Genomic DNA, 121,896 nt, shown 5'->3' on the forward strand with positions numbered 1-121,896 from the left:
ATGAAGGAAGGGTACGCCCTGTAAAGACCTATATCTCTGGGCAGTCTACAAATGCTGACTGTCTTTGAAGAGACTTACCATGATCACATGCTTTTTGCTGTCTTATTCTAATTGTTTCTTTTCCAGTAAAATTCTGGATAAATTTCAGCACTTCTTATTCCGGAGAGTTGAGGGCTCCCCTAGTTCTGGCTTTTTTGGGTTTGTCTGCTGGAACTACTGATCCCCAGGCCAACATGACAGCAAAACCTCAGGAAGAAATACTCAGAATATTTTTATTCCTGCCACCTGGCAAGGATCAGAAAGCTCTTCTGTTCTGCCTTCTAAACCATGGTGGTGTAGATAATTTATTGAGCTTGTAATTTACAGTGAGAATGAAACTGGGGAACTTTTCATCCAAAAAATACAAGCAGCTGCTGGTCAAGATGTAAAATGCAAGAGTGAAAATGTAATCTCTATATTTAAGTTTCTAAAAGTGAATGGAGGTATCAAACTAAAACTGGCAATGTTACTGAGAACCAAAAAGCAAGTTCTAGTTTAAGAAAATGTTCATTGTGATCAACCACTTTCACACAGTTTCTTTTCTTCTTAAAACAACCACTTGCACGAGGAACTCTCTCACTGCTCCCACTCGGTCAGGCTCATATTTTAGTTTTCCTTCCAGGGCAAAGGATGGGGGATAAACTTTCTTGTCAAGAGTACAAACTTAATCTTCAAATCAACAAAGAGTCCATGACTCATGAGCTTTCTCCTCTGGCCAGGTCAGCTGCTGCCAACAGCTTCCTCTCCTCTGTTCACAGCCTGTTCCATTGCAGCTGGGTGGGTGGACGATTCATGTTGTGGCCCACTGATGATGCAAGAAGAGGGAAAAATATTTGTACATCTCTAAAAAACTGTGAGATGTGATGAAAAAGTTCAGAATTTAAGTCACCACCAGCTTTAGAAAGAGAAGTCTTCAGAGATTCTGATGTACTTCTAATATTTAAATGAAATCAGATAACTTTTACCTTGTACTCTCCCAAATATGAATAGATTGCTTATTGTTTTTAGGGAGAAAAACAGTTAATCGTTTTTGTTGGCTTTGGATGATTTTAATTAACCAAAACTATTTAGAACTGGAGTTCGCAACAAGTATCGCATATGCTTTATTTATTTTTCTTAGGGAAAACAAGAAAATTGAACAGAAAACATTGGTTTTGAACAATTTATATAACACATCTATCTGCATCTATGCTGTCGGATATATTAAATATGTGATAATGATAAACTGAATTGCATCAGGTTCTTCCCTTCATATATGTATGTCATTACATATTCAGCCCAGTACCTTATGGGAAAACTTCCTTCTTGAGTAGTATTGTGTTTTGCCAATAGCTAAAGTTTTAGGATTTCTCATGCATTGTGTCAAAACTGGTTTATTGCTTCTGATCTAAAAAATTACATTTCCTATGATATTCATCTACAACCTCAATTTAAAAAGTGCTCCACATGCAAATGTACTTGTAGATAGTCAGGGAATGTCAGTGGTGGCACACACAGTTATGGGGCAAACAGACAGAGGAAGAAAATAGTTACACTTTGAAGTCACACATCTTTGTTTCAAAAATGGTCTTGGGGGATTTCTTCAGAAATACGCTCTTATCTCAAGGCACAGTTTGCTTACAGCGGGTGGTAGATGTTGGTATATGTTCCCTGTTCCTGCTTTAGAGTGTAAGATCGTTTCTTCTGCTTCCTCTTGTGTCTGAAAACAAGCTGGCTCACGGAAAGTCCAACTCTGCATTCCCATTAGTAGAGATAAAGACTGAAAAAGATGAGGATTGTTTCCCATTTCTTGCCGTTCAAGGACACAAAACAAGTTGGTGGTTAATGTGCAGATGTGTGCACTACAGAAACATTATGACAAGAGGAAAATTACACAATAAACTGTACTGACCTGTTGGAGGCTTGTCACTTGCCAGCAGAGGAGACCCTTGGCAGCCCTTGAGGGGAGCTCTGCTGCGACGTTCCTCTCTGCAGGAGATGCTACACTGTTCATCCTTTCTTTTGCTGTCTTTTGACCCTGCATTTGTAGGACTTCAGCGTCCAACTTCAGCAAGGATAGTTGGGCCAATCTCTGTGTGTGAAAAAGCACAAAAGGGACATTTTTTTCCTCGCTGAAAAGTATTTATTTTAGTCAACAGCTAAGCAGTAACTAAGGCATGTGAAGCTCCACCTGCCAAACCGTTAAGTCCCATGGCTCTTCCTGGGGGTTCACATCAAGTGCAGCTGAGACCTTTGCAGCCCACCTGTTTCTGTACACATGGCTGTCTCACAGGTAACTGGAAGCAGTCTGACTGTCTGCTGGCAGAACTGTCGAGCAGCACAGCAAGACTTTTGGCATGCAGAAACCTGAAGTGGCCTGGAAGGGGCCCTTGCGTGCCACACTCACAGGTTCACTGTCTCTGTTGTATGGGTTAAAAGACCTACTGAATTCAGGCAGGGACAGAGCACTGTCCTCTGGCTGTACTTCTCAGTTTGGGCACCCCTATCTAAGACCAGACAAATAACAGCCTCTTTAGCCCTTGTGACGTGTTCAGACCCTCAGACTTCCCCAGATTCCCTACATCTTCTCACAGAAGTTCAGCTAAGTCATCATACATCACACATGTGGAAGCAGTGCTTTCTGAGCACTCTGCTAAGGCACATGGAAAATAAGGTGATTGGTGATAGCCAACACAACTTTACTAAAGGCAAATCGTACCTGACAAATTTGGTGGCCTTCTACGACAGCATTACAGCATTGGTGGATAAGGGGAGAGCAACAGATGTCATCTACCTGGACTTGTGCAAAGCATTTGACACCTTTCTGCATAATATCCTGGTCTCTAAATTGTAGAGACATGGATTTGACCGATGGACAACTCACTGGATAAGGAACTGGCTGGATGTTCACACTCAAAGAGTTGTGGTCAATGGCTCCATGTCCAAGTGGCGAGCAGTGACAAGTGGTGTTCCTCGGGGGTTGGTACTGGGACCTGTACTGTTCAACATCTTTGTTGTTGACTTGGATGTTGGGATGGAGTGCATCCTCAGCAAATTTGCCGATGACACCAAGCTGTGTGGAGCAGTTGACATGCTGGAGGGGAGGGATGCCATCCAGAGAGACCTGGACAGGCTTGAGACGTGGGCCTGTGCAAACCTCATGAAATTCAACAAGGCCAAGTGCAAGGTCCTGCATATGGGCCACGGCAATCCCAAGCACAAATACAGGCTGGGCAGAAAATGGATGGAGAGCAGCCCTGAGGAGAAGGACTTTGGGGTGTTGGTTGATGAGAAACTCAACATGAGCTGGCAATGTGCACTTGCAGCCCAGAAAGCCAACCACGTCCTGGGCTGCATCCAAAGAAGCATGGCCAGTAGGTCAAGGGAGGTGATTCTGCCCCTGTATTCTGCTTTTGTGAGACCCCACCTGGAGTATTGTGTCCAGCTCTGGACACAAGAAGAAGAACATGGACCTGTTGGAGCGAGTCCAGAGGGGGGCCACAAAGATGATCAGAGGGCTGGAGCACCTCTCCTATGAGAACAGGCTGAGAGAGTTGGGATTGTTCAGCCTGGAGAAGAGAAGGCTCCGGGGAGACCTTGTAGCACCTTTCCAGTATCTGAAAGGCACCCACAAGAAGGCTGGAGAGAGACTTTTTATAAGGGCATATAGTAATAGGACAAAGGGTAATGGCTTCAAACTGGAAGAGGGTAGAGGTGAGCCACTGGAACAGGTTGCCCAGGGAAGTTGTGGAGGCCCCATCCCTGGAGGTGTTCAAGGCCAGGTTGGATGGGGCTTTGAGTATCCTAATCCAGTGGAAGGTGTCCCTGCCCATGGCAGGGGGATTGGAACTAGGTGATCTTTAAGGTCCCTTCCAGCTTAAACCATTTTATGATTCTATGATTTCAAGACTTTGTTCCTATTTTTTTCAGCACTGTAACATATGGTAGAGAGCTTGAAGAAGCTTTCTCTTGTTCTTCACTTGAGCCATGGGCCCTCTGTACTTTCACCAGAATAGGGGAACGCTGATTTCTAATGGCCTGACATTTGTCTGGTCGAGAACAGACAGAAGGCAATTCTTAGAAGCCGATTTAATGTATATTGAGACAGTCTGAATGACGATTTCATAGAATCAAAGAATGGTTTAGGTTGGAAAGGACCTTGAAGGTCATCGAGTTCCAACCCCCCTGCCATAGGCAGGGACACCTCCCACTAGACCAGGTTGCCCAAGGCCACATCCAGCCTGGCCTTGAACACCTCCAGGGATGGGGCATCCACAACCTCTCTGGGCAACCTGTTCCAGTGCCTTACCACCCTCAAAGTGAAAATATTCTTCCTAATGTTTAATCTGAACCTGTCCTCTTCCAGTTTAAAGCCATTCCCCCTCATCCTATCGCTACATGCCCTAGTAAAAAGTCCTTCCCCAGCTCTCCTGTAGGCCCCCTTTAGGTACTGGAAGGCCGCAATAAGATCTCCCCGGAGATTTCAAGTGCCATTCACACAAGTCATGCGTAGAAGCTATTTATTTTGGATGCAGGTCATGTTCTTCTAATGCATGACAAGTTATGTATGGTGCCATAGGTCATTTATCATGATACTTTCCTCTTTTGCAACACTATGTATAATATTTTTAGTTCCAGTACATCCTGCAAAGAGATTCTTTTATAAAGCAGGAGTACAAAAATGCATCCACTTCATACATAAAGGAAACTGAGTGATCAGCAGATTTTATTCTACTTCCTTAAGTGTTGTAACTGCGTAACCTCATTTGTAGTGATCGGTCTGTGTCCAATGGTTTGATAGCATCAGCTACCGTGAGTATTTAACCAGGGTTTTTTTTTCTGAGATCTTTGCAATTTGACTCAACAGTGCTCAGGCTGTTAGCTGTAACACATTCAATAGTATCATCTGTTGTGCAATGAATAAAACCTGAAGAGTTAGTAGCCCACAGTAAATAAAAATAGGATCCAAGGCCTGTGGATAAAGCAAATACTTCCCATGGAGTACAGGAAGAGAAAGAAGGAATCTTTAATAAAATATGTGTACTCCTCACAGTGTACTTGGTGCTCAAGAATGAAAGCTCATTGATAGCACTGGAGTGCTTGTTTTCATTGCAGCACTAGTTCAAATAAACTGCTATACAAGCGAACTCATCTTGAGTTAGCTTGTAGAGTGTGAGTGTCGACACAATAAAATTCTAGAGCTGCACAGTTATACTGCAGAGTAGCTAAGATGTACCCTTATGTTACAAACATGTGATGACAAATCTGCCTTAAAATATTCCTCTCTCTCTCTGCCTGCTGCAGCTGATTCAACTGTTCGTGTGATTGGACTCTGAACTGTGCCTGAGACAACCTGTATTGGTGACACAGCCTTCTACAGGAGAGGAAGGGATGACTGTCTGGGTGCGGGAACCCCTTCAGCTGGATCTTCTGGTGATGGAGTAGTATCATGGCACCACTGCCTGGTGGGTCAGTGAGGACAAGCCTGGGAGCTCATAGATAATTGCAAAATGAGCTTCGAGACTCTGGGCTGTCAGTCTGCCCCAGTCCTGGTGGGAAGGCCATAACCAGCGCATCTGTATCTTTGCTTCTCACTGGCCTCTCTGGAATGTACTCCCTCTCTTCCCCTGTCTTGTGTGAAATCCTAAGATCAACCATCTTGTGTCTCTAAGGTTCAACATTTTTTACCAACCATGGCTCTTCAGAAGCTCCAGGTCGTTCAGCATCTATAGGACTTTCCTTCTGGGGCTGACAGCAGCAGGCAAACACAGTGATGGACATTTTATCAACTGCTGCTCTCTGCAGAGATGGTCTAAATCAGGCAAGTGAAATGAATGAGTGACTTCCTGTTTAGCTGGTGCACAGGAAAGCAGAACTGTGCACATTACTCATGCTGGGCTTAAAGGAACAACTCACTGTCAAAGGTCTTCATATCCCATCAACAATCTTCTTCTTGTTAATTGGAGACAGTTGGAGTGAATGTGACTCGCTGGCTGTATGGTCTCGCCTGAAGAGATGGGATTTCAGAATTTTTCAGTGGTTGATCTCCAGTTACTACTAAGGAATGACATGAAAAATATTTCCTGGAAACTGATCATCTGAAGGAAGGGAAGGTAGACTTGGATCTTATTATAGTGACTCATGATCCCTCTGGAACAGATGTGAAAAAATTCATTACAAACTACCTCCTGCACCAGCAAAAACACGAACTCTAGTGTAGCATGAACAGAGCACTTTTAAAATGACATTAAAAGCAGCATATGATATCAGCTTTGTGTGATTTACACTAGCTGGCTGTTGCTTTTTGGCTGAAGTTACCACTTCTCCTCAACCACAGGGTACAAAGGCAACTAATCAGTCACCCTCTATTCAAGGGCAAATGAAGCTCATTGTCCTTCAGAGGACCTTAGGTTTGAAACCTTCTTGGTTAAAAAGTCCTCCCAATCTAGGCAGTAGCAGAGGACCTAGAGCAGTAACCTGGATCTCTGTAGAGGTAGTAGTGGCATGAGAGTTGGTCTTAAGACAAAAAGAGAAATTGCAGTCAGTGTTATTACTGGCAGCCTTCACTGGGAGCAGGAAGAAAGAAGTAGTTAAAGATGTAATATTTTCCTGTACATTTAACTTTTAACTAAGTAACTAGAGCCTAAAGTGGCATGTTCTTGCATGTATGTATTTGCTATGGGTGGAAAAACTGCTGACTCTTGCATCTCCTTGAAATCAGTAACATGGCTCCCGTTGTCTTTAGGGGGAACAGAGGCCAAAGCTGCAAATCCTGTCGGATAATTATAAATGAAACAAAGAGTTGCAGTATGCAGTAAAACCCTGCATGGCTGTGATTCAGGAAAGCACTCAGTGTTCTTCGGCAGGGAAGTAAATCATGTAGCAGCAGGGGACATTTTCAATGCTTTAAATGCTCCGCAGGAAAATGAAATGCAATTTTGACTGTGCAGGTTTATGTATTCCATACCTTCATGGAATTTTTCCACCTTTGAGGTTTTTTGTTTTTTTTTTATCCCCCCAAAAGCTTGTTCCTTCTTTTAATATGTTCCAGTGTGCATTTGTTTACACAGCTGATCACTGAAACCCCAAGAAGGCAACAGCTGTTGTGAATGTATAATCAGATTGCCCAGCTAATTAGTGGTTTTAAATGGACTTGGGTTTTTTTTCCCCTTTCCTTCTTGTGATTTCAGTGTTGATGACACTGTTAATAAATCTTAATGAGGAAGAATGTTATATAAACATTGGGTAAACTAGGTCTTCTTTTATATTGAAAGCAGAGCACACAATTAAAATGTACCACAGATAGAATCATAGCTTCACTTAACTCATCTCAGCCTGCCCACTCTGCGCTGAAATGAATATATCCGGCTTTTCATTTGATGTGTCCTGTTCTGCTAAATGTACCATACTGATCTAAAAGTGGCAAATTCTGTGGGTGCGCAGAGTTGTTATCAGAGCCAGACTCTGCACGCTTGCAAGACATGCCTCCACACAGCTCCTCTAGTTACAAGAAATGTGTAAAATGATCTCACTTGTCCTTTCAAAATGGGTTTCTAATCCATTTCCTTGCAAAGAAACCATTGAAAACACAATTTTCCTATTAAAAGTGACAATCTACTGCTCATTTTTTCCGTAACATTTCCTGGTTTATTCATGACGTCATCATAGTTAATCGGGGAACAATGGTGCAATCTGTAGGGTATTTTTAAAATTAGTTGGAATTCATTACTTTTAAAAAAGGTTATTCAGGGTCACTTCTCAACATTAATTTTCAAAGCATGCTGATTTTTTTTAAGGGTTTTTCCCCCAAATTGTGTGATTTTTAAAGATGGAGTTGTCTTATAGTTAGTATCTTAGCCCGTTTTGTTAGCGTTAAAGTTAATTAGACCTATTAACTATTGGCATTAGCTGAATTTCTGATATAGGGTCTTGCATACGACCATTTTGTTACGTACTTGGCCAGATGGTTGGCCTTGGGAACATTTCTTCACAAGTATCTGAGCTAATTAGCAGAGGAACTTTTTGAGAAATTCTCATGCTTAATGAGGATTCTACCCTTGAGCCGTATGAGAAAGAACTCCTAAGCAAGGAAAGCAGGTATTGTTGTCATTCTTTGAAGTGAAACATCCTGAAGCGTATGAGCATACAAACCTTGAAGATGCTACTAATCCACCATGTTTTGAAAAGTCTAGCCAACTTGGCAGAAAAGTGAAAATTCTCAGTGTCCTAAGCTGAACTACCTTTATTACAATACTAAAAATCACGCCTGTAGGTCAAGAAGACCCTTGTTCAGGTGAAGACCCTTCCCTTGCGCAGGCGCAGTGACTGAAGAGAATGACACAGCAAATGTTATAATTATATGCAAATTACTAACCAATCACTGTAACTGGGAGTGTACTACCTTGTAACTTTTGTATATAAATATGACGAGGAAACCAGCATGGGGTGTGCCTGATTTGTGGAAATTTTCCACCCTGCACCCTGGCCAGAATAAAGCAGTGTCTCCTCTCTAAACATAGTCTCTCTGTTTCAGGAGAATTGGGACTTAGACTTCTTTTTCAGGTAACAGAGTTATTTAAGAATCACTAACCAGAGGTTGAAATCTTTTGAAAGCCTTCCTCTGATATCCTCTGCCAAGCAGCGCTGGCAAGTAGGGAAAACATATCCAAACAAAAAATGGGAACTCTGCAGATTTTTAAAGCACAACTAAATGCTTAACAGTTTGAAGCGTCAATGAACCTAATTTCTTCAGTAATGTGGATTTTTTAAGAAAATATATATTTATGGTAAATTCTCATTTTTTTTTTGAAATTGGAAATGTGTCATGAGCTATCTTTCTGGTGGAAAAGCCCTGCTGTATTATGTGTGATGTTAACCAGCCTCAGAAAACAGAGAATTATTTAGCTCCTGTCTACAGCTGGGGAGGAAGGCTTCTGCTTATCATACCAGGGCCCCATGAGCCATGAAATCAGTCTCCCTATAGAAAATAATGACATTTGCTGTAGAATTCATGATGTTTCTGAAAATACTAAATATTAATTTATTTTTTAGCCTTCTGTTTTCTGAGACTTTAGCACTTTCATTTTCCATGCTTTGATCTGCAACTCTGAGGACGTGAGTAAATTTTAAAGGGGAAGTGGAGTTTCTTCATTGACCACATAAACGCAAGAGCTGGGCTTTAGATAATGCGATATTATGAAACTAGTGATGAACCCATTAGACTTGGCGTGGCTGAGAAGATAGTCTTAGAGCATAAGTACCAGATGCTAATGAGCAGAGTGAAGGGACGATAAATAATTCTGAGGTCTGGCATTGCATCCCAACAGCCAAGTACTTGCATCCAGAGTTCAGCTTAATTGTTCCTTTTCCTTGCAGGCACGAAGCAAATATTTCCCTACAAGCACCCTTTTAAATGTGATCGTCTTGTCTATATTGCTGGGCAGAGATTTAGCTTATTTACCTGAGATGAGTCTATCTGATGATTTCTATCCACTTACTGCATGTACCCTCCTCAAAACTTTTCTTTTTATGGTCTTTTAGATAAAGATTTGGTACTTATGTGTCTCTAACTCTAAGGTTATATTTTCTTTACATATGCTGTTGGTGTGACAATGTGCTGAGTATACGCAGTAACAAAGGTACATGCACTTCTGACCTATATGCAGGGGCCAGAGTTGTGGATGAGAAAGGGAAAGAGCTTTTCCCTCCTTTTGGAAGTGATATCCCAGCTGTTGTCATTGCAAATTTTGGAGCAGTGCCTCTGTGACTCAGAAGGTAAGCCCTGCCAACCTATTAGCTAAGTTGTTTAGCATGGACTTTGATTAACTTTTGTTCAAATTTAACTTTCTCTTGGAAAACATAGCTGTTTGTTTTCTGTTGTTGCTACAGTTGTGGCTAGTATCTGGAGATCTACATTATAAAAATGAATAAATAAATGATTTTATTGATATGGATTTTTGTTTGGCATCAGCGAGCTACATTCATGACTACCAACAGCTGAAGCAACCAGATGTGTGTGTACGTGCGTGGTTTTTCAACCACATAGGCTTTTGCACAATAAATCCATTAGGGCTGATTGCTTCCCTTTCTCTAAAAGGCCCTGCTTTTTCACTTCATTTTGCTATCTCTAACTCTAATTCAGCAAATAGCTTTTAGTAAAATCCTAAAGAGTAGGACATTCGTGAACTATATAATTTAATGCATTAGTCACAAAATATCAGATGAACTTGTTAAGGGTGAGTCATGACTTTATTGCTGCGTCTTCTAGATGTAAAATGGATCTTTGTGGCTTTTGTTTTGCCTCCAACCTTCTTTATTCTGTTCTGAATGTCAGATGCCTCATCTGTTTTATGGCTAGGAAGACATACTGTATGAAAAAAGCATCCGTTTTCTCTCTGGGTTTAGTCTGCATTTTTAATTGTATTTGCTCATTACTACCTGTGAAACACACCCTTTTTTTTTTCCTGAGCAAGTTGTAAGTATGGCTTCAATATACATTATGTTTAATGCAAGGAGAGTCTTTTTTGGCAGTTTTCACCAGGTCTCAGAGGGGCTCATGCACACCTTGCAAAGCAGGAAGAGCACCCCTGGAGCTGGGGGGTCCAGCTGCCGCTGGCGCCATGTGAGAGCAGAGCTCTGGGCTGGGAATCACGTGTGGTATGGTCTCTTGGTGGCAAAATGTCTTCCTCTCTTGAAGGCATAATTTCAGTTTCTAAATTATAAGTCATTTTATGGAGGTTTATCACCTTGGGCTTGAAACAGAGCCCACAGCTTGAAAGTCAACCTTCTCTCACAACAATTCGTATGCTCCTTTGGAGAGTGGCAACTGAAGGCAGCTGAGGGAGAAGTGGTTTCCCTGTGACTCTGACAATTTATTTCATACATTTACCAATGAGTTTGTACATTTCTCAGCACCTAAAACTGCATGTTGTGACTAAGCTGTCACAACACCTCCCTGCCAGCAGAAGGAGAGGTCTTCCTTCCTCTCCGTGTCCCTCCCACTGCCCAGTCCACAGCTCTCCCTTCTGCCCGCTGCTACTTATGGGACCAGTGAGGGAGCTGGGGCAGCCCAGTGGCTTGGCAGCACAGGGCCAGAAGAGGAGGAAGGGAGGGAAAGCTGGGGCAGGGGAGAAGATGCCATCCCCTTTTAATGGTTCTGAGATGAGCTTGTGCCAAAGTCATAAGGTATGTATCTTCCCCCAAAGTTTCACTTTTCCCGTCCCATGAGTGATTAATCGATGAGCCTTTCACATTGCCACACAATGCAGAGAAACATTTTTTGAAGACTTGGGAAAGGCAACTGGGTGATAATGAGATTTGAAGGCATGTGATGAGTTCCTCCTGAGGGAAGAAGTTGTCACCGTTTCTTCTCAAGATCCCAGCCTTTTTTACAGTCTCCCCAAATATACCGTAAAGCAAGAGACAATGTAGCTTCTTCATGGAGTGGATCCAACAGATCCCTCAAGACAAGGTCCATAAGTCAAGCTCTTACTCATTTCCATGGATATGCAAATCAGTCTGGTTTTTAAGGCACATACCTTCCAGGCAAGTAGTACTATCAGAAATAAATGTAGTGACACAGCTCCCTCTTCAAAACAAGCTGGCGTTTTTTAGTTCACTGGACATAGTTGGCACTGCCCTTTGATTAGAGGGCTGAGTCAAAATTCAGATTATGCCTACAGATGCAGGAGTAGTCACGCAACAGGCTTTGCGTGAAACAGGAAACATCTTGCTACTTTCTCTCCCTCTGTGTGCCTCTTCTCTTCTTATGCATCTTTGCCTACTATGCTATGTCCTGTCAAAATTTTGATTGCTGAAATTACTCCTCAGTTATCGGACCTTCTGTTATCTCCACCATGGTGCTTTTCCTTCAGGAAAACAGCTCGCTCAGCTCTTGACAGATCATTTCATACCAGACTGCCCTGGGTACTGTTTGCTCACATTTTGCTTTCTAGAGTCAAGGCTAGCAATTAACTATTTTCCCACCCCTCCCTTGTCCAGCAGCACACAGGAAGCTGGAGGAGCACAAGCGTAGTTCATAAAAATAATACCCAAATCCCCTCATTCCTCACTGAGAGGTTATGTAGGGGAACAAAAGAGTTGCCCCAGAGCTCTTGGTTTGCATAAAGCAATGAGTTAAATATTTCTAGTTCACATGTGCAAACAGAACAACATTTCAGGGGTCTGCAACTGATCACCTGCATCCTTGAAGACCAGACCCTGGTGTGCTGAGGGGAGGAACATTGCACCTTGTTCTTACATAGACTTTATGGACTTTGTGAGGACTTTGTAAAAAGGATGATTCTGTTAATGGTTAACCAATTCAATAACAAGACTGTGAAAACTGTTAATGATATATTTCCCTGAGAGTGCAGCTAGAGCAATTTGTAAAATGATGCTTGATATCCAGACGCATACACAGACGTATCCCAAGGAGAAGTGGGCAGAATATCACAAGTGGCATGCAAGGCTTCCTGACTCACTGCACAAATCATACAGCCAGGGGAGTATCTCTTGGAATGATTTCTTCCAAAAAACAGTGTTATATAAGGACAAAATTCACTCCAGTTGTGGTAGGTTTGATTTCATCCTTGCCTGCCCACACTTAGGGTGAGTACAATAACTTGTGCCAGAGAGTCCTTGACTCAGAAACATCCAGGTCCCTGCATGTTGTTGTTGTGTTGAATGAACAGTTTTGTAATGCAAACACTAAATCATATGGAGTACAGGCAAAGAAAAGAACTGGTTTGCACTGGGATGTGGCCCTATGGCATTCAGTCGTTATCTCCATTTCAGCCCCACATCTGATGAAGGTGGCTGCTCTGCCTATGGCCACTGCTTAAGTGCTGGTGACTGCATATTGATGCCCACTTTGCTCCCTGCCTTTGCATCAGAGTGGCAGATCAGCTTCTCAGAGACAATCTCACTATCTGTGCCGTGTTTGTGCTAGCCCTGCCACAGTCAGTCTGTACATTACAGCAGTATTTCTGCTAATTAGCAGGGCATGGTTTTGAGAGACCTCTGAACCACCACGGGCATCCTCTTCTGCAGGCTGGGGAAGGGCTGCTGCTCTCTCCCATCTTTCGCTGCCTGTCCATGGGCCTCACTCAGCAACAGCAGCTGATGGTCTGTTCAAAGGGAGCTTTCACATCTCCCTGTAACCATAGTGACCAACTTGGTCCCAGTGGTTTGGGTTTCCAGGAGCTAGAAATGCAAGTGCATGCATAATGTTTCTCTTCTATGCCATCTTCTCTCTTTCCTGAAAATACCTGTATGTTCTCCTCGTTCTGTAGCAACGGAGTACAGCAGACTTATGGAAAGTAGTTCCCCTTGCCGTTTTTTAAATACTTTCAGAGACTCTTTTGTATTTCCAAAGGAGAATCACTTGGCTTGTATTTTTAAAACAACATGAATTCTGTGGCCATCTTTCATCCACTGGATTTATATAAATAGCTTCAGTACAAAAAATACATGAAGGATTACTAATACAATGCAAATCATCGTCTTAAAAGGTATCCGTCTCTTCTTCCCTCTTGTATTACAAACGGCAGATTTGCTGGGTAGTTTCCTTTGCATTAAGGAGACTCAGTATTGCTACTTGGCTTTCTGCCACTTTTCATTGCTTAACTCCTTTTGATAATTAGCAGCTCTTCTGTTCATTAGGCTTGTGACAGTTTAATGAGGCATCTCCATTGGGCACTGTTAAATCTGTCTCTCTCGAGCAGCACTCCTCATGCTTAGTGACTAGTATCTCCTGTCCCTGCAATTCCATTTAGTGAAATCCCAACCATCTCAGCCTGAAGCATAGCACACGCTGCGTGTTACAATGTGCAATAGTCCAGGGAAGAGGAATGTCCCAGTCCTCAATGTCAGAGGTTGACCCCACAGCCCACTACTTCCATACGCAAGTCCAGATCCCGCGGTGACTCCTCTGCAGGTAAACGACCATCCCTGTCACTGGAAGCTTTACACACCCCTGGGGATGTGCAGGCACAGCAGCACACGGCTGAGCCCCAGCCTGAGAGAGACACGCTGACATCAACCTTTTGAAGAGTAGCACCATAAAAGCACCAACTTCTTTGTAAATTATTTGCACAACAAAGTTAGAAAGTCACTGAGTATTAGAGAGACTAAAGGAGGTGACAGAACAACAATGGGCTGCAGGAGTCACGGGCAGAGCCGTGTGTGCGGAGCGTGTAGCTGTCACACAGGCAAAGCTCCAGCAGTGCCGGCGCTCCACAGCTCCTCGCTCCTCTCCCTCTGCAAGGCTCAGTGTTACAAAGCGATGGAGAAACCCTGGCCAGGCTGAAATCTCTCAGCTTCCATGGAAATTAACTGAAGTGGAAAGTGCTAAACACTTTCCAAGAGTTACTTGACACTCTGCAAACTGAAACTGCAGCAGTTTGTCATTTATTTATCTTTCATTTGCATGTCGGCCATCTTGCTGAATGGACCCTGGTGCGTACTTACACTCAGGCCTCTCAATCACTCCAGCATTAAGATGTGGTGATGACACCTCAGTTTAAATGAAGGTGCACCTGTGCAGGGGGCATATGATCTGCAAAGCCCAAACTACTCTTTCTCATTCTGAAAGGCTGCGATCAAACCACCACATGCTGTTCCTCTGCTGGGAGCTGTGGAATAAAGGTGTTCATGAAGCGACAAGCTAGAATTTACAATAAAATCTCATAAATGGAGGAAGAAGGCAAAAAAGAACAAGCAAAACTAACTACCTGCATATTGCAATTGGTCACTGGCATTCTTATGTTCCCTTCAGACAACTGAATCCTTTTAAAAGAATAGATGCAAAGGTTTATGATATCTGATGCTCGCCACAAACTGGAAAGTTTGGAAACTGAATCTCAGGACCTGTGCCTACTGAAGTCTGACTAATGCTTTGTGTCTTTGTTACATTTACTTGATCTACAGTTCAAATTACAGCTCAGAAACTGACCACATAATGCGATAAAAGAGAAGTTTGTCTGTATCAGACAAAACGTTTGCATCTCTCGTGCCTAGTCTCCCTCTGGGTAAATCAGCATGGTTTGACAGGATGTGAATGAAAAAGGAAAAAAAACAATTTCCTAATCTTTTACCAAGAGCCATCTTTGCTCAAACTTACCCTACATATGTTTTCCTTTTAATTTTCTACCAACATTTGAAAAAGGTGTTTCTTTTTACTCACATCTCAGGGAACTTTTTTCATAGACCATAAACTCACTAGCAGGCAAGTGCCTAGCAGAAGTAACACATATGATTTAAACAATGAGTCACATGCAACAAATAATGAATTATGGATAGTAGAAATCCAAAGAGAAGTCACAAGGCCAACGCAGCATTTAAATCCTGTTTACAACTTCAAATGAGGGTGGTGCATATTTGCCTATGAATTGGCAACCTTTCGGGCTTCCAGGAGCCAGAAAGGAATGTCACTGATTTCCCTTTGCTAGTTCTTGCTCTCCATACCTTGTTCTCCATCTTATTCAAAAAAATCCCGCCAAAAACAACAGAAAAAGAAAAAAAATGAAGACATAAGAGACAAGAAATCAATAAATGTCCTTTAGCTGAAACTTTAAAAAGAGCAGCCATTGGCCAATGCACGCTGCAGAGGTGATACCAGAGCTGCCAGCAATTGCCACATTTGCTGAAAGACTGGGCACAGAGAAGCAGCAACACATGTCTGTGAGAGGCAAACTGCTGCAGCACCTCCGACCCCATGCGCCGCAGTCCCCGTAGCTGAGTGAGGCACATTAAGGCCCTGCTTACGCTGTATGCGTCTTGTGGTTAAATGCACGGCTTTACTTTCCAGAAGCCTCATTTTGGTATTTCTCACAAGTGTTACTCTCACACATATTAAATTCATATGTGGGTATGGGCAGAAGAAACACAAAGCATGTTTTGATTAGTTGCAGAAAAGTCTGAGGCTTGAAATATAAGTATCACTGCAGAATGAGTTATACAGCCTCTTTGGGACTAAGGTTGTCTCTTTCACATATAGCAATCAGCCCAAATACGTAGTTGTTTGCTTTGCACCTTCTGGCACAGAAATTGGTGTGATATTGATCTAACACAATCTTTTTCTTCGGGGTCATGCTGCTCAACATGTGCTCTGCACTTACCAGCCGCTGTCTCTCTGGCACCAGAGGCAGAGCTGGCTGATACAGGGAGTTCATTTAAGCAAAAGCAGGGAGGCAAAACAGACTGACATTGTTCCGTGTCCCTGGTTACCTCCTCTGCAGATCAGCTATCGAGCCAAACTCTTTGCCATCCCTTCCTCCCAGTCACTTCCCTTCCAGCCAGCTTCACTGCCTGCTCTTCCCCTTGTCCTTTGTCGATGGTTTCCCACTTTCAGCCCTTGTTTCCACTGTCCTTCCTTTCCTTCCCCAGATAAAATTGTGATGGTCTGTTGTCTCCTCTCTCCTCCTACTTCTTACCAGCAGACCTATCTGCAGCACAAGCCCCTTGGAGTCTTACTGTGAGTGTGTGCAGTGCCCACCACACAAAGGTCTCAATGGCTCTGAGCCTCCTGGGTGCTGCTCAAGCAGCCCATGCCCAGCACAGGGACAGCACTGTGGCTGTAACAAGGTGATTTTGGCCCCTGCTGCAGATGCTGTCTCTGAAGGCCCAGCTCAAATCACAGCTCGTACAGGAGCTGCCTGATGATGAGCAACCTCTTCAAGCAGTAATTAATTCTGTGACAACTCCCTTAAGTCTTCACCTCTCTCTTTTACCCCAGCTCTGCTCTCCTGCAGCTCCATGGCTTTTCCATACCACACCTCCAACACCCAGTGGAACAAGGCGCTCTGTTTTCTTGCCCAAGCCTTTGTGGGCTTGGTGGCAGCCCCAAGCGTAATTTCCTCACTCTCCTAGCACTGGTGATGCAGAAGTGGAACAGGAGGAGCAGGGAAAAGCCACCCTGTTTCTCACAAGTGAGCAGAGCTGTCCCAGGCTGGTGGCCTCTTTCTGCTCCAGCTCGTGAGGCTGTTGCCTGCTGCCTCCTCCCCTGCCCGAGGTGAGGGAGCAGCCTGCCTCCTTCAACAGCCCTGGCTGGCCCAGCCTGCCAGAGCAGTGCTGGGAGACATGGGGCCAGAAGCACCTTTGAGCTGCAGGGCCACCTCTGCTTCTCATCGCCCTGCTCTGCATGCTGGCGTTGGCTGCTGCTCGTTACCCTGTCTGCGGGCTGCTGGGGCAAGACATGGGCTCCAGTGAGACTTCCCAGGCTCACCTTGGGAGCCCCACGTCAACCGGTGTTGAGGAGATGTGGAGGTGGCTCCAGGGTTGAAGAGGCACTGAGCCACACTGCAGGCAGCAGAGTAGGGTCTCATTCACCCAGGCTCAGGAAGACGAAGCAGAGCACTTGAAATTCACAGCTGTTCAGTGTCCATTAAAATCAACCAAGATACTGGGTTTCTCCTAACACTCTGCTAATGTGCCAGGGTTTGGGGGGTCTTATGGCAAAGAAAAATGCTGGGGATGGGTCTGTGAGAAATGGTCTCAGAGGCCTGATGCTCACGTAGAAAAGGCAGAAGGATCCCTCCTTCCCTGAGGCCTTTTCGAAAGCACCTTCCAGTCCTTTGCAGGGATTTTGCACCAGCTTCTCATCCTGCCCATGTGAGCAGCTGCCCAGTTCCTGCTGTTACCCTGGAATCTCTGTCACTTCCCCTCCCTCAGTGTGGGGATATTGGGGGTTTTGAGGGGCTGCTGGAACATGTGCTTGCAAAAGTGGCTCCTCCTACCCTCTGCTCCACACTAGACAGCAACCAGAGGTAGCAAAGTTGTCCCCTTATTGCCACAAGAAATAATGTGAGCCCTCTGCCTGGCTTGCACCTCTGCCACACGGTTGATTTTAACAATTCCGTACCTTTGCGAGGCAGAGTCTGGTCCCTGAGCTGCCTATGCGACCTGCCCTGGCCCCTGGCTCAGAGCAGTCAGCCACCCACCAAGGTGCCTGTTTACCGAAATGTCATAGGAAAGTGAAACTGGGTACCGCTCAGAAAGGCAGGCGTTGATTTTACTCATGACACAATGTCACTCAGCCTGTGGCCTTATTGGGTAGTTTAGGAAAATGAACACTTTTGGTCAGTACCAGCCAGCGATCCTATTTGGAGGCAAATTTCATGCTGGAAAATGTGTGTGTAGTTAGCTGACAGAAAGGAAACAAAGGCAAAGCTTTTCTCTATTACACAGAATGATTTTGTTGTTTAAAATGAAGCAATTATAATGACCCTGATTCATTAGCTCTCTTTAAAAAGTCGTACACCTTCAGAGATAACCATTTTAAAATTTTAATTCCGTTTCTAAGTGACTTGGTTTGACCTGTTTTGCTAGAAATAGTAATCCTGCTCATGAATACCATCTGCCCATTCAGACTGCTCGTGTACCAAATAATATCTTCAAGGCTGGAGCTTACGGCTTTAACTATCACATGATACACAGTCCCATGCCTCTTAATCAGAGCATCAAGTGATTTATTCAATGTGCTTTTTTATTTCCTGCCGCAGCCTGCCCTCTCAGAAGTTTCCAACAGCTTGAGGCAGCCAGAATTCACTCTCAGGGCTGTCTCCTTTCTGGCTGGCAATACTTTCATAAGCAGCAGTCCTTTCTGCTTTAGCTTTCTGCGTTTCTCTCCTTGCAAACTTCCCACAAAGTGGTGAATGTTGTCAGACGGAGCATGTAATTCCACAGCGAATGCAGCAAGATCTCCCCTGCCTCCAAACATTGCAACCTGCTCTAAGGGAGGAGGTCATTTGTTTGTACCACATCTGGTCCAATGGGACCCTGAACTGGCTGGCCTTTAGGCAGTACCGCTGTGTAAATGTTAATAGATTGACAAGATTGCATGAGTAAAACTACTTGGTGTTTCCATGTCACGTTGCTACGGAAAAGCTCAGCCCGTAATATATTTGGGAACTGGCATTTTTGTATTTACATGGCCAGGACCTGCAAATGGCATCTCATAGGTAAGCCATGTGTCAATTGGTATGCCACGGAATGCTTACCCCAAGCCTGCCTGCAAGATAAGCAGCCACAGCAATTTAGATGCATAAAGAGCATTCATTTAGTCAAATTTTCTGCTGGCAATGTTACTAGATCCAATCACTAGATTTTAAATCCAGCATTTTTTATATCAAAGGTGCTCCTGACCTTTTGCAGCTGTATTGAAAGAATGATTCAAAGATCTATTCAAAGAAAAATTTGGCCAACAATGGAGGAATATTACAGAAAGCATGAAAAAACCCAGAATGTTGGGTTCCTAATTCTAAATGTTTGTTTTGTATAGGACAGTGTGCAGTGACTTCTTACTTCACCTCAGCTGTAGTTCAGGTTTATGCACCAGATCTACCTTTTAAGTGAAATTGCTTTTTGAAGACAGTGCAGACTCACTGTGCATACAGCGAAAGACCAGGCAGGGATGGACAAGAGGGTATCCTGCATGATGGCGTACATGTTTCTTTGTAAGACTGTGAGCCAAACCTTGGAGGGCAAGGGCATATGGTGATGTTAGAGCACTAGCCCCATTTCAGCCTTCTTCTAGGCATGAAGGACAGCTAATGTCCAGGGAAGAGGACACCATGCTGTGTTCCCATGGGAAATGTGTCTCCAAACACATGGCAGGTCTTGGTTTGATAGATCAGATTAAAAACAGGCAATGACATTACACCACGCTGACTCCAAAGGTCTTTTGGATAGGTCCTGTATATAAACTATGTTTTCCTAGCGTTGATCACGACGTGGCCTGTCTTCATCACCTCTGACAACAATTCTGGTGATAGAATCACTGATGACATTTCCACCGACTAACTCTCCTGGAACATCTGTGCCGCAGTCAAGGAACGACAAGCTTTCCCTTTCCCTTGAATCACTAACATTTCTGCCTTTCATTTCTGTGTTATAGGCCTGCTTTTTCAGATCAAGGTGGCTTGTTTGTGAAAACTTTGCTTGTGAAATCAAGGGCCTTGCCACATTAAAGACTTGACATTGTGGACAGAGACCTTGAAAGCATTTTTTCGCATCTTGAAAGTTCTTACAATCCTGTAAGCTAAGGAAACACGTCACCCACTCTTTCCTAGGGCAAACAGAGACCAGAGCTACTAAGAAAAAATTTGAAAAGCTGAACGTTGATCTCCTGACTTGTAGCCTGGGACTATAATCACAAGACCATCCTTCCTCCCATTTTAGTAATAAAATGCAGCAACCAAAACCAGAATGAAATGAGACAAAAAATGTCTCTCTTTCACTGGAAAATGCTTAAATATTAAGATTAAGGATGTGGGTTGCTTTTTGTTTTTAATTTAGGTCAGGGTGAAGTTAAGGAAGAGAACTTTCTTAGCATCTCTTTTCAAAATAGATATGTCCCTGAATGTGCACGCTTTGATTCTGGCCATTTTATTGAAATGACAGCCTCCATCTGTGGCCGAGTTGCATTGTGTCTCTCTTACAGTCCTACGTGCAGAGTACAGGAGCTGATACACTGTACACAGGGTCAGGAGGGAGGCTGTTGCCAGAGCAGTGGAGCGTACAGCCGAGGATACCACCCCCAGCCTCAAACATTGTTCTGCATTTATGTGTTTTAGGTGGAACATCACATCGGTGCTGAAGAAGTGGAGCCCTCCAGGATGACTCATTTGTGTATCCTGTGATTGTGGTTTTGTTTATCAGCCTGCCAAGATAAAGATTAGCATCCTTTGAAGGATGACTAAAAATTGTCGTATGTTGCAGCTAAATCAGCATCAGCTGTCAGCTGTCTACGTTAGAATTATCTTGTAAATTTTGTAATCTTCCTCATCCATCTCTTAGAGATTTTTTGTTAACAGAAACAAATGTCTCGCTTTCTTAAAGGGCCCAGCATTGCTATCACTGGCTGGAACTGCATTAGTGGCACTGACATGACACTTCTTGTAACATCCAAAGTGTTAGAGCATGATTTCCTGAGCCTGTTCAGCATGAGCAGAATGCGTTAAAGCAGCTGGCATGCAGAGCACAGGCCACAGTGGAGAGCCTCTGGTCTCCAGTGTTGCCTTGTGAAAATACATACTCAAGAACTAACTTGGCAAGTCAGCACCAGTGTAAGCAAAACTGACCTCGCCTATGGACTGCAAGCACATTATTCCGTATGCAGGGGTCTTTCTTATGTCTCTATGGAGTTCACATCAATTCTGTCTGTAGTCACCGTGACTTGGACACCAGTCCCAGCTACTTGAAGCAGTAGATTCCTGTAAGTTTTCAAATGGGAGCCCTGTTGTAGAATGGGAGAGGATAGAGGACTGTTATAATCTGCAGGGCTACTCCACTCAGTCCCTCAGTGACAGCACTAATTTGAAGTCCTTTGCTCAGAAGACAGATGAAGGTGAATGATCAGCTTTCATTTCCTGCTGGTCATGAATAGCTGAGAGATAACTGAGTTGTTTTCAGGACAAGCCAAAACTGTGTAGGGAGAGCCAGAGACTAAAAGATGGTTCCTGAAATTCATGATGTTGTCATCAGAAACCTTCAAGCGGCAGCCTAAGGGGGTGGCTCATTGCTACAGCTGAAACAGCTCTTTGCAACCTCTTTTAGATCCAGACTCTGACGATAAACTGATGCTTCTGAGTCCCAAAATGAAGAATAGCAACTGCAGAACTGCTGGATGGGGAAATTAGTGTATCTGTTTCCCCACCGGGAACTTGGCACTACTGCACCACAGCTGCTGGTTTGAAAAGGAACACTGTGGTGGCCACTTGGAAACTTCTGTTTTCCCCTTGGCTTGGCAGTATCACTCAGACAGGGGCTTGTGGCTGAGTCCTGCATCGGGCACTGCTGTGGCGTTTGGAGGCAAAGGCGAATGGAACAGCGGCGCTCCTGGGGAATGCAGGTAGATGAACTCCCCAAGAAACCTCAACAGGAACTTAAATTGTCTCTTTGATCCTTTTCCCCTGCAAACTCAGGAGAACCATAACTTATACCGATCTGTGGTGATGCAGACGTTAGAGGGCTATTGCGGAAAGGGTTAGGATGTGAATACCACATGACTGGACACACTGCATACAATAATAGTCCATATACTCTCTTTCCACTGAACTACAGTGGAGCTATTGTTACTCTCTTGCTGAGCATCTGACTGAACATATACAACAAACATTGATGAGAATTACTTTTGACCACTTGTGTAACCACATATAATTTTACTTGTGTTCTCAACTTGCCAGGATGAAAATTAGTAGAAAGTGCTGAAGAAAATGGCTGAATAAAATTTTGTAGCCAATAATTTACATCTGATAGCAAGTTTTCCTCAGGACAGGAGCTGGAATGCATGAGCTAAGTAAAAGTTATTTTGAGATATAATCACAAAAAAATGTAATGCCACAGTCAGGAAATCAGTACAGAGAGAATCCAGCAGCTTGTCAGGTAATGGTAATTGTATAATGTGATATTCACAATGAATGCATTTAAAGGCAAATATTAATGGACTCCTCCGATAAAAGATCAACTTTATTTTTCAGTCAAAGCATAGACTTACAAGCAGTGTAAACCAAAACTATTTGTAAGTGTAATTAATACACTTGTGGGAAAACCAAGCATTTTCTGCAATAAAAATAGCCAACAAAATACCTAGTGGAATAAAAACTGATGAGCTACATGATATTTTATTCCTCATTAATGTTTTGGTAAATAGTCATAGCTTCATTCAAAATGAGTAATATGCACTTTGTTTTCTATTTGTTGCCAGTGTAAAATACTTCAAAAGAAAATCTGGAATACCCTGGGCTGTGAAGTGTGCACAGTGCTACGCTGAGTTAATGAGAACATCCTGCAACTAAAAAAAGAAAGAACAGTCTTCTGCGCATCAGGAATAACAAAAGGAGCGAGAGCTATGATCATATGATCATTATATTAAGCCATGCAGCCACTTACTAAGTCCTAATCAATAGAGACGGATTTAGAAACAAATGTAAGTCATTTCCAGTAACAGAAGTAAGCAGAAGGCTCGGAAATAGCATAGCAACAAACCTGTTCTGCCTGGAGGAAGCCATTTCCATCACTCAGGCTCCATTGCCGTCAGCTGTGATACACACAGGCCATGGAGATGGTACCGTTTCGGTGCCGAGTGTGTGCAGCATTTAGGCTTTTCTGTTCCCAAATTACACATACTTGCAAGCTGGTCTGAGCAGAAGTGCCTGTTTAAAATTGTACTCATGTTAAGATATATGTCCTACCTGAACTGGAGCCAGTAAGCAATGCACTGACTTTGTACATATAGACTTGAAAACCTGATGCTCTCACTCTCTGCCAGAAGAGCATTTCAAGATTTGAAGGTACTGCAGACTGCTGGACCTTCATCAGGTGGTTGCGCTTGCCTCCCAGTATGTTGAGCACACTGTCAGGGTGAGCAGGGTCTGGCTTTGGACCTCTGCACTCCTGCTCAGCATGTGGTTCCTCTACCCGCAACAGTGTCCTACCTGAGAGAGGAGACCCCCCCCTTTCCACTCTGGTACAACTGCATGGGCCCTGGGACTTTCCAGTTGCCTAAGTACTCCCTGTCCCAGATTTCCGACCCTATGGACACTGTTTTCCCATTCCATAGGCAAACAATAGATCAAGAAGTTAGGAGAAAATAGGCTTGCACAAATTTCTGACAGGCCTGTGTATAGCTTAGACAGCACCTGATACACACAGCTCTAGAATACCCTCACAGCCCACTTCATCCTCATGAACCTTGGTTTCCTTTGGTTCATATCAGTCCTTTAGTGAGCCCATGGGAGTTCCTTTCCTTCTTCTGTTTAAGGCAGTTGCCTTGGCTTCTTCTGTTGTCAGTGGGGAGAAAGGGAGGGGCATTTTCAGGGGTCAGTTCACCCCACTTATGCAGTATCCCTGTGTTAGGATGGACTGATTTGTCTTCTGGAGGTTCTTATCTCTCCCCACTGACCATATAACAATTTTGGTTTAGACTGCATTTCTAATTTGTTGGGAGGAGAAATTAGATGAGACAAACCTCATGCCTCATCTGCTTATTACAGATGTCCAACTTCCAAGCAAAACTCTAAAGAGCCATCACAAACCTTATAAATGCCCAGGCAAACGTATGAACAGATTTCCTGGCCATTTTATGGCATGGAGATACTACAGCACCAATGCAGGAATTGTTTTAGGTTTCTGTGTCAGACAGAAAATTCTGCTAAAGTATTTCATAGCCTCCTGTACCAGGTTTTGTCTCCTTTAAATTGAGAAGCAGCTTTCTCTTGATATAAAAATAGGAAGGCCTTTTGCATCTGGAGAATTACCAAGAGCTTGCCAAAACCGAGAAGTCAAATTAAATAGTGATTGCATATTTTCAGCAACATTGCACTGGTGGTGGTCTGTATCTTCTTCCTTCACACAAGCTGCTCCTTGCACAGAGATTACTTGAGTTACCTCTTAGACTACTATAAATTTGGAGCAAATCCTCTGAAGTTAAGGTGGTGTAGGTCTGGTACCTATAAATGCAGACTCAAGTACAATACCACTGTGCTTAGCTGGCACCTGCGTTGTTCAGCAAGTGTATGGTAGAACCTTGCCTTCATGGAGAGGCTTACAAGACTGACATGCAGATTGAAATTAAAATGGATGGGCGCTGTCATCTTGCCATCTTGCAGGTGCATGTCCCCCTCCTCCCTTGTGTTGGCACAGTACTCGTGACTGTGCCATCAAACAGGTCAGCAAGCTGATCTGGTTGAAAACTTGCCCTAGAAAAATAGCAGATTGTTTTTCAGCTGGGTCAGTGTGTTGATCCAGCTGACTGCAAGATCAGACAAGCACGAGCACTCCCTTTCCAGCACCTGGGCTTAGTGAAATTGTGCCCTGAGATGTAGCTGTGACTATCCAGAAAGTAAAAAACCAACTTGACCAGCAAATTTTTGAATTTTTGAAATTTTTGAAGCAAATCCCAAGACCATATTGTACTTGACAAGAGAAGCCATAAAGGTAATTCAGTATATTAAGGCTAATGGGTAAATTGGCATGGCGATATGTGGCAGGGAGGCTGGAAGAAGCAGTCTAAAACAGTAATTCTTCATGAGAAACACAAATATTACATTGACAGCTCAGCTCAGTGCTCAGAGAGGTGCATCGAGAGTTAGTGACTTCTTAGTTCTAGCTGTGCTTTTGGCACCTGGCTGCTGCCAGGGCATTCACAGCACAAAGGCAGATCACTGTCTTAAAGGGTTCATGCCACTGGATCTCTTCCCATTTAGCTGAAACCAGCACACCAGTGATAGCCATGAGAGAGCTGATGTCTGTGCAGTTGGGATCACTCACATTTAGATCAAGTAATTTGGTATTTTAGAACAAATGTAATTTCTTTATTGTGACTAGAATAAGGAGATCCCAGCCCTGCTGTCCTTACAGATGGAAATTCAAAAGGAGGCATCTAAAATTGCAGACTCAGAGATGTATGTGCAGATTTTGAATTGCGTGGTTCGATCACCCTTTTCTTTTTTTATTGTGCTTAGAGAAATAACATTCTTTGAAGACCAGAAACATGTTTGTTTGGTTTGGGGTTTTTTTTGTTGTTGTTGTTTGTTTGTTTTGGGGTTTTTTGGTTTTTGTTTTGTTTTGTTTTGTTTTAATCAGTTCATATTTCCTCATTGAAAGTTTTTTTGGCAGAACAGGACAGAGTTTTGAGTTCTTCACACAGTCATCTCAGTTCATGAATGTGGCCTTAAGGCTGAACTGTTCCCTTTTTATATGCCTATATAAAATACTCAAGCAAACACAAAAGGAAGGGCATATTGGAAAGCTTTTAGCCTCTTGCATCACTTAGCACAATCTTTTTAGCTGTCTGCATTGTTTACTCATCCCCCTGCACCAACGACAGTAAAAGCCTGCATGAGTTTCTTTTTGTCTTTCTTTCTTTCTTTCCCTTCCCTTCCTTTTCTTTTTTTTTTTTTTTCTTTTCTCTCCAGCAGCACTGCAGACACAGTAGCACAATCGACTTGAAGAAAAACAAACCAAAGCAACCTCCGAATTCCAAACCTCTACAGGACAGGCTGCTTGTGTGAAGCTGAAAAGGAGCCAGAGCATATCAGCAAGGAAGCTGTGATTTCATCCAGCAGCCTGACAGAAACTCTGAGGCTCTACTGCAGCAGTTTGTGCAGATGCAGCAGCATCCCTCTGACCAGGCCCGTGTCAAGTGCTAGCAGAAGTGTCACCAGAAGGAGGATGACCATGTAATTCTGTGTCACTGCCCCCTTGCTTTTTAGTTGCAACACTCTGAGGAAACCAGGTATGCTCTACAGGTTTTTAAAGAGTTTTTATTCCTTAGGATAATGTCTAATTTCCAAGGGACGCATAAGCTGCATGGAAATGGGGAAGATTGATGAAAGAAAGGTCCTCAAGGAGGGTCATTCCCCTTGCCATGGAGTGGTGGTAGTCAGGTTCCTTGTGGGAGGAGGTGCAGGAAAATTATCCTGAGCAGAGGTGGCTGGGGCATTTGCCTAGGGTGGGCACGTGGGCAGGGAGGTTTCTGGGGAGGTCTGCAGTCCAGTGGTGGGCATCCTGAGAGGCTCCACATTTGGCATAAAGGCGTGAGGGCTCAGGGGTGAGTAGCAGCTCTTACGCATGTTTTGATGCTTGTCTGGGGGCTGATCGGAACTGGGGACTGAGATTTGTTTGATATCTGTGTGTCAGGTCAGCAGGCAGGAGACCACTGCTGGCCAGGTCAGGGAGAAGGTTTAGGATGGTGTGTGCTTGGTTGGGGAAACACTGACGATTATAGCAAACGCATTTGCCCTAGTGTGACTCCGGAGTGACTCTGCTGGAAGCAGTAGAGTAATGCTGACAAAACCATGAACAGGATTTGGCCTTATAATGCGAAAATGAGAGGATTTGGCAGAGGGCCTGGAGGGGTGCTGGGAGCTAGTCTCTGAATGTATCAATGCATGTGTTTCTAAAAAAAAAGTCTGTGCTGGTTGCTGGATAGATGTCTGAAGCCCTCCGAGCATGCATCACCTTTCACAGGAAACAAAGAGGCTGCCGCGTTTCAGACAGCCTCCCCGCTGAATTATTCAATGCAACTAAATAACTACAGAGCGTCACTGAGTTACATAAAACTGCAAAACTGGCTTCCTCCCTTGCCTTGAATCGATGCTATTTTCTCTTTCCAAATGCTACATTATAGCATCAAATGGGTGGCTTGGAGCAATGCTGGAGACACGTGGAGAAAGAACAGAAAACATAGTAAGACGAGCATGGAGGGGAACTGACATGACACTATCAGAAAGGTTCAGAGCGAAGCACAGACTGCTGCTGGTCATGGGGAAATGACGGCATCTGATATAGAGCGTGCTTTGTGCCCCGTTGTGTCTTCAGAGCTAGTGCCTGTCCAAAAATGCTAATCTGGAGACAGCACCACCTAAAGAAAAGCAGAAAAGCACAAAGGCTGAGTGTTGTTACAGCGACTACTTCATGTGCTGGGTTTATTCCAAAGCAGGTGATGCAAACCCCACATACCATCCACGTTGACTCTCTTGCACCCTTTCGCTTGCTCAGCAGCATCATTCTTCTTGTCAGTTCCCCCCCCTACTGCACCAGAGCTGAAACTGGTATAGGTACCAACAGGGAAGCAAATGCCTCTAAATGTCCATTCTCTGGAGCTGCTAGGCTGGGGGGAGCAGTTTGTCCCCATGAGAGCAGCCCTAGGGAAACATCCTGTTTGCAATGCTGACATGAGCTCCCATGAACACCGTGACAGGTGGGGAACAGGCACTGAACCACCCCCTCGCCTCCCCCCCCCCCCGCACCGCGCCAGTACCTGCTGCATGGGGACACAGGCAGCCACCAGCCCCCCAGTGCCAGAGGAGTATTTGAGGGCAGCCCCGTGATTGCTCTGTGTCTGCTCTACCAGCAGCTGAGGAGCACCCCGAATGCTCCTTGGCATTCCACGCATGAAGGTGGGTTACTGCTTCTGAAGACGGAGACATCTGGTGCTCGAATCATATAAGAAGTTTGCAAACACTGAACATTTACCTTTGCTGGATTACCTTTCCTTTTCCAGCAAAGATAGTTCACTAAGAAATTCATGGCTGGACTGGAAACAAGACTATTAGAAATCACAGGGAGAAATGCAATGTAAGCCCCATGCAGGGGCAGAAATGTTTTAAACAGGTCGGTTTGTTTGCTGTTATGTAGAGTTAATATATAAAAAAAAAAAATCATGGTAAATTTGGCAGAAAATTATTATATTTCTCTCACAATTTATTCATAGTGTCATGATTAACAACTTTGTGTTGTTGATCTGGCTTGTCTATTTTCCTTTTTAAAAAACCTAACAAAACCTAATCTGTACAGAGTGACACAATTTTTTTGTTAAAGACAAAGTTTTGCCACTGAATCTTTCTAATGCTACATTGACTATAATGAAACTCATGAAATTTAGAAAAGCCAGGATTTAAAAAAAAAAGAAATACAGATTGTCACAACAAATGCTTTATGTTTATATTTTGATATCTGACCTAGAGTGATCATAAAGAATTGCAGAAATATTGAACAAATTCCTAGAAACTATAGTATGTAATCTAGTTAGCATGAACAAATGAGATAGAATGAGGAAAAATCAGTATAGCTTTTGTGGAAAAAAAAATCTGACAGCTTTACTGGAGTTATTTGGGAGGAGGGAGGAGAAGGGGGTCACCACTGAAGTCTCAGAAATCTGCCCCTGGGCTTGTGTTGTTTGACATAGAGGTTACCTGGAAAACGAAGTGTAGTTGGAAGTGAGAGAGCTTCCTACTCTAGGCAGTAAAAATGAAAGTCAGCTGGGACAAAGATTTCAAGCTATGAGTTATTGGGTTATTATTGGGTTAAAATGGCAGAAAAAACCCGATATGTTGATAACAGCAAAAGAATGCACTGCAGTCAAACAATCCTAACTTTGCATGCAGAGAGAGCAGTGCTGAATTTTCTCCTCGTATTTGGGTAGAAGAAATCCCTGAGTTACAACACACAGTTTTATGAAGTTGTCAGCCCAGTGCTCAGTGATGGAGGAGGAAAGTGAGTATAACACCAGGAATTATTAAGAAAAGAACAGAGAGGAAAACATAAGCATAGTAGCAGGAAATTTATGAACTCACATCTTGAATATTGTCTGCAGCTGTATTTCCCTCATACTAAAAGGAACGAGAAAAGGTTCAAAGAAGGGTGAGAAAGCTGAAGCATCTGGTACACAGCAAATGATTAAATAGCCTGGGACTCTTCAGAATAGAACAAAAGGAGCAGAGGAGAGATTTGACAATGAATCTTGAAACCATGAACAGCATAGAGAGAGGGACTAGAGAGTAATTATTCCCTGTTCCACAAAGCAGAAGAGCTAAAGGAAACCAAGAGAAACGGGCAGGTAAAAGGTCCAAAACAAACAAAAAGAGGCACTTTTTAGCTAGCTGTGTAACTGAACTTTGGAACTTAGTAGACACCAAAGGCTTGTGTGGACTCACACAGCTACTGGCCAAGTCAATGGAAAAAAAATTAATCAAAGTCCATAAACCAGGAGGATAGCACATCTCTCCCAGGAGGTTATTGAGCTGCTGACCGCTGTGAGCTGGAACAGGTACTGAGTGTCACCGTACACTTGTCCTGTTCATGTGTCTGTCTGCTGGCAACTGCAACTGATGCTGGGCTGAATGGGTCTTTGGTCTGACCCAGTCTGGCCATTTTTGGGACATGACTGGAATCCAGCAGGAAACTGAAATGGTGAAAAAGCCATGGAGATATCTGCACTGAAACAAAACCAAAAAGTGTCTCCCATCAAACTAAACAGCAACGAAGAAGGTTATCTGTCATAAGAATAATGAGCAGTATCAGACTGTTTCAAGTGTGTCCAGGCAAAATTAGTAAAGTGAGTTTGTTTTCTGGGTAAAGGGAAAAAGAGAGAGATATGCCAGGAGTGGGAGGAACAGGGTGAAAGGATTCAAAACGGGTTCAAGTTATGTCAGGGCAGGTTTAGATTGGATATTAGGAAGCATTTTTTCACTGAAAGGGTTATTAAACATTGGAATAGGCTGCCCAGAGAGGTGGTGGATTCACCATCCATGGAGGTGTTTAAGAAAAGGGTAGATGAGGTGCTTAGGGACATGGTTTAGAAGTGGTGGTGTTTTTATCAGGGTAGGTTAATGGTTGGACTTGATGATCTTAAAGGTCCCTTCCAACCTCACTAATTCTATGATTCTATGATAATATGAAAGCTTGCCTAAGCTTTATCTACACAAATATAAATGAGTATCCACCTATATGACAGTCAATACTGTTTGGACCTGCAGTTCCCAGACCTACCACTCAGATGATATGCTCCTTTAAAGGATAGATTGTTATCCTGACAAATTCTTGGGGATAACCTTTATTACGGTAGGAATGGATCAGGAAGTTATGACAAAAACATGCATGTGGCAACAAGGTCATGCTTGTCGTGCTCTTGTGAATTACCTAATTTTGGGTTTGTTTTCTTTTAATAAAATATCCACCCATTCCAAACTTTTCAGTCCAATCTTAATTTAATATTTTAAGAAGAGCAGGGCAAAAATTCAGAAATAGTGTATAAGTGGTGAAAATTAAAATCTACTAGGACTTTTCCTATGAAACAGTACTAATAAGAAATTTAAAAAAAAAAAAAAAACAACTTCTTTCTATGAATTAGCTAATTTCATAGTGTTTATCGGAAAAAGATAAAGTATTTGCTATTGTGAACTGCAGATATGCTTTTTGCAGTGGATTAAGAAGATAAGGAGGTCTAGTATTTTCGCATGGGTAGTAGATCCAGCTAAAGACAATGATGAGCCTAATAAGGAGATGTGAAAACTGCAGCCTGATGTGCCTTTATTGAGATTTCACCTCTTGAACTGACTCAGTTCAAGAACACATCCTTTGCTTGATTATTTACTGTAGAACAGGGATAAGTCTTTAGACATTATTACAGACACATGACAATGCGTGCCTGTAAGAGACTACGATCAGGTATAATCTACACATTTGAGAGCCATAAGAAGCTGCAAATTAAAGCTTAAAGTCCTGTATATGTTTTTTATAGGCTTTTCTCATTCTTTGTAGTGGGAATGAGTCTAGCTGCAATCATTTCTATAGAAATTGATTTCAGTTAAGTTTTGTTAAATCATCCAAACTCACTGCACTAAAGGCAATTTAATTCTAGTTCAGCATACATTGCAACTAGTGATTCACCTCAATTGCTTTTGAGTAAGCTTTAAACTGGATAAATTCCTTCTAAACGGGAAAGCCAAGGCTAGTCAAAGTAGACTCGCTGATTCAAAACTGATAACGCAAGTCTTTTTGAATTCTTTCTTCTCGACTAGCTATTGGACAAACCTAGGGGCAATACAATGTGTGACAGCCAGGCTATCTGGCTACCCGCTGTTCTGTTCTGGAAACGGGAACTGGAACCATCAGAAAATACATCCATATGACAGCGTGTGCTGACCAGGAATTACTGCAATGAAAAATCAAGCACCACTGGGAGTCAAGCCCTGCTTGCAGTGGGCAAGCCTAGACAAGGATTACATACAACTAGGGAAGGCTTCTCACAAAACTCTCATGTTTTAAGCTCCTTTTGGAAACATTTAACCTCATTTAATTCCCTTTGCTTTCTTCCTACTGAATGATGTTTTCCTTTTCACTTCGGTCTTTCTATACCACTGTAGTCAAACATGAAGGCATGGTCACATAAAATGTGACCAGTCTGGATGTGTTTGTCCTTGAATTTGTCCAACAGCTGTCTCCTCCAACATTGATCTGGAAGTGCGCTGTTCACAGACTGTTTCTTCTCAGGGTATTGACAGACCCACATCTAAACTAGTGTGTTATTTTAATGGATCCCTCAGACCATTCACTGATTCCCTAAGTGCAAAACTATTTCGCTGTTTTACTCACTCTTTCAGATGTTTTATAGTAGCATAGGGAAAAAATGGAGTAATGTGCTTCCATGGGAGAACAAAGCGTTATTCATTCCCAGCTGAAAGACTGCTCATCTCAGCTGACAAAAGATATCGTTTCCACAAACCTCTCTGATTTAAGATTGTGGATTCAAGACAACTCATGTAGTATACGTATTACTCCACAGTTTTTATTACTGACTTTACTATACCATTAAAACAGTGGTAAATTTTCCTAGATAGGTAAATACTCATTTGAAAGGAGAGAGAACAAGACTGTGGAAATGGCTCACAAAATCTGAGCCTTATGTTATCTTTGTAATGCTTTCATCTGAAACTTTGGTGATGAGAGTAAGATGGTGCCTTATGAAAAATGTGTAGTGGGTACTTAAGAAGTTCTGGGAACAGACAGTGGCCCATTGACCCCTAAAATTTTGGAACTGATGATCTAAATGTACTGTCTGTGAACGTTAACACCACATACTGAAGAATTTGAGTACTGATGTGACCTGTGCAGGTCACAGTGTTGTGGGCTTGTTTTATTGGCCTAGAGAACAGTAGGGAAATACCACTCATATACTTGTTTCTTGCTTGTTTTCCATCTTATTGCTTTCTGCATGTATGCAGGAGAGAATTATCATAGAAATTCAGGAAGACTTCTGTTGAAAATTGTCATAGATTTCAAGTGAGGTTCAGATACTGTTTGTAGAATTAGAGGGAGTTATCAATGGACCAACGTTAACACAAAGAAACAGATGATTTAAAGTTATTCTCACATGAACTGGTGTCATTCTACTCACTTTAGCAGAGCTGCTGTGAATTTATACTGACATACAAGAATTCAGAAAGCATAGCACTTTACTGAAAAACTCAGATTTAAAAATGAACAATGGGCATGCTGTCATATCTGTAACAGGAGCTTTAATTACTATAATTAAAGAAAATCTGCATGAGCTGAGATAGGTTGCACTTTGAAGCATTCAAGACAGAACATTACCGTTCTGATAAAATCTTTAATTGCACCTACTTACCTTTCTCAATAATTTTTTTAGTCCAAAGAGTTTATAATCTTTTTTTAACCCAAACAGTTTATAATCTTTTTTTAGCACACACATAACAACTGCTTCAGTGCATTTCAATTTAGGCTATAGCTAACTTCCCTTCCAAAGATTTTAATAGAGGCCTTGCAAAAATTCACTCAGATGTGTGTATGTGGTAGTCAATTTTCATCTGAAAACTCTTAGTTTCAGTATATGTATGTTATCAATCTGAAACGCTCCTATTTTTTGCACTTTAAAGCTAATATTCCAAGGGTGAGTTGATGTATTGTTGGCGGTTGACTTCATTTTCATTGCTGCTGTTTCAGTTCTGCCATATAACCACACAAGGAAACGTACAGGCTGCTTAGTTTCACTGGTCTTCTTGAGAAAACCATAAACAAAGTGTAAATGTCAAGCACCATGTTGGCTCTGCCCTACATCTGCTGCTGAGGAAAACTGGGAGGCAGCAGAGGTACCAGCAAAGAGCCTCGGAGTTATTGACAGGCAGGAGTTTCATGGGAGAGGCCAGTAGAAACCTCTGTGTTCCTCCCGCTGCCAGCACCATGGAGGGTGACATACAAGTAGTCATCCTTTGGCAGCTGGAAGATCTAAAAGAAAGATAAAATGGCTTTATCTCTTCTTTTTGGTAAACAGGAAGCCCTGGTTCAGAAGTAAAAGAGACTTCTCTTTCTTCTCAGCTGCAGGAAGTGAGGCGACTTCATGCGAGCATTGGGGAGATTGCTTCAGAGCAAGAACTCTCTGAGCCCAGGGGTGGAGTGGGAATCTTGGCTTACTTTCCCCTCTGGTAGCTAATGTGCCAGCTGGGATAGGCCAGACCAAATCCTACCACATTCTCTGGGAGTTTAAAATAAACTGGCTTAAAAGTAGGCTTTAGTCTGCCCGAATTAGCAACTGACTGGCTTCTAAACTCCAGGGCATCGAGTCCTCCCAAAGTCCTTAAGTTCTCTCTGTGGTCACTGAAGAGAGCTGGGTGCCCTTGAAGGCCACTTGTCTCTCTGAGCTGACACGTGGCCTTCCCAAGGGTGGGCACCTAACCAGGGGCATGGGGTGCCACCGGGGCTCCCATGCAAGCAGCTCAGTGGCTGTGCCGTGTAACCTCGCTCGGCAACAGAGCGGCATGTCGGGCTCCTTGCCCTTCCTGGTTTTAGTGAAATACCGGTGTCACTTGTCTAGGACTTTTTTTTTTTTCAGGGATTTGAGACATTTTCAAGTGCAGAAGTGTTATCTAGGTGCCTAACTTCCAGAGAAAGGCTCTTTCTTGGGGTTTGCACAGCAGGCCCTTGCAGGGAAATTGTTGTTTCAGCTTGGACCAGAGGTCCATTTAGCCCAGTATCCATCTGACAGGGACAAGTCGCATGAGGACTGGCCTGAACAGCAGCCGAAAGCAAGTGCCAAGGGGAGAAAAAAAAAAGAAACATGGTCCTAAACAGATGCCATGGGAAAGAATATGAGAAGCAGGGTGTACACAGGGAATACCCAGGCAGATAGAAGTTTATATTTGCAAAAGACTTAACCGCTGTTACCTCGTGTGTATCTAAACTTACTTTGGCAGGTGGGTCCTGGGATCCCGCTGCCTGAAGTATTCCCAAGATCTGGCTCCGTCCTGCCATGTAATCCTTGCAGGCAGCCTGGCTTAAGTTTTACAAACCCAATATGCCACTGAGGTAGCCAGCGGGCCCTAGGGTGGCAACTGAAAGGCAGTCACAGGGCTGAAGCAAGTCCTCAGCAGGAAAGGCAGCGGAGGCCAATGTGCCAGGAGGAAGGCGTAGGGATGCGAGACGGATGCACTCAGGTAAAGACACTTGTGCACCCCGTCTACCTTCTTCTGATTTCAAGAATCAGGAAGGTTATGCCAAATGTAGACACGTATGACTACCTGAAGCATGTGCTTGTTGTCAACATGGTCTGGAACGTACTGCTGCCACTTTCAAAAAATTACAAAGTGCCCTTGGCCGTGGGAGGTGAATTCCTGGAGAGGGTGAGAGCGGTGATGAAGTCAGGGCACATCATCGATTTATTTGCATGCATGAACCAGCTCTGTCAGGGAGCTGATGCAGCAGCATTCAGGGCAATCCATTCTTCCTGGCCTCTCAGCCCAGCACCAAAGCCCGGCTCCGCAGCCGGAAAATCTGCTCCAAGGATTTGCCCAGAGCAAATACCCGAAGCCGAGCGCAACCTCTCCCCTCGCCCCTCACCGGGGAATGAGTAACGCCACGCACAGCACGGCCTGTAGAGCGGGCTGCGGCAACCAGGCAGCACCAGCGTGCGTACTGGCTATAAATACGTGACGCGTATGTTGAGAGCGTTTTTAAACGTTGACGTTAAAGCTTGCGGGGGGCGGTGGTGTGACCCGGCTGAGCCGCTCGGTGGGGAGCACTGCCCGCTGGGCTCCGGGAGCTGCAGGCGGCCCATGTGGCAGCCGGCGGGCGCAGGCGCCGTCACCACCCGACCCCGGGAGCAAGCGGAGCCGCCGGCCCCAGGCACACCGCCGCCCTTCCAGGAACACTCTGCCGCCGCCGCCGGCCCGGCCGGCCCGCTGCGGCAGCCGAGGGCCGCCGTGATACCGTCCGTTGCCCGCTCACCCGCCCGCCGGTTCTCGGTGGAGCCGAGGCGGCGGAGTCAGGTCGGGCGAGAGGCGGGGCGGGGCGGGCGCTGCGTTGCCCGGGCGACGGGGGCGGGCGGCGCGGCGGGGCCGGGCCGGGCCGGGCCCTCCCGCCATGGGCTGCCGGGACGCTGTCAGCGGGATAAGAGCGGAGCGGCCGGGCGGGCGCACCGGCTCCGGCGGGGCGAGGAGCGGGTAAGGGCCGGGCGGGCGCCGCTGCCGCCTCAGATTGCGGGGGGGGGCCGCCTGGCGGCGCGGGCCCGGGTGGGAGGGAGGCAGCTCGGCGGGCGCAGGCCCCGCTGCGGGTTTCGGCGAGGGGGCGCCCCGCCGCGGGCCGAGGCGGGCGCCGGGAGCCCGCGGAGCGAGGGCCGGGGCGGGCTGTCAGCTGGCGCCGGCCGCCTGGGCGGTGGCGAAGATGCCCGCTGATCGCCGCTGGAGGCTCGGGGTAGCCTGGTGGCGGCGGCGGAGGCTGAGGGAGGCGGAAGACGCGGCCGCCGGTGGCGCAGGCGGGGCCCTGTCCCGTGTCCCCCCCCCCCCCCTTCGAGGAGCCCCAGCGAGGCTCCCCGGGGCAGGGGCCGGGCCGGGCCGAGGCGGCGGGAGGGGCGGGTGGACCCTCAGGGCCGGCGTGTTCCTCAGGGGTCTGGAGCCGGGGCCGGCTCGGTGCGTTCGGTGGGTTTGTGTGAGGCCGTTTGTGGCCCGGAGTGCTTCTTCCGAAGCTGCGGCCGCCGCTCTTCACCGAAAGGCGGCACTTGGCGCTCGGTGTGCGGGTACCGGTGGTGCGAGCGGGGCTGTTTTCCGCGCCGTCCCCTGTGGCCGGGCTGCGGCGGGCCCCGCCGTGCGGCGCTTCGCCATGCGGTTGTGCGGGACTGGAGCGCAACGCCGCGCTGGCGATGAGGCGTGTTTGAAGATAGGAGATAACGATTGAAGAAAAGCAAATGTGGGCCGTTCACGGAAACGCGATAACGTTGATAGACGTGGAATACAACAGTTGCAGCGCTTCAGCACCTGAGCTATGTTTGTTTGTCTTTTAATCCACTAAAAAGAGTGCACAGAGGAGCAATGAGAACTCTACTAGGTGTTCTCTGAGTATGGGGAGAATGTGTGAAGACCCTCTTCTGAGGGGGGAGGAAAATAAATAAAATAAATTTAGGAATTGGACATTACCTGGTATCCCCAAATGAACTGAAGAGCTGCCTTTTACTTACCTATACAATGAGAGAGAAGTCAGGGAAAGCAGGTGCATCACTGGAAGTGAGAATAAAATTTCTTGTATAAGAGAAAGCAGAGCAATTGAAGAAATTCAGATGACTGTGGTGGCCTAGGAGTTGGAAAAGCATCTAATGTTATAAATGGGAACTGGCTAGAGAAGAAAATCTGCATGTGAGATACTTTCTTTTTTGTCGTTTTTAGTCGTAGTGCCACATGAATCAGTACATCTGATGCAGTAAATCTGACTTCAGTATAAGGATGTAGAGAAACTAGGGGGTTAGTGACACAAGCTTGTGTCTCAGAATCATAACTGCTGCCTTTGAGGTGGTGGGACAGTCTTTGGCAGAAAAAAATCATCGGCGAGATCTGTTTCAGTCATGTGTATCATAATCTTAGCAGAAAAGAGATGTCTGGAACACTTAACCCTTGCTGAAGGAGGGATCAGAATTTGCTTGATTGGACAAGAGACCATGTCTGCATGGAGCTTTTATCATAGTGGGGGTACAGCATGGTAAGGAGTCAGGAAAATACTCAGTCTTCTTTTTGCCTTTAACTGTAGGCTTACAGAGCAGTAGTGCAAAGAAGAAAGTATCCTCTTAGATACCTTACAAAATCTGTGGTTTAGTGGTTCTCAGTTTCTCAAGGATGTTTATTAAAATAGACTGAATGAAGAATGAGAATGCTTTCATATAGTGTTATAGGTATATAGAAAAAAGATCAGCTTTTTCTTGGGTATTTTAATTTTACTCTTCTGTCTTCCTCATTGTGCTTTGGACAGAGAATCTTGCAAGCTAAGAGCAAGTAGCTTTTAATGCCTTACTTCCAAAAACAGAGTTAATAGTAAATGAGACCTCAGGAAGTCAGTCGTCACTTGGTTTGTAAGACTGTATACAGATTTCTTAAGAAGAGCTTTTTTAATGTCAGTCCCTTCCTGCTTTCCCTCTCTCCTTCCCCTATTAGTTTTTTTACCGTACTCGAAGACAGCTTTCCATTAAAAATGTTTAATTGTAAGAAGTCTTTCTGTTAGGTTAGTAACTGTTTAATTGAGATTCTTCTTAAATGCTTCTTTTGCTTCCTCCTTTGCCTTAGTCCCTGGTAGGTTTTTCATGTGCCTCCACATCAGTTTTTAGTGCAGTTTAAGACAATAAGAAAAGAGAATGTAGGCACCTTGAACAATAGCATAGGATCTGTTGGAAAGTAAGACACTTAATATGTAAACATTAGAAAAGAGAAACTACATTCTCAACACTTACTGAAAGTTGCTGCTTTTATATAGTTCTCTTTATAGTTAAGCTCAAAGAATGTAAGCAAATCCTATGAAATACGAACAACACTTAAATAACACTTTGGGAAGTGCTGGTTTTTTATTATCAATGATTTCTTTAATAGATCATGGTGCATCCTTATTAATATACAATGGTACACCCTTGCAGCTTGTGTCTAATTTCCTTCGTATTTGAGGAATGTTGCCATTGTCATTGTGGTCTCTTTTCAAATAAGATAATGTTGCATGAGGAGGAATTCTGAAGCAAAACTGGTTTTGATTCTTGTCTTTTGTGGGCAGAAGGGAGTAGAGGGAACGTAGGGTGAAATGATTATTTTGTAAGAGGATTCTGGCTCACCAGGAAGTGCTTGCTGTCCAGAACATGCTTACTTGTCCTCTGCGGGTGAACTTAAGCTCTTTGGAGTGAACAGCCATCATCAACAAGAGCTCACGAATATCTATTTTATTTCTTTTTGGGGAGATGTCGGGCCTGTTGGCTTCCTTAGTGAAGAACTGTAGTGTCTGTTGCCTGGGATGTCACTACTTCATATTGTTGATTCAACTTTAAGGTCATCTTTTGTGCTTGTTGAAAAATTGGACTATAATGTTGGAAAAGGATTGTAATATGCAGTGGAGGCGGGGCTCTATGTATATATGCCTGGGATTACTTTGACTCTTGCTTTCTTTTCCAGTTCAGAGACAGTTGTGAGAATGTCAGTTACCCTGGCAAATTATTGCTTGATGAAGAGTCATAGGCCTTTAGATAGTATCAGGTAATTGAGCTGGTGTCATTGGAGCTATCAGCTCTTGCCATAGCACTGATCTGGAGATGATATACGTGTTTTTAGACTGGGACAAGATTAAGTAGGAGAGACCTGTGGCTGGTTCTGTTCTGTCACCTGGATTGATTTGTCTGAACTGGCTAAGCTGATCAAGCAGCTTGTTGCTGCGGAAGGGGGATATCTCCCTCCTGCATTCTTCCCTTTGCTGGCAGTGACAACTGCCTGATCCTTCAACATGGCAATTCAACAACAACAAAAAAAATCCAGCTGAAAAAACTAATTTTCTCCAAACCTGTGGAGATGAGTCACATCAAGAAGGAATTGGATGAACGCAGTGCTGGAGGAAGAGGAAGGGAAGAGTTGCTGGGGAGGAACAGAAACACCTTCTTGCTAGTTGTGAGTTGTCAGGTGGGCTGAGCTGTCTTGTTTAACTGTATGTTAGCTGTTCCTCAGGAGGTGGGGGCTTTTGCTTAGGACTCAACAGGTTGTCTGCTTCAGCTGTCACGGTCATTTGAGAAGAACTAATAAAGCAGCATGATATGCCCTAGATCCAGATTTTCTTTTCCTCTGTTCAGATCTAGGTCTTGCATTTGAACATGTCTTTCAATAACTTGTTGAAATTAGTGCATGGGAATGTCATGCCTCCAGATAAAGCACTCTGCAGAAGTGATACTGGAATGTGCGAAGGGAAAAGGAAAGGAGAAAAAGAAGCTATGTGCAGTCCTGAGGTTTTTCTTGCTATAAGCTACTAGCTCTTCATGGTTCATGTTTGTGGCCTGGGGCCTGATGAAAATCCCATTTTTCTTGGAAGTCGGATTTTTTTGGTACTAAATATTAGAGTAGAAGTGTGAGTCTTGCTGGTGTGGTTTTGGGGTAACTATACTGTGCTCTGTGTGAAGATATAGCTTAAATCTGATGCAGAGTGTGAGAGCAAAACAGAACAAAATTAAACACAGAATTCATTAGCTTATCTATGTTGAAGAAGGGATAGGTATGTAATGTTCTGATCGGTGTAGTGAGGTCCTGAAATATCTGTATCTTGGTACCTTTAAGTGCTGAAACTTCTATTGGATCTTTGTTGTGCATCTCTTAAGTTCCACTAGCATTTTTAGTCACCACTGCACATTTCAACTTTCATATTCGGTAGCTGAGGTATTTTGTGGTTTTGGTGTGTTACAGAAGAGCAGGGCTTCCACTCTTCTGCTTTTCAGACTTTATTTTGTAGCCCTCCTCTTCCCATAAATAACTCACTACTGCCTGCTGTTACTGTGGATGGGATTTTGCAGAGTCACACAGAGGATAAGCACTGAAAGGGTTGTCTTCTGCACTTGAGCTTGTGCAGTTCACTGCAGGCATCCGGGGCTTGCCCTGTGACACTTGAGTTTGGGGTTTTTGAGCCATGTGGAGCTGAGGCACTGTGAGAATTGCTCTTACTTACATTGTGAAAGAGCATTTCTGTGCTTTCTGGATAATTTGGAAGGTGGGAAGTAGAGGGCGAAAGTCAGGAATGGTGGTTTGCAAAAGATGGTGGAAGACTAGTGCCCATTAGACTGTGTCTGTGTTAGAGTGGGTGAACAAGCCTCTGACAATCTCAGCTAATCCTCACGTTTATGCATTCTTTGCCCTCTTTTTCTGCACCCAGAAAATTGAGCTCCTTGACTTCGGTTAAAAGCATCACCATGTTCCATGGAAAAGTATGGGAGCATGAAGTAATAATTGTGAGGTGGGAGGAGAGAGTTCCTGGTTCTTCAAACTCGTGACAGTAGAGAAAAACCTTTCAGCTTTCCCAAGAGAAAATCAGGAAGGTGAAATATCAGAATGAGTTACTGTCAGTTAGTGCCAAGTGCAAGGCTTCTTTGGAAGCATTAAAAATGTTAGCTTCGTCCAGTTTTATTTCTGCTTGACTTCATCTATTCCTCTTTAGTATTGTGGAGGCATTTATTGAAGATTTGTATTCTTGGGGGGGGGGGGGGGGGGGGGGAGGGCGATAAAAGGCAAAAAGCATCTAACTAGATCTGTTAACCTCAATAAGGAACTGATTTGGTTAGGCTTTAGTGTATTAACTAAAAGATGAGGAATGAGTAATAGAAACAGCAGTCTGAAGGGATGAATAATTCTGTGTCTTAATTTTGGAAGAGAGTGAATTAATAAGGAAAATATTTAAGACTTAAGGAAATATTCCTGATAGTTCATAATTGTATTGCAGGAACTGATAGAAATCCAGCAATATACTTTAATTATAATATTTCAAGAGTTGAAATTTGTCCAGTTTTGATTCAGTAATTCAAACAGACACTGAAATAGTCTTAAAATTAACCAAAAAGGGCAAGCCTTTTACCTTCCTATTCTCTTTCTATTGGAAGTCAAGAGCGTTAAACAACCCTAATTTCAAAGAATTGAGAGCAAACATTCTTATGACTTGCTGTAGAGAAAACAAAACAAAAGCCCCAAACTGTAAAACTTTGTGTGCTGCTTGAGGTACGTATTTACCTTTGCATTACTTGCATCTTTCAATTATAAGGGGAGATTTGGGTTGCTGAAAAGTGTGTAGTTTCATCCTTGATTTGTACGTTTCAATTAATGAAAGATCAAAGGAAACCAGACTTTCCTTCGTGCATCTGGATGTATAGATGAAATGCTGTGTGGAGTCTCTTCAACTCCAGAAGGTAGTCCTAATTAATCTAAAACTATTTCTAGAAGCCTAAATTACTTCAGTTACAAAGCCAATTTGATTATTGGAGTCCTGCTAAATCCTTAGCATTTGCAGAAAAAATATCATCTGATGATTGGTTACAGAAAATACTGCTTGGCTGTCTATGAAGCCACCTTCCGGCACACTTCATTCTTCTCCCCAGCTATCTCTCAGCAGTGTAAAACCTTGTTTTTGTGTGCATGTGTGATAGACGTCTATAGTTTGGGGACTTCTTAAACATAAAGTTTGGCTATGTTTTGCGTTATGGATGGATTTAGGGTTTTCTCCAGTGGTTCAAGATTTTCTTAAACATTTGTCTGTCTAGTAATAGGTATGCTGGGAAACTTCATACTCTTAGTCATTATTATGTGAAATTAAGTATAATTATTGATTATTGTTTCCCTGTTGGAGTCTATACTGCAAGACTTATTTTGAGTGCTGTTTAAACTTCAAGAATAAAATAAAAATCCTAGCTGTTCCTTATTTGCATTCCCACTGGATGAAAGCTACCTGAAGTGAGATGTTATGCGAGTCATTTTCTTGGTTGTTGACTGGGTCTTCTGGGGCCAGTTCAGTGCCAGAGGGGTCAGTACAGCTGAACAAATACCTCTTAACTGTAAAGCCTGGGAGAAGTACTGGGTCTGCTTCCCTAAAGCAACCAAAGCTGTTTGCGCTTTGTAAAGAAGCTGGCAGACTGAGCTTACAGGAATAACAGTGTATGAAACTCTCAGATATTTAAATAAATTTTTTTCTTAATACCACCTTCAGAATTGCTACCTGCTGTCTGATTACCAATAGAAAATATGGACTTCACTGACCAGTTGTAAAGTCCCAGAAGCAGAATTGGTCTTCTGCCTGTTGACCTCTTTTTTTTTTTTTTTTTTTTTTTTAAACGCTGATCATTGACCTTCCCCTCTTATTTAATTGCTCTTAGTGGGAATTTAGACACAATGCCAAAACTTATCTTAAGCACTTTACTTTCTAGTTTTAATCTTCTAACTACTAAGCTTTCCATTTCAGAAACAACCTTTACTTATTCCTATCTCTTCAGTAAGAGTGCCTCAAGATACTGCACAACAACTCTTGCCTCCTCTATCTCTCTAGGCATTGGTGCAATCAAAATGTATAATCTCATAAATTACAAGAAGATTTGTATGGTCCTCCAGATCATGATGTGAGTGGTACATTTGCTGTTTAAAATAATCTCAGGTAGATGCAGGGTGGTCTGCATACTTGTAGTGTGGTCACAAGTCCAGCATTTTTCCCAGTTGTACTGGAGACGACGCTATCTGCTGTACTGCAGGTTAACATCAGGGTATTCGCAAAGCCTGCCTGGTCTTGCAGGGCTGGGCTGTGTAGGCTTACTACTGGAGAGGCCCTGAACGTCTTTCTTACCTTCAGTAGTAGACTGCTGCTTTCCTTTCCCTCTACAGAGTCTGTGGAGGTTAGTCTTGATCTTTAGGTTTAGTTGTTAGTTATTACTGTGCAACCATGGTTGTCAAGGCTTGCTTTGTAGTCTGTTGTGGGGGTCAGTATCAAACCAAAAGCTGGGAAGAAGATATTTAGGAGTATTACCTGTACGTATTTTAATTTGGGGAAGAGCTTGTTAGCATTCTTTGAGTAGTGTTCAGAACAAGGCTCACTTGGGAGCTGTGCCATTTCAGCCTTTTTACTACTGAATGTTTTACAGAAGATCTTCATCCTTCTGTTTTCTTTTGGAAGGACTTACTGGTCTTTCATAGCTTATTTTCTACATAGATTCTGTCTTGTGGTGGCATATTTGTAGTTTCTTTCTCTAGCACCATGTGTTTCTTAAAGGTGTTGTACTCTGGCACTTCAGATAAGTTCTGGAACAGATCCTAGTCTTCGGCTCTGCTAACAAAGCTTGTGTCTAGCATTTTCAGGCTATTGCTGTCAGCTTGGTATTCTTCAGTGCATTATAGCTGGTTTCCATGATAGCAAGCATATTTATTTCTAAAACAATGTTGCAATGATTATCTTTGAAGGCTGCCGGTTTTCCCCCTGCCTATTCTAAGGAATGTATGTTCTCTGCCTGCATGCACTGGTCTGAAATATGCAAATTTTAAATGAACTGGAATGGATTTAATGTGGCTAACAACTATATTGTGGTTATTGACTTTGGATACTATAGGACCACAAGCTAAGCATAAACGAGTATAGCATATGTACACAGTTAATGCGTTACTTGAGTGTAGGTGGTTGGTTGAGAGCCTGTCTTTCATTAGTGCTCTACTTTTTATCTTGTAGATGAATCATCTCTCATCTTTTGACTTGATTTCAGGTTCAACAAGTATGCATTCACAGGTGTTTCACATTGTTAGACTAAACAACATTGCAAGTCAAGTTGAGAAGCTGTCCCAAAGCAGCTAGCCTGTGGGATTTTTTGCCATTAACTCTGTCTCAGTGGTATTTCATCCAGACTCAAAAGGAGGAAATTGTTGATAATCTGCTAACTTGTAAAGGGGATACAGATCTTCATAGCTCAAGGCAGAACCTGATAACCTGCTGAGTTTTAGCAAGAAGAACTTTCCTAGCATTGATCACTTAATCTCTGGTACCTTCTCTGTAGCACACAGTTGGCATTGCATTGCTCTGTTCTATTGCAGTAGCTTGCACTGGTCATTATTACAGTGAAAGCTTCTTAAAACCTTGCACTAAAGAACTTATTTGGAAAAAATATTTTATTAGATTAAGGGTTGGATATGTCAAGTAGATATTTATATGTGGAAAATCTAGGATGACATAAAACAAAAATACTAAATAGTAAAACATGTAATTTTTTTCTGCCAACAGATTTTCCCTTCCCCGTTCTTATGTGATGCTACACGTAGACAAAGTTTTTGGTAGTGTGCTGTACAAGTAGATAGCAGGCATTTAATTCTAGTCCCCAAGGTAATTGTACTTTCCGAGAAGTATTAAGCATGAATAGGGTTTGGTGGTGCTATATGTGTTAAATTTAACACTTTAAGCATCCTGAAATTACAGCAACATAATAAACTTGACTTGTAAAAGTCCTCTCATGAATTAAACAAATTAATACAAATTATTTTTTTTGCAAGTAGACTTTAAAACGATGAAGAACAAATCATGATGTGAATACTTAACAATCAAGTTGGACAAGAAGTTGTAGTTTAAGTTAAATGCTGATTAACTGCTGTTTGTGCTTCAATACTGTGAATGATTCAATAGGTTATGATGCACCAAAAACTTCATCAGAAATCACTGAATTGACCTTAATGAGACATTCTTAAAAATGACTCTCCTGACAAAGTAGACCAATTAACTTAAGTAAAGTGGCTATGCTAGTTGATTTATGCTAGGGAATTAATGTAAGACATGGAAAGCTGTTGTCCATGTTCTAGAAGGTATTATGTTGTGGATGTGGTGTGAGTGAGGACAGCTAACACTCAAGAGGAGCTAGGACGAGAGGGGGAGGTTAGCCCTCTCAGTCTCTAAAATTTGCTAGGTTTGAGTAATGTGTAGTTTGGCCTCTACCATACTCTAGTACAGACTTTGCCGTGTATTCTCTCCCTGAATTGTGAGGCCTTGGCAGACTAGGGCTGTTGCTGAAGTCCTAAGTTTTGCCAGTAGCTGCATCATGATGGGTTACAGAAGTAGAATATTCATTATAATCATAATGATTATGGTTTTAACATTTGGAATTATGGGCCTCTAGAAAAATCATAAAAACTGCATATGTTCAACTATTTGTAGATCTCAGGTGCATTGCTTAGATGTGGAAAAGTTTGCGATTAGTTTGCATGTGAGCTGGCTTCCTTTTGGGACACTCGGAGCCTGCATAGCTTGGTGTCTTCTTGTCAAGTTCTCTTTTCTGGTTTTGGTAGTCCTGGTTTGGTCAACCTTTTTAACGCTGTTTATTATATCTTATTGTTGTTCTTGCCTTGGTTTCCAATCACCTGTGTGCTGCTACTTGTTAGTCTTTTTAGTCAGTGGCAGCTAATAAACTCGAAACTTGCTTGTTTTGAGTTGATAGTCTCCATTGGCCTTGTAGGACAATTTTATGCACTTCAGGGCCATTAGTAGGCTTTCTGTTTAAGAGACTGACATATCTTTGTCAGATACACACAATAATGAAATGACAGTATACAGTGGAAGCACTGGGGATGTAAAGCAGAATTCATTTAATTGAAGTAATGTTTTAAGATTACACTTTGGAAACTTCAACAGGAAAACTGAGTTGCGGGAAAACATGATTTTTTTTTTTTTTCAGTTGTATGTAAACAGGATATTGTATATATGTTAATCTGTTATACCTTTTTGAGGTCTGCTTTTTTTTTTTTTTTTGGTGCCATTACCAATGATTATGCTAGAGAAAAGTGAGATTCTAAAAATAGTCATGTTGGGGAGAGCCAGACCTAAACACTTATGGGTCAGAATATATAACAGGAACCAGATTAAACTTTAGCAAGTACATTTTAAGTTACCTTTGAAAAAATACACTGGCCAAGTTTGGGAAGTGTAGTCTGGAACAAACTTTGTTGCCAAAGAAATTACCCATGAGTTTCACTTATGACTGTCAAAAACACCCACTGAGGCCTGAAAATACATGGCCAATGATAATTTAGGGGTAAGGAAGGGTTTAGGTTTTTTTCTACACTTACCTCGCATTGTGTGGTGCACCATAGGTCTGTGTCTGGATCAAAGTATGACATCACTGAAACTGTTTCTGAGAAGTTCACCTGCCTGTACATGTAATGCCAATTTGTATAATCACAGAATGGTCAGGGTTGGAAGGGACTTCTGGAGATCTAGTCCAACCCCTCTGCCAGAGCAGGGTCACCTACAGCAAATTGCACAGGATGGTGCCCAGGCGGGTTTTGAATGTCCCAGAATCTCTCAACCTTGGGTATGTTTGCTAATTGTAGGTTTGCTGACTTGTTTATATATATTTGATAGGTATTTTGGAAAGTGCCTGTTTCTTTAATATGGCCAAATCTAGCACAGCATTTGTCTGATCTTGTTTCCCTTTTCCCTTGGCATTCCTATTCTACAGCAGGAATGGCTAATTTAGCTATCCATGTCACAGTGTTTCCTGGCCATACACAATATGAAAATGAGTCTTTTTATTTCTTTAAGGAATATTTTTTCAGAGAGCACAGATAATATATTCTCTTAAAATTCTGCTTTTTTTCAGTGTAAGATATAATGCTTTCATATCCACTTAGAGGTAGAAATTTTCTAATTCTCAGGTTGTATAAACACTGAGCTTCATGGATTAAAATTTGTTTTAATACCTAGGCAGCAGAACATAAACAGACTCCATACTTACAGGAGGCTTAAGATACTTGTAGAAGCAGGACTATCAGACTTTGTGTATTGCAAGACAAGCATCCCACATAGATGAGGTAGGAGTTATATACTTTTGACTTTACATAAAAGTGGCATTAGAAAGATTATGCATACATAAACACACTTGTATATACACCGACACTATTGCTCTGAAGGTCTCAACGTACTTTTCAGTGTTCATTGAAGTAACACTTGCTTACCAAAGGACAGGGCACGTGTTATTTAAGTACTAAGATTTTTTATTTTTCACTTTTTCTTTATTCTGTGGAGAGAAACTCTGAATAGCTTGTTTGGAAATAATATTGATCTAGTGGATTACACAGAGACTAAAAACTAGTTATTGAACTCCTTGATGAAATCAAGAACTATGTCAGAAGTAGAACTGTGCCAAGAAAATTGATGTCTACCTGCAGTCTTATGATAAAGTCTGTATGTTAAGAGGCTGCTTTTCACGTGCAACCTAGTGGTTGGAGCAACACTGCCTTAGTATGTTTTAATACGTTGTCTACTCTGTAACCCCAAATAGTTAATATATAATAACAAAGGATAGAGCAGAAAGGGGTTGGAAGTATAGAGTAAGAAGGTCTTCTGGGGGGCTGGAGTGTTGTCTGGTATGTCTATTTTGAGATTGAATCAAACTTGAAGTGTCTTGGTTTTGCTCTTGTTTGCTCATGTTTTTGAATATCAGAGTTATTGGATGGTTCACTGCCTTTTATTAGCTATGCTTTTGGCTCATTGCCTTGCACTGGTAAAACAAGGCATCAAAGCATATCAAGCTTTCTGTTGATGTTCTGCTTGAATTGCAGGTTCCTCTTTTCTTAAAGGCTTGTGTGTTGCTCCTGCTGTGTAACCTACTTTGACTATGTCAGCTGGGTATTTGTTTCTTGCCTGTTTGAAGTTTTGAATGATATCAAAAAACAGAAAAGGAAGAATGCTGATTTCAGCAATGTCTTAGCTTGAGGCTTTACTTGCATTTCACCACCAAGTACAGACCTCAAGGGAGCACTATAGGATATGTTCCAGTTTTGTTCCAGGCCATCCTAGATACATATTTCTCTATTGCACTCTCTTGTGCTCTATGTTCTTTTCCTTCTCCAGTTTGCACAGAGCAATGAACTGTAGTATTCCCGTAGTTTTATTGTTAACAAATTTCTTTAAACAAAAGGCAGTCAGATTTGGTGTCTGCTACTAACAAGATAAACTTAGTTTCTGTAATAAACCCAACAATCTGTGCTACAATTGCAAAAGCCTATTATGGAGCATCTTAGTGTTAATAACGTGCCAGTGCTCTTCATCATGCCTGTTGTCCTCTGCTAACAGAAGGTTGAGCTTAAATTGGAAGTTTAACCCCAAAGTAAATCTGATTAAAATCACTGATATAATGATATTAATGTTAAAATCATTGAAGAGGTCATAAGCATGTTCTCCAGACCATAAATGTTAAGCAATGAGGGAGGGACAAGTATTTGCTAAATTGAATCAATACTGTATAAAGTAAATGTAGCATTTGTTGGCCAGTGGTGACTCATATTCCCATATACTTTATTCTAGAGAATGGGTAAAAGGGCTACAAGTTTTCAACTAGAGGACAGAAATAACTGGATTGTACAACAGCTTATAGAAACTACACTTTTTTCAAAGGGTTAATTTTGATACCTACTAAAAATGCAACTTCATTGTACTCTAATCAAAAGGATGTGCAGCTGTGCCATGCATGGTCAATGTTTGTCTCTTACCTTCCCTAGTTTTCTGTTTCAGATAAATAAACTAACAACTTCATGTAGCTATACGTTCTCTACTCATCTTTGCATGGTCTGTAAAATAGCGTCTCATAATTTTATTTTTTTTGAGACTGACTATCACTCCTTTAGTACAGTAGGATGCTCATATAACCTGGTAGACAGGACTACTTTTATTGAAGATAACATAGTGAGCTCTAGGAAATTAAGGCTTGCAGGTGGCTTTTATGTGCCATACATACCTTCTTGGGTACATTATCAATTTATTTTACGCAGGCAGTCAAGCCTGACTATGCAGCTGTATGAACAGCATTCAGTAGCATGTTCACTTTGGACTGATACCACTATTTGTTAATGAGCGATTCAAAGAAATTTATTGACATTTACTTCACAACAAATAGAGGTGGTTTAAGTAGTTCCTTTTTTGCTAGTACTATAAAACTAACTTTTTTTTTTCTAAAAAAAAAAAAAAAAGGCTATGGAGAGGTAGGCTTATTAGAGCACTAATTTGGGCTGTTGTGTGAATTGGAGACCACCACCAAACTTTCTGCCTCTCCTTTACTCTTCTTGTAGCTGTTGGAAAACAGTTACTGAAAGTAATTTTTACTTCATTTGGCTTAGTACTGTATTTTATTACAAAGCTGATATAGTAATTTAGTAATTACTTTTTATTGCATTACTGGACATTCCAGGCCTTTCTGGGCAATAAATTGCTTAAAACGTAACCAAACAAAAGGCCCGATTCACTCCTGTAGCCAGAGTACTAGCTCTGACTCTAAGCTTTTGTTGCATTTTCTTTGTTTACCAAGTTGTGCTGATGTTGGAGATAATACTGTCTAATCATTAGCACGACATAAAGTTAGTATATTCACAATTCAGTATTCAAGACTGCTAAATGGGTCCTACTTTTAAGCTCTGTCATTTAAATTATTGTCTCCTATTGTCTCATTGGGACTGTACACAGCAGTGGTGAACTGAGATTCTGGTAGATTTCTTCCACTCTCTTATGGCTTAGTTCCTGGGTGATGTGTTAGATTTTGGAGTTTTTCCTCTAGTTAAGGTGACCTTTCTGAAGTCTAAAGAGACGTGAAGGCACTTTACCTCAGCACAGGTGTTTTGTGTAGCATCTGCTCCATATTAACAGGGACCAAAGCAGTTAGAGATGTGTCACTTCAAACAAAAGAAAAATTCTGCAGTGGGGTAGTTCCTACTTAAAGCAAATTGGCTGGCATACTTTCTTGGAGTAAGATGAAAGGCTATGCTGAGTAGGGTGTAGTATCAGCATGCCACAATCTGCAACAGAAAGAGAAGGTTACAAGCAAGCTGGAACCTGAGAGTTGGGGGTGTTTTTGTTTTGTTTTTAAAAACAAAACAAACCAGAAAAAAACACCTCTGCATAGTGTTTTCTGTTTTACAGCATCAGATGGGCAAGTTGTTCACTGCATTCTTTTGAGAAGGAATATGCTTGAAGTGCTCCAATCACTTGTCAGGAAACAAATAGAAAAGGGAGGAAGGTTGTGCATATGCAGCTTTTTTTTGGAAGCTTCTTAATTATTTCTCAGTTCTCCTTCTATTGTTCTTTGTCTCTAGCTTCAAGATGGGATGAATGAGGTTATATCTGAAACTGTTTCCAAACACGTTTGTGCTGTCAGTTCATTTCAGAACTTAATTGAAGGAAAAGAAATAGGTACAACTGAGAGGCTTGCTGGAATGAGTCCTTCTTTTAGAAGTGCTTCATTATCCAGCATGGTATCTCTTTACAATTTTTTCTGCACTTTAGAATGAAAGCATCTTAATTCCTTACCAATTATAGCCGAAATTCTTGCATTAAGAAGACACGCTTGATCTCTTTTTGCATTAGCATCAACAAAACAGTACTTTATCTTACCACTGATGTTGAGAATTCACCCTTTTGCTAGAATATGGCAATATATGTTAAATGCATGTAACAGTGTAAGCAATGCAGGAAACCTGGAGAATGACGTTTCAGATGGAAGGACACTAAAACATAACGGACAGTGTATTTTTGTCTTTTAATAGTCTGGTACAACTGCAAAACCACTAGCTGCTTAAGCTATTCAGTTGCAATGAATTGTGAATGTTAGCTGTGTGGATAAGTTGGTTGTCTGTGAGACTGTGGATGTGTTCTCAAGCACTCAAAAGGGGGACCCATTATTAGGAGCTTGCCTGGGGACCTATAGTGTTTCTCTCCTTTCTTAAGGAGGTCTTTTATGTAATGTTCACGCTCATCACAATTTTTTAAGTTTAAAGTTGAAGTTTTTATTTACTTGCCACCTGAGAATACTAAAATAATTAAATTTAGTCTTTCTCTTTTCCTACCCCCATCTCTTTGCCCCCTATTTAATTAAATGTGGATGTAATAAATGTCTTCTGAGTGTTCACCTAGAGACCTTTGCAGTTGAATGTTTTTGAGGCTTTCCTTTGTTACTACCCTTCGCATTCCTGTTGCTAGCAAATGCATTTTTGGCTCTGTACCATGTCCGGAGAATGAGATTTTAATGTTTAGACTAGCTTGCAGGTGGGGCACCCCAATTTGTGGACGCTTCTTTAAACATGAGTTTGCATGGTTCATATTTGTATATACCTGATGTACCTGTATACCAGGGATGTAATCCCTGGAATTTTAGGGCTTTGTTAGGAACTGGACTCGGTTAAAATGTACTCAATGGCACCAAATGCAAATATTCTAACACTAGTTTAAAAAAAAGGAGTTAACTATAGGGAAGACTGTCAAGGAGTCCTGTTACCAGTGAATGGCTAAGTAATTAGTACTTGTTCAAGATTTGAAAACAGTAGCAAAAAAATGCTCAGAGGTTGCAGAAATAAACATTGCCTCTGCAGTTATTGCTGTCTCTCTTCTAGAAAACAGCAGAGAAAGTATTCAGCCAGATAGATGAAACCATGCGTTAGGATTTAAAGCATATTTAAGGAGCATTTCAATCTTGTTTAAGTAAATAGGAGGATTAAAATAATTTTTTCCTTTTCTTAGATTGGCTACGGCCTAAAGATGTGAGGGGAAGTGTGATAATTAGAAACTTGAAGTTTTAAAATGGAAAATTAATAAACCCTTTGACAGTTTAGCTTACAGCAAGGAATAGGGGATGTTGGGGCTTTATGAATGCGTACTTTCTATAGCAATCACTTTCCCTTTGTGCAGTGCTCACAAAGACAAGGCTGGTGTATATGTTGTTTTGTTCTGACCTTTTTGCTAAAGCATGTACTAAGGGCAACTGTCTTGGGAGAATTGGGACATTGCTTCTCCCTATTGTTATCTCAGTCTTTTTTGCATAACTAATTACAGCTAAATCAGGGGTAGCTTAAAGTACCCCTCTTGGGGGGGGGGGGTAGGGGGAAGCATTGCCTGTTATGATCTTCTGTTAGGACTGGAAAGGGTTAAAGGAGTAGAAGAGAAGTAACTCTTAAGTTGCTTTGGTGGGCCCTACAGAGCAGATACAATACTGTTCATTTTCAGTTTTATTAACTACATCTTCTCCAGTGCTTGATGTAATGAAGATTGGGTATCTGTTAGGACAAAACAGAAGGATGGGTTTAAAACGCGTTTACGTCAGCGCCTGACTGCACAATTAGTTTCTCATACTATCTGTCACTTGTACATAGAGCTACAAGGGCTTCAAGTATTATGTATGCAGGTAGTGATCACTGTTTCTAGAGGGAAACCTGCGTACCTAGCTCACTTTACATTTTATAAACTAATGAACTTTATTATGTTAACTTACCTTATATGCACCAATTATTTTCTCTGTAATAGAATTTTGGTTTGCACAGTCATAATCTAAAAAAACTCCAAATAGTTTTAAAAACAAAGAAATTGCATATTAACCATGATGTATTTTTCCCTTTTTTTTTTTTTTTTTTTTTAAAAACAGGTGAACCAAGGGTGATACTTCCAGAATATCTGCTTTTAATTCTAGATAGAAGATAAATGTGTTAAGCTGGCAAAGTAATTCTGGTAAGCATTTTCCTGTTGCTTACCTTACTGCATGTAGATGTTTCTTGATAAGCAGTACTAATCCAGCTGTTCTATTTATATGTTATATTGAAAGTTGTTCAGCTCTCTTTTTGCATGTTCTATGATTGGACATGATCGAAGTATTTGAGTTGCGAAGATTTTACTTCAGCTGTTTATACAGAAATAAAAGGAGTTAAACATGCCATAGTATTCATTAAATGGGTTTTATGTGGTTAAGTGTTCTTGTTTCTACAGCTGCTGTTGCTGATTCTTGTTTTTGTTCTGCCTTCCTCAGTGGTCCTCTTGAGTTTTCTACAGCCTAGTCTTGCATTTCTTGTCTTGTTTTTTTTTTTTTTAAATGTATCAACATATATTAGTGTTGACCAACCAAAGAACGCTGTGGCATAAGAGAAAAAGTGTTTTTACAAGAGAGTGAAAAGACAAAGTGTATGAGTGCCTTGTGTGTGTTATCTAAAGTAAAATTAATCAGTTCAGGAATCAGTACCAATGCTTTTGGTATTTTCACCTGAACATGTGCAGTAGAATGGTATCTTGAATTAAGTACACTATAGTAGTGACTGCCACCCACTCAGTCTTGCTTGAAGGAAAACACTGTGAGAGCTGGTAAATCTAAAGCCTTGTATATTTGAAACTCCCACATTTATCTTAACTCATTATTTTCTTTCTTTTCCCTTGAAACAATCTGCTTACTGTTGGAATACGTAACATGGTAGAAGATACTGTGTTCAAATAAACTATTAAATAACATGTTTTCTGCACAATGCTGTGTAAGACCGGCTTGTTTTCCCCTTATGCTTCAGGTCAAGTACCTTTTAGAAGCAGAGGAAGGTTGAAGCCCGCATCTAGGTTACAAAGAAAAGCTGAAACTAAGTCATTAGCTTTCATTTATGCAGTGGGAGGGAATACTGTGTCATGGACTTTTACCTGATAGGTTTATAAAATGAGTGTTCAGGGTTGTGGGCTGTTAGCTAAAGTTTCAATGAAATAAAAGAAATTATCTAAGCTCATTCTTCCCATTCCCTTCCACCCTACGTTAGTTCTACAGACATCCTTTTCAGGGGTGGGCTACAGGGGAAAAAACAGTCCTCTCTTCCCCCACTCTCTTTTTCCAGAAGGAATGTATTTTATGATGTATTTAATTGCTGTACTTTTTTTTTTCTACTTACAGCTCAGACATGAGCAGTGCCAGTAACTCACTGGCACGGGAATTCTTGACGGATGTCAACAGACTGTGCAATGCAGTGGTACAGAGGGCAGAGGCCAAGGAAGATGAAGAAGAAGAAACTCATATGGCAGCACTGGGACAATACTTGGTTCAAGGCCGTGGATTTATTTTGCTTACCACGCTGAACTCGACTATTGATCAGGTGATAGTTTTTCTTACCTGGTTATAATTTTTGTATTGAGCTTTGTCTGTGTGGATTTGTCTGGCTCATGTTCTTCTTGGTGCCGGTTTTCTTGCCTTTTTATGGTGGAGTGTATGACTTAATTGTGAAAACAAGAAATTCAGAAGGCTATGTTGGGGTTGCATCCTGTCCTTCAGCAAGAACAGAAAAACAGCAGTCATATACCTGTATGCCAGATGATGCTGGTAGTTGCTAAACTTCTGATTAGTTAAGGCATGTGTGAAGCTCAAGTGAAGTAGCTGGGTGGAAAGAGGCATGAAGGGTTTACTGAACCTGCTGTACAAACTGACAGTTTTTAATTTGAGAAGGTCCTCCTGGCTTGAGGCAACAAAATAAAATTTTAATATACACCTTTTTATTTTGTTCTTTAAGTAACTTGCTCTTGAATATAATAGAAAGTAAATATCTTGTAACTTTAGCTCAAAAAAGAAAGCATTTTAGAAGAGGTGATTGGTTTATACTATCTTTTTATATAAAAAGTTTAGCCTACATCCCTCTAGCTGCAGATGTCCATTTCCTTCTCTTCTTTCTCTTCTCCTTCAACACTATTGAATAGGTACTAAGCAATGGGTAGGATGAGATATGCTTAATATGATATATTAAGTCTTTGTGCTTTGAAACTGCAGATCCAAGTTTTTTAAAATAATGAACCAAGTGAATCCTGGTTAAGTTTATTCAGCCCTTGTCTTAAGTGAGGTCATCTGTTAATGCTGGTCAGATTCATCGTGGAGGTTTGAATTTCCTTCATGAGGTGCTAAGACTCCAGTCAGGTCTGCTGGTTTGGTTCTAGATTCCATAGGTGCATGAGCTAAACAGTAAATACACAAGACTGCAATTATACATAATTACTAAGAAGAATCCTTACCACTTCTAGAGCCGTGGGGCTTTTAGATGTCACTTGAGTTCTGCATAGTTGCTGTTAATGGAGGCTTCAGGACTAGAGCTGCTGGAAAAACAAACAGCTTTTGTGTAGGAAAATTGGGAATTCCATGTGCCTCCTTTCCAATCAAAACCTAATTCTGAAGTAGAAGGGGGAAAAAGCTTGTGGCATTCTTCATGCAACATCAGCAATTCGGCAATTATTTCCCTAGGAAATATGTGGTTTTTTTCAGAAGGTGGGGGGAAGAGGAACTTGATTAATGAGGAAAGTCAAATTCTGGAAGCGTACCACTGAAATTTGAAAAGTTAATATTTTGCTTTTTCCACTCTTATTGTGCTTTGAATGCTGCATTGTGCGTTCCCATTCCTAATTTATTTATCTCGCTGAGAATACCTTTAACAGCAGAAGAAAGTTGGGAGGGAGAATGACTTTGAAAAAGCTTAGTTTTCAGTTCTAATTGCAGTGTATCAGTACTTTTAGATTTTTAAAATTTTCATTTAAATTGATAGTTAATATTTTTCTGATGAGACTTATATATAGCTCTATAACTATATATATAATGGTATATATTTGATATATAGTATAACTTTGTAAGTTGCTTATCTCTGTGCGTTTTAATTTTATTGCTACCTTGAATTTTTGGAGAAGGGTGTTGCTTCAGCTATATATCCCTAAGTGATGTTAAGTGCGAAAATGTTCAAGTCAGCTTTTTGTATTTGAAAATTTTTGATCTTGAGGAGTGAAACCATCCTGATAGCGTTGCATAGCACCCAGTGAAGGAATTGCGTTTGAATTCTGTGCCTTCTACTGTTCCTCTTTGCATTGAGATTCTTAGTGTATAAGTCTTAGAATCCCAGTAGGAGTGAGGGCTTTTTGGTGGTTATTCTGTTCTCTTTTAATTACAAATAACCTTCCCTCTTTCCTCCAATAAAACACCTTTCTGTTGTGAGTCAGTAACATAACTTCATAATTGTAAGCTTTTTTCATTTGCTTAAAGGTGTCATTTTGGAGAAAGTAAAGTTTCCCATAAAGCTCTTCAAAGTTACGCTTTTGGAACTATATAAGTTTCAAACTTGTCTTGGGCTTCATGTTGGCTTTGTTTAAATCAACAAGCTATTTGCTTTTGACTTTTCTGGTTTTGTTCTTTGGGGGAGGAATTCCTCCAACAAGAGGGATTAGGAGACCTTCATATAGAAAAAGTTGCAGAGGTGTAATAAATATCTTGGATGCTTTCTGCTTGAGTCTAGTTAATGATTATAGCGCTCTGCAGTTAGGTCCTTTCTTTCAGTGCATACAACAGCAGAAAGGTGTAGGCAACTGAATGTTAAATAGCTTTGTAAAATAAAGAAGGCTAATCTATTTTCTTAAAGTATGTAAACTTTTGTTTCTATTATGTTTCTAACATAGGAGCTGACATGTCGAGAAGAACTTCTGACCCTCCTCCTGTCACTTCTGCCATTGGTGTGGAAAATCCCTGTCCAAGAAGAAAAAGCAGTAGGTATGTCTTATCCCTCACAGCATTAAGGACCTAGGTGGTTTGTGTATTACTACAGAGCCTAGGACTCCCCACTACATAGTAGTAGTTCATTCTATATTAAGAGGATATGTATTACAGTGAAAATGTGGATTCTGCAGGGATTTTAAACTCAAATACCAGTGTTCTGCCAGCATACAAGGAAGACTGAAATTGTACAGGGAAGGTAAAGGCTCTTGGTCAGTGTGAAAGGCAATGCTCACTTTACTGTTTAGTTGAACTTGACTGTGAGATTTTTTTCTTTTCAGGTGATTTTGGGGGGAAAAGATACTTGAAAGATTAGATGATATTTTTGCTAATGTGAAGTGTTTCATGATGAGTAGAAGGGGAAAACGTACTGATTCTTTTTAAAAACAAAAAAAGTAATACATGCTGATGCTAGAGACAGTATGAGACAGACTTTTTCTTCTGAAAATGAAGAAGTGGGAAGTAGAAAATAAGCTTAAAGCCAAACAGTGGACAACAGAGTATGAAAGAAGAGCAGTGTTATCAGGGAGACAGGCCCTGAAAAATAGAATAGTATTGGACAGAACTGGGCTGCATTCCTTAGAAAATATGATGTTCTGTGTGAAACTGATGGCTAATCGAGGAATTGAATCACAAGGGTTCAATTGCCAAAGAGTCAGTTTAAATTGAAATGAAGAAATGAAAGGGATGATAGAAAATAAATTATGTGCAAAAACTGAAACAGGAAATGGCAGTGGTTTGTTTGGTGTGGTTTTTGTTGGATGTTTTTTTGTTTTGGGGACTTGCATTTGTCTAATTCTTTTCCCTGTTAGAGGATAAAACAAAGAGGATGAAACAAATTAAATTACGTGTCTGTTAGGGTTCCTAAGGATTCTCCCAATGTCTTTTGCTGTTTTAAACTTGTGCAAATTGAAGGGTTTTCTTAATGTTTGTAGACTTGGAGTATTTAAAATGCCAGTTTCATAGCATTTCTGTATAATAAACTTTCTTGCTTGCTCAGTTACATCTTTCTTTCATGCTCTTGTAAGTGTGATTGAATTAAATATTTTGGTTATCTTATGACAGCTTAGTGACTTTTCCAGGGTTGTTTAAAATGCTGTTGTGTAAAGAGGTTTTTAAGATGTTCTGATTTTGCACTGTGCATAAGATACAGTTTTTTGCTTCTACAAATTTCCCTCTCATAGTACTGATGCAGTAAACAAGATGTGTACCCACTTGTGCACTAAGAATTTCTGTTTTGTTTTCTTGGACTGAAATAAGTCCCACCTGTATTAGGCAGCTTTTTTCTTTCAGTGCAGGAAATATCCTTTATTTGATAAAGTACTCCTGGTTAATTTCCTGCCTCCAAAGCAGATGATGTTTCTTCCTTAAGCATAACAACTGTGACTATGAAACAGTCATGCTTTCACATGGAAGCATGTTTTCTTTTAGTTTTATTAGTGATTGTGTCTATTGTGTGGTCTTCTGGAGTTTGAGGTGGGGGCTGTTATTGTTAACTATCAGACTTCTCTTAATACTACACTTACTGGATGGTGGATACTTGCAGTTGTTTTAGGCTAGGTATTTTACTAGCCAAAGCCACCCGATACAATTCTGTCACTACTTTAAAATGACGATGGATTTTATCCAAGAACATACAAGCTTTTTTTCTCTGCCTGCTTTTTTGACAGTTTATAATCTGAGTTTACCGATACAAACTAACTGGTGGTACTCGCATTTTATTCTTCAAATTTGTTCTTGCCCATTGAATCAAATTTAAATTTTATATTTGCGATTTTGTACTGTGTGTTTGAAAGTTTGGTGGTTTTCTTGGCTTGGCTTTTGTGGGAATATTCAACACACCATTCTCTTCCATCTCCCTCTTGTCCCTGACTTTTAAAATCCACTACTTCTATTTCTGCTTTTTGTGTTTGGAACAATTAATGCTGAAGTAAAGGCTAAGGTCTGTATACTTGAAGATCTGCACTGTTTCAAAGTAAAGAAATTTGGTTTTTTTATGTTACCACTGGTATGCTAACCATTTCTTCATGCATTCTAAGGGGACTGTGAATTAATGCACCCAGTTCCTGTAGCAGCTGAGTTGCAAAAAGTGACAATGGGTCATCAAATTGAAAAAGACCTTTTTTTCACCCCTTAATTTTTCTTCACTTGTGGCATAGGGCTATTTGGCAGTGCTTATAGTGAGACTTTGAATATGTCAAATGGTATACACAGAGTGAATATAGCTTGAGTAACTGGCTAAAACTGCTTCTGTAGCCAAGTAATAGAGGGGATCTCAGAGCTGGTATCCTGCTGAATAATATTTTACTTATACTGTATTAGTATGTTTAATTATTCAAATTGAATATATCTAGAGGCTTGTGGCTGTACTGTTCATTTATACCCTATCTACAACAGGCCAAAAGATTTTTAGACTAAGCTTTCCTTTGCTTACCAAAAAGTCCTTTCATCTACCTTGATAACATCTTTTCTTAAGAGAATGAAATAGCTGTGCCTACAAAAAAGTTTCAGGAAACCCTCTAGCACATTTTTGTTTAACCCCCGTTAGAAAATGAACTAATTTGTCTAGGCTTTGAAAATAGCTACTGTGGTTCCTAAACATTAATTGTAGTTGACATTTTTATGCTAAAAATGTCAGACATAGCTATATGCAAAACCATGACCTATTAAGATACAAATATACTTCATATTTTTCAGCTGAAAGTATTAACCTATAAAATTAGGAAAAATGCTTTACATATTATAATGTTCCTGAATGTTCCTTTGTTATCTTTGTTTTAACAGATTTTAATATACCTTTTACACTAGACCTATGCCTGACCAAAGAGAACGATGCAAGTTCTGTGAAATCTACTCAGGAAAAACTAGGCTTAGATGGAAGCACTCGTTCATCTCTTCAGACTTCTGTAAAACTAAATTCTCGATCTCGAAAAAGTGGGCGTCTGCGCAAAACCACCCATCGTTATTCTGTGCGAGATGCGAGAAGATCTCAGCTGTCCACTTCAGATTCAGAAGGCAATTCTGATGACAAGACTACTGTAAAAACGAAACACAGACGCTCCCAGTTACTGCAGCCTTTTTTAACATATCCAGTTAGGGACAGCTACTTTTTAGGTAGAAGTGATTGCCTACCTGCAGAAGTGGTACGAAATTCTAATCCTGATGCCCCTAATCTAGAAAATGCCAGCCAAATGATTCCAACACATGAGCTAAACACAGAGGTTTTGGATGAGCCAGCTGCAGGAATTGAGAGCAACATGGACAACTCTCCTTTTGATTTATGCCATGTCTTATTGTCACTCCTAGAGAAAGTATGCAAAATTGATATTACTTTGAATCACAGTTCTGCTCTTTCAGCTAGTGTGGTGCCGACATTGACAGAGTTCTTATCAGGGTTTGGAGACTGTTACAATGTAAGTAGTAACACAGAAAATGAAGTAGTTTCTGCAGGGTGGACAGAAGAACCTGTGGCTCTGATCCAAAGGATGCTCTTTCGATCAGTGCTACATCTTATGTCTTTAGACATTACCAGTACAGAAACAATGCCTGACAATTTACGAAGAAATTTAACAGATTTACTTAAAGCAGCATTAAAAATCAGAATTTGCTTGGAAAAGCAACCTGATCCTTTTGCTCCAGGATACAAGAAAACACTACAACAGCCATTTCAGGATGACTTCGTATTTTCTAGATATCATCACAGAGCCTTGCTTCTACCTGAGGTTATAGAAGGGGTCTTGCAGATTTTGATCTGCTGCCTACAAAGTGCAGCCTCCAATCCTTTCTACTTCAGCCAAGCTATAGATCTGGTTCATGAGTTCATACAGCATCAGGGATTTAAGCTGTTTGAAGTAACAGTGCTTCAAATGGAATGGCTGTGTATGAATAATGAGGGAGTAACTGGGGAAGCCTCAGAGCATCTGAAAGCCCTGATCAACAGCGTCATGAAAATAATCAGTACTGTCAAAAAAGTGAAATCAGAGCAGCTACATCAATCAATGTGTACAAGAAAGCGGCATAGACGATGCGAGTACTCCCACTTCATGCATCACCACAGAGATCTCTCTGGGCTCTCTGTATCTGCTTTTAAAAACCAAGCTTCCAAAAACCCCTTTGAATCTGCTGATGGAGAAATTCATTATCCTGACAGATGCTGTTGCATTGCTGTTTGTGCACACCAGTGTTTGCACTTGTTGCAACAGGTTTCTTTGAGCAGTACTTGTGTTCAAATTCTCTCGGGTGTACATAATGTAGGAATATGTTGTTGTATGGATCCAAAGTCTGTGATTGTCCCATTGCTTCATGCTTCTAAGTTACCAATATTAAAAAACTTTCAACAGCATATATTGAACATCCTTAACAAGTTTATATTGGATCAGCTGGGTGGAGCAGAAGTTTCTCCAAAAATTATACAGGCATCATGCAATATATGTACTGTTGACTGTGATCAGCTTGCTCAGCTGGAAGATGCCTTGCAGGGCAACTCTAGTGATGCTGGTCTTGCATCTAGTTCTTGCAGAGTTCAGGGAATTCTGCCGAGCAGTGGATCTGAAGACATGTTGTTGAGATGGGATGCACTGGAGACTTATCAGGACGTTGTTTTTGAAGAAGACAAACTACGTGGCATGCAGATCGCAAGCCATATTTGCCACTTAATTCAAAAGGGAAATGCAGTGGTCCAATGGAAACTATATAACTGTATTTATAATCCCGTGCTTCAGAGAGGGGTTGAGCTAGCTTGCCATGCTCAACAGCTCGGACTAACTACAGCTGATAAACACACATGCAGTTACCATAACCAGTGTTTGCCTTCTGAAGTACTTCAGATTTATTTCCAGACGCTCCCTGTGTTGCTTAAATCCAGGTTGGTTGATTTTCTGTTTATTAGTGGAAAACATGCTAATTATGTACAGAGCTTTGTGTATTTGTTACTGATCAGAACGTAAATCTTATTTGGACTGTAGGCTGCACTTGTGTATTGTAGGGGTGGCAACAAGATAAATGCTTGAATAACATAAGATTTAATCCTAGATCCATAAACCTTAGAAAGTGAGGGCTCTCTACTGGTGAGTTACAGGCTTTAACAAGCCAAAGTGTGTAGAAACAAATAAAATCTTTGTCCAATGTCATATGCTCTTTGCCTCTTCATTCCTCTTGCTAAAGTGAGTCAGGAATGTTGAACAGATTGACATGTCACTTTGTTGTGGGAATTAGACAACTTAATTTTCTGATCTGTTTCCCTTTTCCTTCTAGAATGGTATTCATAGAAACCATGTTTCATAAATAAGGCTTGAGAGGTTTACTTGTCCTGAAATAACTGTTTCCTAATTCACAAAATCTTGTTCATTTAAACATAGCTTAAAAAAAAAAAAAAAAAAAAAAAAAAAACACAACCAACCCACAAACATTCTTCCAAGGTGTGGAATAGAAACTTTCCTATTTATTGTTGAATTGATTAAATAGTTGTTTAATACAATATATGGAAGATTATTCAGAATATGAAATGTGTTCTTTCCTTCAGGAAAGATCCTGACCTTTTCTGTTGGAGTCCTGATAAACTGAAGTGAATTTAGGTTTATCTGAGACAATCACGCAGACTAGATGAGTATTCCAGTTTATCTAAAGGGTTGTTGAATACATTTTTAACACTTATCCTAACCTAAACTGTATCAGAAGCTATTTGTTTTTGAAAGTGCACTTAGTGGCAAAGAGGCAAGAGAAGTAAAACTTTGATTAAAAAAATTTTAAGATATCCTATTTCCTATTGGGTTAAAGATGGGAATATAGAAGTACATGATTCATTTGATTCCAGAGTGTATAGCTTGGTTACAGTAAAAGCTGATCCTGGGGGAAGGAGGTGAGAGGGTAAGTAAGGTGGATGTCTACAAGCAAACATAGTACACTAAAACTTATAGATCCTTACCCCAAATTCTCTATGAACTCAATGTTATACTTGCAGTAGAAAGAAGGGAAAAATGTACTTGGAAACAAACATACTGAAAGGTTGTTTTTTTTTTTTTAACATTGGACATCCATCCTGGCATAACAATGGCACAAAAAGTTGTGCTTGAAAGGTATTCCTGAATTCTATCTGAAATACACAGTCTGTGCAACTAACAGACATAGCTAGTAAAATGTCTTAACAGTTCAAGTTTGAGAAGGAATATCTACTTTCTGGTGAAGTCATGGAACTGAGAGGAATAAAGATATTTACTAGCTCCAACTGCTAATAAGTTAGGGGGAGGATGTACCAGTAAAGAGCAAATGTTATAAATAAAATTAAACACTTTTAATGTTTTGAGCATCATCTATCTCTGTGCTGTACATTTTAGAGGTTAGTCAATATTTCCTACGTTATATCTTACAAAAAATTTGAATTTTCTACTACCAGATGGATGATGCTTACTTGAGATTCTAGAGTACTGCAAACAAGTTCTTCCTCTTTAATTTACGGTTTACAGTAATCTATAGCAATTACTGTAAACATGATCAGTCCTTGGTGTTACTCAGGTGTGTAGAACAGAGGGTTGGTTTTGGATGTCATCTGAACTACATGAATTTGTGGCTGATGTATAAGATAACTCTTATGCTTTTTCTTGCAGTGTAATTAGATACTTGTTTCTGAGTGGTAATGGAGTCAATCAAATGACTGAGCTAAATTACTTAGATGCTTTAAGAAGCCATTCTTTGAAAGTGTTAGAGACTTTGATACTCTGTCTTGGTGATCAGCAGAAAGACCAAGCAATGCCAGAACTGGAAGGCCTGAACAGTGAACAAAAGGAGTCTACGTCTGACTTGCCTGCTTCTCTTTGTAGCCAGCATGTTGTTTCAGAAGTTCCACAAAGCCTGAGCAAATTTTATGCTGGCTTGAAAGAGGCTTACCCAAAAAAGAAAAAGTTTGTGAGCCAAGACATTCACGTCAACACAATAAACCTATTCCTCTGTGTTGCTTTTTTATGTGTAAGTAAAGAAGCAGATGGTGATCTGGATTCAGCAAATGACTCTGAAGATACATCAGGATATGATAGTACAGCTAGTGAGCCATTAGGCCACAAATTACCATATCTGTCACTGGAAAGCCTTACTCTGCCCTCTCTGGAACATATTCACAGGGCTGCAGATATTTGGTCTATGTGTCGTTGCATATATTTGTATAGTTCAGTTTTCCAGAGACAGTTCCACAGACTTGGAGGCTTTGAAGCATGCCATAGATTACTAATCCTGATAATTCAGAAACTTGCAAAAAATAAGGAAAAAGAACAAGAAAAGAAGGAGAGAGCATTGAGTGAAAGCAGAAGCTCACATGAGAGTCCTCGTGGTGAGCTTCTCAACAAGGACGACTCTGTTCAGTTGGCTAAAAGCAGGGAGGTGCCACAATTGGAGCTTGATAGTTCTGACAGTCTTGCTGGTGCAGAACAACTGGTGCCTGAATGGACCTCCTGTGACAGCTCTTTGAGTAGGGAACAGACTTTGGTTGCTTCAGCTGCCAATCCTGAAGGGATAAAGACCTCTGTAAGAGAAGAGACTGAGTGGGCACTTCAAGGTATCAGACTTCTAGAAGCTCTGCTGACAATTTGTCTTCACAGTGCAAGCACCATGCAGCAGAAGATGGAAGGGGAGATGTTTCGCCAGGTACTGTGCAACTTCCCTTGGCTTACTTTACTCATGTTTATGTTCACTATTATTTTACCAGTAATTTAGCCAAAAGATCTTTTAGAGACGAAAAAAGCCCATGATGTTATTATGATACCATGGTTTTTATGTAGTACTTGAAAGCATACCGTTAAATGATGTCCTTGGTAGTCAGGGGTAGTGGTCAGCAGGCATGAAAGAATGGGAGTGGGTGGATGTGCAAACTGGCAGTTGCTGTTTGAGAAGGCATCTTCCCACATGTCAGCTTCTTACTTTCTGTGTTCAGTAAGATGCTGGGAAGGATCCTGCACCCCTCTACTTGTTCTTCAACATGATCTTTGTCCACCGCTGTTTTGGGTTGGGTCCCTATTCATGCCAGTTACCTGCTTCTTGGGGGCTGGGAGAGCCTTCCAGAATGGCAGATGGATCAAGGCTGGATGAGAATTTTATCTTGCTCACTTTTTTGAACTGCATTTCTGGTTTATTTTTCATGTATTTGTTAGTTTGGGCTAGCATGGTCAATATGGCTAAGGGCTGAACTCAACCTCAAATGCTTTTTTTCTGGGTTAAATGTGTCTTAAGTCCCAGGGAAGGCTGTGATCCTCGCAGGTGAGGATCTTGTTTTTCTGCATAAAATGGTCCTGACTAGAGGAAAAGGATGGTTTCCTCTGATGACAAAGGCAGTAGTGGATGTTGACAACTATGCAGGCTGACTATGCCTGTATTTATTTTTTTTTTTTTTCTGGTCAGTTATGGCCTGCTTTTTCTGTTTGGGTATTTTTTCCCCTGTGTAGTCATTCTGTCCAGTCCCACATTCTTCAGAGGCTGTCTGAGCTGATGGGATTTGAGCAGTGGGAGAGACTTGTTGGTTAAATAACCTTTCAAAAAAAAAAAAGGTGGAGAATGTGTGTGACAGAGGTGGGATTGAAGGAGAGCTGCATAGACAAGATGTGAGCGTTACACATAGTGACTCACAAGTGGTGTTTTTATGACTGTTCTGAGTACAGCATGGCACTTGAGAAAGATGAGTAATGGAGGGCACAGGTACTGAAAGGACACCATGAAAAAACTGTTACTTAAGCCTTAGAGGTGAGCTAATTCAGTGTTCTACAGAGTTAAGTCACAGAAGACACCTTGACTGTGCTTCAGTGTTTTAATTGCCATCTGGAATTTTACTTGGCAGTTTGTTACAAAAGCAGGAGGCGTTAGGTATGGGAGAGAACTGGAAACTGGAATTCTGTCTGGGCTATGTGATATTTTTGTGAAATTGGGCATGTCACTCTGACTTGTTAACCTCTAGGAATATTGTGGTGTGATCTGAATGCACTGTGTACTTGAAATAGTTTGAAATGTTTATATGTGAAACAGTGCTTTCACTTGCAGTGTTTGGGAAACAGCATGTTGCCAGATTTTTTCAGGGTGCAGATTGCTTAATCAACTAAATCTATTGTGACAAACAGGATGAAATTTTCTTATTGCAAGAGACTGGATAAAGTCTGGCTTTAGCTGGGAAGTCAGATTAGTGTAGGTGGAAGGCGAAGTTCTTAAATGAAAGTACTAGGCCAGTTCTGTTAGCCAACACAGAATAACATGAATCAAAATGTTTGTTTTCCCCAAAACAGAATACCTGTGTGGATGATATCTTACTTCAAATAAGAGAGCAGCTTGCTCAATCAAAAGTGGTAGAAACTGACTTGGCAAAGCCTCTGTTTGATTCACTGCTTCGTGTTGCATTGGGCACTTTTTCTGCTGATCTGGATCACTCTGAAGAAAAAATTGAAAAGGTACAAAACACCAACTAAATAGTCTAATTCTAAATACTGCAAGGTTTGCTCCATCAGATTTATGTTGTTTGGGTCTGTTTTTAAACTCAGTAGGACACATTTAAATGTGTGTGTTTGTTGTGGCTGTGGAAGATTAATTCTCTGATTCTCATATGTAAGCATGTAAGTTGAGTGCTGGTTATTGATATGCTCCCCACATTTACTACTCAGAAATGAGTTATACCCTGAAAAAGAGCAAGCTGTCTTATGCTTTATGGACATACCTGTAACCTGAAATTCTTTGCTCTTTTGTCCCACAACAGTGTGACAGACTCTCAAAGGGAGAGCTTCAAACAGGCATGTTGACTGACCTTAGTGGCTGCAGACATCTTCATGTTAGAGTGGATGTCAAGGTGCATGTTTATGATGATAGTAATTTTTGGAAACACAATTATTCTTAACACACTGGCCACCTGCTTAGCAAAGCATTCATCAGGTCATTAGTATGGAAAAATACATCCTTGCAGAATTCATTTTCTATGTAAGAATGAAGTATTCATAAAAAGTATCTCAACTTTCAAGAAAGGGTATGATTAGTTTGTTTCTTTTGCCAGTGGGCTTGGAGAAAATAGGTATCTGGAAGGTTCTAGATTAGTTGCTTTTCTGACTGAAGATGGTAAATTCGTTATACAGAGCCATTACACTGAAAAGGAGCCTGTGTCACAACCTGGAGATATTTCTGAAGAAACTGAAGAATCACAGTGCTGCAGTCTTAAACTTTTTGTTGAAGAGGAAGGATATGAAGCAGATAGCGAAAGTAACCCTGAGGATAGTGAAACAAAGAATGAAGGTAAATGAACTTTCTGACTATACAAAGCAATCAGTCTTTCTGATATAGTGAATCTTGCTTGTCTTTTGAGATGAACAAAAATTGGATGAGCATCAGAGACCTTTAACAGATAGAAATAGTTTAAGTTTTTTACTTCCAGTAGGTTGCCATTACAGATGGAGAGATGATGAATATTCTTGCCGAGTATTACAGGAACTGTTCTGTCTTGGTTTTCTTGGTTGATGTGATTCTTGCTCTAAAATCATGTTACTTAAATGTATTATTGTGATCTCGAAGCAGTTTTCTCTGAAGAGATGCTTATCAGTTGTTTGAAAATCAATGCTCAATTTTTTATTTTGTATTATAACAATCTGGTAAAAATTAGTCTAATTATATCTATTTTCATTCAATGACTACACATTTCATGCAGTATTCTGTTTGTGTAATTAATTTTGAACATGAATTTGCTTTAATTTTTTTCCTTTGTGCTGGAACACCTGGATGCTTACATTCTTATGAGGTCAGCATGAGCAGTAACAGCCTTTGATAGAACTAGATACAACTGTTGCTGTTTACCTGTGTGACTAGGCTTTATCAACAGATATACAACATTTTAAAAGCATTTCTGAATTAAAAATTAATCTTAAATATTTCCATGAAGCATTTGCATGAAATGTATGTCTGTACCAAGTATTTTTTAAAGTAATGTGTTTTAAAGTCTCTCCAAGATGTAAGAGCAGAGACTTAAATGTTGAGTGTTTTTGCTTTTTTGATTGTCATGAAGATACTCTGTCATATGCTTTCATGTCCATTTTCTTAATTAAATAGCTGAACAACTGCTTCCTCCAACCTTTGGGGGGAAAAAAAATCATTTAAAATTATCTCCTTTCTTGGCAGGCACAGAATTCTACATCAGAGCTTGAGGCTGTGTTACCATGATTTTACTGTCATGTTTCATGAATTGCATATTTCTTATATATATATAGCATATATGTGAAGGCACATAGTTTAAGAGCATGTAATGGGTGAAATTAATCCTTGCCCTTCTGTATTGGCAGGAAAACATGAAAATACGAATCAGAATAGAAGATTATACTAACTCTTGAAACTACTTATAAGCTAGTAACTGTTATTGTTTTCTACCTATGGGAAAGTTGGAGAAAATATGTCCTTGGATGTTCTGTTTAAATCATGCAAACTGTATTCAGCTGAGTAAGTTTCAGTAAGACAAGTGTTTTCTTTCAGGAGCAGACACAAAGGCTGAACCAAGATGTACTGGTCCTTCAGGTTATTTTAATGACCTAGCTGAAAGCATCAATCAAGGAGAATTAATGTATCCTGAAATCTGCATGTTAGAATTAAACTTGCTCTCAGCTGGTAATGCAAGTTTAGATGTGCTTGCTCATGTATTCCAAAGCTGCCTGAAAATCATCATCCAGAAGGAAAGAAATGCTACTGTACTTATAGAGCAGGTAAAACATTATTAAACAAAGGCAACAGCTTAGCAGTTGTATATATTATTTTCTTTACTTTTATAGTATATTAGTGTATATATAGTGTGTAGTATATTAGCATACCTACTAGAGTGGTCTCTGAAATTTTCTCACTTCTTACAACACTTGATAAGACCTGAAACAATGTAAATGACTGATATTGCCAGCTGCATTGCATTTAAGTTACCAGAAGCTATAGAAGCTATAGTTAACTATTGTATTGAAAGATATTTGACCTACAAAGCATTTGAGTTTCACAGTTGCCTTATTTCATCAAGACTGGTCAATCACTAGAACTATAGATACAGATTTAATGACTGTCAGGCCACTGGGGGGGGGGGGGGAACAACAAACAAACCCAAAACAAAACCCCAAATATCTTTGTATATGTATACATGTAAACATTCTAAATATATATGTATTTAATATGTGTGTTTAGAAACTTTCAGTCATGTACCTCAAAAATTTCATGCTCTTATTCTTCATAACTTTATAGTAGAAAGTAGTTATGCACATGTTGATGTCCTCATGATCCTTTGGAATTTCTGATAGTTAGCTTGGTTTTTGCTTTCTAGTAACTAAATTGAGCATGCCTCTTTTGCCAAAGAAGAAAATATGGTTAAGTAATCTAAGCTTAAACTACTTGTTTATGTAATCATTTGACTAAGAAGCAAAGTTAGTGCTTTGCAGCTTAAACCAAAAGCAGGAAAGGAAAACACTGTTTAATTTCAGTACTCTGTCTGCATTATTAGCTTTAAATCACGAGCACACACTTGTTTCTGAACTTCAACACATTAAATGATTTCAAATTGTAAGTAATTTCATTTTCATTACTCTTCAATATTGTTTAGAAAGAGCAGTCTAATGAACTAATCAATTTAGAGACTTTGAATATCTCTAGAGATCTTTCAAATTAACTCCAAGATGAATTTGTGAAGGATGCTCATAAGTAAACAGCTTTGACTTAGATTTTTTTAATTACTCTTTAAAAGTAGTCTTGCATAAAAAGCTTGGAAAAGTTGAATTCACTTTCAGTGTTGCACCACTATATACCAACATGCTGTATTGTCACAACCTGTCAAATCCTGTAGTTCTGTTACAGGGGAGAAGACAAGGGAGATCTCAGCTGCTGAACTGATAAGGGCTCAGGTTTCCTTCTAGTATCATTTGGATTTCAAAGTCTCTCTTCTGCAACTAAACTGTTCAGAACATGAAAAAATGTTCATTAGCAAATATAAAATACACTTCTGTAATTTAAAGAACTAGAACTGTCTTTAAAACCATTAGTAGACAAGAATTGATTGAAAGAAATTCTCTTAGTTCTCAGTTCTCTGAGCTGGTGTATATTCTTCAGATACCAATTTTTCTTGTGTTTTTTTTTTTAACAGGGAGCTGTTAAACATCTCTTGGGAGGATTTCTGAACATACTGACACAAACAGAGTCTAGTTTTCATGGTGAGTTCAAGGTCGAAGTAATTTAAATATTACTTTTCATAACTTAATGTATACACACAAATTTTTAGTTCACAATGCAAATACAAAATAGACAAACACAGGGTTATTTCTGAGCTAGTGGAAATCTGTTAATTAAATACATGTTGGCAGATCTGAAAATGATAGTTGAAATCACAAACCTGGGGTGACAGTGTTAATAAACAATGCTCAGAAAAATAGCACTTATCTTACTGATTGAATTTGACTCCATCACAATGTAAGTTTTTAGTTCAAATTTCTTTGTAACACAGGTCTTAGTGATGTCTTGTTTAAGTTTTACTTCTAAGCAGAAAACAGCTAGCTAATCCAAGAATGTGGAAGCAAAGTAAATGCTTGCCTTAAGGTTGCTCCACAGCAGAAGGTGATGTAAACCCATCCCAGGACTTTGATCTCAGGCTTTGTGGGGAGAGCCTTTGCAATGTAGATGCTATGTTCCCAGACTTCCAGACTCCACTTTGCAAACCTAGGACTAGACTTGCTGTAGCCATCTAGATACAGTCAATGAAATGTCAAATGACAGTATCAGGAAGTACTGTTAGATCTCTCTAGAATTCATATTGCAATCATTACTGCTTCCTGAATTTGAAATGTTTTTGCAAAACACTCTGAATTCTATGTTAATCTTTCCTCATAATAGTATGGAATGTGAATTTTTAAAGCTTTTAAAAAAATCTTTTCAATAATACTAGTCTCCTTATTTTCTAGCATGTCAGATGGTGCTGGTAGACCTATTAGTTTCCTTGATGAGTTCGCAGACGTGTTCAGAAGAGCTAACTCTTCTTCTGAGGATATTTTTGGAGAAGACACCTTGTACAGTATGTATGGAGTAGCACATAGCAAAATTCAGAAGCTTAATGAGAAAAATGAAGCAAAAAGAATCTTTTTCTGTCCAAGTATTTTGGGAAATAAGGAGACTGTAACAGCAACATTTTAACTGATCAGAGCAAATGAAATTTGGCTTTTGAAATAGTTCATTCTCAAAACATGAAAAGGAAATAGGAGACAAGAAAAGAGAGGGTTTTGAAGTGTGTGTTAAAGTTCTGGGAACTCTCTTCAGCACTCCTCTTAAGGAGACTGACATTGTGGTTATGGATGACAGAACACTAATACTGTAAAATTTGAAGTCATTCCTTTAAAGTTATAAAGCATGTTGGTATTTCAGGAATGCTTTACCAGCAGGAATTATTTTCAAAACTGTCTCAAGTTGGCTTGTGGAATGCTGGAATCTACTGCTTGTGTGAATTATATGGCTGAAATACCTATCTGTTGCTTTGTGTGGGACTCTGTAGGGAAAAAAAAAAAAAAGTGGAACGAAATAAAAAAACCTCTGGAGTCTGAAATAGTACCAAATCAAACAAGGAGACACAAGTCAATTTTTCAAAGGTAGATTGCAATAATTGGCGAAGCAACTAGAGAAACATTGTGGCTTAAGGGCTCAGCTAGTTTTGTGACTGATTATGCAGTAACAAAGTGGTGGTCCATGTGTGCATTCTCAACCAGCCTCAAACATGGGGTAAAAGGTGTGGGTTTTTTGTTGAGATATAAGTTAATCTGTTAGCACATAATGAATGTGAGATAAGACTGTGCAATGACCACCTGCTGTGGTTCAGCTGATTCCTAAGTATGGTAACTTGAAGATCGATCTGCCCTGACTGAACCTCCAAAAATGTTAGGCCATAGTCTGTTGAAGTTGCTACTTGATGCCTTGTAAATGTGCGTCAGTTTGGATATGGAAGCTCATCTCTGGGAAAGCACGAATTGGAATTTAAATGAGGAGTGGGGTTCTGTTTAGTTAAATGACACTTGACTATGTGGTGTAAACAGTTTTTATTTTTTTCTCATTTGTTTGGTTTATATCTTCTAGGAGATACTACTCAAGGGTGTATTGAAGATTATAGAAACTAATATTTATATGAACCCATTACAGTACCTTGCCTTCCCTCTGCTACATGGTACAAATTTGAGTAGCAGTTCTTCACAAAAGTCTGCTAGCACTTCCAGCAACAAAACTGCCGGACTATTAAAAAGAGCAAAATTTTCACAGAGTAAGAAAGAGGCAGATGGTGAAAACTTGAGTCACCAGCTGCTTTCTTCCTGGCATGTAGCCCCAATTCACTTGCCTTTAGTTGGACAGAACTGTTGGCCACACATGTCTGAAGGCTTCAGTGTCTCACTGTGGTTTCATCTGGAGTGTGCTCATGAAATGGAAAATTCAACAGAAAGGGGGAAAAAAATCAAGAGAAGAAGCAGACTGGTAGCTGTAAGAGAGAACAGTTTTGACAGCACAGGTGAGGATGTAGTACTTCCTGTTTCTATTTTGGTAGCACTGAAGGATTCTGGTTACAAGTATTACTAACTGATATATCAAAAAGGCTGGATTTCATCTTATGATGGATATTAAAAAGGAGTGGTAGTCTTTCTGATGGTTTTGGGGTGGGTGTTTTTTTTTTTTTTTTGAGTACTGTATCATATATTTAAAGATAAAACATTTCCAGCCTTAGCCCTTAAGTTAGATTAATGCTCATTTCCTTAAAAATTTAGTATTCTCATTGAATTTGTAACTTCAGTAAAATGTCTTTATGTTACTTAATGTTATGCTGAAGAAAATAGTAAATGCTGCAGCTGAAAGGTCATGGGAAAAGACTTCTCTCAAATTTATTTGGTCTCATGTATTGATGTAGCAAGTAGCTCTTTGTGTTCTTTAATAATGAACTAGTAGATCTTTGATTTAGGATTTAAACATTTGAACTCTTAACTAAAAGATGCTCTGAATCCATCAAGTCAGAGCCTGAGGTTGACTAGATATAAATCCTCTAACTTTCCGTCTGTGTGTGCATGCCAATGTAAATGTCAATAGGTGTACAACATTTCTGTTTATGCTTTTGTAGAGTCCCACCTGCCCCCAAACTACTTTGAGCAGATTGTAGGAGGAAAATTTCCTTAAGTTATTTAAAATGCCTCCCAATCACAACATTTGGAATACCTTTTACTATAACTTTTTTCTTTTTTTTTACTGTATTTGAATAAAAGGGGGGAAACCCAACCCTGAGTCTTGGAACGCACTAGAGCTGCTTTTGTTAGAAGGTCTGTGCTTTTACTTGTTGAAGTAAAAATATTGAATGGAAGGTCATGCTTAAAGGGTAGCATGATTTGTGAAGATAAAGAAGACTTCTTGGTGTGTACCAAGACTGCTAATTCAATGTAGGAATATAATCTGATATGTCATGGCATGTGAAAAGCATCATTGAATTAGAGCGTATTTATGTTTAATGGGTTTACTTGTTTACGAGCAAAAACATGTGAAGTGCTGAGTTAATATCAAGCTCCTTTGTTTCAGTATGAGACCTAGGTCTCTGAAGAGAATTGTACACATTAGTCAGCTCACTTTAAAAAAAAAAAAAAAAAAAACAAAACAAAACAAAAAAAAAAAACAAAAAACAACCCCAACTAACAAACAAAATCAAACAAAATCACAAAAAAAAAACCCCAACTAAATAAAAAACAATTCTCTGCAGTATCTGAACTATTTCTTTTCACACTTGGTAGCTGGTAGGACAGGCATTGTTGTTGTGTTGTATTGTAATTGTGTATAAACATGTTTATATTTCTAGAAGAAACAAAGTCTGTAGGAATGGAATACCTAAGCCTGGGAGATAAACTTGTTGAAGATGGCTGTATTCATATACTTTCACTGGGTTCCAAAGCATTGATGATACAAGTCTGGGCAGACTTGAACACTGGAGCATTCATATTTCGGTATGGTGTATTAGTCTGAAAGCAGTCTTGTGAACATATGTGGTGTTACTTCTAGTAGCAGCTTGCAGAGAATACTGGTGGAGAGTAGAGAACTGATTTTTATAGTAGAGTCATCTTGTACACTGATGGCGACATCTAGATTATTGCATAAAGACCTGCAGGATTACTTGCTTAAAATGTTAGTCTCTGGTGTTGCATGTTTCATGTAGTCATATATAAATAATTACCCAAAGTAAGATGCAAGATTGGTCATAAACATAATGTAATGCAAGGTAGCAGTTCAAGTATTAATGAAATGACAGGATTAATGTGTGAAGATAAGCAAGAGCTTTTGTAGCTGTAGGTTTTCACACCTCAGGTGTGAAAATTGCTGTTATTTAATACTTACCACAACAATCTTGGTTTTAATCTTCTGAACATATTTTAGCCCTAACTTAGTTCTCGTAAGTAGTGTATCCTTGAATTGGGTCTAAAGCTGAAAATTTAGAACATTTTATTTCAGTGTTCAAAGCACATGCATTTTTTTGATAAACTGAACTTCTTTGTAAAATAGAGTTAATCTTATCTGAAATGTAAGCAGGTTCATGCAAACAAGTTTAAGTTAAAATTGTAATGTGAGGATTTTCCTAGCTTATGTTGAGCACTCTAAATATAGCATTGTGATTTAAAAAAAAAAAAAGTGTTAAAAGTTAAGGAATGCAATCTCAAAGTGACTGCGGCCAAAAAATTGCAGATTTGGGGTTTAAAATGCAAATTTGAAAACAAACACACACTTGTTCTTCCTCTTCTGTTGTTTTCATAGTATGTGCATGGATCCAAATGATGACATGAAAGCTGGTCTGCTGGCACAGGCTGAATCTCCAGAGAATGTTTTCCTTGTGGGCAGGTGGCAACATTTGGCAATAACGTATCTGCAGCAGCCAGAAGGCAAGAAAAATATCCATGGAAAGCTGTTGCTGTGGGTTTCTGGTCAGAGGTAAAGTATATGTTAGTTGCACCTAGATACTTAGCTTCTTCAAAAGATGTTCTGTGGTAGGAAAACATCTGCATTATTTTGGCACAAGCTGAAGTTATGGTTGAGTATTCTTCTGGGGGTAGGAGAGGGGTGTCTTACGCTGCTATGAATTCCCTAGAAATATCCAGAGTGGTATTGATTGTTCTGGGAATCTTCAGTTCATACTGTAGACCAATGAAGACATCAGTGTTTTTCTTCATCACAAATAAGTGAAAGACTTAACTGCTATATGATTTTGAGTAAGATCCAAAAAAAGCTATGGCATGAAGTTAGCAGTAAGCATAATGTCTCTGGTTAAGTTAAGTTAAGAATCAGAACTAAGGAGGTATATTTCAGGTACTGGCAATACTGTTGAAAGTAGGAATGAAGAGGTGATGGAGAGAAGGCAGCCATTTCTCTCTGCTGAGAGAAATGGAGAGAGGAGAAGCTAAAAGAAAATTCAGACAAGATCTGAACTGGCAGTGGGAAGTATTACTTTTTTCCACTGAAAACTTAAGGTCTGTGCTCCTAAATGAAGTACCTGATGCTAGATTGGGTAGACCTGCACCTGCATGAAATATTGGCTAGAGAAAAAGGAATTTATTAAATACCACAGTTTTTATCCTGTATTCCTAAACTCCAGACTATGAAGACTTCCTTTGTGTCGCAAATAGGAAGCAGGTGGTCAAATTGCTATGTGGTAAAACAGTTAGATGTATCACAAAAAATTCTTTTACTCCTTCAGAATTTGGTCAGTAAATAAGCAATGTTAAAGACATTCCTAAAATTATATCTGGGGAAAAAAAGCTGTTGCACCATTTTTCTTCCTGCGGTTAAACCTGGAATTGTAAAGGATAATACTTGTTTCACTTTGTTCTTGAAACTACATGGAGATAATTTTTAAGCAACTTGGATTTCCTCCCCTACATTGTTCAGTCTGTGATATGCAATAAAGTCCAAATATGGACATATAGGGGAAACTAAAAATACTGTAATGTCCTGCTTATGTGCAGTTAACGAGGCCACTCTATATATAGTGTTAGTTGCCAATTTGCTAGTAGTTAGGCTCTTCCGGAAAGCTTCAGATGACCTTTACAGTCCAATTGGGCTGCTTATGTAAATGCATATAAGGTTAATTGGTTGCTTTCTGAAAACATCAGGCTTATTGCTCGTGGCTATACAGCACACTAACTCTGACAATGTTCACTGGTATAAGCAAATCCTCAACATGATATTTTCCAGCATACATGAACCACAGTTTTCATGATATGCATTAGCATATTCAAAGGCCTTTGACTTTTTAGGAATAGTAGAAATTCTTGAAAAACTGTGGTATTTTACAATTGTGTATAGTGTTATGTACAGTTTCTTCTTTGAGGTCAGAAGGGACGAGAAAGGAATTTCAAATCTAGGAAATCTTGACTGTACGGCAACCCTAGTTGGGACTGTGTTCCTCTGTTCTGTGGAGTATTTGAACACATACTATGTTCAAATGCCACTGAGTTTTAAGGTGCCTAGAAGTTGAAGATGGCTTTAGTAATTTAATGTTGACAACAGCATGGCTTCTAATCTACTAAATATTAAATCTATTTTAAGTCCAAGCTGAATACCTTAGATAGCAATTTTGATCATTTCTTAATATTTAAACTTGTTTCTTTATATGTATTTTTAGGAAATGTGAGATTAATTTAGATTATGCGCTACCAAGGAAATCAAGTTTATCATCTGACAGTAATAAAACATTTTGTATGATTGGCCATTGTACGTCATCTCAAGAAGAATTGCTTCGATTGTCGGGTAGATGGGATCTTGGAAATCTGCTTCTATTTAATGGTATTTTTGTATGCTTTTTGCTTGAATAAGTCATCTTTCCCTCTTCCCCCTCCAAGATCAAAAGCTTAATTTGATTTTTTTAATGTGCCAGGCTTTTACAGTAAAAGCAACAATACATTCTTAACCAGCATAATATATCAGGGAGAAAGTAGGCAAATGTTTCAGTATTGGGTACTTCCTAATGTGTCTTTCTGTCAGTATTCTCTTGCTTTCTTTTTAGTGCTGTAATTGGTAATTCCAGTTACTTTAGTGTTTCTTTAAATTCCTTTAAATAATACATTTGGGTAGGAGATGGAGAGATGGTGGTACTTGCTCTGGCTTTGTCTTTGTGTGTGGTTTTTTTTTTTTTTTTCCTAAGCAGTCAGTCTCTTCTGGTTGGAAAATTGATTTCACTTACCTGCTTCTAAACTACTAGTTTCAAATTAATTAAAGCATTTTATAAAGTAAACAAAATCTCAACCAATGAATACTGAGTTAAACACGCTTATTTCTGAAACTGCTGATGTTGATTTACAGTTTTCTTGGATATGTAATTATCCTTCCTGCTTGGAAATTTTTGTCCAGGACTTCTGTGTCCTGTCCCTGCAGATCATCATCTGGCACTTCATGTGCAGTGGCCCAGTCAGGACTACTACACAAAGTGAAATTGGTTTGCCAGGGTGTGTGGTGCTTGCAGGTGTTCTGCGTGTGGATATAGTGTATTTGTGCGGGCCATAGGTGAGATGCTTTTCATAGATGTAAGCTCTACCTGGTGAATCTACATGGTCCGATTGCTATGTACCATGTGCCAGCATAGTGGTGTATCTGGAGAGCACTGGATTTACTGCTATACAGTTTTCATGCACCTGTACATCAGACTTGGGTCCTTCTGGATGCCTCTTTTGAATTTGCATTCTCACAAACAGATGGCCTGAGATGTGCTGTCCAGAAAGGGGAGGAAGGTTCACTTGGCCTTCTACTTCCTACGTGTTTGTTTTTTTTTTTTTCCTCCCTGTTGTAGTGAGCTTTTATTGTTGAATCTTTCTCAGTCACTCTACCCGGCTCTCCATGATATTGTAGCACGTTGTGGCTATCTGTAATCTTGCTGTGCTTTGAAAACTTTGAGGAGGCTTGGATAGATGACTTTTCAATTTTAAAAAGTGTAATAGATTATTCAGAGCTGTTGGTCTTCAGTTCATGCAGATCACTTTCCTGACTTGGTTTCACTTGCTAATAGCAAGCATGGGACTGTACTGATTGTTTTTCAACAGTAGGGCCTACAAGGAAGATCACTGGTTGTTTTTTTTGCAAAGTCTCTGATGCAGTCTACTAGCCAATGTTTGGATTATGCTTCATCTTATACTAAAGAGTTAACAGCTGCTTTTCTGGATTTTAGGTGCAAAGATTGGACCAGAGGAAGCGTTTTACTTATACACATGTGGGCCAGACTTCACATCTGTAATGCCTTGTAAATATGGCAAAACATTGACTGATTGCTCTAAGTACATAAGTAAAGAGATTCTACAATGTGAACAAATTAAGGAGCTCTTCATGGCAAAAAAGGAAGTGGATGTTGGGCCTTTAATTGTAAGTTTCTACTTTAAAAAAGGTTCTTAATCTCTTAGAACTGATTAAGAAACTGGAAACACATGTCCTGCTGTCTCTGAAAGTGCTTTACCTTCTCAAAGCAGGCAGGAGCAAATCCAATTCTCATTAAAATCACTGCAGGGTTCTTCCCACTTATTTCAATGGGAGTTGAACTCCACACAGGGTGGCCGTTTCACTTTGCTTTAGGTTGGATTCTGATGACTTCCAGATGTTCCAGTGTCTCTAATACTGCATATTTAATCTGTCAGATAAGCAGACACCTCCAAATGCCCTAGGATGAAAAAGTAGCTCTTCTCTCCATTAGCGTAAAGGTAGCCAAGTACAGCTTAGTTAACCTTGTAACATTAAAACGGAGAGAAGAGGAGAAAGGAGGATTTATCTGGCTTTAACAGGAAGCAAAAGACTTCATACCAATTCTTTGATGTTTTGGAGGGCCTGAGTTTGCATCAAGTTTGGCTGAAAAGTCCTTTTCCAGCTGGCAGATCTTGGCTTTTCTCATCTTTCTTGACTGAAACAGCCATGCCAGATGCAGGTGTAAATATAGCTACACTAGAAAAAGAATAAAATAAAGCTTTCTTATCAGTGTATTGGTGGAGCCTGCTATATTTGGGGAATTGTCTTCTTGTGCTGCTAATTCCTGCTGTATGAGTTGTTTCCACTAGAGGGAATTTTCTGATCTCCTTCTACAGCAGCTCCGTAACTGTAGGCAAAGGGTCATTCTGTCTGGATGTGATCCTTGTAAGTAATGGTACTACATTTTGAATAGGTTAAGAAGGAATGAATGGAATAAGTAAAAAGCCTAACAAATCAGTCATGCAACTCTTAAGCTTCTTTTGCCTTACAAAACACCAAGTAACTAGACCTATGTGCTCAGGTGATGAATTAACCTCTGTACTTTTGCATAGAATGCAAATGCCTTAAGTGTAATTATTTCTCTATTTTAAATAACATCCCAAATATGACCATTTTACATTTTCTGTGAACATGGGTTGGTTACTTTCCATAGGAGCTTTGATTTTGGTCTGTGTCTTTTCATCAGTAATGAAACATCTTCTCCTTTTATGACAACGCTGATTAAAGGATAGACTTAAAACAAAAAATGGAGAATTTAGTTAAAAAATAGCAGCTAACTTTGTATTTTGGACTTACCACTTCAGAAGGGGAAGAAATTTGCCCAATACTTCTGTATGCTCATTTTCTTTTACATTTATCAGTAACTTTGTTTTTATGCAAAATATTTTTAATTCTTCAGGTAATAAGAGGGGTATCCTTGGTGGAATTCTCTTAGTGTTTTCTTAACTTTCTATGCTGTAGCTATTGTGTATATTTGCAGACATTTCAGAATTCTCTTGCTTTTCTGTGCACGTGCATCCACATGAACCTTAAGAGCATGCTAACAGTAAAGTAGAAATGAACTGCTAAAGTTGCTGCTATTTGCTGTTAGGTGGCTTTTGTGTGTGGCTTTTTGTGGTTTGGGGTTGATATTTTTTTTTTTCTTTTATTGCTAAACTTTCTTGACAAAACTCAAACTTTTCTTGTTTCAGGAGAGTCTTGCTGTTGTTTATACCACGTGTTGCCCTGGTCAGTACACCATATATGAACCTGTTATTAGACTGAAAGGTCAAGTGAAAACTGTACCTTCTCAGAGACCTTTCAGTTCAAAAGAAGTTCAGAGCAATGTATTGGACTCTCATCACCTAAAAACACTTCAGCCTGTTGAATATAAAACTCTTCAGGGTATACTACATGAAATTGGAGGAACTGGTGCATTTGTTTTCCTCTTTGCTAGGGTAAGAGGGCTGGAGGAGGGGTGTGCATGTATGTGTCCTCCCATATAAAATTTTTTTGGTTCTTGGGTAGAAAAATCACATATTCTAGCTGCCTTGCTCCAGTCTACATGTGATTTCTTTTCTCTTAAAGAAAATTTGTGGAAATTATCTGTGGAGTAACACAGACTGCATCATGCAGGTTGTCTTAAATTGGAAACTTAGTTATAGTTCTATTATGTAATGTTTTTTATAATATTACTAATATGTAAAATGTGGTGTTACATTCTGATTTAGAGAAGGGGCTTCTAAATGTCAAAAGAGATTATTTTTAGGAGTATTGTAGAACTGATTGTATTTTTGGTCTCTGATTTTTAAAGGCACTTAAATTCATTGCATATCTTTAACGCTTTAAACACAGGATATTCACAATGCAAGGATGAATAAATGTAAAACTACATAGTGTGCAGAGCTTTAATTTTGTCTAATAAATATTGAGAAGTTTTCAGATAATTGTGCAGCCATGTTCAAAGGCTTATCCTGTATAAGAAAAACCATAATTTCAAAAATATTAAGACTACAAGCCTAACTGCTTAACTGTGACCTTTAGGTGGAGGCTACTGTTTGTGCTCGGAGTCTCTGAAGTACTGCAGTTAATTCAAAATACTAATGTAGGCCTAAAACTTGTTTGTTTTGTACATGTCTGGTAATGGTAGCATTCTGAAAGGTGTGTGGAGAATAACCAATGCACATTAGACTAGAACCAGTAAGGTGTTCAGAATTGTGGTTATGAAGACACTGCTTGCTGCAATTTCAACATTGATACTGAAACCTGAGGAGAAAAATCCTTATTCATGTTATTGTATTATGTAAATTTATGTATGTGCTACAAATCCTGCATCAGTAAAGCAAGCAAACAATAGATCAGCTGTCAGACAATATGGGTATACATACATATAACTAAGTACAGCAGAATTAATTGGTACACAGCAAGGGAGCCTATAGGAAAACTGAAGTTCTGTTCATGTGAGATTTCATTCCTGTATGTTTTTGGTAAAAATACTATTTGCTCTTGGGATTCAAGAATTGTAGGAAGCAGAGTGAAGGATGGGTCATGGTCTTTATCTATCAAATATCTTGTCTCTTTATGGACAAAATAAAACTTCAATGTTTGATACTTCCAGATAGAGATAGTCTAGAAGTTCAGAAACCTTAATTTAAAGCTTTCCTTAAATGTTTTGGAAATGTACTTTTCCAGGGCAAACAACATAATTTATTCTTATTAGCGGCTTATGTATTTCATGACCTTGTGACTTTGTAGTATAGCAAGAATAAGTTGGTGCCTTCTACTTAAATGTTATTTAGAACAGATTTTTTTTTTTTCTTAAAAAGGGGTTCTTGAAATGAGATTTTCTTAGCAGATTGTAATTTAGCACAGTAGGAATTACCACTTCAGATGTAATATCTGCATGTACACACATAGGCAAAAATGAAGGTTATGTAAACAACCTCAAAATCTTTAAAATGGATTTAATCCAGAAGTTATGATTTAAGATTGCAACAAGGTATTTTTAAAACTTTCTTCTAAATGTTTTATTTAAACTGTTTTATTAAATTTGCCTTTTCTTCAGGTTGTAGAGATTAGCAGCTGTGAAGACACTCAAGCTTTAGCACTACAACTTATACTATCTTTAACAAAATACAATCAACAGAGAATACAGGAGATGGACAATTGTAATGGTTACTCTATGATCCATCGAGTGTTAATCAAACCAAAATGCGTTGTTGGATTTTGCATGCTGAAGGTAGAGTGCTCCTTAAACCTGATATTTTGTCTGATGTTAGCACAAATTTAGAAATGTCTCTGAATTTAATTCTACATTTGAAGCTGTCTTCACAAAGGCAGAACAATGATTTGGGACAAGTTCGGTTTGGGAGTGTTTTGCCTTGAACTAGAAACTCCTGATAGGTAAGAGGAGAAAAAGGAAGTGTTGAAAGACCCTGATTTCGGAAGAGATGGGGTGGGCAGGAAAAGCAACTTTGTTTCTCTTGAGAGGAAAGATTAAACTCTTAAGTAATTAATAAAAATATTTGAGTGCTCTTAAATCTTAAAAATAAATAAATAAAAATATCTTGTACTGGTGTTATAAGAATGAAGCTTCTTAAATGCCTCCAGAGGAGTTACTAAACTCAGTAACTATTTAGATATATGCCTTCCCTATCAAGAGTTTGTCTCTTTAAAGACTTTTTTGAGAAGTTGGATAGGATAACCGTATTGCTTGTGCTTATAATATTCAAAAGAATTTTCCCCCTTTTTTAAGACCCTCCTTGAAGGATGCTGCAGTGATGAGATTCTCTATATAAATGAAAACGGGCAATTCATGCTTGACACAGATTCTACTGCAGTTATCCAAGATGTTCAATTGTTAGAAAAGCTGCTGCTTGACTGGAAGATATGGTCTAAAGCCAAGGTAATCACTTTAATTTTGGGAAGACTTTTAGGTCTAGAAGTCAATTATTTTTTTTTTTAAAGTGATGAAGTATTATGAGGTCTGAAGTGAATTTCTCCAGTTAGATGTCAGTAATTACTAAAATTTTCTAAAATCAATGATCCTTATTTTTCTCTGAATGCTGGTAGTAGCATCAAGCTCCCATTATCAATGATGCAGGTAGCCTTAATGTGTATTACATTCTGTAAATATAGTGTATGTAAACGACATTTAGTTGAATGGATTCATTTTTTAGGGAAACTTAAGACTGAGGAAGACCTGCTTCCATATGGAGCTAAACTGTTGAAAATAACCATCCAGTGTTAATATAGCAAAGAGCACACAAAACTAATTTTAGACAAATATTTTTTTTTGCAGCTTAATCATTAAAGTAAGCTTAATTTTGTATAAGCATAACTTCTAATACTTTCTAGTTCTGACCTGACCATTTGCATTCACTTAGTCTTTTTCTTAGGTGCAAAACTAATACAACTTGGTTATGTCCCCAAACTGTTTGGTGTTTTTTTTTATTCTTACCATGTAGACTTAGAAATATATTTTTGAAGCCATGTTCCTGTTTTTTGTTTTTCAGCAAGGTGTTTGGGAAACCCTGTTAGCAGCTCTAGAAATCCTTATCAGAGCTAACCATCACCAACAGATGTTTAACATTAAACAGCTGTTGAAAGCTCAAGTGGTACATCACTTCCTGTTAACTTGTCAGGTTCTGCAGGTACTTCCACTCTGTAATCCTACTTTGTGCTTGGCAAATACTCAGTTTTACTTGGGGGGGAGGGGGGGGGGGGGATGGTGAGCAGGGAAAGAGACTGAATGCTGTAGAAAAAACTACTTCAGTAGACTGTCCTCTGTGCTTCCAGACCCCTTTATCTTCTTCAACAGGCATTGTTGCTGTAAACTGATAGAGTTCCCTGCTGGATGCTCTATTTACTGCTGAGCAGAAGGGGCAAGAGGTTTTAACCATCTGATACTGTTTGAAAACCTAAAACCTAGGCACTAGGATACTTGCACAATCTGTACATGAGTAGGAACTTAAATGATCTGACCCTTTGATAAAGACCTGTCTCTTAGTAGTTCAAGTCTTCATTACTGAAAAACATAGTTTCTGCTCCCTGCACAGTGTCTATCCTGTTTTCTCACCAGAGCTAATAGGGGCAACCAGCCTGTAGTGCTCAGTCTGAGCACTCCTCAACATTTTAATCCAGTAGTAGCTTCCTCCATGGCATGGAGATAACTGTTCTAAAAAGTACTTAGGGGAGCACTTCAGCTCTTTGATAGACACTTCTTAGGAGCATGATTTTGAAATGGTTTCCTGCTTATAGTACGTATCTGTTTATGAAAATATGTATTGTAATCCCTTTTTTTCTACGCTGTATTTTGTCTTGCATTCCTCTTTATTCTGAGTTTCTCTAACACATGAAATGCATTTGTTTTCTCTCTCAAAGATTTTTTTTAAAAATGTCTTTTAATCATTTTCATGGCTGTAAATTTTGAATTTTTTCATTTTTATGTGATATTCCCTACTTTTGGAACTTGTTAGTGATATAGTTAACTCTTAAAATTGTATATTAATGTAAATGCATAGATACAGAATGTTGCATAGTATTTTCCCTGTCTCTTGCACATGAGGACAAACACCAATATACATTTCTACTGGGGAAAAAATTAATTTCTTAGTTTAAAACTACTCAAATTGGCTAACAATGATTTGATAATTTTTGGGGAATGATAGAATGGAAGATAAAACTGTATAAACCATTCTCTTTTAATACAGTAGTCTCGGTTAAGGTGCTTGGGTACCAAAAAAAAGTGGTGAAACTTAGAGAAGTTAGAAACAAGTTAATTACCATGCTCACATTACAGGGAGGTTTCCCATAACCTCCATGCTTGAAGTCCTGTTCGAAAAAATATTGTTCAGTTAATAGATATTTTTTTTCAAATAGTCATTGTCAAACTATATAGAATGCTTGATCAAGCAGAAATTATAAATATAACTATCAATGAAATCTCAAATGTGTATGTTCATAAAAATGGCTATTGAAGTGGAAATACAGAAAACCTGGTGTGTTACTATTCAGAAAGTTCTTAATATGTTTGAAATGTTTGTATTGGCAACTATTTTAATTTCTCTACAGATATGTAATACAATGACAGTAACTACACTTTGGTGATTCATGTACTAAGGCTCCAGCATTTCAACTCAGAGTAGTACAGTATGCAAAAAATCTTAATTTTCTGAAAAGAAACTTGCATAACATCCACAATATTTTGTTTGTGCCTGAATTTTGAATGTGCTGGACTTGGGTTACATTGAGTAGGCCTATATTAAAGAATACAGGCCTTATTACGTAAGCTTTTTTCTTGTCTGTTCTACTACAGCATGACAATTTAAAAAAACAAACAAACAAACAAAAAATTTCTCTCAAATGAAAAATACAAATAACTTACAGTTGTACTGCTCTTTGTTTCTAGGAGCATAAAGAAGGGCACCTTGCATCACTACCTCGGGAGGTTTGCAGGTCATTTGTGAAAATAATAGAAGAAGTGCTTGGATCTCCCCCAGACCTGGAATTGCTGACACTGGTCTTCAATTTCCTCTTAGCAGTTCACCCTCCCACTAATACATACGTTTGTCACAATCCTACCAACTTCTACTTTTCCCTGCACATAGGTAGATATGTAACATTTAACTAGAAATAAACTATAAGAAAAAATATAGTATAAATTAATATCTAAAAACACCTCTCAAATTACTATTCTATGAATATATTCTTTGATTGCTATATTGTAACACCTATATATTTAAAAATAATTGAACTGTTGTGACTCAGTAAAGTAGAAGTAGTTTTACGGTACTGAGAGACATTATACTAGGCTTTGTTTGCTTGGCTTACTTTGAGAGCATCCTTAGGTCTACAGCCAAAGATTGTCTCTCTGGTGGTTATGTCTTTAAAGAAAGTTAAAGTTTGATGCTTCTAAATGGAATCCATGACACTAGCTGCCTGTATGGGCACATTTGCCTGTGGGCAAACCTTAGAGAGAAACGTCTAACTTACATGTAAATGAAGCTTCTTCAGAAGCATGTGTATATGGGTCTGTCTCCCTCTCTACTTTCTTGTTTCCTGTTACTGAATTCCTAGAAAAATAAAAAGGCCTGGGGAGCATTTCTAGCAAATGATCAGTTGCACTGCAAGATGCCATTGGCAGGCACCATCAGTGCATTGCAAACAAGTTAAAGTATACCTATGAGTCTTGAGGGATGCAGATCTAGGTCAGCAGCTGTCTTTAATAGATCTGTGCTCGATGATCACTTTGGCAGAATGAGTGATATGAGCTTTAAAAATTCTTTCTTGTTCTTTTAAAAAATGAGAAACTGGTAGATGTATAGTTCAGGCTTTAATATTAGCATTGTACAGCCTGAGCCATAACTTCTGTAAACATGGAAAGCATCATGAAAGTTTGAAATGTTTTCTGCTTTTGCAGATGCCTGTGTACCTCCAGGTTTAGTAATCAGTTTCAAAAGCAATACAGTTGTATTTATCTGTATCTGTCCTCTAATACTAATAGATCTAAAATTCTGAGTAAGACTAGAATGTACTTTCTGATACCTTGAGCCTTATTAGATGAACCTGTTTGAGACAAGTCACCTGGTTTTGACATGGCAAGTCGAAGTTATTACTGCTTGTGTGCCTGCAAGGACCATCTTTAAATATAGTTATTACTTTAGAACACCATAATATTTTCAGTGTTCTGAAGTAAATTTTACAGGTATATCACTAAAACATAAAATTGGTCTCGTATGCTTTTTCTCAGATGCTTGTGAGTAGAGCACTTATTAGCTTCCAGTCATCAGCTTAAAACGTAACCTGACTACTGTAAGTCTAAATATATCAAGAATGCAAACTTAAAAAGCTTTTACGTAACTTTTCCCCTTGTCTTTTCTTTCTAGATGGCAAAATTTTTCAGGAGAAAGTTGAATCACTTATGTACCTGAGAAATTCCAGCAGTGGTGGGAAGTCAATAGACAGTTCTGCATTTGTGATTACAACTCCAACTGGATTTACAGCTTTACCATTGGAAGGTAAAACAATGCTAGGCAGGCAAGCACATTAAGAGACAGTTCTTTGGCAGATGACTAGAGTGCCTTAAAGTGTTACTCTCCTGCAGATATTTCTTAGAAAGCTCCCTCTGCCCCTTGGAGCTTGATGCCTGAAACGGCAGAGTAAGGAGGATTGAATTAAACATGCTACCTAAACTGCTCTTCATTGTCCAGTTGAGACAAATTGCCACACTGATGGCTCAGGCAGTGAAGTGGACCAGACAGCTGAAGAATTTCATTTGTTAAACAGACCCACTAGAGATGTACGAGTGCCTTAACCAGGCACTAGTTGAAATAGTGAGCCGAAAGCAGCTATTCTATCTGTGCAAAAAGGATTAAGCTGATGCTTTTCTTTGTGCATAATTGTTAACATGCATCTAAATATAGTATTAGAGTATTGGCATTTAGTTATACTGCAGGTATACTGTTCCTACATGATAGAGGATAGGAAAGTATATCTTATAAAGAACAACTTATACCTTGGCTATATAAATTAAAACTGAATAGTTTTCTAGAAACACTCTCATTATATAGTATGCTAAACAAGTCGACGTCTATAAAGGTAACTGCTTTAATCAGTTTTGAATTCCTTTGCTATAGATGCTGAAATACTGTGAAGTTATTAGTTCAAGCTGGTAACTTTTTTCAGTCGGCCTGCTGTCAGCATGGTGTTTTTTGCATCATTATTGGAGGATATTTTTAATCATACTTTTTAGATTTGTGTAGGCAATCAACAAATATAACCTGTAAAATGAAAGCTAAAACATATAACTCATGCCTAAGCCTTTATTTAAGCTTGTTGACAATGAGAAAGAAATTCTAAATAAAAATGCATAATCTAAGCAAGTTTACCAGTATATACAAAATAGGAGTGGAAAGAAATTACTCTGGTCTCTAACGCCGTTGCTATATATTTCAGATCATGTATGACTTAGCTATATTCTTTGTATCCCCAATGTAATACCTTTTAGGAATGATGTCTTATTGCTACTTTACTTAGGAAAAGTAAATTGAATCTTCCAGCACTACGTCAGTTGAAAAGGTGTTGGTTAAGTGTCTTTCAGTAAAAGCAGTGATATGAAGAGCAGACCACAGTACTAAATTGTGTATGGAATTAGTCATTCTCCCATATGGATTGTATATGAAATCTCATTCTAAACTGAGCACTTTATATCAATAGTACCAACTGTACCAAACTACCAATAGTACTAAATTGTTCTCGAATAAACATTATTCATGTGTGCCAGAGGAATACTCAATGTATTTTTTTGTGAAAATAGGTGTTTGTGTTGTGGTTCTGAATTTGAATTTCTAAATTTAGATAGAATATTTGAAATGGTATGTTTTTTAGATAGCTTGCTACCTGCATGTGCGTTTGCAATTTGTTGCACTACCTGCTAATGTGTGTGCAGGACTAGCTGTTTAGATCCTTCCCGCTATCTAAAGGCTGGCTTGGTCTGGCTGTGTTTCCGCATGTGCGTGTATATATATCTCGCTCAATAAAAAAAATAAATAAATTCCTGATACATCACCATTGCATTAGTACTAACTGGTGCACAGTTTTCAAAATACTTTTGAACGAACAAAAGCTCCTTTTCTGTAGAATAACAGAAAGCTGCTTCTACCAGTCTGGTACACAGACTGCTTTCCCTCTTAAAAATAGATTTTATGAAAGACATGGAATGTGCTCTGAAAGTTTGAATGTTTCAGGTCTGAATATGTGCTTAAAAGGAAGCTCTGTCAAAAATATGCAGTGATTTGTTATAAATCTGAAGTACATGTAAAGCCTTAGTGCTAAGTGACTGGTGAATAGAATTTCAATGTCCTCTAAAACATGTTGGTAGATTGGAGCAACCTGATAGAGCAACCTGCTCTATTTGACCCTGCTTTGAGCAAGGAGGTTGGGCTAGACAATCACCGGAGGTGCTGTTCACCCTCAATGATTTTGTGATTCTGTTTAAATTCCTGCTAAGAGTTAGTTGAGAGGTTCATAATGTAAATCCAGAAACTCAGTATATATGCAGGAGTTATTTTTCACTTCATCTTTCGGATTTGTGACTTAAATACATGGCTGTGTAATAGTTTATTATCTTTACTTGATTGGCCAAATCTGAGCTATGCCAGGTGTTGAATCAGTTATGCCACATAAAATTAGCTTGGGTCATCACTGAGTTAAATGTATGTGGAGCATAACATTGAGCGAAAAGCTTGTTTCTGGTGTAAAAGGAATGCTAAAGATCTCCTTATTTCTCTAGAGAACACTGCCAAGGCTAGCATACAGCAGAAGATAAGCTCTCAGGCACCTAAAAGGCTTTGCAAAAGCTTACCAGCATCTCCTACTTCTTCACCTCAAGCTCATCAAAAAAGACTAACTGAAAGAATGGGAAGGAGCATTGATGACCTGCAGATTATTGGCAAGTGTGACTACATTGATCTCCAGGGTAAAACTGGTTTTGTAGGAAGTTCTGAAACCATAAAGAGAGTACAAGAACAACTCTTTCTTAGCAGTTGTGAGTCCGCAAAAACAGTTTGTGACTCAGAGTTAACATCTGCTGAAACATTTGAAGATTTTGTAAAAGAAGAATTACCTGAAAATGCATTTGAAGGTAAAGAAGCAGACACAGACCCAAAATGTAATGAAGGTGGTGGTTCTGCAGCTGAGCCATCGCTACGTCGTCCAGACAATCTGAAAGGGCTGCCTTCATTTCAGAAGAGTCAGAGTAATTTTGCAGGGTTGGGCTTAGCATTTTCTGTTCATGGAGGATCATCAGCCATTGCTCGGTGGCCAAGCTTTGCTGACAAGAGTATAATTCCTGAAGACTGGGAGGGTCTCGCTTTTTCTTCATCTAATGAGGATACCCAAAAACCATCTGAAAGCCCTGATGACAGGTAAGCAGATAAACAAAATAGTAAATTAGTAATAGCTCAGCTGAGATTTAATTTCACAGTTCTTGGTCTTGATTACTATTCTGCAAAAATTGGAGACCTGAAAATTAAGGGAATGATTTCAATGGCTGTCATAAACCAATTCATTAAGCTTTTAGTCTATAGAATTGCATTGCTTCAATTTTTGCATTATTTGCATTGCAAACTTTAAAAATCAGGTATTTTGTAATCTACAGTAGGGTTAGGAACTTGTTATGCTAGCTCACAGAAAATCTCAAGCAAGTAGTTCTGGTTGGATTATCCTTTCTGCTATCTGCCATCCAAAAATAAGTGTTAATGAAGAGTGGTAATAGGAGTATTGGAAAAATGTTTACCAGATTTCCTCCTCTTGCCCCCTGAGAGTAGCTAACAACTGTGCATTTTTTTAATGTTTCCTGTTGTAGACAACAAATTGTGGTAAAATATATTCCTCTGTTTTCAGATGTACAGAAGACTGTCTTGTGCTTATCTGTTGTGGATTATATGACCTCTTGCGTGGAGTTCTCCTAATCCTACCAGATATCATGCTAGAAGATGTGATGGACAAACTTATCCAACCTGATTATCTTATAGTTCTTGTGAACCACCCATCTCCTCTCATACAACAAGGAGTCATTAAAGTAGGCCTATATAAAATGCTTTCAGCCAAAAAGTTGTGAGCAGGTGTAGTTAACGTGTTGAAAACATGAAGTTTTGTTAATATTTTTTTATTTTGCTTCCTTCAGTTTTCTAGGTTTACTTCTGAGTCTTAAGATATTTTTCTACCCACACAGATTTTAAAAAACAAACAACAAAACCCCAAAACAAAACCACAACAGAAACAGAATCTTTCAATAGATAAATATAGTCTATGATCTAAGCCAGAGTCCTTAAGAGTGTATGACAGTGTTATTGATGTAAATGGAAGCAACAATGCAGAAAGTTGGTGACCTTCTCTTCAACTTTAAACACATGATGCGCTATGTTAAATTAAGGTGCAAGCTAAGTTTTGACTTCTAACACAGTTGATTTTCAGTTTTTGTGTAGATGACTCCCCAGATTTGTGGCCTGAACATGGACTTGAGGCTTCAAAATGTTTTCAGAGACTTTTGTAGTGTTGACAAGGACAATGTTTCTGGATGATAATATTATGTAGATGAAAAACGTTGAGTAGATTTGTATTTGAATTTGAAGAATACATTTATATGGTTTTATTGACAAAATAATACAAAAAATAGTGCATGCACTTGCATTCACACCAAATGCAGCATTTAACAAGTACAAAAAATTTGAATGTATTTGTATATGCATTCTGCAACTGTTATGTGTGTGATTTTCATTTCCCCAAAACTTGACTAAAAACCTAAGAGTTTTCATATTAAAAGGATTAAATCAGCTGTTGGTTGTAACAGGGGCAGTGTAGATTGTTTTTAATCTGGAATCTTAAAAATTTTTATTTCAAACTGTTCAAATTGCAGACAAGAACATAACTTTCAAGGGAATTATAGTAAACATTTAAATCTTACATCATAATTATGCATTTCTTTTTAGTTGTTGGATGCATATTTCAACAGAGCAAGGAGGGAGCAGAAGGAGAAATTCTTAAAGAATCGTGGCTTCTCCTTGCTAGCCAACCAGCTGTACCTTCACCAGGGGACTCAGGAAGTTGTAGAGTGCTTTTTGGAAATGCTCTTTGGCCGCTCTGTTGGCTTGGATGAAGAGTAAGTAATGCTTTGCTTTTGCATCCTGTAACTTAATATTTGAACTAAAAGCAGCACACTTTGGAGGTAAGGATGTGATAGCTTTCTAATTCCTGTTCTCTTCCTAGTAGTTAACAATCATTAAAAAAAGTTCCTTCAAAATTCTTTTGAAATGTTTTGCTTGTAGCTTTATCATTTAAATGTATTAAACTTCTTATGACTATTGTATGGCCCTTAAGCAGTTTGTAAGCAACTTCATCTGATGGGTACTGTCAACTTGGATCTTCTAAACCCTCAGCCCTTCTGAGGGCCTCGGAGGCCTTTGCACTTCAAATGTCCTGTAATCAGTTTAACTCATCCTATTCTTTCTGATCCTACATGAAACTCTGATTTATATCCTTAGAAGTTTTTAGTTGTCACTAGACTTCTGCTACTGGTAGGTGGTTAAGGAAAAAGCTTGTTGCCACAACTCCTTCCTTGGCTTCGCCCTGAGTTTAAATCCCTATTTCCTTGAGCCAAAGAGCCACCTAATATTGACAGGAAAGGAGATTACCTTTAAGCAGACAATTATCTAAGTAAATGGTACTTTTTTTAGAATTAGTCTGACAACTTAATGATTGTACAGGGGGAACATCTATCTAAGTATAGTCAGCAGTGCAAAAATCTTGCAAAAAGCTCCTTCTCGGTTGCTGCCTCTGCAGGATTTATAGCCAAATTACTTATGCCTTTTGGCCTGATGTTCACCCCCCCCCACTCCCCAAAAAAAAAATAGTCCTGTAAGACTTGAACCTGGCTGCTTACCTAGCCCCAAGGTGGAGAACTGTTACTTCCTTGGGATTGATTATGGGGCTAGAAAGGTAATTCTAATGTCTTGAGGTTTTAGGATTTTGTATGATGGTCATGTGATGGGCTGATAACCTTAAAATAGCAATCCAATTTCTTCATGCACAAGTAATACAAGGTCTGAAGCACTGTTCTGGCTTACTGCGACTGTAGAATTCAGAAGTTGCCAAACGTTAATAAACTTCAGCAGTAATGGATAGAAGATATCAAACCTGCTGTCAGTCAGTATGTTATTATATTGATGCCAATCTGTGTCTGGTTTCTTGATAGCATCTGTGCCAGTTGTAATACTTTATTCCTGGAAAGATGAAGCGTCATATTTTCCTACACTGATCAAAAAAACCCTCCGTTTTAATGAAATCTATATTGTGGACAGTTGGTAGTTAGCTGAAGCTTCAGGTATACTTTTCCTTGTGGCTCTGAAGTGTTTATTTTGCTCTTATTCCGTTTAGTAGACAGACATTGTTACTGCAATGAAATGTAGGCAATTGCCATCTACGTCTTTGCCAAAATACTGGCATAGATTGGTATTCCAGTTGCATATACCAAGTTGCTATTTTAAGAATGTCGCTCACTTGTATTTATTTTAATAGATTTGATCTGGAAGATGTCAAGAATGTTGGACTCTTTCAAAAATGGTGTGTCATTCCTGTTCTGGGTCTTATAGAGAACTCTCTGTATGATAATGTTCTGCTGCATAACTGCTTCTGTCTCCTGCTGCAAATCATAAATTCCTGCTCAAAAGTTGCAGACCTACTGCTTGATAACGGTTTGCTCTACGTGTTGTGTAATACGCTGGCTGCTCTCAATGGACTGGAAACAAAGTGAGTATTGTATCAGTTGCTATAAGATAGTCCAAGCACAACCTTAAATCTAGCAAAAAATACTGTATTGTATTTGGTCCGCTTCCTAAAATGATCAGAGAGCTTATGTAAAAAATAACTCTGTTTTTGAGGTTTTCAGCTTTAATTATACCTGTAAGTGAAAGTTAATGTTTAGATACTCGGTTCGAACAACAGAATATAAAATGTTCTTTCCATACCTTAAACTTTCGAGTGAAATGACATTTTAAAATGCAAATTTGTCACACTGTATGTGCTTTGGATGCTTTTCCTAATAAAACTCAGCTGAACAGTAAGATAAAGGTCCAGGAGATGGTAGCGTTTTACTGTATCTATAGCCAACATCAAAAGTTCAGGGGAAAGTCTCTCCTGTTTTGCCTGTGACTTAATATTTGAGATTTTGAGTAACTTTAATGAAGTTATTTATTACAAACATTCTGTATGTGCAAGTAAGGTTGTATAATGAAGGAAGGAGAGGTGGGGTTTGGTTAATTTCATTAGTTTATATCGTGAAGAAAGAGACAGACTTCCTTTTTACCCCAGTATAGTTTTAGTTCTGCATGGTTACAGATTGAGATATTATCCTGAATTCTTTTGAGAAATACAGGATTTCAGACCTGTTCTTTAACTTTGTTACGGTCTTATCATTAGAATGTCTCAAAGATTTTGCAGGCTTCCAATCTGCCAAAGTTAAGGCTAAAGAGGTGTCTGATTAGTTTTCTGCCTTCAGCAGTAACATTTCCATGTGAAGTACAATATAGAATTATGTAGTACTATTAGAATAGTAATGGATCTTGTTATGGGTTACAGGCTACTAGAATTGTTATGTTTCTGGTAACTACAACTTTGTTTGCAGCATTCCCTTGAATGACTACAAGTTACTTGCATGCGATATACAACAGCTGCTGGTAGCAGTTGCAATTCATGCCTGCAGCTCCTCAGGTTCTCAATATTTTCGTGTTATTGAAGACCTCATTGTGCTGCTGGGTCATCTTCAAAATAGTAAAAATGCAAGGATGCAAAGTAAGTTATCTGCTTATTCTTGGGGTCATGGGACTGGAGAAGTAAATCCCTTCCCCATTGATTTTTGTTTAAATTAATATCCCTACTGAGGGAGAGGGGGGGAGTTTTCTGGTGATGGATCTTTTTTCTTCTAAGTGGTTCTTAAAGTAGTAGTTTTCCTCAGGAGCCTGCCTTGTGGTAAAGAATTGTGTACTGCTAATCTGAACAAACGGTGACTGTAAAAGTTCATTAAGGGTATTTAAATGGAAATGTTCTATACAGTATCATTTAGCTTATTTAAGGGTAATCAAATTCAATGGCTTTTCCACGAGAACTCACTTGTGTACTGTCTGTATCTGTAGAATATAGAGGTGACTTTCGATGTGACTAAGTGGAATCAAGAGTTTTACAGCTCTTGATGCATTTTGTGTTCTTTTACTTTTTACAAACATCTGGTAAAAAATCCTGAAGATGGGTAAAGAATGTCATGTGTCCTTTGTATGCCTCTCTCTAGATATGGCAGTTGTTCTGCAGTTAAGAGTTCTTCAAGCAGCTATTGAATTAATAAAAACCACAGCAAACCAAGATGCTCAGGAGCAGGCCGGTTCAGTCCCATCACCATCTGCACCACAACGTGCAATGTTTCAAAAGCGTAAAGGCATTGCTGGTGAGTAGCGAAAGTGTAGTACTCTTGTATTTTGTCCTGCCTGTACTTACAAACTGCAATTTCAGTGATACAACAAATGAGTCCTGTTGCTTTGCTTTTTCTGTGGATTGGCTTTGTAAGTCAATATGTATATTTTGAGTAGTGTAGCCTGTACCCATTTTGAACTTGTGGGGTTTTTTTTTGTATTAGAAGGAGGAAGGGGGGAACAAAACCAAAACCTTGGTGACCTTATTCTCGCTGCAGTGTCTAAAGCCAGATTTTACCTTTTTTTGGGGATTCTCTTCAATTCCTAAGTTGCTTAGTAAAGATGTTTTTAAAGTAATTCATAGTGGTTTTAATAGCCAACTTCACAGTAAGGAAATACCAAAATAAAGTTAGTTCCTTTAACACAGCTGTGATGTGGGGATTGCATTGTTGCACAAGTTTTAATTAGTGATCATCCTGAAGGAAATACCTGGCACTCCAAACTTACCGTTGAGAATGCGACATTCCTAGATTCCACTGCGATTGTGCTTGTAAAACCTTTATGCAGTTCCCGGTTTAGCAATACTACTTTCTCTGTATTTGATAGATGATTGTGAATCGTTCTGTAAGGGTTTTGGAGTCTTCTGCCTGCAAATTGATTTTGTATATCTCTCATATAAATGAAGCTGTATTTAAGACTTTGTAGAAGATATAACTTAAAAACCTGACATTTTTCTTAAAAAAACAACAAACCCACAACAAAAAAAAAAATAAACCAAAACAAACCACTATTATTCCCTGTTTATTATGGGAATGTTTCTCTTTATATGGTCAGGTTTTGAAGCCCCTCTCCATCAGCCTAGTAAACATAGTGAAAATATTTTTTTACTAAAGAATCTGGTAAGGCACTAAAGATAAATTTAACTTATTTCTGAAAGAAGCAAGTACAGTCATGGCCCAAGTACGGAATATTTTAAGGAATATTCTTATAAGTTAGAAATAGTACTTCTATCAAAACTTGCAGCGATGGGTATTGTACAAAATGTGTTTGTTTATAAGCTGTTAATATAACTGACTCCTCGTTTGTGCTAATAAAGCTACTTTTTGATATGTGTTTTTTGTTGCATCATTGATTTATTTTTAATCCTTATCCTAATTCTACAGTAAAAACAGGAATAAAAATAACTTTTTTAGAATCTGCTTTACACAAAAATGAGTTGTACAATAAATCAGATCCTGAGACTAACTCATTTCATGATATCACTTCTTGAATTTTATGTATTTATTTTCAAATAGAAAAGCTTTTAAAAAAAAAAAAAAAACAAAAAAAAAACAGATGAACACCCAAATGACACTTATGTTCCCTTCAATGTTAATGTATTTCAAATGTTTTGCTTTTCTTAAATGATGTGAACTCTTTGGATGAAAGCAGTTGCTGAGTGATTAATTTTTTGTACATTTTAGTAGGATGCTATTAATGCTTCTTTACTTAAAGGCTCCAGAAAGTTTTCCCTTGCTCAGTCTGATGCACTGCTGATGAAAATGCGTTCACTAGCAAGTGAGGAATTCAACATGATGATGCAGCGGAGAATGAGCCAAGAAAATCCTGTCCAAGCCACTGAGACTGAGTTTGTACAAAGGTTGCAGAGGCTGACTGTTCTAGCTGTTAACAGACTCATTTATTTAGGTGGGATTTCTTTTTGTTTGTTTCCATTTTGACAGAGCCAATGTAGTGCTATAACAAAAAATGGGTTCTTGCTTTTCGAGTGTTGAAGTGTTTGAGAGGAAAGTAATACCATTGATGCTAGTTTAATGGATTTAACCATAAAATATTCTCTCAGTGATTTGACTCAGTATTATGTAACTGACAATCTGGATACAGCTTTTATCTGAATGAACTGAACAAGTTATTTTAATTCTGCATTAGTCCATTCATGTGTTAAGTGCCTGAATTATTACCTGAAGATTTAACTCTGCCAAAGAGAGCATCTGCTCTCTTAAAATGCATCAGTTTGTTTCTGTGAAATGGCTACATTTATTAGCAAGACTTGATGACTTTGGGTGCTAGTTCAAATTCCACAGCAACAAGGGAGTTTAGCCTGTGGGACAACTAATTGAATGGCTCTGATTATCTGTAAATGCTGAATAAGTTGGTTCATAAAAGAATTGAAATAAGGAATAGTTTTTAGTATTTAAAATTTTTAAAAGTATGTTAAGTATAGTAGTAAAGGCAATATTTGATTTAATGCAAACTAAAGGATCATAGGATTTTCTTGCTTGAGATGGTACTGATCAATGTGTGCCTCTTAAATTTTAAGCGTCTGATGAAGAGTGCCTTGATGTACTGGGTATAACAGAAACTGCAAGTCAAAGCAGACTTTCAGCATCCCAGCTGGAAGTTCCTGAGGAGGAAAGCCAGCAAGAAATGCTGAACAGAACAAATCCTTTTCTTAAAGAAATGTTCAAAATGTTGGCGGAAGGCATCAAAGTATCCATTGTAAGTAATTAGGTGTTGTCCACATAAAAGTATATTTCATAAGGTTCCTTTATTAGGAACTTCTTATGCATAAAGTCTTCTGTCTGTAAATGCTTTCCTTAGTACTTGCTCTCTCAGTTCGGCTGTGGCATTAAAAACTTGGTTCAGCTTCCCAGTTATTCTGCAGTTGTAAAATGAAAATCAGAACAGATGCATTTATTACCTTAACATTTAGCAAAACTCTGCTTCTTGAACAAGCACACATGGGCTAAATAGACTTCTCTGTAGGCCACAATTTTGCTTTGCCTCTTAAACCTCAACACTTACATTTGCTGAAGCCGATAAAACAAGATCTGCTGTGCATCCACAGATGATGGAGAGTTTCTGAGCAAGTTGTGTCTATAATATCTTTTAGAGTTGGTGATGCATTGGGGAGAAAGGGGAACTTTTTTTTTCCAATTGTTGCCAAAGGGCTGAAAGTTTTCTTTTCTAGCATACAGGTAGTAGCTTGTCAGCCTTTCCAAAGTGATAGGTTTCATTTGGGTACTTTGAAATGGTGTTATTGGAAAAGTTACTGCTTGCCTCTTTATTTCTCTTAGGTCGTCTTTATAAAAAGTAGCTCAACTTAATATTCCAGAGCTAGAAAGAAAATTAAGTTTGTTTGGTCTGTTATCTTTCCATCATGCCCTACTTGTAGTACTCTTCAAAAATTACAGGTTTATTCTTGTGAGCACAAGCACCTCAATCCAATGCATGGTTTCTAATCTTTTGAGGTAAACTGTTCAGAAATCAGTGATTAATGTAGAAGGGCTATTCATTAAAATAAGCAAACAAAAATCCTTTGGGTGTTTTTTTTTTTAAACCCTCTATATCACAACTCTAACTTTTTGGATTGTTATGTAGTCCAACTAACTGAATATCCAGTTTAGCTAGGAGTTGCATTCCTAATATTAGCAGATTGAGAGAAAAATGCTTATTTTATGATAATGAACAAATCCTTCTTTCATTTTTAGAAGAACACCTTTTATCCTGTAATAATAATACTCGGTAAACTAAAATTAAACACTATTTTGGTAGAGAAATCTTTGTCTTACATTTTGATCATATTAACTGTGTTTTGTAATGTGAAAAACTTGGTAAAAGGAAGCCCTAACCCTGTAATATTAAAAAATTGTCTCTTAGGGCACCAGCAGAATGAATGCACCGAAGCAGCAGTGGAAAAGAATCCTCTTGTCATGTAAAGACACGTTTCGTACACAACTTGGGAGGCTTCTTGTGCACAACTTGTCTCCGGCAAGGTCACCGCAGGAGAGAAAGCAGGCTTTGGAGATGGTGCATGAAGTAAATAGTCAAGAGATTATGCGTGACTGTCTTAGCCCAACTTTGCAAGTAAGCTTGAGAGAAGTTTGTAAAACCTGTATTCAGTTCTTTTGTTTAAATTTTACCATTATTTAGAACTGTATGTGGCTAAAGCTGTTCACTGCTGCTTTAGCAATGTTTAGTGTAACGACAAAGTCATGTCGTACAAAATGCCCACGTGTACCTCTCCAATTGCTATATTATTCTGAGGGCAGATAGTTTTGTAAAAGGCAAGATAGCATTACATATGGGTGTACTGACTCTGTAGCACATCAAACGGCACACATCCTGTGTAGTGCAGAAACAAAACGAGGCACTGGTTTTAACATGAAGAATTTTACTGAGGATGCTTGAAGTTATGGTACCCTGAAAAAGCAGATCAATGAAGGAATTACCCTTGCCTTGGAACTCGGACTGTAAACTTCCTGAAACTTGTAAGAATGACTGCCACTAGAGATTTTAAGAGGCAGTCAGTTCTCAATCAAAGCAGTGCTCTAGCTTTATTTAGCCTTTTTTAATTCTTAAAGTGGCATTGTGTATTCTATGTTCTTAAATAGGTTTCTCCCTGCTTTTCTGGGTTTGTCAGGAAAAAGCTTCTTTTTGATTGCTTTCTGTTAGCACAAGCTTGAGAGAAATTATTTCTTAGAGCCATGATCAGGAATCAGGTAGGAATGTTGCTGTCAGATCTTCAGGAGCTGCAAGAATGAAATAAATGGTGTAAGACATGCCGCAGTTCGAGTTGCTGTATACTGAGGAGAGAAAGTATTTCTTAGATGAACCTATGACACTTCTGTGTTTCTGCTCACATATACGTTATTCAATTAAATTAACACTTCCACCAGTAAGAAAATAGCTGATATTTTAGCTATGGCTTCTTTGGGGGAGTGTCATGTTGAGTGCATTTATGGCCTGTGTCTGCTTAACTTCGTTATCTGACAGCTCTAATTTGGTTAATCAAACAATGTGTGCATTATTAGGAGTCTCTGGTGCATATTTTCTGAAGTATAAACAAGGCTGCAGGAGCTAAGTATTTGGAAAAGAAATTTAGCTTTCCTGTAAGCCATTTGAAAAGTCACAAGATGCTGGGGGAAGTCTTATCGTGGAGGATTAAAATCAGCATGTACTGTCTAGTTTTATAGACGTTTGTCTTCAAATGTTAAAGAAGTCATTTTCTTTAAATCACGGAAAAATTAGTAGAAGAAACCTGTCCAGGCTGACTAGAAAAAGGAATAAAGTTGGAGGAAAAAAATGCTTGGTGTGTATTATAGAAATGAGAATGACCGTACATATTTTTTCCCCCTCTTACCTTCTTTTCATCTTTTAGCATGGACCTAAATTAGTGCTCTATTTGTATGAGTTAATGCACAATCACAGCAATGAAATGACCAAAGACCAACAACGAACAGCGGGAGACTTTGTGAATACTTTAAAATGTTGTGGCTATAAGTGCATTCCCCTGAGCCCACGACCAAAACCAGATCTAATAAAGGCTTTGAAAGAGGTTTGTGAATAAAAACTTTCCTTAAAAAATGAGTATATTTGAGAAAACTATCTGTTATATGGGGTCAGAGTTTTACTGCAGACAGCTGTTTTGTTTGCTTGGTGCATGGCTTATGCTTTTGGGGATTCTCTTTGAGTTCTGAATATTTTTGTTATAGATACTCAACGCTTTATAGCAAGCTCACACGTTAATGCCTCTTGGTTAAGCATATTACTTAACCTAGGCAAAAGTTGAGAGTTCATAATAAGTTACTAGTATCTCTCACTGTCAAGGAGAGGGAAAAAAAAAGGTTCCTTGCAAAAAAAAAACCCATAACTATATTTAAATATAATAAAACTGAAACGAAGTTGTGGTGGTTTTAAATGCTGTGAAGATAGCAGTTCAACAGTTTTGTCAGTCTTCCTTTTTTTAAATTGGCCTATCCTTTAGCCACTGCTTCCTTATTTCGTCTGTCTGAAAAAAAAAAAAGTAATGTATAAAACTTGCATTCAGGATCAGAAGAAATATGAGATGGAAGAAGGTGTAAACAAAGCTGCTTGGGAGAAGACAATGGCTAATAATCGGCAAAAGTAAGTGCCTTTTAAAAGGGGCTGCAAGAATATTCTGTTCATCATACCCCATTGCAAAGTTGCCTATATGATTATTATAAATGTTTTTCCACCTTAACAGCACTGCTAACTTTCAGGGTTTTATGTTACCATTATAAAAACAGCTTGATTGTAGGTATATGCAACTTGATAGGTTGTATAATAATAAATGGCATTGTGTGAACTTCAGAATACTAAATGATTTTCTGCACATTTGGTATTTCACCCTTAGTTCTACAGCTTGTATCTGTCCAATCACCTCTTGTTGCTGTGATCTGTGCAATTAAATGTAAGGCAAATATCCCTGCAACTAACCCTGATCTTCAACGAATAGAATGTCATTATATTCAGCACAGTGTTTGAACACCTTTGTGAGCTACGTAGACTGCTGCTACTTGGTGTAATGTAAATTTAGGTAGCCTGTAGTAGATTAAGAGATTCTTTCCATTAACTTAATATTTCAGTCTCTGCCATAAAAATCAGATCTCGGATGCGCACACAGCATGCTTCAATGCAGGCAACTGTATTAGCTGTAAAGGTCAGCTTAGTGAAGTCTGTCCATATAAGCTATAAGACTTTACTATGTTGAATAACTTAAGAGATTTGAGGAGTGGCAAATTGCTGTTCTTAATTAATATTTTCATTGTAATGAGTATACATCAGTTAGTGAAGCATGCTAATATATAGCCATTGATCTTCTAATTGGCTTGTCTTGTCTTTGGCCACAAGTAATATTTTTTTTTGAAGGCGAGGAAGCAGAAGGTATTCATGAGTCTCATGAAAATCTGCATCTGCTGTAACAAGAACTATGGATGTCTCCTGCCAAACTGATTGTGTTTTATAAGGGGTTTTGGTATCTTTCCTTCCCTTTTCGGGGTGTGTGTGTGTTTGACATTTTAAAACACAACTCTCTTTCCTCAGTCTCTTTCAACGTCTGGATACAAAATCTAAAGACATTTCTAAAATAGCTGGAGACATCACACAAGCTGTGTCTCTGTCACAAGGAATGGAAAGGAAGAAAGTAATCCAGCACATTAGGGGCATGTATAAGGCAGAGCTAAGTGCCAGCAGACATTGGCAGGAACTTGTTCAGCAGCTTACCCATGATCGGTAAGTTGTTCTCTCATCTCGGTGGAAAAGCAAGAGATTCAATGCTTGATCTGTGCTTTTCATTCTACTTAGAGGCACATGAAATGTAGATGATATTAAAATCAGAGTTGCTTACTTTTGCTAATCATCTGATGGTTAAAGACTTGTAAAATACTTGATTTATTCTTCTGGGTTTTTTGGGGGGTGAATAGCCAAGCAGTATTTCTGTGCCATTTAGATAAGGGGTTTTTTAGATACATTTTAGTGTGCCTAATAGAATGAAGAATGGCATAAAGTATTAATATCTTGCATTACATTGGAGTAACAAAACATTTTTTGAGTAATGTTATTCATATTAGCATCCAGGTACTGTTTGCTAATCTGCACAGAGCAAAAGATGTTAAGTCTTGACAAGAAACCAAACAATAGTGTGTTTGCCACTACAGAACTAGCATTTTATCATGTTTGCAGCAGCTGAGTTTTCAAAATCTGGTATTGGGTGCATTGTATTGCTGTTTTCATCAGAACTATTAACTTCAAGAGCAGTCTTATAGTAGCTCATAAGTTGTCAGCCAGTGTGATAGCTCATGAAAATAAACTACAGAATTGAGTCTTTTGATACTTTTTCAGAAATAATTGCCCAGTGTACCACCGCAAAACTTCTTTCTACTAGTTAAAGAAAAACAGAATGAAGAAGCATATATACTGCCTCTGCTGCCAAACTCTAACAGACTTTGTTTATTTCAGAGCACTCTGGTATGACCCAGTCTATTACCCAACTTCTTGGCAACTGGATCCAACAGAGGGCCCAAACAGAGAGAGGCGCCGCTTGCAGCGGTGCTACCTAACTATTCCAAACAAGTACCTTCTCCCAGACAGGCAGAAACAGGAAGGTAACTATAACATCTTTTAGGAGTATATCTGAATTGTAATCATGACTAGTGCCTTATTTATGGTGTTTTTATAGGTGTGATAAAAACTCCATTATCTTATCTATTTGAAGACAAAACACATTCTTCTCACTCTTCTACTGTAAAGGATAAAGCTGCAAGTGAACATATAAGGTAAGGTTTGGGTAACATTTACCTGTTTCCCACTTTCTCCCATTCCAAAGAAACAGTCCTCCTCACTTTTTTATCTAAATAAATATTAAAAAAAAATATATCAAGTGAGATAAGGACAAATGTCAAATGGTAGGTTTTTTGCTGTATTCATAAGCAAAAGATCAGAGTTACCACCATGTACACTTTCTGATTCTTAAAGCACTCCATCCCCATGACTTCCAAAATGAGTAAAAGCAAATACCATCTGTTGTGATATGGGGACAGGACTTCTGTGAGAGAACCTGATGGGATTTCTTTACTTATTTGTCCCTTAGATATCTAAGACAGGCAGTGCTACTAGCATCTGGTAGTTCTTTCCATCAGTGTTCAAAAGCAAATTGTATTTTCATCCTCTGACACAACTGCAGATTTGAATAACACAATGGTAAAACCAATTTGCCACCTGTTACAGGCACTAAAACTGCCTAAAATAACTCCAGAGAACACACAAAGAAATAAACACAAATGCGCAAGTCTAGAAAGTTGAGGTTCTGTTTTCTTTCACTCCTTGGGATTTGAACCATTAGAGTCAGTGTTGAAAAGTCTTTTGTCAACTGTAGCCTTTGAGGCTGTTAGTTTTAGGTATGGGCTGAAAGGTACACAAATCCATAAGCTATAAGATGCTTTAAATATTTCAGAGTTAATAGAAGATGTATAAGCGTAGCACCTTCTAGAGAGACTGCTGGTGAACTGTTGCTAGGTAAGTAGAATTTTTGATCTTCAAATTTTTTTTTTTTTTGCCTAAGATTCTGCTATATATATAAACTCAGCTGATTTTTTTTTTAAAGTAATTGACCTGTTGCTTGACTTCTTATGGATTATAAACTTTATAGATCAGTTTTGCCTTTCTTCCCTACTGTTCACATGAGTCCTATTTGGACTGTAGTTAAGTTTTAAAGGTGCAGACCACTTGCTAAAAGATGTAGAATGCTAAATTCTATTTCTGCCGAGTACTGTCTTGCCCAGGTACTATTCTTAGTATTCTTAACACCTGGACACTGTTCACATAACATTAAGATGCATTATACAAATAGTCATATCATGTACCTTTTGCAACTATTTTTTCCTGCAGGAAAATGTGGCATGTATTTTGTTGAAGACAATGCTTCAGACACAATTGAAAATTCGGTAAGTGTTAGATCATACTGTCCAGCTTTAGTTTTTCCAAACTATGCCCATGAGTAGCTTTTGTCTACTGTCATCAAGATTGCCGGAGTGTTAGTTAGGTGTCTCAGGACAAAGCTGGCCAAACTGATTAGTTTGGGTTTGGTGCTGCTTCTGTTTCCCCTGGCTGTGGAATCGGTGGTGATAGCGGAAAACAGGAAAGATGTGAGCCTGGATCTGGGAGGGAATGAGGAAGAGCTGTTGTGGGGAGGCTTCTGCACCTTGCTTTCTGTTGCTCTGAGTTCACCAGCGTAAGTGCGCAGAGCTTGCTTTGGTCTGCACCTGAGAGAACTTGCCTTACTGAAAGCTGGAGCGCTAGGAAGTACAGAAACTATGAGTGTGTGAATTGCGCTGTACTCTACAGCATCTAGTTCTTGAATTTTCCATTATACAGGATGTTCTAGCTCCCCCCTTTATCCTATACAAGAGAGGACTGTTTCATGGAGAAAACTGGAAATGACTTAATCCTTCTGATATACAAATGCTCTTTTCTATTAAGTTTATACATCCAACGGACATTTTAAAAAAATAAAGATATGGGTTCTACTGCTGAAAGTCTTAAACTATTTTCAGGGAGCTGTTCCTTGCACCCACTAAGCACCCTGCTCCTGTGGTTGAAGATGTTCTCAGCTGTTTTCCTGCTCTGTCCTTCATAGAACTGTCAGATACATGGATTCGTAGCAAAGCTTTGCTTGCTCTGGTTGGCGGTCTGATATTTTATCTTAAGGGTCAGTGGAAGTATGGCATTGCATGCTAGCGTTGGATAGGGAACTAGAGCAGCTGAGGAGCATGCATAATGTTCTGCTGACTGCCTTGAGAGTGGAGGATGGGAAACATATATGAAGAAAATCACAACAATGTCTTAAAGCTTCACAGCAAAATTAAAGTTTGCCTTATGATATGCTGTATGGTTATAAAATGGCCCCCTTGAAGGGTTTCTTGTTTGGAAATTCTACTATTAAAATAACTTTTTCAATTGCAAATTCCGCAGAGTTTTCATGGAGAAACTGAACCAGCATCATTTTCTTGGACCTATGAGGAAATTAAAGAAGTTCATAAGCGCTGGTGGCAATTAAGAGACAATGCTGTGGAAATATTTCTAACAAATGGCAGAACTTTACTCTTGGCTTTTGATAATACAAAGGTAATGTGGCACTGATGGATAATAATAGATTAAAGCATTTTGCTGTGTCCTCATAACACATGTATTCATGCATTAGTTTTTAAGGAGACCTGTTGCGTGGACTAATTAAATTCTGCTTAATACCTTTGAAAAAACTGCTCACCTAGACTTCTAGACAAACACATTCGTGTTGTAAACCACATCTCTGATGTATTAAGACATTAAAGAATCTCAGTAATATTGACTGTTATTCCATTACAGCAGAAATTTGTAAAATGAGAGAAACTTACTAAATCTTGGTAGTTGGAAGCTTTTAAAATTATATGATTAAATCTATGGTATTTTCTTCTAGGTCCGTGATGATGTGTACCACAACATCTTAACTAACAATTTGCCTAACCTTTTGGAATATGGAAACATTACTGCTTTGACCCACCTGTGGTGCACAGGACAGATTACTAACTTTGAATATCTGACTCATTTAAACAAACATGCGGGCCGTTCCTTCAATGATCTCATGCAATATCCAGTATTTCCTTTTATACTTTCTGACTACACCAATGAAACGCTGGACCTAAATGATCCATCTGTATATAGGTAATATGAAATGCTTGGAACTGGTTATTTCCAAATACTTGAACTGATCATCCAGTATAGCTTTTTACTTCATTGTACTAAACTGCACACATACACGAATGGAACTATTCAGGGAGAAGCCTTGTCCATAATAACTTGAGCTTCTTACAATAAGTGGCTGCTTCACCTCAGACACTTAAATCAAATGCATAGTATTATGTGTGTATATTCAAAGGATACTATGAATTGGACTTATACTGTGTTAATATGATATGAATAGTCCACAGATTTAAATAAAAGCTGTATGTTTAAATTCATGTGATGAAAGACTTCCAGGCCAATTAGCGAAAATTAAATAGAAAAGTAAATTTAGCCAGTTACAAAATCATTATCTTAATTGTGAATAGATTCAAGTGAATTGTCCCACCCTAGTAAACTTCTGTTAAGCTGGTTTAACATTTGTGTGCACAAAGTCTTTGCCTCTGTATGATGCCTCTGATTTGACAGAGGCAGTTTGCGTTTTCTTGCCTGTTACTGTGCTATAGGGTAGCCTGTGGATCTGAGTTTCCTTTAGCACTAGCTAAAAGTGACCTTCTTATTTTCTGTACTCTTGTAAAGTGTTAATAAGTTTTGCTTGTCCTTTCCATGATACTAAAGGTGTTATTCTTAATAATGCATTATTAAATGGTATGAATCAGCATCTTTATAAAAATTACAAGATATCAGTACTACTTCTGTTACAGAAATCTGGTCAAACCAATAGCTGTGCAGTCTAAAGAAAAAGAGGATCGTTATGTGGATACTTATAAGGTAATTTGGATAACTTTTGCTTCTTGCTTTTTTTCCCCTGTGCATAAATGACATGGAGACTTTAATATTTTTTTAACATATATTGATGGGGGAAAGAAAACACAAATCCAGTATTTTATGTCTATGGAATTCTCATTTCTAGTATGGTACGTTTCCTGGGAATTGTTTTATAACATGCTTTGAACCTGTCTTTGTCTATTCCTGTACCTGAAATCATAAATCAATTTAGTCTTTCCACGTGATGCTGCTGAGGAGTTTAAACTGATATCATCTTACATACAAATATTCATATATTTAAAGATTCCTAAAGATCAGGAAGATAACTTAGTGCTGTTTATTTGAAATTACTTCAGTGGAACTTGTGGCTATTTTCTGTTTCATAACAGAAAAGCTGTTTTTCCTCAAGCACTCTATTTTAACATGCCCTATTATGATTACAGTGCTCTTTGATTTTTGCTTTTTAAAATATTTTAAAGGCTGTAGGAAATACCATGATGGGGATGGAATGCATCTGCAGCTGAACCTTTAAGCTTATGTCTATATCATCATGGTCTAGTGTATTACTTGCAAATATTTTTTTCCATTTTATATTGAAAAGCCTGTACAATGACTCTCTTGTTAGAAAACAAGAGAGAGGGGGAAGAAACCCAAAAGCAATAAATAATGGAAAAATAGGTCATTAAACTGGCTTGAGACTTTGATACCTTACTAGATTGTGAGAGTGATCACATGTCTTTAGACACTTAAAATGTATTTGATTCCAAATCACTTTTAAATGTATGTTCCTCTAAAAGTTTTAAATTTTTATTCCTAAATAACTTGGGCAAGTTCTTACTTTTGTTATTGGAATGCAGTCTAAGTAGGAGACTTGTGATTTTTTTTTTTTTCTTTTCTAGTATTTGGAAGAAGAGTACCGTAAAGGAGCACGAGAAGATGATCCAATGCCCCCTGTACAACCGTATCACTATGGATCTCATTATTCCAACAGTGGAACTGTGCTTCATTTCCTAGTTAGGCTGCCACCTTTTACTAAAATGTTTTTAGCCTATCAAGGTAAGGTTACTCTTGCGTGCACTTCTTTCACATCTGGGCTTTTTCCCAATAGCCCAGGAATGCAATATGTTACTGTTTAGCATAGTTTTCAGTTCCAAGTAGCTGAGTTCAGTAAAATTAAAACTAGTATGCTTTCACAGTAGACCCATTCTGAAATTATCAAGCTAGACCATAAAGCTGTATGTCTTATATTTATACTTTAGTGTATGTAGAATAAAAAGGTGGCCTATATTTGACTTGCAGTCCATGTGTAACATATAGTAATTAAGATAGAGTTCTAAATGTTCTCAGCTAACTGGAGAGCAGTTAACTTGAAGTTGCAGATGTGCATCGATGTAACAAATTCAGTTTGGATTTCTTTACAGATCAAAGTTTTGACATCCCAGACAGAACTTTTCACTCTACCAATACAACCTGGCGACTCTCCTCGTATGAATCAATGACTGACGTAAAGGAACTTATCCCAGAATTTTTCTACCTTCCCGACTTTCTAGTTAACAGAGAAGGTATATTAAGAGGATACCAAAACTGTATACCCAAAACAGCTGTATGGTTGAGCCTATGGGTTGAAACTGAGAACATTTATATCCCTTGACTGAATATGCTAAGCAGTAGATGTATGGGAGAAACTTGTAGGATATGCTACAAAAGCTGTTGTGTAGGACTTAAGGGAAGATTTTTTTATAATTGTCAGAGGTGCAAAGGAGTTTCCTGTTGTCTGATTTCTCCATTTGAATGACTATGTACAGCTTGAATATGTTTGGGGGAGACTTGTTAATGGTGCTGCTTTGTTGATCAGTAATCACTGTGCTTGATGGTTAGCTTTCATAGAACCCTATAAAGACCTTTTTGAAGTTACTGTCAACTAAAATGTTGCAACATTTACTTCCCTGTTTCTAGGTTTTGATTTTGGAGTACGTCAAAATGGTGACAGAGTTAACCATGTCAATCTTCCACCCTGGGCTCGTAATGATCCTCGTCTCTTCATCTTGATTCATCGTCAGGCTTTGGAGTCTGACCATGTTTCCCAGACAATCTGTCACTGGATTGACTTGGTGTTTGGTTATAAGCAAAAGGGAAAGGCCTCTGTTCAGGCTATCAATGTCTTTCATCCTGCAGTAAGTATTTGTTAAGCTCGGTGTTAGTTTGTTGTACTTGGTAATTTAATGGGGGAAAGTTTGGTCTGACTTGCTTAGAAAACATCCAGCATTGAAGCAAGGTCCCTTGCTGGTGAAGTGTTGAAGACTAAGAAAAGGCTTTAACCATTTCAATGCGGAACTGATAAGATCCTAGGGACTGTTGTGCAACTTAATGAATTGGTGTTCAACTTTCTTGCCTTGCGATAGGCATGGGGGGGCAGTGATCAGGTACAGGGTTTGGACTTCCTGGATAGTTGTTTGGAGTGGTATACAGGTATTATGTTTGTGTGTACCTGCTTCCATCTCATTCAAACAAACCTTTCATTTAGGCAGATAGTGCTGCAGCTTTTGATACAATTAAAGCAGTTCAGTTTGTCCTGAGCTCATTATTTGTGTTCTTCTCTTTGTATACATCTTGTTTTGTCCCTCTAATGAGCACTTTCTCCTCCAGTAAATATAATTTCAAATAAGTCTTCATTTAATGTAAAGAATTCCGGAGTTTCACTGCTTAATTTTAACATTAATATCAGACTTCATTCTTTAGCTTCATTCCTTACTATCCCAAGGTTTCTTCAGCCAGGCAGTCTTGGTTTCAAATGCATTCAAATGTGTTCCTTGCATTTAGTGTTCATTCTATATCTGGAAGAGCTAATAAAATAGTAGTGTTTGGCAGTGGTAACTTTTTCTTTTCAAGTTGCCATCCAAATGCTTTTCTTTTCCTTTTTTTTGTGCTTAAGTATTGATTTAGTTATTACCTTAAATTTCAAATATTAAGTTTGTGTGAGTGTTCATTATTTCTTAAAGTGAAAAGTCAAGGCTTTTGTCAGTGTGATTGAGGAAAAGTATGTGGTACACAATTATGAGACCTGAAAAAGACAAGTAAAGGAAAGAAAAGAATTTCTGCTCTCCTGAAATATGAAGGTTCTTCCTCCCTCCCTCCCTACCCCAAACTGGAGCTTTAATACAATAATTAAACAGAGGTACAGAAAACAAAAAAAAAATTGAAAAACCCTATCATCAGCAACTATTCTGGCTTTGCACATATTAGTAAAGGTCTACTAAGAAAACCTCTTTGACAGAAATTAGTCACGGAATACATGTAAGAGCAGCTCACATGATAAATCTTAGTGGTAGTTATCTCAAATAAAGAAGTGGTGACAAAATTACTATTCTCAGTGGCTCTTTAGTCAGCACACCCATTGTGGGATGGCTTCTGGTCCAAATCTTAACCAAACAACTGAAGAGTCTGCCTCTAAATGTGGGTATATGTGTTGAAAAGTCTTTCCCAAAGACAAATTTATTCTTGCCCTTCCCCATTTTTTTCCCCTCTCTAGACCTATTTTGGGATGGATGTTTCTGCCGTTGAGGATCCTGTTCAGAGAAGAGCCCTTGAAACAATGATAAAAACATATGGGCAAACACCTCGCCAGCTGTTCCATGCAGCACACGTTAGCAGACCTGGATCCAGGCTTATCATGGAAGGAGAACTTCCTGCTGCCATGGGATTACTAGTGCAATTTGCTTTCAGAGAAACCAGAGAACACACTAAAGAAATAATATATCCAGTATGTCATTTTGATTTGCAAGATGGTTTAGTTAACATTCATATGCTGTAGTTATTGTACCCTTATGCTTACAGTTTCCCTCCTAAAACTGCATCTTACTACCCATATTGTACTGTAAAGGAAATACACAAAATTAGTAAAGTGATAGTGGAAATTATTTTATGCATTTGTGATATATTTTGTGTCAAACTAAGATCTGAATTTACTTTGATCATAGCATATAGGTGTTTGAAAACATTTCACTTAACCGGTTTTATACTTTCAAAGATTAATTCTGGAATCTGTGTGCACCCTATAGTAGCTAAACACATACTGTGCTTTCTTACATCCTCAACTTTTTCATTGTCTGTAGGGAAAGCAAGTGTTTAAAGAGAAGAACTGTCCTAAAGTCCAGTGAGAAACTGAATCCTTGCATTTAAAGAAATTGGTAGTTTTCACTATGCTACCTGAACTGCCAGCTTGCTATCTCAGCTCTTAAAGAAGTGGGAGAACTCCCTTAAAGCTAATTTAGCTGATGATAGTACAGTGCTTCATACTTGTCTTTCTAGTATCTTTAGAATACTTCAGCAGTCCTTACTACATGATTGCATATGGGAATGTGATATGAATGATTCTCCCTTACTAATGAAATAATATTGTTCTGAAAACTTTTTATACCCTTTTAATTTGAACTATATTTGTGCTTGTTTTAGAGTCCATTACCATGGATAAAAGGCCTGAAGTGGGGAGAATATGTTGGTTCCCCAAGTGCTCCAGATCCTGTCGTCTGCTTTAGCCAACCACATGGAGAAAGGTTTGGCTCTCTCCAGGCTTTGCCAACTAAAGCTATCTGCGGTTTGTCCCGCAAATTTTGCCTTTTGATGATATATAGCAAGGAGCAAGGTATGAATTTGTGCTTATTCTCTACATGCACAATACATGTGAAAATGAACTATAAAAAAATTAAATCTAATGCTACTATTCTCTAGCAAACTTCCCAAATTTAGTCACTTCTGCTGAAGATTGATTTATAAATCCAGTAACAGCTCCCACATGGGTGGTATCTTTCCTGGAGGCTGGATTTTACTTGTCATTTTCTAAACTACGTAGAGGCATCCTGTAATTGAGTTGATATTTTTCATTAAAGTGATGGAGGCATTGAGGATTTAACTTCAGAACTTGCCAGCAGATTCAGTCCAAGAAGAACTGAAGAACAGATGAACAGAACATGTGGCATAAGAAAGGAGAATAAAAGGAACGGTTTTTAGAGGCAGAGAATGAGGAAAGTTATCAGTAAAAAAGCAGAGGTGAAGGATCTTCTGCTTTCAGATAAACTTCTTGGAGGGATTATTATTGATAATGTACAAACAGGTTCTCATACTCTTTTGTTTTCTTTGTGACATGTGTTAGTGAAGGGTTTGGTTTGTGTTGTGTTTTTTTTCTTTTTTTTTTTTTTTTAATAAATGGCAACCTCAGCGATTCTATGATTTAGTCAACAAAAATAAGTAACATTCTCCTTGAAGTTACGAACAATCATTTCTCTAGATGGGAAGTATTGTCATCATCTTCCCCTTTTCTCCACTCCCAATAGAGGCAACATTTCTTCAAAAAAAAGCTTTGTCCAGGTTTCAAACTGTCTTTGGAGAACAATGAATGTTTACATAGTCTCTGAAAACTATGTTTGTTTATAGCACGTTACGGATTAAGCCATAGCCTAACAGAAAACATCTTATTTTGAAACTTTTGAATCTTTAAAATTCTAGCTTGTGGTAAAACATGAACCTGAGATTTTTATTGTTGGCTATCAAAGCGATCAACTCCAATGGTTGCATATGTGACACAATATTATGTGTACTTCCTTCAGGTGTGAGAAGCATGCACAGTACTGATATTCAGTGGTCAGCTATCCTGAGCTGGGGATATGCCGATAACATTTTACGACTGAAAAGCAAGCAAAGTGAACCCCCAGTAAATTTTATACAGAGTTCACAGCTCCATCAGGTAAAAAAATAAATCGATCTTGTGGTTTTCAGTTTAATATTGTTAGTTTAAGTGTTGGCCTGACTTGGCAGTAGGTACTCTTGCTTTCATTTTTCTTGGAGATGAGCATCTGAACAGAACCATTTTTAATCTGTTAAATTCTTTTTTGGAACGTGTCCCTCATTGCTCCAGTGTATCTTGCCTCCTGGATGTGTTCCTGTATTAGATAAAGATCCCTTCGGAATGCATTTGATTTTTTTTTTTTTTTGTAGCTTTTTCCGTCCTCTGGAATATTGGTGTGGATTTATAAAAGTTTACCTTCTAGGTCAAGAAAAACTAATACAGGAAAACATAGATGCTTCATGTTAGAAGGTGAATTCCACTATATTTTAAGGTTCCTCTGAAAAAGACTGTCTAAAAGATTGTTAGGGAGCACTGCATAATCTCTGTTACGCTCTAATGGTAGGTGAGATTCTACCAAAAAGATTTTGGCTGATGATGTGACTGTAGGTGTAGAAGTCTGCGGTAATTCAGCGTGAATTCTAGGCTACACTGGATTTCCCTCTTTACTGTAGTTTCTGAAGTAATAGCTGCTTTAGGTCATATTTGCTATGTTTTAACTCTTGGATTTCTTTAGCTTAGGTATTTTACATGGCTTTTCTTAGGGTAACCAATAAAGAATCAGTTTGACCAAATGCTATGGCATGATGAAAATAGCAGTTAGAATAGTTTCTGTTCTAATTTTTTCTGGCTTTGTTTTTTCTTTCTGAGGTAACAAGTTGTGCTTGGGTGCCAGACAGTTGTCAGCTGTTCACAGGCAGCAAATCTGGTGTCATCACAGCATATATGAACAGATTCACTAGCAATACGGTAAGTTCCATTGGACAGAATTTATATTTAAGGATTTAGCTGTATTCACCATTAGTCTTTTTTTTTTAAACAGGAAAAGTGAGAAAAAGGGGAATATGTTACATTCAGGACAATTGCTAAAAAGACAAAGTGCTTGCTTAGGATTTATTTCTGAAGGATCCTCTTTGATATTGTTAAATAGATTTATCTCAGCGTGTTTATTTGAGGATTTTTCTTAAGCTGCTGTTCATATACTGCTAGCCTTTGGTCAGTCTTCATCATCTGGGTGCACAGTTGATTACGCGTACAGCTCTGACTGTATTCAGTCAGGCTAGGGGCTTGGAATTTATGCTCTTTGGCACAATGAAGCTTGCTACAGTAGGGAGTAACTTTTTCTGTGAAGCGACAGAACCTTTCAAAGCCTTAACTGAAACTGTGGAATGCATTTCCCCAAGGTGAGCAACATTTCAAATGCAGAAGGCACTTATACTACAGAGAGCCAGGATGAAATCTCTGACAGTGTATATATTAACCACTAAGCCTCTTCATTTTGTCATGTTCCCCAAGGGGAAACACTGTGAGGAGAGAAGGGAGAAAAGTAACTTGTATTGCTTAATGCATTAGTGGAAGATACTGAGGTACTCGTAGAAATCGCACTGCTACTATGTGGTAAAAAGCATGGTATGAAAACACAAATAGAACATGAAATTCATCTTCTGATTCGGAGCAAGTTTTTGAGCTTGTCTGAAGTTCTCCAACAGTAACTTACACACTCTTTGTTAAAACTATGAGGAGTATAACTTTCTGGACAGGTCATTTCAGGTATGTCTATAGGATTACCCCTAGCAACAACTAAACTGATTTCTCAAATTTAGCTTGATACAAACATGTTTGCCAATACCTGTAGTATTGTACTCTTGATGCTCTTGAGTCACTACATTAGCATGTGCTAGAGGGAACCTTGGTATGATCTGCTATGCCTACCCAGTTTCCCGTTTTCAACAGTAGCAAACAGCAGATCCTTAGAGTAGGAAGAGCACAAACGTACAGTAGTTTCTTCCTCGGCTTTCTTACAGTTTCTGATGACCTGCCACTTGGAGTTCCTCAGCTCAGCAGCACTTTGAGTTTAAGAAATAAAGCAGAGCTTGAAGCCTGCAAGCTTCAATCGGTTGGATCTTAAGTCAGGCACGTTAACTGCTCACCAAAATAGCGAGCTTGTAAATAACCTGTAGTGAGACTTGGATTCCAGTTAAAATTTTTTGAGGTATTAAAGTAGAAATTCAATTTACTTGCCTTCTGCAATGCTAAAAAGAAACTCTAGTAGTGGGGTTATGATTCTTAGTTTCCTGCATTTCCTGAAAACAAGAGGGGTTTTTTTTAGCTGCACAGATATTGTCTTTGAGATCATCTTTGCTGTTGCTGAATTTCTCAGCACTGACAGTTTTACATGCCCCAGGCAGACTGACCTTGTGCCAATTTTGTAGCTCCTGTTGTTGAGTCAGTTGCCCAAGTCAGAGCTGCAGGGAATGTAAATGTGCTTCCTAGCATCTGTTCTGTATGCATCTTGTCAGCTGTTCAGCGATAAAGTGAACAGTCTGTTTATAATGCAGCACTTGAAACATGAATATATAAATGTTTCACATCTATATAAATCCAATGCATAGGTATAAAACAGATAACATGTTGTTAATTGGGTATGGGAATTCAAAAACATGCTGTCAGAATTCAAAAATACCTCGATATTGTACTTCAGATGCTCTATTTTTCCTAGCCTTTAGGATGGTCAAAAAACTAATGAAGTACTGCTTTAAAACTGATCTATCTTGACAATAAGTCATACCTTCATGAAAACCTCAGCCAAGGTTTTCTGGTGTTACAAATTACTCCAGCCTTCACTTGCTGACTATTAGACTTCTGCAAACAGAAAGAGAGCACTTTAATAATCTGTTTGATTAAAACCGGGAAGTGATCATTTAAATTCTCCACTCAAGTGCCATAGGCGATCATTTTGGTTAACCAACAGAAAGTACTGCTATTTAAAGGTAGATGCATACCTGCATGTTTTTCCCCATCTAGATACTGTTTTAGTGGTTGTCATCTAAAAGCGATTGGGAAGTTAAAAAGGGATGGTATTTTAGGTATGAGGTAATTATTTTATAACTTATTAGACCTTAATACAGTTGGTCCTAAAATTCCAGCTTATCTTATTACAATATTATTACAATAACCCAGTGAAGAATCAATGAACCATTGCTATTAGTGCTATAGAGAGAAGCTGCTAAAGGCGAATCCTGCTTTCAGTTCAGGTGTTGAAATGCAGATCAACAGCAAACACTCAAAGGAAACAGGAGGAGCACAGTAAAAGGGTTGTCAAAATCAGTTGTTCTTCAGAAAATCAGAAGTCTTGATTGTTGCTGTTATGGAAAAATTTGGTATAACGTTTTTCTTGAAACTAATCAACGATTAAAGAAGCATCGGCGTATGTGAGATACCACACAGAGAATGACAACTGAATTCTTATAAGTGTGTCTGTCTTGGATGAAATACTCAGTAGCAAGAGCAAAGTAGCAGGTCTCCCTGTTGTCAGTGTATTGACTTTTGCAATATTACACAGATTATATTGTCCCTTTTAGTACAGAAAGATGTCAGTTTTCTACAAACTAAGAGTTAAGCGTATTTATATTTGTCTTGTCTGTTTCTACTTTCAAGCTTTTTGTAGACCTGCTGTGTACATCCTGTACCCTTGTACAAAAATGCAGACAATATGCTCTGACATGTGTGAGGAAACAAGCAGAAAAATGTTCCTCTCTTTTACAAAGATTATTCTAATCTTGCTACAGCAAGTTGTCATAATTAAAACATTAGTAATCTGATTAAGCAGCTCCTTCAACTTAGCCAGTCTTCAGGAAGTCTGAATCATTTCAAATATAACTTGAATAAGAAGTGTTAAATTTGCTTTAATTTTTATCTAGCAGTTTCTATATTTAAATGTTACTTCCTGCATATTTTTCCAACTTGGTATCACTGAAGGACTTGGCACCAACTTAAGGAATTCCCAGTAATTTCCTGTACACAGAATGATAACTGCTGAGCTGGGTTTTCCTTCTATGTTTCCAAGTGCTTCCTCTAGATGCTAAAACATTGAGGACAGTCATTTCACTGTCATGTGGAAATAGCAGTCTTGCAGAAAACAAATCAGCTGATTTCAAGGTGTGTAATTGAGATGGAAGGTGTCCAATATTTCTTCATTTTGATTCATTGGACTACATCAAAATATTTGCTTAGACTAAAGCACTGGAAGCAAAAAGCTGGACATTAATGATATATATGGCTTATCACATTATAAACCATTAAACATAGTAAAGCATTAACAATGTTGCTAAACACATGACATTATAGAATCATAGAATGTTTTAGGTTGGAAAGGACCTTGAAGATCACTGAGTTCCACCCCCCCTGCCATAGGCAGGGACACCTCCCACTAAACCAGGCTGCCCAAGGCCATGTCCAGCCTGGCCTTGAACACCTCTAGGGGTGGGGCCTCAACAACCTCTCTGGGCAACCTGTTCCAGTGCCTTACCACCCTTAGAGTGAAAAACTTCTTCCTAATGTTTAATCTGAACCTGCCCTCTTCCAGTTTAAAACCATCCCTCCTCATCCTATCACTACATGCCCTAGTAAAAAGTCCTTCCCCAGCTCTCCTGTAGGCCCCCTTTAGGTACTGGAAGGCCACAATAAGATCTCCCTGGAGCTTTCTCTTCTCCAGGCTGAACAGCCCCAAGTCTTTCAGCCTCTCATCACAGGAGAGATGCTCCAGCCCTTGGATGATCCTTGTGGCTCTCCTCTGGACACACTCCAGCAGGTCCATGTCCTTCTTATGTTGCGGACTCCAGAGCTGGATGCAGTACTCCAGGTGGGGTCTCACAAGAGTGGAGTAGAGGGGCGGGATCACCTCCTTTGACCTGCTGGCCACACTTCTTTTGATGCAGCCCAGGATATGGTTGGCCTTCTGTTCTGCGATCACACACTGCTGGCTCAGGTTGAGCTTCTCGTCAATCAGCACCCCCAGGTCCTTCTCCTCAGGACTGCTTTCCAGCCATTCCCTGCTGAGCCTGTATTTGTGCTTGGGATTGCCCCAACCCAGATGCAAGACCTTGCACCTGGCCTTGTTGAACTGCATGAGGTTGGCTTGGGCCCACCTCTCCAGCCTGTCCAGATCCCTCTGGATGGCATCCCTCCCCTCCAGCGCGTCTACCTCGCCAAACAGCTTGGTATCATCAGCAAACTTGTTGAGGGTGTACTCAACCCCACTGTCCATGTCACCGACAAAGATGTTGAACAGTACAGGTCCCAGTACCAACCATTAAAAGCAATGGGAACCATTTTTTGAAATCTTAAGAACTAAATTTGTCCCTAGGCTTATCCTTTTCAGAAAAAAAGACTTTTTTTTCTTTTCGTGAGAGTTCATGATTTATTTTGCTGTTTTTTCAGCCTTCAGAGATAGAAATGGAGTCTCAAGTCCATCTGTATGGCCACACAGCAGAAATAACAAGCTTGTTTGTGTGCAAGCCATACAGTATAATGATAAGTGTCAGCAAAGATGGAACCTGCATCATATGGGATTTGAACAGGTACAAGTATATATGTAACTTTTTCCAATGGCTTTCTTTTAAATACCCATTTTCCAGCTTCTGGGAATCTTTGGCCTTTTAAAGTTAAGTGAATTTCTTCCATATATATATATTAATGTGAAATCAAACTCTTATTGTTTTTTCCCATGAAGGGAACTGGAATTCTAGAATGGATATCAAATACCATCAGTCAAAATGTTGATTGAAATTAATATAACTCTTAAATATTTTCCTCAAAGAACCTTCTCTGTGTTTGAGTCTGAACTTTAGGCTTGTTCTCTTTTTTTTTTTTTTTTTTTTTTTTTTTCAGGCTGTGCTATGTCCAGAGTCTGGCTGGACACAAGAGTCCTGTGACTGCAGTTTCAGCTAGTGAAACAACTGGTGATATTGCAACAGTTTGTGATTCAGGTATACTTGCAGTCAAGAAAGCTGTTTTGACTTGCAGACCAAATAAATCATGAGACTTGCTATTATATTAGTTACTGAGTGTGTGTTAATCATTAAAGGATGCATTTGGTCAAATAGGAGTGCTCGTTTTTTGGTTTTTTGTTTTTTGTTTTTTTTTTTCATAGTAACATAAAAATTTCTCCAGAAATTTTTCTCCAGAAATTAGGCAGGTGTTTAAGTAAAATGTAGAGATATAAAAGCGAACAGGTTGAACTTTTTATAAAAAGAGACTTGAAATTTCAACAGATTCCTGGGAGAGTTGAATTCTTTGAAGCTGGCTGCTTTCTTTTTAACAGGGATTTGTTGTCAAAGGTACAGTTCTTCAGAGGAGTACAGTGTATTATATAGCAGCAGAAGTTTTATTTGCTCTATCACTTCAAATGCTTCCATATCCCCAGAAGCAAACAAAGATTTGCTTAGCTATTCACTAGTTTAAAGCAAAGAGGAATAACAGCTATACTGAAGCAGAAATAGTAGATATTTGTGTTAGGGCTTTAGGGCTTCTACAGAGGGAAATAATTCTCCCCCATCTTATTTTAAAGCAGGTTTTTGTACTGTCTTGTTTTCCACATAATGCTCTCATCCAGAAACAGTACTAATACCTGTTTGAGCAGTGGGGTTTTGAGTATTTTGTAAATCAGAATGCTCATTGACTTGAAGATTGACTGTGTGCTACAAGACCGTGTATTGGTAAAGCAGGGCTAAGTCAGAGTCTTCACACCATTTTGCTGTCTCTAAGGATACTTGTGTTTATTGTGTTAACTTGAGACTGAGGGGAAAATAGGCTCTGTATAAATGACAGAATATTGTTCCATTGATCCAAGGAGGTACAGAATAAGAAGAAAGAGAGCTTAGCTTTGTTTATTAATATTGTTAGAAGACAGTTATTGACCCAATTTTCACTTTGGGCCAATTTTCTTTCTCTTTTGTCTTAAGTAAGGTAGGTCTTACATACTGAAGTATCATTTAGCCACCTTCTCTTACTGTAGTCCTCCATAGACTGAACTGAAACTAATACTGTTCCAAATCTGAAGAAAAAAAAAAAAGGCAAAATAGCACAGTCTTTAGTATTAAAGGGCAAAGGGAAATTATTCTGGCAGTTTCAGAAACCTAATATTGAGGTTTTTAACTGACATGAAGACTTTCAACTCTATTTCTGTAGCTCACAAACCAATATTTTTTTTTTTTTCTGGAAAAGACTGTATTCTTCTTTAATTGGTAAGGGACATGAGTTTCAATCCCTTTTAAGAAAAGCAGTAGCTGGGTTATTAGATCTTTGACAGAATCAAAGAATCCCAGATAACCAGGTAAGATAATTGTGCTTGCTGCTTTTAAGTATTTTGCTTAAAATGCAAGCCAGGGTACAAGTAGATAGTATGAATTCCCTCTTGGTGCTTCCCTGTTAGTACAAGAAAACTGGTCATTAAAAGTAAATTCATATAGTGTTTTGTAATTAGTGTCCCATAAATATGAAGTGATGTCTTCTACATCACTGCAGTGGCTTGGTGGTTTGCATGCTCCCTGTCACAAAAGGAGTGACGAGTTAATTGTTTACTGTGGCACACATCACTCCAAGTCACTTGAACCTTCTGATCTTTCAAGAAGTTGAATTCTTTCACACTTAAAGACTCTGTTGCATAGAATTAGCTGTGATCTAGATTTATTTTTTTAATACTGCCATGCTATGTTCTATTGCAGTTGGAGGGGGTAGTGATTTGAGACTTTGGACAGTTAATGGTGATCTCGTGGGACATGTACACTGCAGGGAAAGCATTTGCTCTGTTGCTTTCTCTAACCAGCCTGAAGGAGTTTCTGTCAACGTGATTGCGGGGGGGCTTGAAAATGGTGTTGTAAGGTAAGCATTTGAAACTTTTATTTATTAAAATGCTTTATAATATAGGCTCACAGTTTGAGCGCATGTAGCCAAACATCATGCTGATATTGGGCTTTAAAGAAGGTGGGCAAGCTGTTCAGTTTCCAATCTTAGTAGTTGCTAAACAGGTTATGTTTATCACTGAAATACTTGTAAAACTAAATGTGAAGAAAAATTAATCTTACTTTCAGACTGTGGAGTACGTGGGACTTGAAGCCAGTACGAGAAATAACATTTTCGAAGTCAGCCAAACCTATTGTAAGGTAAAAAGATCTTAAGTATACAATAAATGGATTTTTCTCTTGGGGGGAGAGGGGGGGAAACAACAACAAATCCCCCCAAAAAAACACAACAAAATATCCTTGAGTGTTGAACGTGGATTTGACATGAGGACCGGAGGTAAACACCCATGTCTAAAAAGAGCAATGCAATCCTACTAATTATTCATGAAAGCAAAATGAGCACAAGTGTACTGTATTTGTAATGACAGTAATAACTAGGTTCTGCTGCTGGCAGATAGAAATTAGCAGGATTCCCTTGAGAACTGAACAATAGCTCCTGTTCTTATTCTTAAGTTCAGTATTTTTTCCCCAGAATCTGTGTAAAAATAATGAGATAATATTAACTTTGTCAGACTCAAATAGACAGAGTTTTTTCTCCCTCAGAAATAAATGAAAACACTGTATTTTCCCTGACCATCTCTTTCTGATGCTGGAGGGAAATGGTGGAGAAGGGAGTAAAGGAAACTCAGAGGAGCCTGGAAGCTGCCATTTTGGAGTGCTTGTGTAATTTTCTTTGAGTCCCCTTGATGATTCATATAATCAGAATTATTCTCATGCCAAAGTGTTTTCAGAACATAGTCAAAGGATTGAGTCTTTAATATCCCCAGTGGTACAGTACCCTGCACAGAGGTCTTAGAGTTATGCCAAGATTTTATCATCTTAATGTTAGCATAGTAACAAAATATGCTGAAAAATGTTGTTTTTACCATTCCTGAATTATCACTTAAAACCCAAACCACTAGTCACCATTTTTAGAAACAAAAAACAGTGTCTGATAGCAGTTATTGTCTTTTGGTTACCTCCCTCTAAGAAGCGTATTTCACAAAGCTTGTTGATAATGATTTAGTAGCTATTGAATAATTTAAAGTTTCCTGCTTAAATGAGACAGAAAATGGATGCTGACCTTCATGCTCTCTAACATTACCCGTGGCATAGCTGAAGGGCTTTACTACTGTTATAGCTTAAGAAATGCCCAGCTGAACAAAAGTCCTATGCTGTGCCATGAAATCTGGATGTAGTTTCTGCCTTTGTCAGCAAGCAAGTTCAGAGGGCACAAAGTTCTGTTGCTGAAAAGCCTTCCTTTCAGAAGTAGAAGGGGCAGCCCAGGGAGAGTAGGGTGCTGCTACTGATCCTACCCTTTTCTTTGGCACTGCAAAGAAATAAGTACTAAACTGCATGGCATGTTGAAGTGCTGGACAAAGCTGTAGTTCAGCCTGTTTGGTTACAAAAATGAATAAACAGGTACATGCAAACATACGACAATGTTAATGTACTCACTGGGTCTTGCCTGAGAGCTAATCTTTGTTGGCTATGCTCTTATGGATTTTTAGTGTCTTCTGGTGTTTTAAATAGCCAAATCTGATATAAAAATAGATTCTCTTCTTGTTTTTCAGCCTTACATTTTCCTGTGATGGGCATCACTTGTTCACAGCTAATAGTGATGGAAATGTTATCGCTTGGTGTCGCAAGGACCAGCAGCGCTTGAAGTTACCCATGTTCTATTCATTCCTTAGCAGCTATGCAGCTGGGTGATGACTATTTTTGCTGCTAATTCATGTCTCTGATGCACTTTAAATCCAAAATAGATCATAGAATCTCATATTTAACTAGATTTTGAAGTCCTCCGAATGTCTCTAGAATGACTGAATAAGTTTTTTAAAACAGCAGTCTAACGTGGTTGTAGACTTGTGTGTGTGCATGCACAAACCTGAAGCATATCCAGGTCACCAGGAAGCTCTGGTCATATACTCCAATACCAGCAAAGTGACTCATAAATGCTCTAACATACAAATCAAAATGCTGCAATGTAAAACGTAATAGTATTTTTTTTTTAAATCACTTCTTGGACAGAAGTATTTAAAAAAATTGATTGATAATACTTATTCCCCTCTTATGTTGTAAAATATTGGCACTGTAGAGTTCTGTAAATATCTATTAAAATGTCATCATATGTATATCTGATTAGTTGAGCGTGGTATAGTTAGCTCTGGGATAAGCAACCCAAAACTTAAAAATCCAAGACCACTTACAATTGCTTTTTTTGAGAAGCAAAGAACTTAGTAGGTGCTTTTTGCACCATCTTATGGTATTGTAATGTTAAAAAATTAACTTGTTATCTTTATATTTGTAATTTTTGCCATCTTCTCTGTTAGTATAATAGCCTTTACAACAGGCAAAAATAAAATACTTGTCTTAGTGATGGATAGACACCTCATGGCATCATGAAGCAATAGTTAGATCATATTTTGGTTTTGTTTTTTA

The 121,896-nt window shown here is 39.1% G+C and overlaps 1 protein-coding gene and 1 long non-coding RNA gene across 2 annotated transcripts in view; both read left to right on the forward strand.

The window, feature by feature from the left end:
• Positions 1-6,265, forward strand: part of LOC309670036 — a 14,526-nt gene extending 8,261 nt beyond the window's left edge. The window contains exon 3 of the long non-coding RNA XR_014268958.1: positions 5,323-6,265. This is a non-coding gene — a long non-coding RNA (uncharacterized lncRNA). The remainder of the gene's footprint in view (positions 1-5,322) is intronic.
• Positions 6,266-35,703: 29,438 nt separating this feature from the next.
• On the forward strand, positions 35,704-121,538 carry LYST (lysosomal trafficking regulator). The gene is made up of 53 exons (XM_082480606.1): positions 35,704-35,756; positions 52,487-52,569; positions 53,759-53,957; positions 56,284-56,374; positions 59,162-61,241; positions 62,980-64,009; positions 65,632-65,793; positions 66,466-66,622; positions 67,847-68,073; positions 69,483-69,549; positions 70,294-70,403; positions 71,453-71,876; positions 73,200-73,344; positions 74,147-74,320; positions 76,011-76,171; positions 77,547-77,737; positions 79,303-79,548; positions 81,156-81,329; positions 81,846-81,995; positions 82,606-82,743; positions 84,501-84,699; positions 85,978-86,109; positions 88,383-89,016; positions 89,495-89,672; positions 90,583-90,752; positions 92,168-92,398; positions 93,273-93,439; positions 93,933-94,085; positions 95,545-95,736; positions 96,368-96,546; positions 97,708-97,914; positions 99,209-99,385; positions 99,878-99,954; positions 100,894-101,082; positions 101,809-101,954; positions 102,029-102,125; positions 102,803-102,864; positions 103,237-103,292; positions 104,320-104,472; positions 104,804-105,048; positions 105,771-105,837; positions 106,734-106,890; positions 107,256-107,396; positions 107,791-108,008; positions 109,364-109,594; positions 110,287-110,476; positions 111,438-111,574; positions 112,325-112,423; positions 116,894-117,033; positions 117,344-117,441; positions 119,179-119,335; positions 119,545-119,616; positions 121,029-121,538. Exons 3-53 carry the CDS (start codon positions 53,766-53,768, stop codon positions 121,165-121,167), a joined length of 11,409 nt encoding a protein of 3,802 aa, XP_082336732.1. The 5' UTR covers positions 35,704-35,756; positions 52,487-52,569; positions 53,759-53,765; the 3' UTR covers positions 121,168-121,538.
• The last annotated feature ends 358 nt before the right edge of the window (positions 121,539-121,896 follow it).

The sequence above is a fragment of the Vanellus vanellus genome (assembly GCF_965231255.1).
Source record: "Vanellus vanellus genome assembly, chromosome: 3".
Taxonomy (NCBI): Eukaryota; Metazoa; Chordata; class Aves; order Charadriiformes; family Charadriidae; genus Vanellus; species Vanellus vanellus.

What these genes read in the sequence shown, in the direction of transcription:
- LYST (XM_082480606.1), top strand. Translation starts at nt 53,766, where the DNA reads ATGAGCAGTGCCAGTAACTCACTGGCACGGGAATTCTTGACGGATGTC. An exon ending in ATGGCTAATAATCGGCAAAA is followed by an intron (nt 99,955 to 100,893) that starts GTAAGTGCCTTT and finishes CTCTTTCCTCAG; the next exon opens with TCTCTTTCAACGTCTGGATA. An exon ending in TCAGCCAAACCTATTGTAAG is followed by an intron (nt 119,617 to 121,028) that starts GTAAAAAGATCT and finishes CTTGTTTTTCAG; the next exon opens with CCTTACATTTTCCTGTGATG.